General features: G+C 42.0%; 6 protein-coding genes across 6 annotated transcripts in view; 4 read left to right on the top strand and 2 right to left on the bottom strand.

Annotated features, from left to right (window-relative positions):
* Positions 1-15,303, top strand: part of ldb3a (LIM domain binding 3a) — a 24,376-nt gene extending 9,073 nt beyond the window's left edge. Inside the window, exons 2-8 of the mRNA XM_030771199.1 lie at positions 2,202-2,353; positions 7,485-7,560; positions 10,234-10,256; positions 11,210-11,413; positions 14,082-14,248; positions 14,400-14,436; positions 15,207-15,303. Of these exons, the coding sequence (XP_030627059.1) occupies positions 2,202-2,353; positions 7,485-7,560; positions 10,234-10,256; positions 11,210-11,413; positions 14,082-14,248; positions 14,400-14,436; positions 15,207-15,303 (756 nt within the window). The remainder of the gene's footprint in view (positions 1-2,201; positions 2,354-7,484; positions 7,561-10,233; positions 10,257-11,209; positions 11,414-14,081; positions 14,249-14,399; positions 14,437-15,206) is intronic.
* A 17,547-nt stretch (positions 15,304-32,850) lies between these two features.
* bmpr1aa (bone morphogenetic protein receptor, type IAa) lies at positions 32,851-57,954 on the top strand. The gene is made up of 13 exons (XM_030771356.1): positions 32,851-32,956; positions 40,586-40,729; positions 47,528-47,834; positions 53,672-53,834; positions 53,931-54,033; positions 54,177-54,276; positions 54,479-54,575; positions 55,060-55,198; positions 55,314-55,506; positions 55,938-56,235; positions 56,481-56,656; positions 57,063-57,193; positions 57,330-57,954. Exons 3-13 carry the CDS (start codon positions 47,768-47,770, stop codon positions 57,453-57,455), a joined length of 1,593 nt encoding a protein of 530 aa, XP_030627216.1. The 5' UTR covers positions 32,851-32,956; positions 40,586-40,729; positions 47,528-47,767; the 3' UTR covers positions 57,456-57,954.
* Positions 57,955-61,483: 3,529 nt separating this feature from the next.
* mmrn2a (multimerin 2a) lies at positions 61,484-76,185 on the bottom strand. The gene is made up of 8 exons (XM_030770933.1): positions 75,772-76,185; positions 69,396-69,518; positions 69,187-69,293; positions 68,715-68,774; positions 67,523-67,717; positions 64,845-65,206; positions 63,064-64,570; positions 61,484-62,408 (listed from the first exon to the last, which is right to left on the bottom strand). Exons 1-8 carry the CDS (start codon positions 76,107-76,109, stop codon positions 62,005-62,007), a joined length of 3,096 nt encoding a protein of 1,031 aa, XP_030626793.1. The 5' UTR covers positions 76,110-76,185; the 3' UTR covers positions 61,484-62,004.
* A 6,802-nt stretch (positions 76,186-82,987) lies between these two features.
* sncga (synuclein, gamma a) lies at positions 82,988-89,519 on the top strand. The gene is made up of 4 exons (XM_030772393.1): positions 82,988-83,108; positions 87,545-87,586; positions 87,726-87,853; positions 89,463-89,519. Exons 1-4 carry the CDS (start codon positions 82,988-82,990, stop codon positions 89,517-89,519), a joined length of 348 nt encoding a protein of 115 aa, XP_030628253.1.
* An 8,553-nt stretch (positions 89,520-98,072) lies between these two features.
* glud1a (glutamate dehydrogenase 1a) lies at positions 98,073-111,003 on the bottom strand. Its single transcript, XM_030770626.1, has 13 exons — positions 110,443-111,003; positions 107,477-107,557; positions 107,332-107,387; positions 106,442-106,505; positions 105,545-105,639; positions 103,887-104,066; positions 102,837-102,974; positions 102,440-102,577; positions 102,265-102,345; positions 102,032-102,155; positions 100,364-100,455; positions 99,715-99,777; positions 98,073-99,111 (listed from the first exon to the last, which is right to left on the bottom strand). Exons 1-13 carry the CDS (start codon positions 110,840-110,842, stop codon positions 98,992-98,994), a joined length of 1,632 nt encoding a protein of 543 aa, XP_030626486.1. The 5' UTR covers positions 110,843-111,003; the 3' UTR covers positions 98,073-98,991.
* A 3,397-nt stretch (positions 111,004-114,400) lies between these two features.
* On the top strand, positions 114,401-130,537 carry LOC115810460 (uncharacterized). Its single transcript, XM_030772392.1, has 32 exons — positions 114,401-115,652; positions 116,393-116,500; positions 116,720-116,914; positions 117,091-117,234; positions 117,385-117,591; positions 117,688-117,925; positions 118,242-118,357; positions 118,521-118,679; positions 119,470-119,516; positions 120,165-120,235; positions 122,344-122,386; positions 122,715-122,790; positions 123,383-123,423; positions 123,860-123,958; positions 124,306-124,457; positions 124,859-124,971; positions 125,163-125,321; positions 125,462-125,566; positions 125,669-125,757; positions 125,913-126,051; positions 126,276-126,425; positions 126,592-126,765; positions 126,944-127,085; positions 127,236-127,350; positions 127,525-127,732; positions 127,865-128,034; positions 128,185-128,287; positions 128,424-128,644; positions 128,752-128,833; positions 128,966-129,129; positions 129,337-129,448; positions 129,773-130,537. Exons 1-32 carry the CDS (start codon positions 114,407-114,409, stop codon positions 129,847-129,849), a joined length of 5,265 nt encoding a protein of 1,754 aa, XP_030628252.1. The 5' UTR covers positions 114,401-114,406; the 3' UTR covers positions 129,850-130,537.
* Positions 130,538-135,000: the final 4,463 nt, after the last annotated feature.

Below are 135,000 nucleotides of genomic sequence, written 5' to 3'. Positions count from 1 at the left end.
TCCTTGATGAAATCTCAGTCAGTCTATTATAACCTAAAATGATTTGTATCCAGAGTTATATGTGATATATGAACCTGTGGCTTTTTAGTGCTGAAATGGCTGAGAGCCTCCCATACACAGAGATATTAAGTCAGGGTGAGGCCACAGCCCATGGGGGGGGGTTGCGATCACACCCACAGATAGACTGGTCCACTTTGATCTCCTGTGATGGATTTAGCACGTGTGACCAAAATACAAAGCAGATCAGACTCAGGTTATTGGCTTCCGTTCAAAAATGATTTTGAAAGAGTTCAGAGCAAGCATGTAAACATGTAAGTGTTTGACATCCTTTCTTGGCAGTGTTTTCTGGTAGTGGTCTATATGAGAAAACCTAAAACCTTCTAAGACCTTCTCCCCCCTAAAACCCTCTAAGACCCTCTCCCTCTAAAACCCTCTAAGACCCTTTCCCCCCTAGCCTCCCTACAAAAAAAACCAAGAACAAACAGAAGTCCTTTAACAACAAGTAGCCCTTGCATTCCCCGCTACTCATATACTATATCTGAACCACCTCACCAAGTCTGTCCAATGCACCAAGAAGTTTTACATCATCTCTTTGTTCCGCGACTGAGCCCACCTTGACCCTCCGTCAGTTCGCAGCCCAGCCAGCCCTTTGGCTGAGCGAACAGGGGGAGTTGTCCGACGCAGCAGGCTGCGCGTAACCCAAAAATATCCATCTGAAAAGTCTTCGTGGATTTAACAGATTAGAGGAGAAATGTCAACATTCTGTTCCACGCGGTTGCATCTTTATATTTGACTGCTACGTTTAAACGAGGTATAAAAGTCCTGTCTGGAAGAATATTGAAATAGATACGCTTATAATTTTTTTTTTGTTTTTTTTTTTGACGTTTTCGGTCGAAGGTAGTTGCATTTTTTTCCTTTTGCAGGGCTTTTGGAGGCCGATTATATATGTTGAGACATGCTTCAGAAGCGCTCGTTTAAGGTTTTTTTAGAAGGGTTTTTGTTTTCTGTGTTTTCTCTGTCTTTCAAAGAATAAAGACGTCTTTTATATATTTTCTCTCTCAAATGTGAGGTCAGTGAAGCAATTTCACATCTGCGTGAGACCAATACGTTCTTTACCAGGCACTCGCTTTGAAACCAGCCAAAAAAAAAAAAAAAAAAAAACATTAAAGAAAAGAAAAGAAAAGAAAAGAAAAGACAGAAAAATCGCTGGACTCTTGAGGATATTTATTCGTCGCGTGTGTTTTCTGACATTCTCCCATCGCTTCTCCATTCTTTGAATGAGGAAAAACATCTTTCTTTGAAAGTATCTATCCACATTCGCCTTTCTAAAAAGGGATCAGTGGAGTCGGGTCTGGTGCAGGGGTATTTTGGGTGCAGGAGCTGAGGTTTTGACTAATGCAGGCAGGTGGTAAAGACTGCAGAGAGGCCAAGCAGAGTTCAAACAGAGGGGGTAGGAGAAGTTCAACTAACTTTTATCTTTACAGTTAGAAAAGAGGTCTGCATGGTTTATTTCTCTGCTCTGCGTCCGTTCCGACAACTCTTAATACCTGTGTTTTTTTTTTTGTTTTTTTGTTTTTTTTAAAGGAATCACAGTCTATGTCAGCTCATATAGGTCATAAACCTCTTGAAAGAATTAAATATTAAGCTCTTCACGATATCTTATCGAAGACATTCTCTGTATGTTGTGCAGAGGCACAGGCTCATAACATTCTAAAACGATTTATGATAAAAATGATGAGATAAACGTGATAAAGAAGACAGCATGATGTGTGTAATATCTTTTACATTTGAAGATAAAAATTTGGATTGAAAACGTATTGCCTGTCCTGTCGGGTAAGAGTGTTATACAGAATCTGTACTCAAAATGTGTCTGTCTGCCCAGCTGTCAGGGATTAGTTATCAACCAGTTTTTAATTCAGTTGAATGAGAGAGTGATAATCAAGGTCTTTACAATGGCTTGGCCATGACTTTTTTGATTTTGGGGGGGGGGGGGGGGGGGGGGGGGGGGGGGGGGGGGGGGGGGTGGGGGGGGGGGCGGGGTTTAAGGCTATATGCCAAACCCTGTGCAGTAGACCAGTCCCATTAAACGAATCCTCTGAAGTACTAATCAATACCCTTAGTGCTAATGAACTCTACATTGCCTCTGTGCGATAGGTTGAGCTGTCACCGTTTAAACCGTAACATTTCTCTCTAATCCACAGATCACCCCAGGGAGCAAAGCAGCTGCAGGTAATCTGAATCAGGGCGACATCATTGTTGCTATTGATGGGGTCAGCACCGAGGGCATGACTCACCTGGAGGCTCAGAACAAGATCAAATGTGCCAGCTTTAACCTGGCACTCACCATGCAAAGGTACGCCAAGCTGCCACCGAAATCGCATGAAGTTCGGTTCATTACAAATATTGTGAGGATGCGTGTACCTGCCAATGTCTGTGTATCAGTGTACGTGTGTGTGTGTGTGTCTGTGTCACGTGTTATGTTTTGCCCAACTGACACGTGGACGTGCATATCCAGTGTGTGTGGGCCACGTATGTTGCTACACGATGTGTGTGGTGGTGTGTTGTGTTGTGTGTGGTGTGTTCATTGTGTTCCTTTTTTGTTTTTATTTTTTTTGTTTGTTTAGGCATTCCTGCCACTCCCTGCCATGCCATTATGTTTCAATAGGAAAGGCATCACACTGGGAGCTCCCTCTCTTCATAATCCATTTGAGACTTGGGTTCTGCTCCCACCTGTCAGGTCACTCATTTCAGGGACGACCAAAGCAACTTTAATAACTCAACCCCTGATGTGTTTTCCTACAACACCAACCCCCCACCCCCCCCCACCCCCCCCCCCCCCCCCCCCCCCCCCCCCCCCCCCCCCCCCCCCCCCCCCCCCCCCCCCCCCCCCCCCCCCCCCCCCCCCCCCCCCCCCCCCCCCCCCCCCCCCCCCCCCCCCAGCCACCAAAGTAGACTAGCATAGATATCTGTCAAAGGGTGTTCTGTTGTGCTGTGATACCACTGCGCTTAGTCGGATAGACTCACAGTAAAGCCCCTTTCTCCCAAACTGCTGGGGTGCATTACAGAAGATCAGACTGGGAGATAACGTTTCACTTGAGTTTGTTAAAATTACACGATGAACTGGTTTGCTGGGCTGTCTGCTTAAGCCGACGCTTTGTTTAATTGGAACTGGGTTGTTGCTTTCAGTTATGTCACCACTGAAATAGACATGTCCTTTATGTGACAGTGATTGTGTTCACACAGTCTGTTCAAGATGGTGTGGTTTTTTTTGTGCATTTTTTATTTGTACACAGTTAGAGACTGTTTGTGGTATACGTTCCTTCACTTTGTGCTGCCTCATTTTCTCAATCATTATAATGTTCTCCATCCTGATATGTGACTACAACAGACTACAACTCTCCAGCGTTGCTTTTTTTTTTTTTTTTTCAAAACCTAAACCACATAATATTTAGAAAATACCAAATATCAGCAGTTCAGTGTGTACGTTCAGTACCGTCCCATTGATATTCATGCTGATCAATGACGAGACAAACGGAAAAAGAAAACTTTACAGGCTAATCTGCTGTTTAATCTACTCTGTTTATTAGAGCAGCTGGTCTGGAAACCTTCATCAACACAAACAAGGACAAACACGCCATGCAAGCAGACACACACACGTACACACACACACACACACACACACACACACACACACACACACACACACACACACACACACACACACAGAGGAACACATAAGCTTATTAAGTAGGATCATAACCTAGCTTATGTTCCTCTGGTACATTAACTGGTCTTTTTGCCCCCTTTTTTAATATTTGGTCAGTTATGAGGTCATAAATCACTGTACTTATTTGGTAGATGCTAGTTCTATACAAGCTCTTCATCAGACCTTTGTGCCTTAGCCATGACACAGTCTTATGTTAATGTCCAGTGTTAGCTAGTGCCGCTTAAAACCCTGAAGAGGAATAGACAACTGAAAAATTAACCTCACTAAAGCTACGCTGGTGGATTTCACGAGATATAACTCAGAAAAGAGGATGACATGCCAAGCTTACGTTCACATCTGGAAGCTGAGAGATCGTAAAGGGATGAAACTGTCCAGTTTGATCAAGCTGATATAGGGAGCTTGAGCCATAGGGTTTTTATCTTTCTTTCCCCTTTGCCCTCGCTCTTTTACTCTTTCTCACATCAGCTCTGGGTGAATTAATAAAATCATCATCAGTCTCTCTTTGCACAGTAATCGGCTCCAATATTTCTTCCAGGTAGTACAGTTTTATATCGCTCAGTATCTTCACTGTGTGCATGGTAGAGATTCTCTGTCTCTCTGCTCCCCTCCTCCCCACAGATAACAGCGAGGAGTAACAGAACCCCACATGTTCTGCCTCCTCATTTGTCTTGCTCTGTAACAGCACTTAGTGTCCATCCATCGCCGTTGTCTCTTCTCACATCTCTTGTTTGACCCTGAGTCCTGAGCTGTCTTCTGGTGTCTATCATAGCTCAAAGCCAGATGTGTGTGTCATGTTTGTTTTGGGAGGAGCTGGTCGTACTTGTGTCCAGATAAAAAGGTCACTAAGCTTTATGGTCTTAATTTTTCCTCTCGGTTAATTTGTGATGCTGTCAGAAGAGGGCTGCTTAGTGTGACAGATGTAATGTGGTGTGCTTGTGTGCGTTCGTGTGTGTGTGTGTGTGTGTGTGTGTGTATGTGTGTGTGTGTGTGTGTGCGTTACACACCGACAGAATGACTTTTAACTGCTTCTTCTGCAGCCCTCTGGCCTTATCAAATCTGATTGCCTTGTTTTTCATCATGACACTCCTGCTACTTCCTTCCTCTCCTTCTCTGTCTCTATATCTGTCTCTATATCTGTCTCTCTCGCACACACACACACATACACGCACATGTACAGTATTTATTGACATTTCTGTCTAGTGACTAGTCTCACTAGGCTCCAGAATTTAAAAAAAAAAAAAGAAAAGAAAAGAAAAGAAAAATGAGGTTGCAGTCTGAATTTCCCATTCCAAACGCTTAATCCAGATCTCGTTTCCAGAGCCCTGCCTCATGGCTTTTGACAAGGCGTCTTGTCAGAAATCGTCGACGCCGGCATTCCGTTAGTTTGATGAACCGTTTTCCCCGGTTATTCCTGGAGCCTGAGGAGACAGCCTAGCGCGTGGCCCTGATGGGCTGGTCGAGTCAGGGGGAAAAGCAGGTTGCGTTCCAGCCCACTCGTCTCCATGGCCACAGATGTACAGGGCCTGCGTTCCGTGGTCGTATGTGAAGATACGAGTTCACCTCGGGCTCTGTTCACTTGTCAGTTTAGATCACAGTTATGTGTTACTTGGAGGGGAAAAACGTCTTTTCTTCATGTGCGATAAGGGACGTTTTGTCAAATGGAATCTGCTTCTGAGTTTAAAAGGGAGATGGGTGATTCACGGTGTTTTCACACTACCAGTCATTCTCGGACAGACGGAAGTCATCAGATTGGCCAACGGTTCAGCCGTTATTTTCGCCTGTTTTTGCTGTTTTTGACTTGGAGCGATGTGCCCACGCACACACGCTCACGGACGCCCACTAGAGAAATTGTGAAACTATAATATTTCAACACTCTAAACGTTTAACTAAGTATCTAAATTTTAAAGTTCTGACCAGGTTTGGGGTTCCCAAGAACTGGTTGCTTGACATTCCTATTCCCAGCGTGTACTTTCTGAGCCAGAGGTATCCTAATCTGTCCCATAACCATCATGGTATGCTATCCATGTGTCCAACTCCAAGCTGTTTGCTTATCCGGAAACATATGATCAAACATAACATGTGCTTTGGAGACCTTATAACATGTGCTTTGGAGACCTTATATCAGCTTTCTCTGTAATTCCATGATAATGGCTCATAGCTACTTTAGAAAATAAAAAAAAAAAAGAAAGAAAAGTAAGACGGAGCTTTATCTGACCTTGTCGGGTATGATGAGAGGGAATAGTGAGATCCGTGTAACAACAGGAAAGCATACCCCCCCCCCCCCCCACCCGCACCCACCCCCGCGGATTGAAGCTCTACCCATCGTTCCTGGAAGCTACAACTGATGGGGATCTTAAAACATCCCTAATCTCTCAAGGCGTGGGTGCAGTTCTGATAAGCCCGGAGAGAGATCAAGTCAGGTTTACAGTGAGTTCTCCTCGTCTTGAGGAGTAGAAGAAAACCCCTAAAAAGGATAGTTCGCACCCCTCACCCCCCTTCTCCATGCATACCTGAGGGGATTAGAGGAGGTCGTCCTGCTCTCTGGCCCCTTTTTACTTCAACACTGCTAAATTACCCCCTAATACCTCCACTGAGTTTTGTTGATGTTAGAAGAGCCCATAGGGACAGGTTGACATGTGAAGGGACCCAGGTTCTTAACCTATAGGGTTAGGTGAACTGAAGCAGAGCTGTGTCACCACACACACACACACACACACACACACTCACTCACACACACACACACACACACACACACACACACACACACACACACACACACACACAGAGTTATGTAAACATGCACACACACACGCACACACATACACGCACACACACACTCAGATGCACTCTTTTGTTTATATGAGAGACATTATATATGTTTTGAAAGACAAAAAAAACTGTGCTTGCTGTAGTGCAACTTTTGAAGTCTCTGATTTTAGTATGGACCTTATTAGTCTGGCCTGGCAGATATTAATTGAGGAGCTGCAGTTATTGGAGGCAGTCATGAATGCAAGCTGGGAGTGGCTCTCAAGGCTTGAGAAGCGATAATGAAATGGTGCCCTCTGGGACATATAGAGAATGTTATCTATATTGCCTTTTCAACCCTGTCTGATGGCACTCCAGTTGATTAGAAATTACATTTAGAAAAGTGGACAATACGCAGCCTGGTTATATAGTCATTGAATGTATTTATAGAGGCCATAGTTACAGAGATGGAAAGAAAACCCGTGCTACATTTGAAATGAGAAGAGAAGTGTAATTTTCCATAAACCATGCCAAGAAATTGTTTTTTATTTCTATGCACAGGTTTATATGTAAAAGTATTATGTGCCAAAAGAAGTGTTCCGATACTGCATCATATCAGATAATATGAAGTGGTATCACAAAATTAGAGCTGATGCAATTGTTTTTTTGTTTTTTTTTAAATCAAATATAGGTCATAAATGTTGGATTTTGTAAGCCATCTAAGGCTGGCCATATCAAATTAGTGACTGTGACCACAGGATTTTTGCTCCTTATTTTTTCATGCATTTAAAAACATGTGGATATCCGCTGATATGGGTTGCAGAGTTTCCCCTGTAGGAGTTATGTTGTACAGACTTCAGATGAATCAGTGTGCATGCCAGTGACATAATCAGTGTCCCTGGCTTATTTATACATGCCCCCCCCCACCCCCACCCCCCCGGTTTAAGGCTGTTTTTGTAGTTCTTTAAGTTTTACTCTGTCTGTATTCTGAACCTGTCTCCTTGTGTCTCAGGTCAAAGCGTCCTGCCCCGGTTCCCATGGCAACCCCAAGAATTGATTCTCCGATGCCTATAATCCCTCATCAGAAGGTAGTTGTACTTCACGTTCTCTCTCTCTCTCTCCCCCTCTCTCTCTCTCTCTCTCTCTCTCCCTCTCTGCTTCCATGCACTCTCACACATTCTTTGATAGGGGTACTTATTTTTACCTAGAGCTTTCTTTGACCTGATTTCTATACCTTTACACGCTTACAAGAGATCAGATTCCTCAGTCCAGAGGCCTTAGGTTGACCTTAAGACACCGACATTGTAGTGCGGAGAAGGGTTTTTTTGATAGGCGTGCAAAGATGGGCATCTGTAGGAGGCTACGTTAATAGCCTCTGGCCTTTGAGGCTTTACCATTGAGAATTTCTCACTCTTTGAGAGCCGGCCCGTGCTCTTTATGCTTGGTTTAAAGTATGCTGATGCCCTCTAGTGGATCTGTGGGTAATGCAGTATTTCCCATGAAAGCAGTGAAATTGGTTAAGATTAGCAATAGTGTTTTTCTTTTTTTTTCTTTTTTTTTTGACATTACATGTAATTACAGTGGGTCTTTAGTATGTCTGTTCAGAACATTAAATGTTTTAGGAGGATTTCTGAACAACTCTGTCCCTATGAACACCCTGGTCAAAAGGAAGAATGTTAGCCATTCTTAACAACCTCTTCTATTGCCCTCTTCTGATCAGCCCCTCTGTGTTCCTCATCTGTCTCCTTACCCATGTTTCTCCTCTCCAAAGGGTCAGTCAGTCCAAATCAATGGCAGTCTCTCGGCCTCTAGCGAGACAAACTCCTTCTACTCCAGCAAGCAGGAGGTCCACCAATCCGATAACATGCTAGTCACCAGTAGCGGAGGGACTACGTCACCCTCACAAGGGCATGGCCCTGAGGGAAAAACCACCCCCACCAAAAACAGGCAGTACAATACACCCATCGGCCTGTACTCAGCTGAGACGCTGAGAGAGATGGCCATGCTACAGGAGAGAGCAAAGAGTCTTGGTGCGGGCGTGTCATTGGGGTATGTAATAAGAGACAGGCATCGAGCTAAAGAGATTATTCTAGCAGCCAGGTGTGGCTGAAACCGCTCCAGCCGCTCTAGAACCCAGCCGCATTTTGGTTTACAGAGCGGGTCCGAACCAGCGAATGTCAAACGCAATGGTTTCTACCAACAGACCTAAAATGACACAAAAGGGAGCTTAAAAGCACCATTTATCGGACCGTCTCGATAACGCTTGATTCTGATTGGCTTAAATGATAAGTGGGTAGAGACCAAGGTGTGGAATAATGGACAGGACGTACAGTATTTCGTGCTTTGTTCTACACGCTTCGTATAGCGGGTTTTCTTAGCACAAGTGAGGCTAGAGGGTTCAGGCCCACCTGGTTGATGATCTGCGTCTCTGACAGGGGGATGACAACAGACTAAGTGCCTTCACGTCGAGCTTTCAGAAGTTTGTGACAGTGACCCAATTCTATACCAGCACCCACCAAGGCTCAAGGGGGTCTTGGTGACAGTCTTAGGGCTCAAGAGGAATGTGCAAGACAGCATAACTGAGCTGAGGTCTCCATACTCAAACAGTGGCCCTCCTCCAAGTAATCCGACCAAACTTTCGTGGATTATATGTCCACTGGAATAGCCTTGCTGTCAAACTAGCTGCTACTGTGTCTCCAAAGAGATTAAACAGAAATAACTGACAGTTAGTTTAAGCATTCCAAGTGATTCAGGTTGCCCTCGCTCCTTTTCATGGAAATTCAAGTAAGGTCCGAATGACTCACAATTATGTTTGCAGACAGACAACCAGCCACTGTTTATGCACCATAATAAATGTTACCTCAGAAACCCATGCACTTCCAACTGTAAAAGAAAAAGAAAGAAAGAAAGAAAGAAAGAAAGAAAGAAAGAAAGAAAGAAAGAAAGAAAAATGGTCAAAGATACTGTGCGGCTGTTTCTTTCTTTACGTGTTTTTTATTCAAGTTGAACCTAGAAGTGCTACGTTCACCAACTGTAGATCAGTGGAAACAATATTAGGCTCTGATATTGTTGAGTGTCTTTTCCCACATTACAGAGGAATGGGAATCCCATAAATTGACACAGTTATGCTGTTGCTATGGAGACGAGGCCCAGAGTGCACCTGTTGCTGCTATCTCTATAAAAGGCCGTGGAATGTCAGGGCTCAGATTCCTCTGTGTCCTGCAGTGTTAATATATCCCTCCCCACCTTTCCCTCTGTCGCACACACACACACACACACCTTTAATTCCTTTTTATTGCTCACCATATTTCATTTATGGACACAATAATCTGTTAAGGCCTGCTTAGAGGTTATAGTGTGCTACTGTTGAATTGCTTTAGGTTTTCTAATATGATAAACTTTATAGATATAGACACTCCGTTATGTACTCTGAAACATGAGTTACTGTAACACTTCTTTCTCTTTCTCTTTCTCTTTCTTTTTCTTTTTCTTTTTCTCTTTCTCCTTCTCTCTCTCTCACTGTCTCTCTCTGTCACAGAAGCACACACACACACACTCACGCACACACACACACACACCCTCCCACACTCACTGATCATTATTCAACTCTTCACCTTTGCCGGTTCTCCTCTAAATCCGCTCCCTTTGGCTGTGCAGGGATCCTCATATTCATTCTTCAGTGTTGTTAATCATTGTCCTCTCTCTCTCTCCCTCTCTCTCTCTCTCTCTCTCTCTCTCTCTCCCCCTCTCTGCTGCCCTAGGTTATTACCAACACTCCTGCCAAGTCAGTATCATTCTCTGGCGTGATGTTTTAGTGCTTTGCGTGGTTCAGATGCATGAATTTATACTATACGGTTGCGGTGTGTTTATGTATGTGAGGCTTCTGCTCTTTGTGCAAACTGCCATGCCATTCTTCATTCAGCCGAAATCTGCAACAAGTTGGAAAAGCATTCTTTCAGTGACATGTAACGTCACCCCTTTATCAACAAAACTCTGCAGAGATTAGCTGGATGAAGGTTTGAGGATGTCAAGTGTGTGTTTCTGCATTCGTGCGTGCGCGCGCGCGTGTGTGTGTGTGTGTGTGTACATTTATGTCTTCGTAGATATCCATTTTTTAAAGTGTGGCAGCGTGTACTTACATGTGTTTGTTGTCTGTGGTGAACTGGAAGTTTCGTGATAGTGCAGAGAAGTCTGTGTTCTGTAGGTATAAGTCTAACGCTCTCCAGTGTTCACTTCTGTGGGACATGGCACGTCTCAGCATGACAGCGACTACAGTCTGGCTAAATATTTTTACTTAATGTTTAAGATTGCCGTGATTTAGCGCTGATCTTCTTTACATGAAAGCCTTCATCAATAACACGTTGTTGATAAATCTTCGGACAGTAATGCAGCTCCATGTCGTAAATTCTTCCACATTCCTCTCGGCATGCGTGAGCTAAAACCGTATTTGCGTAGGAGACTGTCTGTGGAAGACAAACATGCGTCTGGTGAGCAGCGCTTGTGCGTGCGACCTCTGTGCAGCGGGAAAAAAAAAAAAAAAAAAAAAATGAGACTGTGTTTGTGATCTTTTTTTTTTTTTCTTAAAATAAATGCAGTCGTTTCTTTCTGCATGTCTTACAACGTTTCTCTCCCCTTCAGCACTTGACTGACTTTGACTCCTACTTGCATTCCTGCACTCTTTTTCTGTCTCTCACCCGTGTTTTGCCGTTTTCTCTCACGCTATCACCGTTACCGTAGCAGCGAGTACGTGCCCAGCTTCAACCCCATAGCCCTGAAGGACACGGCCCTCTCCACCCACAAGCCCATTGAGGTGAAGGGGCCGGGCGGCAAGGCCACCATCATCCATGCCCAGTACAACACCCCTATTAGCATGTACTCCCAGGACGCTATCATGGATGCTATCGCTGGCCAGTCCCAGGCCAGGGGTAGTGAACTGTCTGGGTAAGAGCTTTTTTTTTTTTTTTTTTGTGCACCGTGTCTGCCTCTGCCATTTCCGTTTTTTTTTTGTTTTGTTTTTTTTTTTTGCATGAATTACCTGCCTTTCTCAGCAACCTCTCTGCTGGCCATGCTTGACTGGACTAGCTGCTGTGTGCTATAGAGGCTAAAGACTTCCTCTGGATGTCTTATCTTGGTGACAGTTGACTTCTTTTTTTTTTTTTTTTACCTTCCTTTTCCTTTCCTCAACTGTTGTTCTAATTTTTACATGCTGTGTTACAGCGGGGATCTCTGAGATATTTGGATGAGTGCGACATGCTTGTTTTTTGATCTGTCTCGTTGTTTGGTGTCATAAAAGAATGTGTTTTTCCGTGTGTTCGAAAGATCTGAGATCACAAGGTTTTTTGGGATGGGGAGACCAGGAAGAACAAGGGCACATATTTAATGCTAGTTAGTTAAGACAGGTGAGGTTATGTTGATGGGGATTTGCTAAGACCTGCTTCTTTGTGTCAGCCATTTGAAATTATTGAGAGTGTTTATGCCTCGCTCCAATTCACATCTGGTGTGTGAGGTGAGAGGTCCCTGGATTTCGTGGAATTTTCAATGCTTTAAAGAGTACAGGGGTTCAGCAAGGGTTGTACTCAAAATTAATTTTTGAAAATTGGCATAACCCATCCTTGCCTGTGGTCTTGTCCTCTGTAAACACAGGAATGTCCATATCATCAGCAGTATACATGTCAGAGTACATGTATGTGAAGTATGTTGTATGTGTATGAGTGCATGTATGTTCTGTCTGAATGTATATGTATGCAGTATACATTGGTGAGGTGTTTGTGTCATTCTGTGATGTTGTAGTAAGTTGTAGTTTTGAAAGAGGGTGGTGTTTCCTTGTGAGGGAAAATCCAGGGGGTTATGCATAGTACTATGCCAGAATCCGTCTTTAGTGTTCTGCTGCCCCTGAGGTCATCTCTAATTGTGCTTCTCTCACTCCTTCCGCAACCGTCCATCCATTCATCTCGATCGCTTTGCGCCCATCACAATCCAATCTGACCCCCCCTACAACCCACTACCACTGTCCGCCTGTGGCCCCGCTCTGCCTCCGCCCGGCTGGGTGACATTCCCCAGCGATGAGGCTGCTCCCGACTCTCCCCTGGCGTAAGTAGCTCAAACTGTTTCCTCCTGACGAGGCACCATCTCTGTGCCTGTGCAGTATGTCCATCATCTCTCTCTCTCTCTCTCTCTCTCTCTCTCTCTCTTTCTTCACGTACCTTTGCCTGTTCACTCACCACTCCGGGTCTTTCCTTTCTTTCTTTTTTTTTTTTTTCTTTTAACTGCACTGTTCCTTCTGGAATGATTTGCGGTCTCTGACCTTTGACCTGGTCCTGTGTCACAGGCCCGATGTTGTTAAGTCGATTGCTCTCTTGTATTGGAGTGACTCGTAAATTTGCCACATATTGCCTCTACCCAAATGCAATGATGACGTCATCATAGAGGTTGGTTATCGTAGACAGAATTTTTTTTTTACAGTGTGCTGAAGAACATTACGAGGAGGCCTATGCATGAGATTCCCTCACATTTACGGAAAATGTCTTCCGGTGTTGTTTTTGCACGCACTCCAAATATATGAACTCAAAACATATTACACAACAGCGGTTACGTTTTCAAAGACAATTGGATACAGCTAAAGTGCTCTGATAATTGATTACGGTAGAATGTGAGGTAAATCGCTCTCCTTGTACATGCATGCTTTCATACCATTTTTTGCTCATACATCATCCTGTGGAGTAGCTTGGCCATCAATTTATCCATTTATCCATGCATTTTCCCATGTCGCTCTGCCGTTCCCTACCGTACCACTGGACTCATCTGCAATCCCCCCTTGTCAATTCTTAATGGTGCATCAATGTCCTTGTTTTGTCGTCTGTTTAAACTGCGAGGGCCTCTGTTGGAGGAGGGTCTTCTGGATTGGGTTTTCGAAGGGTTCAGTCTGTGCCCCCTTAGCTGGTTGATTAGAACTGTCACACGGTCAGCTGCACACCCCACAGCTCAATGCACGTCACGTCCACTGGTCTGTGCGTGTGAGTGAGTGCGTGTGTTTTGTCAGCTGGTTCCAGAAACGACAAGCTTGATGGAGGTAGTTAGTGCTCTGCTTGGTCATCCCTCTGTTAGAGAGTTATATTGTTACGCGACGCTGTGTAACTCTGTGAGGAGTTTGCTTGAAACGAGGATAACGATCATTTTTCTGTTTGCAAATACGCTGCTTAAAAGGGGTAGGCTTCGCATTTAGCATAGCGATAGACACTTTCCGTGCTTTTCTTATGCTGTCTGCAAGCTGTCTCATAGATAGAGCTCCCTAAATATTACCCTTGTTGAAACTGCCACTATGTTGACTTTATTTACAAATTAAAAGCTAATAAAACTGAGTACAACTTATGCTGGAGACAATAGATATTGGATATAGAGTTACTATAGGTGAATAATATTCTATAGTACCATGTTTGGATATCTATCATGTTTACCATTCACCATCAACAATCATATCCTCAATCATTGGTGAAAACCCAAACATTCCTGGGGTGTCTTTTTTACACCAAACTCAGTTGCACATAGTTCGCTCACACCCTTCTGCCATGATAGCTAGGTCTGATGGCTGCGACTCTCTCTGTGGTTGCAGTTCTCTCCCACTTAAAGATCGTGTTGTAGACAGTGCTTCCCCAGTCTATCAAGCCGTCAACCCAACTGTTGACAAGGACATGGAGCCGGCAGATTGGGCTCGCCGTGCTGCCCAGCTGCAGTCCAAGTCCTTCCGCATCCTGGCCCACATCACCGGAACCGAGTACAGTAAGTCAGTCGACTTCACTTACACTGTTTATGTAATTCAATGTAAATATTGCAGAGTTTTTTATTTCATAAAGAAAACTTGTTCTGGGGTTAAACCAAGCCATCCTGAAGTTTTTTTTCCTCTCTCTCTCTCTCTTTTCTCTGACCACAGTGCAAGACCCAGATGAGGAAGCCCTGAGAAGATCAAGGTAGGCAGCTAGCAGCAGCTCCTGGTGGACTAGACAGAACCCCTGTGTTAGTCAGTGACCCACAATAGGTTAAGAGCACATTTTTTTTGTTTGGTTTTTTTTTTAGCTCTTTGCCACTTCAAACCTTGAGGACAGAGGTTTTTTCTTTCTTTTTTTTTTTTTTTTAATCAAAGCCCACCACTCAAAGTATAATGCCTCACATTGCTCTCTGTGCTGAACCTGAAGGTTACGCACGTTTTAACAAACAAAGCACCTGGGGCAAAGGCTCATGGTTAGATGGGCGACACAAAATCTGACACGCCTATGAATTCTCAAGCAGACGTTTGCCAAGATCACAAACAGACAAAGTATTGATAGTACTTCGTTGCCGTTAATGTAATGCCTATTCATAACACACATAGAGCTATTCTTTTCTGTACCGTTTCCGTTTTTTTTACGCTTTTTTTGTCTCCGTCCCCATATGTGTTCGTTTATCAGTTCAAATATGACACAAATAGCATATGTCGTGCGTACTGCACGCTGATGTGGAGATTAGTTGAGCTTCACTCGGCAATCACTCAGCCTCAACTATTCAACAACCACAGTGCATTTGAACCCGTAAATACACCTGAATGCATCTGAATACTCACAAGGTTGCGGGCAGGGGAGCGGAGGCCACAGTCCCTAACCCTTCTCTTCCTCCCTTCTCTCTCTCTCTCTCTCTCTCTCTTTCTCTCTCTCTCTCTCTCTTTCTCTCCCCCCATTTTCTTTTCTCTTTCCTCATGCCACAGGGAAAGGTTTGAATCAGAGTTGAAAGGCCCGCGTTTTGCTAAACTGAAAAACTGGCACCACGGCTTGTCGGCACAAATCCTTAACGTGCCCGAATAAATGCCCGAGGACGAAACAAAAAAAAAAAAAAAAAAAAAAGTGACAGACAGGTGGTGTTGCTACAGCGACCAGAATTGGCTAGCAAAGTGAAAGGCTAAGCAGTTGAAAGCATGTAGGACTGTGAGAGCAGGGAAGGAGGAGAGAAAGAAAAAAGCCGGATGTTGTTTAGAGTTGAGTAGCTCATTTTATCCTGCTACATGGAAAGATTCACTGTTTGAAGTATGGTGTTCACACTGCTGTATGCTTTGATTGTAGTTTGACGTTGATATAGTTGCTAGCTCAGTTTCCATGTCGTTTTTCCTGTATCTTGGCTGTCTATCCCTTGGCTTTTTCATCAGGCCTTGTTGAAAACACCTGCATCTGTACACAGAAGTCTATCAATAAAAATGTAATGCCACTCTTAAAACAATCGGTGATATGGCTTTTGGCTGTTTTGGTTTAGGAATGGTTGTGGAATGAATGAGTCGGGGGGGGGGGGTTGGAAGAAGTAAGAAGCGTGAATGAGAAAATCAAGAGAGAACAGCACTTTCAACTGTAAAAAAAAGGTTCACGGAATACGCTCATTTTTCATATTGTATCGTTGCATGATCGTGTCAAACTTGAACTGAAGACCACTGTGCTGGTAGAACAGTTTAAAAACAAAATGAGCCTGGCTTTGCGAGTTCACTGCTCCCATCATTACATGGACATACTCATTCATAATCACTCACCCGGATGCAAAGCCTTTCACTTAATATCCCTGTTTTCTGATCAACATGCATGGCTCTGCCGACATGTCACCACTTGTAAGAATATATTTTTCTTAAGTACACATTAAATGTCATCATTTCTACCAGGGAAAATCACACCATCGATGGGGCTTTGTGACCAGAAATAAAGCGTTTTTTAGACTGGTGTGAGGCAAAATGTTCTTCAGCATACATTCGATGAGTTTGTATCTGTTGTCTGTATCTCATAGCTTAATACTAGCCTGATAACTCGATAAATTTCATCCAGGCTTTGAACTGGCTTAGGACTCTGAAACCGGCTAAATTTTTCTTTTATAGTGGATTTTAGTGTAACATGACGTTGTATCAGCACAATTTGTTTGTAAAACAACTTTTCTTCTCTGCAGTTTTACTTCTACCTATCATGAACTCTTAACTTGAGAATGCTCTAGATAATTATTGGCTACACTGCAGCAAAGTTTCTTACTCAAAAACTTAATAGTTTCTTACTCAAAAACTTAAATAAATCTTTTTAAATACTTAAAAACTTAATAATCAGCGAAGTCCAATTTCCAGACCATCTTTTAATCATAGTCCCCCCTCCAGAATGCAGTCATTCCTTTCTCAGGGCTAGTTAGTGTGATTTAATATCTGAATCAGGAAGAATAGATGAATCAGGAAAGTGCAGTGGGTTACATTTTTGAGCTGTAGGGACCTGCAGGGGTGCAAGAGGTAAAAAAATCCTTGAGGTGACAAGCTCCTGTCCAGAGGATGAGAGAAGCCATGAGATCACCACTTCGTTGGGCATCTGTCCACCCTCTCCCAAAACAGAGATAAGGAAAGAAAGTCGAGAAGGAAGTCAAAAATCTGTGAGTAGTGAGAGTCGGTTTACCTCAGGATGTTTGGTGAAGGTAATTCTGCTTGTCTGGTTTTCACATAGGGAAACTGTGCTAGCTGTGGCTGTTGGCTGTTTATTTTTTTTTGTTTCGTTTTTGTTTTTCTTTTGAATTGGATTAATGGCATTCGGGGAAAAGGCTGAAGTCCCTGCTAACTCTGTATCTTCTATCTGCTCCTCTCTCATCCTTTCTCCTGGGCTTTTCTCCATTTGCTCAGCGCCTCCCATTTGCATGCCCCCTGCATGCCGGGTCGGTTGTGTGACTGCACTGGAGTGCGTGTGCACTTGGGTGGCTGGCCTTCTCTCGTGCCCTTCATCCATCCTTCTCTTTTTTTTTTTCTTCATTCAGGCCCCTAGCCTGCACACACACTCTCACATACATGTATCCCGCTGGGCTCCAAGCGGTTTTTTTTTTACAGCTCTTTCTCTGGCGTATTCATATAATTTCATTATCTCCATCTCTCGATCGCGCTCTCCTAAACACATCAGGCCATATCAGCAACCTCATAATCATGTCTTCATACTGCATACAACATCACTTTGAATCACTCTACAACTACCCCATGGTATTAGTTCTCACCTGTCTCTCTCGTATGTGCCAAGTGATAGTTGGAAGTAGAATAGGAAGATAGGTGTTTCGAAGTTGGATGACTCTCTGAGGAGAGATTATAAAACAGAGATTATAGAGATAATGATATTAATACTGATATTGCTTGTTAATGGCAAGTTGTGTCAGAGTGTTTCTGGAACAGAGACGTGATGCTGGTTTAGAGTGCTGTCCATTAGGGTGCTGTCCATTTTTTTTTCCTGTAACAGGTAATGCTGGTTATTGATGACATATATTTCTAAATCTTCCTTATTGTATTTGTGACTTCAGTTTCAGTGACAAGGAAATTCAGATTTATAGGAATGTGTAAATGAAAAAAAAACAGTATTTCACAACAACAAGAACTACATTATTGCTACAAATACTACTACTACTACTGCTGCTGTTACTACTATTACTACAACTACTACTGCTTCTGTTAGTAAATCATAATAATAGTAGTAAACTATATTTGTATAATGTGTTTTATACAGACATTAACAGTTCCTATATCATAATTGGACTTAATACTAAATATAAATGCAATTAAAAAAAGATTCATTCTAATTAAAAAAGAAACAAACATTTTAAAAGTAATGCCATTAAAATGATGATGATATAATAATTTAGGGGAGAAAGCAGATACATAAACAAATAATATATTTAATTAATGAAAAGCCTGGACTGCTTTTTAAAGCTTAGATGGTTCCTGACAAAGGTGCAGAGGAGGTGTATTGCAAGTCTTATGTGCACATAATCAAAAGGACTTCTTCTTGTGTCTCACCCCTGGGATTTTCAATCAGATTGCAGGAGATGTTCTTAAGTCACAATTTGGAACATAATCTGGCAAACGCTTTGGAACTTAATCTGGCGAACGCTTTGGAACATAATATGGCGAACGTATAGGTGCCAGGCCATTTATAGAAATAGGTAAACGAATTTTAAAATCAAGCCTAAAGACAGTGTACAGATTTTATAGATGTGTGCAGTGCTCTGTCCTTCAAGTTTGTGCTAAGGCTGTAGACATAAGAAATCCTTAATCCGTTTGAAAATCCTTTCAAGTCCTACCACAGATGCAAGATAGAGGAGGCTTATCAGGGCTTTGAAATCAATGTGTGTGTGTGTCTGTCTGTGTGTGTGTGCTCTAGATTTGTAAAAAAAAAAAAATCCCTTCATAGTCTATGCTTACTAGATTTTGGCACAATTCTATTCTCATTAGATTTGTAGTTGAATGGGGAAAGGGTTTCTTCAAATCCTCAGAAAACTGTAGTTTTTAAAACCCTGGGTATATTTTCAATCTCGGGTGAATTTCATTTTTAGGGCAGCCATGTGGTGGATATGTGTATGTTTATGATACTATTCTTTGGCTGTATTTTTCTTTCTCTGTTGTATGTTTCAACGTGGTCTTTTCATTTTTTTTTTATTGCCAATTTTTACGTGTTTTCCAATGGTATAGATCAGCTGGTCTATTACCCTCCTTCCTCATTTGAATACTGCCTTTGTGATTGGCTGTGCACCTTTTATGACATCAAGGCCCAAGTCCAGTCAGTTTTCCATTGCCACTTCAAACAAAACTCAGTTCACACAAAAGCAGCATTTGAATAGAACCAGATCATCATCCTCATGTTGTCTCTTTTGTCTCTGTCTCTGTGGTCTTCCTCATCGTTTGAATGTGTTAGCATGCTCCAACCTCACTTCATCCATCCAGCTAGCTAGCTACCTACCATTCCGCAAACATTACCTCTGTTTGTTGGTTTGCATGTATATGGTGGAAAGTACTCAGAGGATATGGTAGACATCAGGTTGCTTTTCATTTACTAACCATTTGCTTTGGGAGGAGAGAGAGAGAGCCCACTTTCCCTATGTTAATGCTGTTGCCAAGCAGATATTGCCAACACAATGTATATGCCAAATTGTGTTTTAAATGTCTTAAATCTCGCTAAAAAAAAAAAAAAAAAATAGAAAAAAAGACAGAGAGAAAGAAATGCCTTTCTTTCAGCTCCCTGTAGTTTAGCAATGGATCTTTAGAAACATTGGTAACTTGTCCGTCACAGATCAAATAGTACATGTTCAAAAAGCCACAGAAGAAGTAAAGCTCTGTAGCTAGGTTTAAGTGGCCTTGTTAAGAGCTATGTGAAAATGTAGGTTTTTTTAGGTAAGACATCAGACTGTGCTTAAATTGTTGTAATATCTTCACCCAATCTTTAGTAAGCATTTGATGATCTTATATGGAACTGTCTATGAAACCTCTCTTCTTAGACTTTTCATTTACTTTGCAGCAAGATCTTTATTAACAAAGATGCTTTAGATGACCTAGCTATGCCCTGACAGCCTACACAGTTACTAATTTATTTTCTTATATTATCTATTAAAATCCAATCAAACAATTAAAGTGTTTTGTATCGTACACCCCCCCCCCCTTTTGTATTTATTCTTAAAAACCTCTGTATGTCTAATGTAAATTTGCGTGTATGTGTGTGTGTGTGTGTATATGTGCGCACACGTGTGCGTGTGAGTGTGTGAGAGTCAGTGTGAATTGTAAGGCAGAATCTATAGACTAAAACAGTGGTATTGTCCTAATACCACGGTATTGGATTGCCAGTGGATTATGCAGTTGGTAGTCGGTAGCTGTCATTACAGGATATGGCTTTTTTGACATGCTCGTGTGATCAAGTCCTGTCTTTCTCTGTCCGTAGCCTCTTATTTCCACCTCTGGTTATCTCTTCTGTCTGTGCTATCCTCCTGCTCCTCTTGCCCACACCTCCACTGTCATACACCCCCCCCCCCCCCCCCACACACACACACACACACACGCGCGCACACGCACACACGCGTACACACACACACACACACACACAGGTTGACATGCTCACCTAAAACTAAGCACACATATCATCCTCACAAATTCGCCACAGAAAGTGATGTGATGAAGGGTTTAGGGGGGAACCAGCGACCACTGTCTCTCAACCTCTCTCTGCCGTACTGCACTTAAATCAACACACAAACCAGGAAAACATCGAAAAAAAAAACCCCCACATTTGCCCGATATCTTAATTGGCTTTTTTTTTTTTAAGTCAAAGATATCTTATTTACCGTCTAGCCTTCTAGTGATACATTTCTAGTCTTCACACGTCTGGCAGACATGTGAAGCTATCGGTTGAAGTGTGAGAGAGAATGTGGAGAGGTGGTTCTGGTCCCTGAGTAGGGCTTAGCCACTTACCCACCACCAGGCCTGTTGCTGCTAGATGCCTGCCCCCTGTCTTCTTTTCCTCTACCTGGGTGACTCCCACTGATTCTGCATTCATCCCGCTTTTTTTTTTTACCTTTTCTTTTCTGCGTTGTGGATTTACCCACCATTGAAGAAGCGACCGAGAGTTTGGTGCCATATGTACCATATGTGTGAGGTAGAACAGGTCAAAGGTTTAGTTAAGCGAGCAACCACATCACACGCTAACATTTAAGCTGCTAACATAAGAAGTTTAATTTTGGAAGTAACTCAGTGTCTAAATCCTGAGCCAAGATCGTAGATATTTTATACATTCTTTTTTTCTTTTGCAGGATGTTCCATGTCTTTTTTCTTTCTGCAAATAGGCCTGTGGGATATGCATAGAAGTATATTCTGCCTTTAAATCAGTATAATCTTGTACAATAAAAATCTCCAGATCAAAGCATCACTTGGATAAGTGGTTTGAGATGGTTGATACAAAGCCCCTAGCCTGTTTCATTTGCCCCCTGTAGCTCATTTTCTGAAGCCCAAGCCTTTCATTGATGTTCTTCTCATGCCCACATCCTATCGTTTAATCAGGCCTCGTTAAACTCTCTCTCTCTCTCTTGTCACTGAACAGCAAAAGGACTCTCAGATTTAGAGTGGAGCGTAACCAGCCCGTCTTTTTGTCTCCAACAGTGACTCATCTCCAATCAATAGTTCGAGGGTCAATTTTCTCTCCGAAGCTCCGAGTTCTCTAAGAGCTGTGATTACTTTAAGAGACCTGATCTGTTAGAGCTGTGACTCCTTAATTTCTCAACCATGGCAGTAGCTCTCAGGTTTTCTTTTTTTTTCCTTTTCTTTTTTTTTCTTTTTTTTTTTGAAGCATAATGAATGACCTCACACACTTTTCTGTATTGCGTTTCCCTGATTTGCCCCTTGATGGACATCCTTGCTTTGGGCTGAGTAATATCGAGGCTTCTATTTTGCATGATGAATTAACGCCTTAATTGAAGAGTATGTTATACACACAGCCTGCGTCTGGTGTGCTGTCTGTATATATGACTCGAAATTACTGATCTCTATCTCTTTATTGCAACCTAACCTATTGTCCAGTACTCCTGTTGAGCATGCTCAAGTCTCAGCCAGCCCAACACCTGTCGCTCTGCCTGCTACTGCCGCTTCGCCCAATCAGCTCGCCTCTGAGCCGCAGATAGCCAATCAGGCACCTGAGGCTGAGCAGCCTCCAGCGCCCATCCATGAAACCCCTGACTTAGAGAGGTAATGCCTTGTGCTCTTCGTATTGCTTGCTGTGTGTTGTTTTGTATTCCATTGACCGTCCTACATTTTCATGTTTTTGTCTCGGTTTTTGTTTCGTTTTTTTTTTTTTCTTAAATGAAATATCTACTGGTATGTATTCATGTCATGTGACTGTGTCGTAGGTGTTACGTTTCCGTGTGTTGTTTGTGATGGTTATATGATTCTGCATCTCTGCATTAACGAGATTTTTCTCATTTATATCATGTTCAGTGGTGACTTGAAAATATGCTGTAATATTTTTGAGCTTATAAATATTGAACTGAAAGAAATTGTGTGATCAGTGTTGAATGTCATAAAGCAAGACATGTCTGGGAGTTTGGATTTTAAGACACCAACTAGTCATAATTTAACACAGTGTCTGTTCAGGTAAGTGCATTAAAGTGGATCTTTAGGATTTTTTTTTTTTTTTTGAGACAACGTATTGAGATTACATATCTATCAGTATAATGTCATGTTTGAAATGGCTTTGGGACATTGAGCAAAGAGGTGATGGAAAAACCTACTGAGTTAAACTGCCGTGTTAGAACAGAGATCCTCCCCTTGGCAGTGGAGTCTCTCTACTGAGGGTCACCTATCCAATCATATTAATGCCGTAACTCATGACCTAATCATTTTAATCCTTTAATGTACCCTGCTTTAACAGAACAATGGCTCCTTGCAGCTGCTGCTTCTATAGCTTTAATACTGCCATAAACACCACCATGAGTAGCCTGCCACTCACCCAAATTCAGAAAGTATTTGGACATGCAATGGTCAATGATGTTTTGTTTTGTTTGTTAAAATAACCTGTGTTTTCTAAAAATGTTTTTATTCAGTGTGTTCAATGTATTTACATGTGTTCGATTTGCAAGCATACACTTTGACTTGACTTGTTCGTGTTTTCAGATGTTATCTTCAAAAGGTGTCTGGAAGCCTTTTGATGATTCGTCACCGCTCTGTTTTGGCTGCTTCTGTTTTATTTTGTCCAGTTAGGATCCTGTGGTTAGAAATTGCCGACCTCTTAATCAAACGTAGTCGTGGCTGTTATAACTCTCCTCTGTCCTCTGCAGTTCACAGTTGCCCCAACAGTCACAGCTTGTGGACCCTGAGGGTCTTCAGGCCCCTGCTGTTCCCCTTAGGGGACCCCGCCACCTATCGCTTGCAGCTTCAACTATCTCATCTGCATTGTCTGCACAGTCTAGGTACATTACTCCCATCTGCGTCTCCTTCCCTTCCCCTGCCTGTCCTCTTTTAGAGACAGAGACCTAGTTTTCAGACCCCTGTCATATTTATAAGATACTGCAAAGACCTGGGATGATTTATTGTAACCAAGCAAACTTAACAAGCTTTTCACTTCATTTACATAATTAAGTAAGTGTCATTTGACGATTAAAACCATGAAAACCAGGGACTTTCCCTCAGAATTTCCCCCCAATCAAGACTCAACTCTAGATGGAAACAACTCTGGCAAATTAGATTTGTGATAGATAAGTGATAGATAAGATTATTTTCATTTGCTAGACGAGATCTTACAAAACCTTTTTCACTGACTCTTGTGAAGAAACCACGTGTATAAGCGTGGGCCGCCGCCCACCACAGCACTGGAGGCTCTGTCAATCACCCCAGTCTTCCGTACCAGAACTTTGCCCAAAAGAACGCCCCAGTTGCCCAGTGGGAAACCAAAGCACCCGAGGTACACACACATGCTTATTAGACTGACACTGAGATAGTGTGACGCCTGGAGAGCGGCAAGCAGAGTGACTGTGGGTACTGGGATACGGGACTGGGAGAGACAGCAAAAAATCATTTCCACCATAACTGTATTAAAGAAGAGGTGACCCTACCCCCCCCCCCCCCTTTTTTTTTTATAAATGGTTAAAGGAACATCGAGCTAAACTGCATTCAGTGATAAAGAATTTGACCATACAGCCAACAATGTCAAAAATATACATTTGTTTGAAAAAACAAAAAAAACTCCAGGGGGGGATGTTGCAGTACAGCCAATGTCTGAGTTCTTCTTCTTTGAAGAAGAGGAAGTTTGAATTTCAATTACTAATTGCACCACTTTTTAATGTACCCCTCACACAATGGAATGACTATGAGTTGACAGTTTGTTTACCCCAACTGAACTTTCTTTTGATACCACATGCAGCTAAACTCGCAATCGTGTCATGTGGGACCATTTTCCTTTTTTTAATTTAAAGCACCAGATGTGGACCGCGTACCAGATCAGCGAGCGCTGGCGGGGTTTTTTTTTTCATTTGCGTAATGTCTATAGGAATTTGATTCCTTTCGGTTTGATCGGGGCACGCGTCGTACGAGGTTTACTGTCACGTTGGTGGATCAGACTGTCTACGCGAAACTACGATCACCGGACTTCAGCTCCTCTCTCCCATGCTCTCCCTCTCTCACTCTGCACGCCACCTCTGAAGTGCATGCTCACAAGTCCGCACACATTCACCCTAACACTGACCACGCGCTTTCTTACAAGTCTGTGATTATTAAATCGCTTACTGGGCACCTACTGTAAAATCTCCAGTTTGACCAAGCCAGCGGCTTCATTATTTATAGTGGTTTTATGAGCAAAGCAATGGGAACGCTGAGCAGCTGAGACTGCAAATAATTGGTTCCCTAATTAAAAATGCATTTGCCCCATATGTTTATCTCTCTGGCTTACAAATGCTTGCTTTTAAACTCCAATCTTTGTTTTTGGTGACCCACTACCACCGCTATCACCAAGAAGATAGTGTGTGGATTGAAGTGACAATATGTTTGTGATTAAACTTTGCCAAACATATGCATAAAGATAAGCCTTAGGGAATGTATAAATCGTTTCATATGACTTTCTACTGGATTTGATATCACTTGCCTTGTATTATATGCATATTCCATTAATCCTGGCAAAAAAAAAAAAAAAAAACAGTCTCCCAAGCCGACAGTCTCCAAGATTTGCACGGCACAAACATGAAAGGATCCTAAGATTATGGTCAAATTAGCTAAGCGAATTAGCTCACTCTATTAGGAAATCCTAGATTTAGTAGTTTTGGAATCGTGGATGATTTATTATGTCGTCCAGCTATTTCTGGTAGTCTAAAATGTTTATAGAGCAGTCGAATTTATTAGGAGTAGGATGTTTGTATGAACTTTTTTAAGCATAGTAAGTGATTGTTTTACTGTATCTCTCAGTACATGTTTGTTCAGTTACAGTTGCTGAATGTCTGTGGTCTTTGTTCTGTTGATTAGTGTGTGTAATTGCATGCAACTCCAAAGAATATTTTTCACATAAGATGAATGTATTTCACGTTTATGGATTGCCATGTTCACTCCTACTATGTTTGTGAAGGACTAACTTCAGACACAAAATAAATCTGACACTACTTATTCAAATTTCTAATTGGCTGACGGACGAAATACCAAAAACAACCCCTGTCCGGATGCGACGAAATTTTTAAGCGTATCCAAAAGCACCTCGGTGTTAAGTGGGATTCAGTCCGTCACTGTTTACGATGACGTACGGACACGGGTGGACATGGCTTGTCGACAACGCCATATCTGTCAGGAGTCATTTGCAGTGAACCTTATCTCTCTCTGTTGTAGCTTCAACATGCAGTCTGCCTCTGGTTACACCTCCCACTTCAAAACCTCAGCCTACAGGTAGTGCTGTCTGCCCAGCTCGTCCTGATGGCACCCAACAGTGGCATCCAGAGAGCGTGCTTGCTCTCTCTGCTCCCCTCTGTCTGCATAACCTTCTATAACAAACCTGTTTTTTTTTCCTCTCTGTTTTCCAGCCGACTGACTCTACTCAGAGGATACTTTTGCTTTGACAGCAGTCCTTTAACCTGTTCTATTTTTAACCCTCTCTGACAACTAGATATATGTGTGTGTGTGTGTGTGTGTGTGTGTGTGTGTGTGTGTGTGTGTAAGCGTGTGTGTGTGTGTAAGCGTGTGTGTGTGTGTGTGTGTGTATTATGAATCTGCTCGCCTGCTGTCTCGACGATATCTTTTGTTTGATGTGTCGTTGTTGAGAGCTTTTTTGCCCTGCCATCATGGAGGTTCTCTTTTCTAATACTCTTTATCTGATATCAGGCTCTGTCTCCCTCTTCCTCTTTCTCTCTGTCTGGGTTTTCTGCTATATTAAAATGGCACTAACTTTAGCACAAAAATGTGTGTATTGAGGGAAATGATTACCAGGTAAGATACTGTCACACTTGGACCTAATAGGGAACAGCTGATAAACGATCAAATCTAGATTTCCACTTCTTCTAGTAAGAAACGCTGGTTCAGGTTTAATGAAATGTGTGATGCCGACTAATTTTGAGGAATGACAAAGTCGAACTACAGCTAAAACGCATGAACGGTAAGCGGAGGTGAAGTATTACGTGAGCTGAATGTGAGGGAGCATGATGTCACTCAGACTGTATTGTATTTCTCACTCTTATCCATTTCTCTGTAGTGCATACGCACAGCCTCCTCCCATGCAGCAGCCTCCACCACCCATGCAACACAGCTCCATCCAGATTCCTGTAGGCCCACCACCCCCCAAAGTGGTCAGCACTGCCACCATAGTGCCTACAGCCTATCCTGCTGGTCCAGGTAGCTGCCTATATTGGTTTGCAATTCTGTGATTAGTAAAGGGTGCTAGAGGCGTGTGTGGGTATGTGGATGTGTGAGAGTGAGTGCGCACCCATGTGTGTGTGCATGTGTGTGTGTGTGTGTGTGAGTGAGTGTACGCCCATGTGTGCGTGCGTGTGTGTGTGTGAGAGTGTGTGTATGCATGTGAGCGCGTGAGCATGTGTGTGTGTGCGCGTGTGTGTATATGGGTGGGTGTTGACTTGACAATGTCTGTGTTTGTACCTCCAGCCCATATGCCTGCTCCTGTTCCTGCTCCAGTACCAGTTCCAATGCCACCTCCAGCCCAAGCCCCAGGCCAGGCACCCCCATCCAGCCGGCCTCCCTGGATCACAGATAACTCCTTTGCCCAAAAGTTTGACCCAAGCAAGATCAGTACAACCAGTATGAAAGTGCAGCCTCTTCCCCAGGCTGCTCCACCAGCACCTGCCTATATCCCCAACCCTGGTCTTGCTCCTGCTCCTGCTCCTGGTCCTGCTCTTGCTCCTGGTCCTGCTCCTGCTCCTGGTCCTGCTCCTGCTGGCTTCGCCCCTACTTATAATCCTGTCCCTCCTCCCTTCCCACCAGTAGCCCGTGGGGTGGCTCAAAGGGCAGAGCGTTTTGCAGCAAGCAGCCGAACTCCTCTGTGTGCATCCTGCAACAACATCATCAGGTATAAACACAGTTTCGCCGTCTTATTTACAGTCATTTGCAGTATGATATTTATATGATCTAATAGTAACACGTTTTATCTCCTTATTTAAGTTATTCGTTCTGCGTAGTTTGTAGACTTGTAGGTTTTACATGGCTTGAATAGCTCTTCACATGACAAAGGCTTTAACGTGCCCTTAAATCACAGGATCAAGATTTATTTTGACCTGAGCTTTTTTCCCTAATCGTTCCTTTTCTCACAGGGGACCCTTCCTAGTGGCCTTGGGTCGATCTTGGCACCCAGAGGAGTTCAACTGCCACTACTGCCACACCTCTCTGGCTGATGTTAGTTTTGTAGAGGAGCAGAACAGTGTCTACTGTGAAAACTGTTACAGGGAGTTCTTTGCTCCTACCTGCGCCCGCTGCAACACTAAGATCATGGGAGTGAGTTCACGCACGCGTGTATGCGTATCCACATGTATGGGCACACACACACACACCCTTTAGTTACATGCAGACACACATGTGCACGCACACACACATACACACACACGCACACACACCTTGTAGTTACACGTAAACACACACACTCACACACACACACATACACACACTTGCACGCATACTGCTCTGGTGCTCACTGTAACTTCTGATCAACAGGAAGTGATGCATGCTTTGAGGCAGACCTGGCACACCACTTGCTTTGTGTGTGCTGCCTGTGGCAAAGCATTTGGAAACAGTCTCTTCCACATGGAGGATGGAGAGCCCTACTGTGAGAAAGGTACGATCCCCCATACCGCGGCCGTGACCTATCGCGGGGCTCCTCGTAGATGCTTACGTTTTTCAGGAGGACCTCTTGCATTCTAATGAACGGTTTTCCTTTGATTGACCTTTAAAGTCTTTGTCCCTCTGAGACACATCCATTTGGAATTACCCTCAGTCAGTAGCAGTGCCGCCCGTTTTCACTCACCTTGTTTTCCTTTTACAGATTACATAGCTCTTTTCAGCACCAAGTGCCATGGCTGTGACTTCCCTGTGGAAGCTGGAGACAAGTTCATTGAGGCACTGGGCCACACCTGGCACGATACCTGTTTTGTCTGTGCGGTAAGAGTACCATCTGTTGTCGTGGATAGAAAATTTCATAAATGCAGTATTTCACAATCTATTTTGGATAAATGTGGACAGATAAGCAGCTGGCCCTGTATTTTTTTTTTTTTTTGTATTTTTGATATAAATGATCCCAGATCAGTAGCTGAGGAGACTCTCTCACCCATGCTCTGTCTCTCATAGGTGTGCCATATAAACCTGGAGGGACAGCCTTTCTATTCGAAGAAGGACAAACCTTTGTGCAAGAAGCATGCTCACGCCATCAACGTGTAGATGTTTCAACTGTACTAATCGGAGTTTTTGGCCTCTACATATGCCTTTGTATTAACGAAACGTTCTTTGGAAACTGTATCTGTAACTGAAACTGAAAAAAAAAGTTATATTAAAAAAAAACAAAAAAACAATTATGTTGATATCACAAGAAGAGAATATTTAAACATTTTTAGCTGAGCATAGGGTCAACATGTATGTTCTTGTGCTGATGCATGAGCAATGAATATTATGACCCAATTTTGTGAATGAATTCAGCATGTGCAAGTTCAAATATGAAAAAAGGTCAAGATTGTTACAAAGTCTTGTAAAACTGTATTTAGTTGTTTTTTTTTTAATTGCAGGATACTATATTATAGCAGTTGCATAGAAATGCAATTGTTTTCATTATATAATTGCACACATCCACTTAAAAACATAACATTTTGTGTCTTCCTTTGCCTGAAATCGCACGCTGAGAACATCAAGGTTTTATTGTTACGTATTTTTTCTTGTGATTTCACGGTGATATTGTAGTTAGATTTGATCAAAGAAAAAGTGGTATTTTTGGAAGTTTTAAAAATAGAGGAATGCTGATATATGTTTGGCTTCAGACTGAGCTCCGAGCTGAACATTTTGTCGCTGAATTCTGGTCCATGTCATTTGACATCAGAAGTAGTATTATTGAATTTGACGGCCTTGGTCACATTTTTGTTTAGAGGTGATACGAGACTCTGGGAATCATGTTCTATTAACTCCCTTCACGACGGAGCCTGAAAATGATCGTGTGCCTTTTGTCCTGTCTGAGAACCTTTACAGTTATTTTATCTCAATGATTTTAGTGTTTCGGTGTTTTGTGCCTAGGTAGTAAACAGGACCTCCTACCTGACAAGTGTTTGTTTCTCTTACGCTAGCACAATCGCCGTCGAATTAACGGAGACGTTAAAGTGTCTTTTCGCGGAAGAGTCTTTTTATACATGCGTGTGTCTGTGGATGCTGGTGAATGTACATGCATGAGTTTGTTCATGTGTGCACTGAAATGGGACAAGATCAGTGTTATTTTTCCCATGTGCCATTCAAATGTGATCAGATGAAAAAAAAAATGTAACAATATAACCGAACCTCACATTACATGAGTGGTACGGTTATATTGTTAATATCAAAATGTTTATTTGTTTGTTTGTTTGTTTTTATTTTCATAACAATCAAGAGAAAAAAAAGGGCTAGAATATACAACATATCCCCAGAAAGCGAAATAACTGGTGGGGAAACTAGTGGAATGGTAAATGGTTTCTTACATACACTACAAGGCAATAGATAGAGTTTTCTAAGACGAAACTAGTTGTATAGTTTCTGACCACTGGGGTGCAGAGTAGACTAGTTTTTTCAGTGACTCACTATTTTTTTTTTCTGTCTGCTGTGTTTCACTTAAGAACCAACTCTTCCTTATTTGAACTGTTAACTGTGTGTGAAAGTGAGGTGGAACATAAACATTTCAGCGTGTTGATGAATTCTTGACATATATAATGTATGTGTGTTTGTTTGTTTGTTTGTTTGTTGTTGTTGTTTTTCCTGAGACTGCACTGACAGTTTACATATGGACTTTTGCCAACCTTAAAAACTTGTAGAATTTGTCCTTGTTATGTGTTACTGAATTGAAACTAATGTTGACATTTTATCACAATGCAGATACAGCACTCATGGGTTACTTTCATCCACTGTTCAAAAAGACACTCAAAAGGACGGGGGTTATTGTTATGGAAATTTTCCGGTTAAACGAGTGTTGGCTTATGTTCGCTGTAGTCAGATCAGACCTTCTCATCACTGTATAACTACTGTTAGATGATACGTTTTTTTTTTTTAGATTAGAACTTGTGTTACATGGCATCTGAAGGACCACATCAGCATCAAAAACTGTGATCACCCCCCCCCCCCCCACCCCCCCTCCAAACCCCCTAATTTTAGAACATATCTTACTCCAGCAGCTACATGTTAGAGGGAGAAAGATATTTTTTTTTCTGTCACTCTGTGTCATCATTTTCAGTATGCATTCCCAGCAGGCTATCCCAATTGTCCTCAGCCATTCACTTGTTCGTTCATTCATTCATTCCAGTGTCAACAGTCTTTTAGGCACATCTTGACATCACTTTTCATGATCCTTCTTGAAGATCCTTCACGATCTTTCATAAAACAAGTAATGTCAGTCTTCAATAACACATAAATATCCCTCTTTTTGAATACAGTCTCTGATTGGTCCCTCAGATGCCAGCCTACATGTTTTCCTTTGCACTCCCATATATTTAGCTAAAGTGAATCTGCCACATGATTTAAAATGTGTTACAGAACTTTTTTTTTCTTCATTGTTGTGCTAGGATCATTACGTTATGCTATCAAACTATTTATTTAGCATATTCATAGAAAACACAATAAGGCTTTGTTACCTTGAGTTGATTGTCCCCTTTTTAAGTCAAATAATTTATTTGCTTATTTACAGTTTCTCAAAGTTATAATTGTTTTTATTTTTACACCTGTCCTAGGTTTTTTTTTCCCACTACATAACAAACTTAGTTTTCTGAATTGTCATCTTTCTGATTAAGAAGACTAGACGGCTGATATAATCAGTATACAGCTATTATGCCCCTCACGTTCCACTCTATGCAAACTGCAGAAAGTTGCAGGTGCTCAAGCACTGTGACAGCATTTATTGTAGTATCTGGGTAGTAATTAAGTTATACACCTAAAAAAATATGATCTAATGGAGTTTTTAAAATTTAGTATACACAATTAGTAGACTGTGTGTTTATTTATTTTCAGGGATGGCAACAAAAGAAGACTTAACTGCCTTTTCTGTTAAAACTTTTCCAAAATGTTATGTCAAAAGATAGCCTTAATTGATGCATGTTTCACTTGCTACCATGACCTTAATGTACCACTCATCAAAAAGAAAAAAGTAATTATCAGTTGTTGTTGTTTCACAAGCTAATTCTGCTTGTAGATTCAGAGTACATTAGAACAGGGTAGTCAACCCTCCACTTGGAGAGTCATGTTTCAGCAGGGTTTTGACTCAGCCAAATTATGCCACAGATTCTTATACTGGCTAAATCTGGTTTGTTTTTTTGTTTTGGCTGAAACAAAACCCTAAATACTATGGCTGTCCAGGAATATAGTTGCATAACCTTGCTTTAGATCATTTAAAAACCTGGTTAGAACTTAAAGGAATATTGTGGGGATTGTTTTCGGTGTGTTATTAAACTTGTTGTTTCACTATACCATTGTGAATGCATCTCTGTTACAAACTATTATTTCCTGCATGATGATGAGGTTGACTTTTTCTATAACTTCAGAAACATTTGAACATCCCCGGAGAAAATGGATAACATTTAAAATGTGCAATACAATAATGACCGTTGTTCTTGGTTTAAAAAAAAAAAAAGAAGTTTGCTTATCAAGGATTTACCGATGCTTTGCCAATTCTTTGTTTAGGCCTCTCAAATACTCAAAATATTAAGAACTTTCATTTGATCATGAGGGACCTAAATATGGTTCTTTGTGAGTTCTCCCCCCTAGTATATTTTTTGGAATAAAACTGAGTTATGCGTACATATGCAAAAGTTATTATTAACTAATACCAATTAACTCTTGAAGAAACTCATTGGTAAGAAAGTAGACTGTGATTACAAGATTTACCAAGCTAATTGATAAGGGGATAAGCTGACAGATTAAAAAAAAGCTGCAGTCAGCCTTATGAATTTCTGCCTTTCTGTTTAGATTCAAGCAATTAAATTGCTGAAATTTCACACTTTTCATGTATCAATCATATAGCTATTCCTTAAAAGCAGAACTGCTACAGTCATCCGTAAAGGATGTTTAACTACCCTCTGCAATCATGTTATACACCATGTTATAATTGCCATTATTTCCCTCCTTGGAATATGCACTCTTTCACACCGTCCTGACCTATTTTTGTCGCTGATGACAACTTTGAACGGTCCTCTTGCCGAGTGTGCGTGTGTTTTAATGGGGAGGAGGGCGGCATGCCTTGACTGGGCCTGTGGTTTCATAAACACACTGCCGTGTCCCCAACCGGTAGGTGGCGCAATTTAGACATCAGTTGTAGTAACCTCTTCTAAGCAATACGCTACGTTGTCTCGTGCTGCCGTGATTGGAATGTAGTGGCTGTCTCGAGCTGGATATAGAAGCGCACAACCCACAAGCCAGAGTTCATATCGGAGGAACAGCTTGCATCGGGAATGAATTTCATGAGTAAAGGGACGATATTTTCATTGAGACAGTAACCGTTCATTTTACAAAGGCTCTACTCAACTACATCGGCGACAGGAGAAGTGGTAGGTGCCGGACAACAACATTGTTTCAGAGTTTTCTCTCCAGCTATTTTCCTTTCAGCGAAAGTTTATGAGGATTTTTTTAACGAGCGCCTCTCTGTTAACGTTAGCTCACTTTAGTTAGCTCTGCTCTAAACAGCCTAAGAGAGCGTGTTGAAGAACTTAAACAAATAACTTAAGCTAATATCAAAGCGCAACTCAGATGTCGGATACATGGCTAACTATTTTAAGCAAAGTAGTTGGCGAGCAGCTAAGTACTTAGCGTTGACGATTGTTACTATGCTAGCCAGATAGCTTGTCAGCTAGTTTGCTAAGGACATTAGCTCGTTCGCTAGAAGTCAGTTTATGTAGCGACTATCTTCACACTCAAATGCTGCATAATATATTTTAAGTTTAACTCACTTAAGCCAGTTTAGTTGACTAGCTATCGAAAGGCACATTTGCCGGAAAATCGAAAATTTCTCAACCGGACTTTCGAAGATCTAGACGCGATGTTAATCAAAGCAATATTACTGGTAAACCGCAAGAATTATGCAGTATTTTTTCATGATGAAGTAGTTCAGTTATAATTGTTAACTTTATTATGGCTAAAATTGTCTGTCATGAATTACGTCTTGATTCGGGAACAATCCTCGTTAGGACTTGGGTTCAAGTGTATTTGCACATGTTTTCGTGATGTACACTACGTGCTGATGATGCTGTTTTTTAAGAGCGTCAAAGTTCAAATAAACTTCAAAATAGCCATAAAGTTCAGTTCATCACCTACATGAGAATATCTGGTTATGCGGCGACGTTAGACGACTGGAGGTACCCCTCCACAGCTTACTTGAATGTATTTTACATGTGATAATAACAAAACTGAGAAATTTAATTGCTTGAAAAGAAATGTGGATGTTATAAATTTAGATGTTAATATATTACGAAATATTTTTAACATGCTGCATGTGTATTGCGTATATTATTATTCAACGGAGGACTTTAACATCAGTTTGTACCTCACTGTGTTGCTGTGTTTCACTTAGACAACAGTTATTAACATACACAGAGCAGGGATTTTCTGTTTCTTTCATTGTAGTATTGGCTGATGAAAACAAGCCATTTTTGGCTATGCCTTTTCCCTCCACTGGAGTTGAAACCTGGTTTCAATTTGTAGAGACTGGGGGAAGGGAGCTGTCTTCAGTTCTCTACCTTCCTATGCTGAAGGCTAGTGTGGGTCTGGAACGCAAGGACGTCAAAAACCAGATGGTTGCACTGACTATGTTGCTGTTTAAAAGGGCCTGAAGGAGAGGCATGGAAAATACAGCATAAATAAGTGTGTGTGTGTGTGTGTGTGTGTGTGTGTGTGTACATTTTTAAATGTATAGGCATCTGTGTAAACAAATATCTAAACATCCCACACCTCATGTGTGCCACTTCAACACCAAACCCACCCTGCAAAACAAAACAGGAGCTTAAAGAGGAGAGATTAAAATGACTGAGAAAAAAGGTGAAAACTGCACTGGAAGATACTTCTTAAAATGGGAACACATTAAAATTGAATCTCTGTGGCACCTGAGTATCTTGTTAGCATTGTTTTGTTTATAAAGCTGAAGTGTGGAAGGTTAGAGTGGCCTTCCTCTGGAGCAGTGCTTGATTAATTAACCAGGGCATTACAGATGCCTGCCTGTCTTTTTAAATAGCAGTGAATGACATGAGCGTGAATTTAGAACACAGAATCATAGAAAGTTACAAATAGCTATGCTGATACAAAGGGGGAACTCTCTGACAGCACCTTCTGGTTATAAGTGTTGGTCTCCTTGCCTTTCCCCAGATGTTGTTTCAGAGTAGTTATATTGACATTTTTAGTCTATCTTTGCCAATATGTTTTAAAGACATGCTTAATGTCAGCATTATAATCCAGCCCTTGACTAGCTGAAACTGGGGACTGGAAATTGTCATCACTCACACATTTGTATCTCAGAGTTACAAAAAATGTAACAGAATATATGTATATATAACGGCGACGTGATGTTAAGCAGTCTGAAGCACCGCAGGAATGGGTTTCTGTCATGATTTTCAGGCTAGTAAACTTCAGTTGCATTGTAACATGGTTCTTACATTGTAACGTGATATTGTCCGAAATAAGCAGTACAGCTGCATTTCAGTCTTTAACAGTTGCGTCATTTTTTTGGGCATTGCTTTACCGTTTACAGGCACACATGACTCTGGCATAAATGAATGAGCAGAAATACCACTTATAAGGTAATATAATTTTATTTGTCCAGGGATAGCAAAGCACACGTTATTGATGGAAGGTTTATAGCAAGAGAGAAGTTGAAAACAACAGATACGGTTACCTTTGTGTGTACATGCACGCAACCTAAAGCAAGCAGTGCTACAGTGTCTGTCATGATTACTGCTGGACATATTGGTACAGTACAGTACAGTTGTTCTAAAATGCACTGAAGTGGATTTCCCAGTATCTCTTGATTATTTATTACTGTGAAATATCAAACATTTACGTGACTTTAAATAAGTATATTTTTATATGTTGTTGTTAGTTTTATTTACACTTTGGTTCTCACTCCCTCCTGGTGAGCCCCTACCATAGAATTGGAAGTGGTTGATGTAAGTGAAGTAGAGTATTAACTGCATGTGAAATAAATATGAAACAAAGATTATTTGGTGTGTATTTTTGATCTTCCATTCATATATATATGTGTGTGTGTGTGTGTGTGTGTGCCATAGCACTTATGGAGTGATTTGATGATGTTTTTTGTTTTGGAAAAAGGCAAGTTATATTCATTGACATTTGAAAAAAAAGTATCACAGTGATACAGAGAACCACAGCATTCCTCTGATCTGAGAATTGCTGTGGTCAACATTTGGAAGCAGCCAAGTAGCAGATATCTTTACATGTTTACCTCCCTGCACGCCAGTAATTCGAAGTTGGAGATAACCTTGTGGAAGGATGGACAGTTTGACTGCCAGTTCTATGCCGGTGTTTCAGAAGACCAAGTTTCACATGCAGCTCTGATTCTTTTCCCCCCCGAAGCCCTCTGAGAGTGTGTTTCAATCTGGACTGCAGAGAGAGAGAGAGTGATCAGATTGCATAGGGTGTCTCCAGTGCTCTCTGGCGAAGGTGGTGGTTGCAGGAGGTGGGGGGGGGGGGGGCGCACAGATATCGAGTTTCACATCCTGGCGTGTTCCTCAGTCTGTTGCGCCTTCTACATGGTTAGACACCCCCCCCTCCCATCCCACCCCCACCCCCCAGCCAGACTAGGCCTGGAGACAGGATGGCTGAGCAGGAGAAGAAAACATGCATCCACCTCAGACCTGGGTGGTTCTATCATACATTAAAGCAGACCGTGTGAGTAATGTGGGCATCATTTCAATCTGTAATCATTAGAATTTGACTCTGGACTGATTTTACAGGAGAGAAGAAAGGGGTGAGGGAGCGTTCTGTTCACTCTTGTTTTCAAGCATCACCATGCATAATGTTTTTTAGATAAGATCAAACAGCATAATGAGAAGTATTAGCAGCACTGTCCCTTTCTTGTGTGGCTGATGGCCTATCTAGTAAGATCCAGCTGTCCTTTAATGGTATTGATCTCATTTTAAATACGCTTAGCTATCAGAGTGAATAATTTAGAGTGGTATCGGATATGGTGAACACAAGGATACGTTGGAAGAGAGCAGACATGATTGGAACGGTTTTTGTCTTGAACGGAATGCAAGTCTCAAAGCTCAAGAAGATTGTTTACCTTTTTTGTGGGAAACCCCTCCAATTACATGGAAACAGAACATTTAATTATGTTATGTTTTCTGAAGAAAATGTCATGTGATCATCTGCTCATTAAGAGGAATGCTGTTTTTCAGTTACTTCAAAACCAAAAGCAACTGAAAGAGTAACATTACTCTGGAGTTCAGTCGCTGGAAAGAAAGAAAATCCTGGCTTTAGCTGTTTGTCTTTCTAAAAGATTTACCAGTTTGAAATTGTGGTGCTGTCCCCACCGTACATGATACTGATATATTTCCTAAATAACAGTGCTATAAACACTGTTATTATCAGTGGTGTTGTTGTAGATTTTAAAAAAAACATGCCTTCCCTTACCAATGTGGATTTGCTGTCTCTTAAAAACAACTATTTTCACTCGTCATGAACATGCGGTATTTCTTTGCAGTTTAGTTCACTGTATGATTGCTAATGTTAAATACAGTCTGAAACTATGAAGTCTTTGTTTTTATCAGCACATAAAAGGACATGTGCTTATTGAAATGTACAGCCGTATATTGAGATTACTGACTGGAATCTGATAAGAGACTGTGATGTGGTGTGTGTGTGTGTGTGAGTTAGATTCTTCCATGATGTTTATACGACATTGCTGAAATAGCAACAGCGGGTTATTATTATCTCACAATGATCCGGATAACCCGCTGTTTTAATATTTCCAAGTCAATTGAACACAAAGCCTCCCTCAAAATCAGCTGTCTCTCATTTGAAACACTTACCCTGTTGTCACTCGTCAAGCTTAAATCACAGCAGTTAGGCGTTTTAGTGGATTCTTATTTATCTAATTAGAGCAAAGACTCCTCGCACGAAGGGCCAAGATTTTTATTTATTTATGCGTGCATGCGGTCCTAGACGTTTCTTGAATGGCCTTTTCGAGAAAGTTTATTTGAACAAGATCTCTGACATTTAGCGTTGAGCGCTGTGCATGCTATGGAGGCGGCCGTAGCTAAGAGCAGCGATATTGCTTTTAACGTCAGAGCATTCCATTGTTCTCTCTGGATAGTAAAAATAGACAGTATGGGTAGGTGCCAATTATCAACTGCTCCCTCCAGTGACCTTGGCTTTGATGTCCTGCGTCGAGGCCAGAGGCACGGCTTCTGTCCTTAAGAAAAGGAGAACTCCCTATCTTTATCCTCAGCCACCCGGAGTTTGAATAGCACTGTTAGTAGTGTAATTTATATGTGTAATGTTTGTCAAGTGCTAAAGAAAGGCTGGCCTTGTGTGTGTGTGTGTGTGTGTGTGTGTGTATATGTACACGCATAAGGCTATATATAGATGAAGCTATGTATAGACTGCACATTAAAACCATTGTAAACCCTCACCTTGACCTCTGCTTTCATAGCAGACAGATATCCATCGACTTATTGCATTAAGTATTGAGTTGCCTGGCTGCTAACTAAAGCCATGGGTTAAGAGTGGTGTTTTCTGCGAAGAATTTAGTTTTATTGTAAAGCCACTTAAAGGTGTGATGCTGACAAAGGTTATTTAAAGACTTGAAATGAGCTGTGTCTTTGTGGAAGAATGGCCCCTGTGTTGGTGTGGACTATAAAGCATTTGATTCACATCCAGACCATGCTTTTCCACTTATCCCCAGCCACAGCAGCACCAGTCAACCACATGGTGGGGACACCAAGTGCTTTTTGTAGATACTCCCACTCCACATGTCTGACTAGGAGTAAGCAGTGTGTGTGTGTGTATGTATCATGGAGTGGTTGGTAGTATGGAGATATGTATTACTTTATTCTGTGATACTGTTCTGTTTTGGGTTAAGGTAAATATTGCTATGCTTGAGAGTTGTCGATTTTGTCATTTATGAACATGTTGACTCGTTTAGTTAAACTTTTCCTTGATTCGTGCTGTGAGTTTTAGATGAAAAAAAAAACAGCCAAGATGTCAAATTTGTCAAATCATGGACTGCATGACAGGTAAAAAAGCTCGTGAGTTTTATTTACAGCCATAGGGTTTCCATTATTACACTGTAATGTGTAGTGCATTTTATGGACAGCCCTTTTTTTTCTGGATTTTTTTCTGGATTTCTTAAGGAGACTTATGGTCCAGCCTGTATCTTGTTCTGTTTCAGTAATTTTACAAGTAATTTGATCAGGAAAACAATTTCATAATAAGGTTACCTGTCTTATTTTGTCATTGAGTGTATTGTAAATGAGTTAATTGTAGTTGTTTATTTGAAATGTCAGCCTGATTTATAGTTAATGTGCAATATGCAATATTCCCTATGATACACTAGGGCAATGAGTGATCAAGTTTAATTCACATGATCAAATTTCATCAATTACAGGACAATTAAATACCAACACAATAGGCATTTAATTTAATTGCAAATACTAATACAAACAACAGTGTATAAAAACGGATTACGTCTCCTGACAACTAGTGAACAACAATCCAAATACTCTGGAGCCAAGCATGGGATTGTCGACTAGATGAGAAATATTAAAACTTCCCCAGATAGCTGCACAGCTGTCGTAGACAGTCGGACCATCCGGTTGTGCCAGCTTTCAACAAAGGTCAAGAAAAGGTTTTTATGCCCAGTGTATGAAGTGATAATTCCATCAGTAGTGGAAAGCCATTGTGAATGCCAATTCACTTGGTACTCTTGAGTTCATTTTCTCCAGCAGAGCACATGGGGAAAAAGTTGCTTTGAAGTTAAGATTGACTTTACCACCATATTTCAAAGTTGGGTTTTTTTTTTGTTGTTGTTGTTTGTTTTTTTGTTTTTTTTTTTACTTTTGTAAAATTTCAGTCAAGAATTGATAAGGAAAACCCACACTGATGAGTTTCAGGATCAGATACGCAGATCATTTTAATTCATATTTCAGTTTCAGTGCCTCCCCTTCCAAGCTGTATTTTTATGAGTTTACTATGGAGCTCCACTTGTTGCTGGCGTTGCGTGAAGTTGATATTCTAAAGGACTCTTGAAAAATGGTTTTGGTGCCCTGGTTCTCTTCTACTGATGCAACTCAGTTTCTTTCCACACACACAGGCTCTGGTCACGTGCAGAGATAGTTGTGCGATAAGCCTGAATATACACGAGCCTGTTCTATCGTGTCTTTAATCGGTATAGAAAACACCCATTTATCATTTTGAATCATTTTACTGATGTACTAATCGTTAATTGTTAAAAGCAAGTTAATATCATCAGAGGACCAATGGCATTGCATCTGTAACCAGAAAGGTTTCTTAAAACATAAGCTTGTAGTTCTACACTTACTTCACTCAGTGGTCGAAAGTGCAGTGCAGTGCAACAGACTTTAATAACAGAATGACCATATCCATGACATGATCAGAAAAAAAGTGTTATGAAGTAGTTCCGTTTGTATTGTGTCTGTAATACAACATTTTCCCATTGCCCAATCCAACACAGAGCACTTGTACTAAAATCCCCTTAGCCAGAGCAGTGCTTGCACTGAACAGATGGACTCTCCATCACAACACCCTTGCGCTCATTGCCTTCTGTGATACGGTTCTTGTCAGCGAGCATCCCCTCCTACTCTACCGACTTCCCTACACGCATTCTTTGAATTGTTTCTTCGACTCAAGACTCTATTGAGAGGAACTAATTTTGCATTAGCAGAAGAGAGCCAAGGATGTAGCATGTGTACACTCCCACGAAGATCACTTCAAAGATGACTGCTAAGCAAAGCTAATAGGTTTGCAGTAAAGTTTTCTGTGGATTATAGCACTGAACGTTATTCACGCAGAAGACAACCTTGATTGTCCAAGCGATTACCCAAGACCAGGCTCTCGGAAACATTCAGCAGTTTAATCTGTGCTACAAGATATTTGAAACACAGCCATGTTAGGTTGTTAAAAGTTTTCCATTTTCTTCTTTTCTGGCACAGGTTGTTTTGGTGCCATGCGGGATTCCATTTGCCAGCTGCAGCTGAATCTCCAGCCCTCTGGATATGAGCGATAATCACCAGCAGAAGTGCGGATTTGGTGCATGCCTCGCCAACATGCGTCAGAAAAATGGATCTACGAGTGAGGTGAGGAGTTTCTCTTCGTGGGAGGCAGATCACTGTCTTTTTTTTCCTGCTTGCTTTGTTCTAATGCATTCTCCGATGGAATCTAGTGTTATTATTGTATGACACATCAGAGCAAACCTAATTTATCAAACAAATGTGTTTTTTCTTTTCCTTTGCATCCAATCTCACATGATCACTGATGCCTTTATAGCAATAAAACCACTGGATGCAGACAGACCACTTGCGTGGTGGCCTAGTTGATCACAGTTTGAAACTGAACAATTTGCGCTGTCAGAGGGAATGAGTAATGACTTGCGGAATAGGGAATGGAAGCAGGACAGCCGAGGCTCATTCTAACGGTGACCTCTACACCCACTTGTGCCGACTCAGGAGCAAAAAATTTCAACCTCAGAAATTCTTATGTCTGTCCCTTATTTTTTATGTTACCACACACACACACACACACACACACACACACACACACACACACACACACACACACACACACTCACTTGTGAGTGGTGTTATTTTTTTTTTTAAAGATAAAACAGAGACGGTGAGCTAACGGAATTCCTTGGCAGACCTTCAAAAAGAATGCTAGAGACTACAACAGATTGCTGCCATATGTACCAAGAATGTTGCGCTGAATATGAGTATTGGAAATGACGTTCTGTAGGATAGTCTGATGGATCGGATTGTCTCCCCCTTTTGCCTCCTATGGCTTTTCTCAAGGACAGATCAAGGTCTTGCTGTGATGCTAAAGTATAGGAACGGGAACGAAGAATTGCCATTGTTACACAGTTCTGCAAAGGCCAAGAAAAGGTGTCAAAGAACAAAAAAAATTGTTAGAGGTAAAAGGTCCTGTCATTCCTCTCTCTTACTAATATAGAGAAAGTTGCCGTCTCTCTCTAGTTCACCCTTTTTGCGTGTGCGCTTTAGGCGTCTTTCTGCTGCAGGAGGTTTTGTTTCCACAGAGGGGATTTTCTCTTGATCTCAGGTTTCTCTTGATCTGCAGTCTTGTTTGACTTTTGCCTTTAAAATGCTTATAAGAGGAGATAATAGAGGAAAGAGAATCTTACACTTGCAACAAAATATACGAACTGTTTGAATATGTTGTCAAGTGTAACTCCCAATGCTAGCAGTTTGTGAAAGACGCCTTACAGACTTGATCCAACTGTTTTATCAACAGTGGTGCATAGGCATCTGTAATATGGGAGTTGATCTAAAAGTTTTCTTTTTTTAAAAAATGGCTCTCTATGAGGAGAGAGGGTAGGAGCCTACATGTTTGGCCTGGCTCTTATCAACTCCAGCCCTACCCTTATTGACCCCTCAGTGGAATGTGTGCAACAGGTAATGGAAAAAAAACTGGTAGTAAATCTCAGACCTACCGCAAATGTTCAAGGAATTCTTTTAGGGGTGTTTATCTGTTTCTGTCCATGCACTGCACAAAAAAAGAAATGATGCACAGATTGATGTGCACAGATACGAAGTGAAGAGATAAAAGTTTACCGTAGTCTGCCTGTACTATCTAATATCCCAGTCTTTTACATTACATGACAGTACATTTGTTTAGCTGACGCTTTTATCCAGAGCGACTTACAAGTGGGGAAACAATTCAAGCTACAGTATAGTGAGAGACCTATGAGTAAGCACTGGGTATTACATCTGTTCAGTAGGGCAAAGTGCAAGCAATAAGTGTGAGTTTTCTTTTAAGACAAAGAGCAGGAGATTAGGGAGAAAAGAACACAGCAGGTGCGAGGAATAAGGCATGCTAGGACGTGAGAGGTGTTAGAAGAGGAGGTGCTCTTGGAGCAGGTGAGTCTTCAAGAGATTCTTGAAGATGGAGAGGGACGCTCCTGCTCTGATGGCAGTTGGTAGCTTGTTCCTTCGTCGGGGAACCATAAACAAAAACAGTCTAGACTGAGATTGCTTTGTGTGTCGGAATGGCAATGCCGAACGAGGAAGGCGGTGGGTGAAACAGAGCTTAAGCCCATATTAACGAGTTCAGGTAGATGGGTGCAGACTAAGGCTGGGTACCAAACTTCTTTACTTTCATGGCACTGATCGAATTGCCTAGATATTATCAAGTATCGAGAAATGCCTTGTCATTCAGTACCAAATTCCAATACCTAAGGAGTAAATCCCATCAGCGTCAGTAAGCACGCTGCATGCTTGTACCAAGATCTCATAATTCTGATGATTTGCCATCTAACGTAACGTTACACGGACACGTCATAGAGGCATGCAGGACAAACACTACGTTACGCCCAGAGACGGGACTCTTGTGTGTGTGTTGTTGTATTTTGAGAGGATTGGCTATAGTGTGCGTTGCGTAGTAGGTCTAAAAATATCTGCTCATGCTCATGTTTTTTTTTTTTTTTTTTTTTTGATGAAACGTTTTTTGTTGGGGCAGCAGTGGTTCAGGAGATGCAGCAGGTGTCTGAAGGTTCCCAGTTTGATTCCGGGTTTTGTATATTTTTATTTATAGATATTATGTTAACAGACAACTTCAAGTTGTGGTAAATAAGTTTATTTTTTATGTTGTAAAACTACTTTGAGTGGAAAAATGCCAAGGTGCTGAAACATAAAACTAAAGAGTTGAAACAGACAACTTAAGTTAAACCACACAGGTTTATATTTTTTCATTATGAAACTGCTATGAGCGAGTAAATATGTCAAGGAGCTGAAAAATAAAACAAAAGATTTGTACCATAGCGTGTAATATAGTTTTCTATGTGTGAAAATGGATTTCATAAAATTGGTATCAAAAAGAGTATCGTTCGGGAACCGGTATCGAAGTCAGGGTATCGGTACCAGTACTGGTATCGAACATTTTTGAACAATACCCAGCCCTTGTGCAGACCCAGAAGTCACTCTGTAAGCGAGCATTAGTGACTTGAATTTGATTCTGAATTTGAGTCTTGTTAGCCTTTTAAATCCTGAAAAGAAACTTTGGCCAAAACGTTCATCTTTACAGCCCGCCTTTTGTTATGATCTGCAAAGCCAGGCAAACATCAAAGCAGAGCTGTGATCAGACCATTTTTAACGTAAAAAAATAAGTTATCTGTGTGACGTCTTCATGATAGTGGCTGAATACTGAAAACGTTGGTGAACAAGCCTGATTCTTAAGGTACTTAGTAATATTATTAATCATTTAAACCCCTGTTATTCATTATCTCTGGATTTTTAACGAAATGTTGGTCTGTTCTTTGCATCATGTAGAAGTGCGACTCCTTCCACTTTAGGCAGAATCTGTAGAGTTTCTTCAGGTGTTGGGTAGGTGTCTGAAGTGTTATGTTGCTTATTGTAGAGGCGTGACAGGACATAGAACCCATGAGTCGGTACATACCCTGGTGTAGTTGTCATGGCTCAGTATGTGTGTGCTATGATTGGCGGGGAAAAAAGAAATGCCAAATGTAAATTTGTTTGTCATTTTCATCAGCTATTTTGGAGAAGTTGGGTTACAGGCGACGATTGTGCCAGTGCTTTGACAAATTGTACAAAATTATCCCTTAAAAAGCTTTTGGAATAGTGTTCAGCACACATGTTTTGCCTTTCTTAGCTTATTCCTTTAGCTGTGGCAGGAGATTGACATTTTCTGTGTGAAATCCCTGTGGAGAAATAGGTCATGTCTGATAAGACCCTCCTTCATGTTGTCAAATTATCTTTTATCATGTGAAATCAGCTTGTTTACTCAGCGCTTTGGACTCTGTTTTGCAACAAGAATTTTGTTACCTTACAGACTCGAGTTTGCAGACAAGCTCTCAAGCAATCATCTCTACCCATTTGTCCCCTTTAAGATACATCTGGCTGAAGGAGCTCATGTTGCATCCAAGTGCTCCACAAATTAACTTTTGTTCCCCTCCCTCTATGGAGTCTTTTGCTGCCTTAAAAGATGTGGTTGACTGACCATAAAGGAGGAGAGCAGCTTGATGATGATTGATTTTGGCTCAGGGAGAGATGGAGGAGCTGGAGGAAAAGAAGGAAGAGAAGGATGGAGAGAGGGTTTGGAGGGGTGGGATGGGGGGGGGGGGGCACAACTTAGTGTGCCTCGGTATTCTTATGCTAATCCATTCCTGGGATGAAGCGCAAAGCAGCCAAGCAAACAATGGCAGTGGAGCCAGAAAGTCTGCCCTGTAGTCTAGCAGGCCTTGAAAGGCATGTCGGGCAGGGCGCCGACACCAAGGGAAGGCTGCCTGCAGCACAGAGTGCGCTGCCTGCAAGGAGGGGCCCCAGGAGGGACCAGGGATCCGGGCCAAGACAGAGAGAGGGAGAGAGAGAGAGAGAGAGAGAGAGGGAGAGAGAGAGGGAGGGAGAGAGGGAGGGAGGGAGGGTGGTACAAATGCCAGACCACTCCGTTCACTGTGCAAACATTAGTAGCTGAGTGAGCTGTGTTATTTGGGGATAGACGTGAGAAGGTATCATTGCAAGACTTAGTTTACAGATCCTCTGCCTCCACAGACTTAGAGACATATTTAATGTCCCAGCTCCATTTGTAACTTCAAAACATCCTCCATGCTTCAACTAACTTTGTGTTTCAGTGCACTGCAGTGATCCAAAATGTCCATTTCTCTCAAGTGGACAGACTTAAAATGTTCCCCTCACACAATGAATAGTGCAATGGATAATAACCTCCTCAGGAAAGGAGAGGTAGAGGGAGGTTAAGGGGGGAGCTAGGCACCAGTGGTCTGCCATAAGGAGGCCTGTTATATACAGGTGCACCCTAGCCCCGTGGAACAATGCTCCTTTTCATTCTCCTGCCTTTTAAAAAGTTGAATGTAACCAAAGACTTCTCAAAATATTCCAAGGTGCTCGTAAACCCACCACTCTTGCATGTGATTTCTGTTTGAAAATGCGCATTACTTCAACAGGTTTGCCTATGCGAAATGGAAAATGAATTAGCTGATGAACAGTAAATTAAATATGTAAAAAAGAAAACCATGGGAGATTTTTTTTCACTTATGCACTTGCACTAAAGTGAAATTCGTGAAGTTTTTTTTTTTTTTATGATATGAAAACCTGTTTCTGTCAAGTCAGGGCTTCACTGCACTGACTGAGCCACCCAGAACGTCTTGGAATGACTGAGGAAAAATTACTCTCCACCGGCACCTGCAGGGAACCAACTTTGTGCCCACCGCATGTTTATGCCCGAGCTGACAAATCCAACACTCCAGCGCTCCAGTGACAGTCTGTTATATTTGGATATAAACTTAACTTCTGGCTGTGTTTGGGTGTTCCTTTTGGTGTATATGTTGTCTGTCACATGAAAACTACTTAGACCATTAACGAAACATGACTTTTTATTGTCTGTTGGAGAAATTTGTCGAGTTCCTTAGCGTATGTGCGTTTATGACAGAATACATTAATCATAACGTCTTTTGAGGCAGCGCTTCGTATGTGTGCAAGGCGATCTCTATCAGTGATAGTTGTTTACATGTCTTTGGGTTCTTGTTTACAAAAGGAAATGTAAGTGTCAAGGGAGGGAGGGGGGCCACTTCCTGACCTGGAGGCTTTCAGCATGCTCCTCTCCAGCATGCCTCTGTCTGTCTCTCTCTCTCTCTCTCTCTCTCTCTCTCTCTCCCTCCCTTTGCCTCTTTGGCCTTTCTGAGAACCACCACATGCCACTCGCTTGAATGACCCGAATGGGGCTCCCAAAGCACTTCTTGACCATCAGTAGATCGGACACGCTGGAAAACGCATGACGGGCCCTGCTACTCGGCCCAGCTCTGGAAGTGCCCGGATGACTGTCTTGTCCCTCCGCCTTGAGGAGGCCAGCTTTGTTCTTTCATTTAGCCAGTCAGGGATGTGTGAAAAGTGGGGCACAGGTCGGGGCTCTTTGTCCCCCTCGGGCAAATCAAAAGTGACAGACACCAGCCTTCTGGGCCACTAATTTGCCCCCTCTCAGAATGGGCTCCGGTCGGGGCCACTAATTGCGGAGAGATGCGAAGGTCTACAAGGGAACAGACACATCTCGTTATTAACGCTGGATGGGGCCAACGCGGGTAATTGCGGAACATCCTTCAACAAATAATTTGGGCATGTTTTGCCATTCAAGAGTAGCGCCAGCCTGACAGGGGTTGTAGGGTCAAGCCCAAAAAAACAAGGGGGCAAAGATGCTCGGCTCTGACAAAAAAAAAAAAAAAAAAAAACAGGAAGGCAGCATAAAGTGAAAGGATGGTGGAAAGACTGCCCTCTGCTCTCTTGAGGTTCTCATGATGTTCTCAACAAACGTGGTTAAGTTTACTGACCTGTATCCTACATTGTGGTGCGAAAAGGTCAACAATCAGCATGAAGTCAAGTTGTCTCCATCACCAACCCTGCCCGCACAAGCTAAACATTGTTTTCTTTAGATTAGGTTTGCATAGCAATCTGTTGAAATGTCTTGGCTTGATGGAATCACTGCAATTGTAGTAATTTACCTGAGAATAAAAAAACAACTATGAATGGTCAATTCCTTTTTTTTCTTTCAGGAAATATCATATTTCATTATTACATTTCCCTAAGATTGATGCTCCTAAGAAATGAGTGATGGTGTACAATACTTCTTAATTGATACTGAAGACAGAACAGACCAATTCGCTTTGCTATCTTATCTGTCTAGAATAAGGCTGCTCCATTCCAGCACTTAATAGCTCAACAGTTGTGTCACCGATGATCTAAATAGTGTAGATCTTTATCCAAGTCAGAAATCCGTCTCTAATTACACAGTGATACCCAGTCTTTGAGGACTAGCAGTGAATATCTAGGCGGTGAATACTCTGGTCTCTGATGTCTTTGGTATGTTTGTCATGCCCAGTCTTTGTGCTTTCTGATTCTCAGTGCTGTCAAGTAGAGGACCCTGTTAGAAAGAAGCTCTAAAGTTCTGAAAACCTTTTGGACTGTCCTCCTTCATCCTTACCACTCTCCTTGCCCTGGATGTCCACCCGTCCCTAAGCCTGCTCCTGGATATCTGTTCACTCCACTTCACTCCACCACTGGAATAGAGGAGACCACACCACTGTGTTTTATAGCTGTGCCACTCTCAGCTCCTTCTCCAGAGGTTTCAACAAGGCTGCTACGATGCCAGAGTCCTTACTCCTCCTCCCTGTCATTGGAGTCTGCCTCCTGCTAGTGTTCAGAGCTGAAGGTAAGGCTAATTTCCATTTAGTCTGATGGTCCTAATGTTTTGCTGCCTGCACTTTTAACTTTACAAATGATCTGATTTTTTTCTTTGTTTGGTTTGTTTTGTTTTTTTTTTTTTGAGACCACGTTAAGAAATTCAACTTTGAGTAGCTTGTGGGAGCTGATTCAGACAATTTAGCAAAAAAAAAAAAAATTCTGTTTGCTTTATCAAAAGCCACTCTTTGACACCGAATTAGATTTGATAACAAATAACTGGAACTAATTGCCCTTAAAAAAAAAAGTGGTTGGTCAGAGAGAACTTGATACGTGAGTATGAGACTGTCTGGGATGTTTTGAATATATTTAGCTAAATTCATGAATTACCACTGTATCCAGACTGCGTATGGACTAACTCCTCTTCGTTTCCCAAAGTGGCTCAACCCAGAAGCTGTGACCTTATCTAAGGCCTCCCACTATAGGAAGTTATTGAGCTTGTTATGACCTGTTCTCTCTTCCCTTCTCGCTTAACCATTTCCTGTATAACTCTTGTCAGACTTGCCTCTAGCAAAGGCAGTTCCAAACAGCCGGTGCACTCAGCCGGTGTTAGAGTTGTACTGGGTCGTCGCTAACTTGTAAAGAAATTAGACACCTGTGTACTACAGGAAGCATTTTCTCCTGTCAAAAGAACAAAAAGAGGAGTGAGCACCAGCAGAAAAAAAAAAATGTAAATACAACGCAAATCCAGTCGCGTGCCAGTTTGGTGATGTTTCCTGAAGACTTGCTTGTTGAAAGTGTAGCGTATGTAGCCCCGTTTTGTGTCTTGGGCTTTTAGTTACACGTACTCCAAAAACTGTGGTTTTGCCAAACGTATTCAGCACACTCTAAGCAAGAGCTCTCTTTTTTTTCTTTTTTTCTTTTTTTTTTTTTTTGCCATGTTATTCACAGCCTCCTAGGATTTAAGAATCTCCTTCGCTTTTTTGTCCTCTGCAAATTATTGATGATCAGTTCATTTAATGCAAGTTTGACTTGCATTAAAATAGAAGCATAATATTAAAACCCAAACACGTTTTGTGTTTATCTACTTATTTACCTCTGGTTTACTTTTTACCCTGCCTTACCCATGGTTCCAGAATTTGCAAGATATCTCTGACCTATTTCATAATACATGCAGACTTATGAGTGAGATTTAGCTCTGCTGAGGATGTATGAGGATGTATGTGTGCTCCATCAGTCCCTTAAGACAGATGGCATCTACTGTGTGGTACAGCTCAGAGGGGAATATGCTAATGTGGTTGTGATAAACCATCATCTTTAACCCCTTTATGGATGCAGGCAGGCTCAGCTTTGCCTGCCACCTAACATCCCACTGCTTATATAAGAAGTGTTGTAAGCTTTAAGTTCAACAAATTCATAGAGAGATTACAACACGCACATTTAAAAAGACGATCCGTTTCAGCTGGGGAGGTAAGGAGGGAAAGTTGAATACTGAGAACTGATTGGAGGGTCAGTTTTAGATATGTTGAAGTCTTTTGTCTGTGTGAGTATGATGTCAGCCTTAACGTGCTGTTCCACTGGCTGTTTTTTGTCATTCCATTCAATTATCTCTTTACAGTATCCTGTCGTAAAGTAGTACGGTAATTGAAATCACAGGACAGACCAGAGTTTTGAAGATTCTTCATGCTCATGTCAAGAATGTTTACAGAAGCAAAGAACAAAAGTGTGATATGGTGCAATGCATTACTCATATGTAAGAAAGCCCTGAACCAGGAATACAGTAATAGAAAACAGAGCTGGATTGATTGCCCAAGTTAGCATTACAAACCTCTCATGGAGTAATTTTCCCTGTAGTTGTTTCAGTAAGCTGGTGTAAATGTATGAACTATGTCTTTCTTTTTCTTTTTTTTTTTACCTTGACAATACAAATAATAGCAAAGTTTTTATCTAGACACCATGATATAAATCCAAAATGCCACAGCCCTGTTGTAGGGGTCTTTGGCTCAGTTTTGAATGCTCTCAGTTGATGTTGTGAGTCCAGCTGTATTGACAGAGTAATAAGGAAATTGATAAGGAGATAGTTTTATAATTGCATTTATCTTTATTGGAGTAAATTGGCTGATTTGTCACGCAAAGGACTTTCTGATTAACTAGCCCCTTATGTCCTGCTGTATCACTGCCTTATATTAGTCTTTTTGTTCTAGCCTGGATCTTAACACAAAAGGTGTTGCTCGCTCTGCTACAATTCCTTTTTAGGTACACCAGGTCCTGGTTTGTTTTACATTCATTGTTATCCATGTTTTAGAGGTCTTAATGGGTCGTTGCTATAGCTACACTGTCTATTTGGCTCACATGCTGTCTTGCTCCAACTCTTGTATTGTTTTTTTTTTTTGGTTTGTTTTGGGGGGTTTTTTGGTTTGTTTTTTTAAATGATTCAGGACTGCTCATAATTTTACCTGTACCATGATTCGATTCCTTCACGGCATTTCTCAGGTGTCTCCAGGCTTTATCACTGTGTGACGGAACGCGTTTGAAAAGATACACGTGTAATGAATTCTTTTGCCCTTGGCGGCAGAGAGTCGTGAGCTGGCTGAAACCAGAGGTGCAGGTATGGATTGGCCAGGTGTGCGTTTTTTTTACGCTGCACTTCTCTGTTCCTTTTTCAGATTTCGATAATTATCATCTCAGTGTTTCTTCCACATATCCCTCATTCTCTGACCATTTTAGGCCGTTTTTTTCTGGAACTTAGCCTCAAGGATAAACATGTCTTTGACACTTTGAGAGGCTTGCTTTGGCAGTTTGAGTCTTTAGAAGGATCTCTCCTATTCTTCGACTTGCCTCTGTCTCTTTTTGTCAGCATGAGAGAATGAATTTGCCACCCAGTGCAGTGCTTCAGAGCCTCACTCACAAGACTTGTACTGGAAATGGCAGGGCTGGCCTTTTAAAAATAGTTTTGTCCCATTTATAGATGAAGTGATGCTGCATCTGCTTGTCTCTTTTAACCAGTGAAGGCCAGCAGCTAAAGATTGTCTCTGCTGTGTGTGCTGGCCCTTTAAGACTGCAGCGCAGCGTATGGTTAGATACTAACAGAGCCCCCATCAGTGTGTGTGGGGGGGGGGGGGGGGGGGGGGTTGTGCTCTACCACCCCATAGACTCTGCCCTGACTGGCAGCAGAATTGGGTACACACTGGATTCAGAGGTGGGTTGTTCAGGCCTTTTTTTTTTTTTTTTTCTACCAGCTGTCCATCGGTCCTGTTCCATCATCAATCCAGAGTATCTCATTTGTGGGATCAAAACAAAAGGCCCCTCCTCTTGTTAGTTTTAATGCAGTATATGACTTAGGGGTTATATATGGCAATGTTTGTGGTAAAGCAGTTGCTGTCGCTGTTGTTGACCTCAGTTTCAAAGGAGTTACTTGAAAGAGGACATGCAAAAAAAAAAAAAAAGGAAAGAACTCCTTGAAAAGTGTGTACACTAAAAGTGTGACCTGTGTATGAATATCATGTGATTTAGTCCATAAACCAAAATATGACTCACGCATTTGTGCCGTTGCTGTCTGGAACTCCGGTCGGTCGGTCATAGCTTCCAGAGGAACAAGCACGGAGCAGGGAGGGAACTCCCAGGCTTCTGTTTAGGGTTTGGCTCATTTGACTCCCATCCAGTCCGCTCCATACTCAAACAGTCTCAACACAGGCCTTCAACATTCGATTGCCATTAATGGTTCACAGCAAGGGACGACTGCACTCAAACTGGGCTCAGATCCATGCCACCCCCAGAGTGGGCTTTACTGAGATGCCAAGAACAAAGATGACTTTTGAACAGACTTTCGGGTTAACTCATGTCTTGTTTTGTGTCATTGACATAGACTTTTTGATGCAGTGAGAACAGATGAAGATGATTCATACAGTGAACTTAGGGGGGAGTAGGAGGCCGCAGGGCCTTTTTAAGACTCTGCTGTGTGTAACCTCAGCGCTTTTCTCACCAGTGCTAAAAGACGGCAGACTTCAAAGGCAGTGTTCTGAGTTTAAGAAGTAGGTCTTTGCTATCTGACTGCTGATTGGACCCAGTCACGTTTGCTCATGTTGTCTTAAAGTGTCACCCCTGGACAATTACCTAGACAATAAATGGCATTTTATCTTTGTCCCTCCTGTTGTGGGAAGAATGGTTAAGCACTCTGTAACCTTCACCGTTTGGAGGTTGACTAGTAGGATAAACCCTTAAACTTGCCCTGGCGCCCTTTCTCTTTCATGCCTTTTCTCTTTTGGCCACCAGCCTGGGTTTCTGTTATCCTGCAATTACCAGCTTTTGTCTCATAAAAATCATAAAAAAAAAACAAAACAACAACAACCCTAAATAACGTTGTTCCTAGCCAAAACATCTGGTAGAAGAAAAACACCATTGCAAAATAATTCCCTTAATTTGTGAAAGGAAAAAAAAAATAGTTGATATGCTGCACGTAAAATTCACTTCCTAAACTAATAAATCTTTGAACTGCTTTGAAATGAGTGTTTTGGAATGTTTTTTTCCCCTCCCCATCTAACCATATAAAAGGGCTGCTCCAGCATACACATCTTGTTCATGCACTTTGATGAATGTCGCCAGCTCGTGAAGAATGTCAAGACAGGTATCCACTTGCAACATTTGTTTAAAAAAACCCATAAGACGAGAGAATGCCAGTTGTATAATAATAATAATAATGATAATAATGTGCAAGGTCTGTGTATTGTTATGTGATTGACTAACAGAAACATTCGTGCGATATCGAGTGAAATTATCCTTATGGAGAGAAGGATAGGTACCTTTTGAAAGCTGCTCTGTTTTTCCATTAATGAACTGACAACGAAATGAAATTGTGGGCCAGGGCAGGTCGTATGTGTGGTAAAAGTGGCTTGTCGTGTGCTGAAGCGATTCTCTGTTGCCTCCACTATTTGTTTTTATGATCTACATTTATGAATCTTACGCTTACTGCACAGCCAAGCACTGTTCTGCTTCAGTAGTGTTGACTTTTCTAAATGAGTTTTCTAAATTTATTATGGCCAGACAGCATGTTTGAGTCATGAGAGGAGCACCACAGATCCGCATTCTGTGTGTACACGCAAAGTATAAAGTGAATTATAAAGTGATTTGAAGTGCAACAGAGCACTCCTTTATCTCTTTTGGCTCCATTTAATTGCTTAGTTCAAATAGAATTAAATGGAGAATACAGCCAGAATTTCAGGGCAGTGGCGCTCAGTTAAAAACCTACAAACCAAAATAAGAAAGGACAGCTCTTAATGGGATCGGAGACTGGAATGCAGTGATGGAGACAAGAAGCTGATAAAAAAGCCCTGAACGGCTTTGCTGCCGAGACTCTGAAAGTGCAGGTTTGTCTTCATTAGCTTCTCACAGACAAGCCTGAACTAGAAAAAAAAAAAAAAGACTAGAGTCATGTCATGCTTGAGAGGAAGTGCCTGTAGCCGTGCAAACACACACACACACACACACACACACACACACAGAAATGACTTTGTACTCTCTGCCCAGTATCCTGCGGTTGAGCTGCCATCACAGGAAGGGGAAGGGGAGGAAAGGGGGAGAAGAAAGTGAGAGGGAAGGAATTCGGCTCCAAAAAAAAAAAGAAAGAAAAAAAAAAAAAAGACTTAATCAAGTGCTCCATATACAGAGTCATCTAATCACATCTTTCCCTTTTAGCAGCTGCCTTGAACCCATAAAGTGCGTAATATCATTAGTAAGCCTATTAATGTTACTTTATTATAGTGCATTATATTATATTTTCCTCTTGTTTTTGGATACCTGAAAAAAAAAAATCCTGAGTTTTTTCATTTTACGTTAGAAGAACCGTTTCTCTTTCCACCTCCTTGTCTGCAGCTGGCCAGAACCCAGACCACGTGCTGCAGGGCACTGGTGTGAAACCTGGAGAGTCCAGGAGGGCGGGAGACGACTCCACCGTGGCTCCAGAGGACGCTGCCCGTTTCCTGAGCTGCTACTGCTCTGGCCACTGCCCAGAGAACGCCAAAAACAACACGTGCGAGTAAGCTACGGATTTCTCCGCGCGCGCGGCTAACGCGCCGTATGCGTACGTGTGTTGTGTGACAGCGGGTTTGATAACTGACTCTGGATGTTACAGGACCAATGGCCAGTGTTTTGCCATCATCGAAGAGGACGAACACGGAGAGGCTATCTTAACCTCCGGCTGCATGAAATATGAGGGCTCACATTTTCAATGCAAGGTGAGAAAGGATGTCAGCCTTGTTATTGGTTTAACGTTGGCGCACGTGAACTCTCATCAAACAAACGTGCGTGTTTTGCCTTGCTGAACGGCACAGTCTCATGCTATCCCAAAACTTTTTCTCTATACGCTCAAATTTTCCAGGACTCACCCAGAGCACAGACGAGAAGGACCATTGAATGCTGCCAGTTTGACTTCTGTAACCGGGATCTGAGGCCCACATTGCCACCCATCATTGACTCAGGTGAGCTTCTGCCTCATTACCCAGAACTGCAACACAGATCCGGAAACTTCCGACATACGCTTCTCCGGTTACGTTTGAGTTACGGTATCTACGGAGACTTGAGGAGTACGCGCTACGAATACGTTTGATAATAACATTGAACTTTCCATCTTTTTTTTTTTTTTTATATTTTACAGTGACTACATAATATTTTCTTTTACAGGATCGTATTTTGACAGCCCCCATTGGTTGGCCTTTCTCATATCAATGACTGTTTGCTGTTGTACCCTCATCTGCATCACTGTTATCTGTTACTACAGGTAAAAGCATGACTGGTCACACTTTTGGGCAACGAATGAATCTCGTGGTGATATTTTCATTTCACCTACATAACTGTTTTAGGTTTTTCAGCCATTCTGTCAGTGCTATTAAGTCTGACAGGGGTAATGACAAACAGTTGCAGTGACCCGTTGATACTGTTGTATTTTTGGATAAAACCTTTGAACATTCAAGATGCCCACATCAGAAGAGTGTTTTCAAAAGAAAGAGAATCTTCTACCAGGGCAAAAGTTCATGATGAGAAAGATTTAATGTATCAAAAGAGAACTGTATATCTAAGTGTGAACTCTCCGTCAGTACTTACTCAGAACTGTAATGTTCACTATGGAAAAATCAGCTCAATGTTGGTAGTTTTAGATCTGCCTTGTGTAATTAAAAGTCAGCGTTTCTTCATCCCAGAAAGGTTGTACAACTGTTACATGAAAATGTTAAGGTTCGTGAGAGACTCCTATGTGCCTCTGTTAGGTATAAATGGCAAACGGAGAGACAGCGCTACCACAGAGACTTGGAACAAGATGAGGCCTTCATCCCTGCGGGAGAATCCCTCAAAGACCTCATCAACCAGTCCCAAACCTCAGGCAGTGGCTCTGGGCTCCCCCTGCTGGTAAGAACATGGAAGTGCACTCACAAGGGGGTATGCGCTCACTGTGCGTAACTGTAAGTTGTGGATATTATTTGCTTTGCTGGAAATGATCAACCTGTTTTTATCTGTCCATCAGGTACAGCGCACCATTGCCAAGCAGATTCAGACGGTGCGTCTGATTGGTAAAGGGCGTTACGGAGAGGTGTGGCTTGGCCGGTGGAGGGGTGAGAAGGTGGCCGTTAAAGTGTTCTTCACCCGCGAGGAGGCGAGCTGGTTCAGAGAGACAGAGATCTACCAGACTGTCCTCATGAGACATGAGAACATACTTGGTACGCTCAACACTCAGTACTATACGCGTTTAACACGACTGAATGATTAAACTGATTAAAAAAAACGAAATGGGAGAGTTGGGGCATAGTGGTAGTGGTTGAGGCATAGTGGTAAGGGAGCTGGCTTAGTCACTAGATCGTTGTGGGTTCCAGCCCTTCGCATGACAGCTCAATACTCATGTGTCTTTGGGAAAAGCTTTTAACTCCACAGTTGCTCCAGACGTGTATGACCTCTTGCATCAATAGTTATATTTGTTGGTCGCTCTGATCAAGAGCATCAGTTAAACGAACATTAATCTTTTAATGCAACCTTACAATTTTGAGAGTCATCTCGTTGACCATAGGTTTAATATACTCTAAGTTGTCTTGACCTTCACTGCATGATTCCGTCATGCTCGACTTTTGAATATGCCGTTTGTTCCCACGCGCAGGTTTCATCGCAGCTGACATCAACGGCACGGGCACATCCACCCAGTTGTATCTGATCACGGATTACCATGAGAACGGTTCTCTGTACGACTACCTGAAGTTCACCACGCTGGACACCGCGGCCCTGCTGCGGCTGGCCTACTCCGCCGCCTGCGGCCTGTGCCACCTGCACACTGAGATCTACGGCACGCAGGGCAAACCCGCCATCGCCCACCGCGACCTCAAGAGTAAGAACATCCTCATCAAGAAGAACGGCACCTGCTGCATCGCAGACCTTGGCCTGGCCGTCAAGTTCAACAGGTTAGTAACACTCTCATTCATATCATCAGCATACGCTTTTAATGTCTTCATTTATGTATGTTTGGTGTGCTGCAGATATAACTGAGTAATTGTTTCCCTTGAACGTTTTGTTTTGATCATGTGGTTGTTCCATATGTTCATATTTTATCTCAAATGGTGGTGTTTTCCGTCTCTCTCTCTCTCACACTCTCTCTCTCTCTCTATCCCTCTCTCTCTCTCTCTGTCTCTCTCTCTCTCTCTCTCAGTGACACTAATGAGGTTGATATTCCCCTGAGCACTCGTGTGGGAACTCGGCGGTACATGGCTCCAGAGGTCCTGGATGAAACGCTGAATAAGAGTCACTTCCAGGCCTACGTCACGGCTGACATCTACAGCTACGGTTTAGTCATATGGGAAATGGCCAGACGCTGTGTCACTGGAGGTACGGAATGTAACACACACCACAGCACCTTACATTCGGTTCATATCACCCTCTCGTGTGTGTATGCCCGAAGTGTTTGTCTCTGAAACTACTGTCTCGTTCCTGTTAATTTATTATCTTATTTTCTAATACTTGGTCACATGAAAGCAGTAAGTCTTGATAAGCTGACAGCTTCCCCTCTTCTGCAATTGTGCACCATGGAACTATTAATAGCCCCTTATCGTGAGCTATATGAGTTCAGAGGTAGTTGTATCTCATATTCTACTGCTATGGAGGTGATTAATGGGTTCTTATTAAGAACTACTGTATATCAAGTTTGGAAGTGGTTGTAACCTTTGCTCTATCGTAAAACTAATTATTACCATAGGTTTCAGCAGCATCTTACATCCTGCGCTGTTCTTCCCAGGTATAGCTGAGGAGTATCAGTTGCCATACTATGACATGGTGCCGTCAGACCCATCATATGAAGACATGCTGGAGGTGGTGTGCGTCAAAGGCCTGAGGCCAACTGTGTCCAACAGATGGAACAGTGACGAGGTGAGCGCGGGAGGGCGATACTTTTGACTTTTACCCTCAATTACGTTTTAAAGCTGAAAACGTAAAGATTTATTTTTTTTTTTTTTTACAGTCGTAAACGTTAAACGTAATGTACGCGATTGTTTGTTTCCCGCAGTGCCTGAGGGCTATGTTAAAGCTGATGTCTGAGTGCTGGGCCCATAATCCAGCCTCGCGGCTCACCATACTCCGGGTGAAGAAGACGCTAGCCAAAATGGTGGAATCTCAGGACATTAAAATTTGAGGCCCCTCTCACTTACGAGAGCTGTTCTATGGTCACAATGCGGCCTCAGCAGGACAGCGATTGGAGGACAGAAAGACGTGGGCGGGCCTTGGGCCTCATGGTTTCACGCTGGGCTGTCATGAAAGGACACTGAGAGCTGCCTCAGGTGTGTTCTTATAATAGCACATTGCAGAAAGCTGTTCCTCCTCCTTGATCTGTCTTATCTTGCGGGTAAGACAGGGCTTATAAATGCTTTCTGTGAAAGCTATACTCTTGTAGATTTGATAAGAGGACGACGGCGCCTTATTTAAACAGCAGAAGACAGAATTTTCCGGAGCACCTCCTGATTCACCGATAACTGATAAACAAGCTACTGCCATGGCGAAATTCACTATCTGCCAGTTTTCTTTGCGTGACCTGTGTGTATCTTCACCATTTATTCAATTTTTTTTTCTCTCTCTCTTTTTTTCTGTGAGAAAAGCCCTCTTCCTGCCATACAAGAAAACCTTTTAAAGCAAGGTACTGTGATGAAATGTGAATATATATGTAAATAAATCCTAGATGATGTGCCTACGTTAAAAAGAAAAAAAAAAAAAGATTTGTATTGACGTCCAGTAAACTCGTCATGAGGATAATTCACTGTGTCTCCTACAGTCTCAGCCGACAAACCTCTGACACTCAGAAAATAGCCACTCATTTATAATCATCTGTATTTTGTTCTGTGGAAAGTCAGCCAACTTTGAATTCCCCAATAGGATCTATACCTCTAAAGAAAACAATATTACGATAAATCTCAGCAGAATCCTACGTATATATATATATATATATGTATGCGTGTGTGTACATACATACATACATATATATATATATATATATATATATATATATATATATATATATATATATATATATATATATATATATATTTTTTTTTTTTTTTTTTTTTTTTTTTAAATATTAAGACCGCAAAAGACTGATCAGTTTATGCTTAGGCCTGACGGAGTGGAAAGTAACATCTCAGTTCACATTATACACGGCGAATTGGCGAATGTAAAGTTATCTCTGAATTTGTTTGTATTGTTCGAGTTTGGATAAAGTGCACAAGAATATAGAATATAAACCGTTTTAGAGTTAATGTAACATTGGTGAATTTGATGTGTCGTGTCAGAGAAGGCTTTCCTGTTTTTTGGTTCTTTTTTTTTAACGTGTTTGTGTCTGTATCTCAAGAAAAGCACACATACACTGGTAAGAAATTAAAGAATATTATTATGATTATATCTTGCAAAGTCTATATTTTACTGCTTACCCAGGGAGCTGAAGGTTTGAATGAAAACATTGGTAAATACAGCTTATCAGCCTATCATGTATTGGAAATATTACAAAGGAGGAATCAATGCATTGGTTTCACCTAAATGCAAACTGTCATATTTGATATTCTTTTCAGAATACAGATACCTCGCTCTCTCTCTCTCTCTGAACACAAGTGTGAATTTGCATGTATTTAAGACATGAATTTAAGTTCTGAAAATACTGTGCTTTCTCTTAAGAATTTTTTGGCATTAGAAATATCGGTCATAAAACTCTGTCCTTTTGTAACTGTTTCGTTTCGGTCTAGTTGACAGTTGACAGACACCACACCACACCCTGCATTCCACTGATCTGTGTTTGAGTTGTTTGATTCATTGAATCCCAGCTTCTGTTGAGTATACATCAGTACATGTGGTGTTTAAAGAACAGGGGGTAGGCAGCCATGAATGAAAAAGACAGTTTCCAGATGCGGCCCGTAATTCCTTAATCGGAGGTAGAGTGGAATATGAAACGATAATGCCAGGATGAAAAACAGAATGAAAGTCATCGATACCTCTTAATTTAGTTTTTTTCTTGTTCTTCTTCTTTTTTTTTTTGTCATCCTCCAGAGTCACTTGAAAAGCATCATCATACCTGAATTAATGTAGTTAGTTTTATTTGTGAATTCAAACAAATAACTGTAAAACCTGGGCTACTCATCAGCTGATCATTTTAAACTGGTTGTAGTTTAGCATTAACCGTTACTGGCTGTTGTAATCTCAACATTCAACTGCATTGAACTCAGAAAATGGGGCATGTTTGCTTTAAGTTGCATTTATCATATTTGTGTGTCTGTAGGGTTGAATTTATGTCTCGGAGCCTCGTATGAGGCTCACTGGAAAATATTTTAACTTTTTAATTAAGAATTTGCCAGTCCCTTATTTAAAGGTTCCCAAGGCAGCCTTATTTCTTATGATGTGCACGTCAGTCAACATTTTCTCTTTATTGCCAGTGTCCAAATTCGAACCCACAACACATGCTTGTGGTGCAACACAAGAGATGTGAAATATGTTCATTGTTCATCTTCACAGTTTTTTCACAGTGTTTATACAATAATATTATTAAGTATAATTCTTAACTTCTATAGCAAATGTTTGTGTGTTCATTACCGTGAAATGTTATGTGTGTATGTATGTATGTTTGTTTGAGCAGTGTTACCTGTGCTCTAAAAAAAAAAAAAAAAAAGACCTTCCATTAACTTATTATACACATTTAATCAGTGTCGTAAAGAAGTCCATTGTGATTTTAAAAATCCCACAGAAAATCAACGCAACTTTTATGACTGCTCTCTGGCCTTTCATAAGTAGGAATTACAGATTATCAGAACACCTTATTTTACAAGATTAACCAAGCTTCTTTGCAGATTTGATAGATTGTAGCTGTTTCTTTGTAAAAGTCATACAGTCTACAGCTGGTTACAGTTAATATTCCAAAATAGAAATGAAATACAGAGCTCAAGGTAAAGGAAGACAGTACGAATTCATATTAATATCTCAATTCTTCATCTAGCCTTCAGAAAACCCTGCTGGCTTGGTATGAAAAACCTTAGTTTAACAGGCCCTGGTAATTTAGAGGATCTTCCTAATAGTATGTAACTACACAGAAAATGCAGTATCCGTGTAAATATATAAGCTCTCTTGATATCGTCATTTTTCCAGTAACTGTTAGCCACAGAGTTCCGTGACTAGATTGGTGATTCGCAACTTTTTGATTGAATATGCCCCGGTTGTAATCCGAAAGCAGGTCTCAGAGCGACACAATTAATAACTTAACTCGGACGTCAGGAGAAACTGAATATAAACTTTCATAAGTGCAATACATTATAAGCATCAGCTCATTTTCAGCATTCCTGAATAGGTGGGCTAGCAAGATAAAAAGTGATCTGAAGTGAGCCACGAGACAGAAAAATATACATTTATTTATTTATGACATGGTTGGCCATATTAATGCTAGTTGAGAGCTACTGATTAAATTCTTGGGCTTGGACTTGTGCAAGAATTTAGAGAAGAGCGTGATTGAAGCTGCTCTTACTGTTACATAATTTGCCTAAGTAAAAAAAAAACAACAACAAAAAAAAGATATAAATACTATTATCTACCTTTATGAAAGGGGTTTTTAGGAAAAAAGAAAAAAAAAAAAAAAAGCAAATTTTCTTCTGTCCTTTTCAATATTTGGAAATGATTTTTTCTAGCATAACCGCTTGCCGCAAAAATGCATAGAATGGTCTGACCGAAATCTATAGTGTAAACATGGCATAAACAAACAAACAACAACAAAAAAAAAAGAAAACCATTTGTGGAGAGAATGAATGAATGTGTAGATGTATTTTGAGAATAATACATGTGTAATTTTGTATAACACGTCCATGGTTGTAAACTTGGCACACTGTACATAACATAGATATTTAAATGTGTGTCACCTGTTTATTAATAGCCTTTCCTCTCTGTGTAATATGCAAGAAGTTATAAAGTGTAACCACTTGTGTGTACATCTGAAGCCTTTTTTGTATAGCATTTCCTTTTAAAAGGTGCCTAATGAGTTTGCTAAGAAAAAATCCTCTGTATAAAACTTGCTCAATGTATGCATTTCTAAGTAAAGAAACTTATTTTAGTACACAACTCTTTTGTCTGGCCATGGGTTGTTTTCCTAAGCTGTGGAGTGTCCACCTCTTTTATAACAGTCTTTGACACCCCCCCCCCCCCCCCCACCTCTATGAAAGTAATATAATTTTGCATGACATTAACACCTGTCTAGTTGCATTTTCCCTACTGCAAATGTTGTAATAAGTACAAGCAAGACAGACTGCTGCCTTTCAAAGACACTTCTACATGTATGCATGTGTGCACAGAGTTTGTAAAAAGTTGGCCAGTTCCTCATTGTTGAAACCATTACAGTAAAAAGGCGTTTGAGGTCTTCTTTGTGGCTCTGTCTTCCCTTTCATCACTAAAAAGCAGATTCTGGTCAACTAAAATCACCACTAATTTCTTTGAAAGAAAACTTTCATAACTGTTTGTGCTATAAATGATGCTGTCATCCTTTTTCTCAATCGGCATATCCACAGCAGTAGTCAAGTGTTGTAATTCCTGCAATCAGTGATGAGAGAGTGACACCATAAAGAAGCCCTACAGATGAAAACAGAAGATCAGTACAGCTGTTTGTCATAACATTTTGAAGCAAAGTGTGTCTGTAACATCTTCTCTCCTGTGAATGGCAATAACACCCCTCAGGTGGAGTGGAGGAGCAGAAGCCCAGAAAAGGTGTTGTCCTTCGGCTTACTGCGCTCTAGTGTGCCCTGGACAAGTTCTAGATAGAGCTGTTCGCCTTGGTCCAACTGTAGGAGACACACCCTAGTGGCAGGCCCAGCTGGCTTCCTCTGACTCTGGTGCATCGTGGCAACCACTTCTTCTCCTCTCCTCAGTTGCGCAAATGATGGTCCTGGTCCAAAATCAAGCGTCAACACAAAGAGGTAAATACCTGCAGCGGGTGCTTGGAACGTGCCGGTTTTTTGGGAGTACATTTGTCCACGATTGAGAGAAACTCTTTCAAAGACGATGGGACCTGCTCCATTCGCTCCATCCCCACCGCTGGCCAGGAACATGAGTGGGCTGTCTGGGAGCTGACGCAGCACTTAGGACAAATAAAGATACCACGACTGAGTTCAACTGTCATCAAAATCAAAACACTGTGAGCTAGAAATCAGATGCATCTTATACCATCACATAGTTTATTTTATGGACAACGGTAAAGCTCATCTAAATAAGCTTTCCCAGTTCATGTCGCTCATCTAAGTTTAGAAGTCTATGGACATTATTTTAGAGCAGTTGCAGCTGTTGTTCACTAGAGGGAGACATTGTTTCACCTCTGGCAGTATTTGAAAATACACTTTTTGTAGCAGTGATAATACACCCTGACTCACAAAACCACATTGGATTCAGTGTGTTTCTAATCATAGCATGTGTTAGTGCATTATACTGGAGCTCCTAATTTCTGCAGGGGTGAATAAAGTAAAAGTAGAAGTACTCTTGTTAAAAAAAAAAAAAAGTACTCTAAGTAGAGTTAAAGTATCCCTCCTGAAAAATATTTCAGTAAGAGCAAAATAGTCACTCATCTACAACTTACATAAATGCATATCAGTTTACACCCCTGAATTTCTGTATAAAGGAACTGTGGAAAAAAACTCTTTATTTGTCTCAGCGACCTGAAGAAAACTTGTTAAAAATGTTTAAGTATTTATGTATTTATTCCTTTTAAGGTTTCTTTTTGCATTTGCATTTCGCCTCACCTGATGACTCCAGCGATGCATCCCTCCTGCTGCGAAAATTCGCCTGATGTCCAGATTGACTATCTTTCAGGTGTTGTATCCTCTTCTGCTTTTTCCTTTGCTGTTTTGCCTCTTTCCTGCTCATCATCGTGGACAGCTTGTCCAGGTCCAGTGTGGCATCCGAGCCACTCAGTCCCTCCGTATTACTGAAGAGACGTTCAAACATCTGAAGATGATCCTCAAGACTCCTGCGCAACAAGGCCAATTCTTTCTGCAGGTGCAGCTCAGTTTCACGAGGCATATTCTGATTCAAACAAGCACAGGGCCGCTCCTCAAGTTTACTCACTCGTACACCGATGCCCTCTATTGACCTCCCCAAAGCCCAAAGTTCTCTGTCAGAGTAGTCTGAGTGTTCTTCCGGCAGGTAATCAAATTTCTCATCTCCCCTTCTTCTCTTCAGTCCCACCGACGCCCAGTCGGCCAGGACGGAAGGCTCATCTGCCACTGTGTCCTCTGCCACAGGTGCTTTCTGCAAAGATGCTAAGCTCAAGCTGTGCTCTTTGATCTGCTCCTGAATGTTTCTGATGCTGTCCTGCAACGCTGGGATGGAGAAGGTCATCTTTTTCGTTGAAGGCAACTCTGTAAACTCCAGCACTTCCACCTCCAGTAAGATGCTTAACACCTCTGTGTGACGAATGGCATCCTCCAGCAGAGAATCAAACGAGCCTCTCAGGTTCTTGATCTCCTCAGCCTTGAGCCGGTCTTGCTCTTGGAGTACTCCAATCTCTTGTTGGCTTCCCACCAGCATGGACTGAAGGTTGGAGACGTTAAGTTGTAATACCCTGCTCTTTTCCTGCTCAAGAGCCAGGGAATGCTGAACGTGAAGAAGGCCCAATTTGAGATCCTCGACCCAACCTCCCTCTCCCCAGTTTTCCAACGTCGTATCTGCTTCGCCATCAAGGACCAGTCTGTTTTCATTAGCTATTTCAGTGACATTGGCCAGAGCCCGTTCCAAGTGGGTTATAGAGGCACTGAGAGCCATGCAATCGCAGCTGCCACGAGCATTGCTGATGTTTTTGTAGACCAGCCTGTACAGATAGTCTACGTCAGTCTCTGTTGATTCCATTGTTTCCTGAAGAATGGTGATGTTGCTGCCCAATTCATTAATGCGATCCAGTACTGCCACTTTGGCTGCCTCTACCTCCAGGCCTGTTTCCATGAACTGAATTTGACTGTTGCGACCAGTTTGGGTTATGTTCGCCGCCAAACCCCTGAAGCCATCCTGTAGGTATCTTATGTTCCCTGATACCAGGTCCTGTTCTTCAACCAGGGCGTTAAGTCTCACGGTATTATTGACCACCTTGTTGTCCAACCGGGTAATTGCCTCCCATATGGCCGAGTTCCCTTGTGGCTGACTGGGAATGAATGTGTCTTTCTCTGGCCTCCAGCCTCCCCGGAGCATCTCTTCCAGATGTACCTGGTCCTGCTTCACTTCTGATAGTGAGGAGTTGAAGGCCTGAAGACTGACCTACCGTAAGATAGTGAGAAAATGTTTCTGAGAAGCATATCCCAGTTATTTACCTCTGCAGACTGTTATTGTATTCTTGTATCCATTTTTAGATCCAGTGTCTTTCATGCCTTCATGTATAAAGCAAAGTCATTCATACATTCTTTGCATGTATCCATAAAATGTAAAATTTTCATTAAGCATACCTGTGTCACACGTTATCTTTTCACACCTCATACATATGACTCTAACCCTAAACCTAAGACACATATACTGTGGTTGTATGAAACCCAACCTGCAGCGTCTTCTGGTTGCGTTTCATTTTGACGTCTACGTCAGTCTTGAAGTTGGTGAGGTTGTATTGCAGCGTGGCCTGCATGGCGTGCAGTTTGTCTTCGAGCTCAAAGTGTTGAGAGAGCAGGAGACCCTTCACCTTCTCCAGTTCCTGGAGAGTGTCGTCTACCTTATCTTTGTCATCCAGACCATCGGGTGGCAGCTCCTCCATTTCTCTGAGGCGCAGATATGTCATGTCTCTTTGCAGGTCTTGCACTTCCAAAGACAGACGCTGTAGAGTTCGGTTGAAGCCGTCTAACACTGGCTGGAGCTGAGACATCAGCAGAGCAGTCACATGGTGCATGGGCAGAATGCCCACTGTGTCTGGAAATGGAGGAGAATGGGCTGCCACATACAAACCTTAACAGGCTTAACATCCTGTTGTCATTACAATCAATGGTCAGTCAAAACCTCAGACACCATCTTTGACCAAGATTTCACTCATGGTAAGTAACTTCGTACATAAATGAATTGTGTGTAAGATTTCCAAGGCATATGTCCAGATGAAGAGCATTTGAAATGTTGTATTACTGGTTTACTGGATTTTTTTTGTTTGTTTGTTTTTGGCTTCTAATCTAAAATTTAGATTTAAAAGGCTTTTAACATACTATATACAATGGTTTATAATCACATGTAATATGTCATGACACTTTGTTTATTGCGAAAAACCTGATTAGCTCGTCAGGAATCTGTTGGACACCAATTAAAATATACAAGTTTCACATGTTTTTTGTTTCAGTTTTGTTTTTTCCTTCCAGGAACTAATATTTCTTCCAGTGTAGAAAGTCACATTTCCAAGAATAGTTTGTGATATTTTCATTCTTTGACAATGCTTGTCAAAGAATATGTTGTTTTTCCTGTTTGACATTTAGCATTACTTCTGAAAAGGTTGTTTGATGTTTGAAAGATGTAGAACTCATAACAGATTGCACCCCAGAGATCTTCTAGATGCCCTCGTAACCTTTCTCCTACAAAAATGTATTATATGGAAGTTTTATTTTGTTTTAGGTCTGTACTGTTTCGTCCTAAACTGGTCCACTTCTCGGAAAGAATCAGTGTTGATTTACTTCTGAAAACATATTTAGAGCATTTTTGGAAAATGTGTGTGGGGTTTTTTTTTATGTTATTGTACATGACTCTGTTGTGTCCCAGGGGCTTTCACAGGAAAATGACAAGATTTTTTCGTTTGTTTGTTTTTGTTTTTTTCCAGCGTGTGTGTTGGGGGGAGAGAACTGCCCTGTGGAAATGTGTTACAGAAGCTCTATACTTTTCCATGTCTACTTTTTTTTTTCTTTCTTTTGGGGGGGGGGGTCGCTGTCTCATCATTATCTGAACATATTCCAGACCACCCAGCCCCGCTGTCTCTGCTGCTTTTGTTTACAACCAAAACTGTGGTGTGTGTATGTGATATGATAGCTTTTTATCAGTCTGATCTCATTTTCCTCAGAAAATGAATCACACGTGGTGCCTTCTGAGCACACACAGATGAATATTACGCCACTCCATTTCAGTCCGAACTGGCTATAGACCTTGCTACCTTTCCTGTCTTTCTACCTCTTTTACAACAATTGTTTAAAAAAAAAGAGTTCATTCAATAACATGAAATCTTTTCAATAACGTTGTGCTAGAACGCGTGAAATTTAACGCGTTCCGACTGCGATTATCGTATGTTAACGTGTGACGGTTCATTCCGCAGCGTCCAGTCGGGAAATGTTTTGACAGCATATTGTGATGCAGCCGTGAATATGACTTGTTCTATATCTGAAGCCTTGTGTCATTCCCTTTGACCATGACATCATACAACGTATGGAGGGGCATTTTTCCAGAAGAAAGAGAGGATATCCTGAAGAGGAAACTATAACGAGGGGGGACAGTAAGCAGGAGGTATCACTGCAGAGAAATTGGGGCTGTGGAAACGTACCATACAAAGACTTTCCCCAGTCAGCTCTTGTATTTTCCCGTCTTCGGTAAATCTTTTGCTTTTCTGGCAGCGGATGTGGACGAGACAGGCAGCTAACTAGACAGTCTCCAATTAAAACTTTATTCTTGCGTACAAACGGTAACCTGCAGTAGGATGTAGAAGATCCCTCGTGTGTGTGTGTTATGAGGTTCGTGTGACCAATCTGTGCTCGTGGGGAGTCCACTAACACCCCAGAGACTGCATAGATGAACTGTTATTAAAACGACAATTCTGACTGCATTACTCACACTCCTCTGAGAGAGTTATGCAGACACTCGGTAGCACAAACACTAAACATGCTGTAAGCACACGCACACACTTACTGAAAGCACTATCATGATTACTGCAATGAGTGACCAAAACCACAAGCCTTTCCAAAATCTAATAAATATATTATTAAGAAGCAATACAAAGCTGTTGGAGCTATTATGTGCTTGGCTTTTTCAAACCAACTTAAAAGTTTGTTCGGAATACTCTTTCTTCTGCTTTTCTCTCTTCTCTACACTAAAGCATTCTGAATGAGTCTTATTATAAGATGAGAAGAAACATTCTTACTCCCAAAAAAAAAAGAACTACCATGTGTTTACTTAAATACAATTTCAAATAGACTCAAAGACTGAGTTGACTTTACCTAAACTGAGATGTCTGTTCGAATATGACAGTCCCCATATCTGGCCTACCTGCTCTTTCAGAGTCGTGGTTCTGCTGGTGATCGTGACCACTGTGATCGCTGTGTTCATAGTAATCTCTGGTTTCTGTGGCTGTGTCGTTCTCGGGTTCAGGCTGTCGAGCCTCATAAAGCTCACCGCTAGACACCTGATAGTCATTTTGCTCCCAGTTCTGATTCCTGCTCAGGTGGGTCTGTCTCTCAACCCCTTTAGGAAGGAGGAATAGAGATCCAGGTTAACAGAAACAAACAAAAAACACAACAGTGACAATAACGTGTTGATTTAACCTGGAGGAGAAGGAGTTGGTGTCAGTCAATCGTAACTTATTACTCATGTCTACATCAGATGCTATCAGAGGCACAACATGATTCAACATTTCAAAATGACCAGAAAGTATAACATCTCTCTCATGTCAACTTAAGAACCTGCTTCGAACTGTGGTTCCTCCAAAGCTGATGCTATTGTTTTACTGGGATTATATAATTGCGTCTAATAGAACTTTGAGAAGATTACAATGAGGTTTTGTAGACACTGAATGACAGCAACATTAAAATTGTGTATTGCCCACATTTACTATGCTTCTTCACAGCTGTGCTTTTGTGTTTGGGATCAGACAGGATGTATGCTCAGTGGTCAGTTTGCTCCAGTGGTCTTGAAAGATTAATTATTGGGAACCTTTTCTGTTTGTAAAAGCGCAGTCAATAAGGGGTGTGGTCAGTCAGGAAATGCACTAACCAGTAGCATGGGAATGTTCACCACCTTTGTTTGCGTCCTGAAACCCAAAGAACGGAGAGAAAGTCTATTTAAAGGGTTTGGTATTTAACAGCCTGCCTGCACATGGTGCGTTATTCCTCCTGAAATGTGTTTGTTCATATGCTGGAAAAAACAGCAGTTTTTTGTTTTGGCTTATGCATGTAAATGCTTTGGGGAAGAGGGTGGATCACACCCTTGTCGTGGCCTTGCTTCACGTCCTGAGAACCATTCACACACCCTTTCCATCCTCTCCAGATGGGTGACGACCTTCCTCCAGTCAGCCAACATTCATACAAACCCACCACTTTACTCCTTCTTCTCTCTTTTTTGTCATTTCCTTAGTTTGTTCAAGCCTGGATTGCAATGAGTAATGACCAGTGGGACAAGAAAGAATCCTTTATTTTCCTTTGCACCGGAGCCGGGTTACCTGTACGGAGGGTCTCCAGCTTACCTGGATAGGACCTTTCTGTCAGTGCAGGGTTAACTGAATCAGGGACTTGACCATCTGACACTGAAAGACAGAGAAAATGCAGCGTTGTAAGAATGTCACTTTTATTGGTTTCCCTTCGCCTTGACTTTTTTGTAAACACAACTCCTTTCCCGAATGGTCCCTAACCTCCCCTCAGGAGTTGAAGGGCCATTTCACGCACAGGAAATCTGGTCTAAATTACTCAACGAGGGTAAGGCCTTAAATCTGAATGTTGGGGTTCATTCCAAGGGGGGATGAGTCAAAGCCAAGTCTATGTTGGTGTACATCCAGAGCATGTCACAACTTTCTCACTCATGCCAAAACAAACCACTTAGAAAAACCTGACATGCTTTTGAAGTGAAAACCCCATGCTGCTCTCTTCTTGCTCTCACTGCTTCGTGGTGTATGCGCCATCTAAAACTGTTTGCCTGTTATGGTTCTGAGGAGGTTGTACCTGTTTCTTCGCAGTTCTCTCCACCGTGGCCCGGACAGCATCTCCACAGTAGAGCCGTGACGACCTTTTGCTTCTCTCTGTACACTGGACGAGTGGAAAGCTTGTACCTACAGACAGAGCAAGAGACACACGATAACATCGGTGTTTGGAGAATTAAACAAAGAATCCAGACGTCGTTATATGGAGTTGAGGACTGTGGATTCTCTCACATGACCAGCTGACAGTCGGGGGTGCCGTTAGGACAGGGACTCTGGGATTGAATGGTGTATTTTTCGGTGCCACAGGACACTGCCATAGTGATGACACGCCGATGCACGAATGCACACCAGTTGCTGGAAGACAGAAAAACAGATATTTTTGTCACACAAAACTCTGGCAATCTGTTGGACTGTCAGTTGGATAATGTGTTTTGACTTAGAGTTGCAATGTCTTGTTTATGCCTTGTTGCCTTTGTTTTCTTCTTGTTTGTTTGTACTTTTTCCTGGTTCTCGGGGTCAGAGATCATTTTTAGGCCAGAAGGACACAAGATTGTCCCATTATTCAAGGTAATTTTTGGAATAGATCCATAGCTCAATATTAATCATTCAAAGGATGTTTGCCTTCGTGTTGCTAAAGAAAGATCAGTTTTACACAATTCAGATTTCAAAAATAATTGCTCAGACTACAGATGGCATAAATATGAATATACATTTTATATGTGTTGAATGAGTTTATATGTGAGTTCTTTGAGTTCTTGAGTTCTTTTTTTTTTATGTTTGTACCATGTATGTCCAGCAAAAATGCTTTCTTGCCGCACATTTCCCACTAAACAGGAACCAAGCAATGACTGATCTGTTGCCAGTATGAAGTGGAAACAGCGCTGAAGGCCTCAAGATCCCGCGCCCCTTTTCCGCCATAGTCTTAAAGGATTCATTGAGTGTAATACCTTCACTAGCCATTTTCTTCTTTCCTGACCTCTACAGAGCTGCCCTGTGTTAACCTGGTCCAGACCTCAACTGTCCAAACTCTCCATTAGAAAAGAAAAATGACGCAGAGGGGTCACCTCAGAACACGGGGAGGTCAGCGACCGCTCACCCTTGCCGCAGGTGTCGAAGAGCCGGGGTTTCGCTGCCTCTGGGTGGCCTTGTCTTGACTGGCCGGCGAGAGTTTAACTCCAAAAAAAAAAAAAAAAAACCCTTCTTTGAAATGAAGACAGGGCCAGCTGTGAGGTCATACGCCTGGGAGAGCAGTAATTAGGGGGTTGCTTTTTAGGGCAGCAGTTTCACTCTGCTCTGATAGCTGATCTAGCATCAGTTTTTTTTTTTTGTTTTTTTTTTTTACACATGCCTGTCCATCTGATAAACATGAAGAGTAAAACATTAAGACTGATATGGGATCAGATGAAGGTGAAATGTGTTTAGTTTTGCTAGATATAGGAGGACCTGACCTGATGCATGTGATGGAGCCATGTGAGGGAAGCTCAGGGCTTGTATTTGCTATTTTAACTGACAAACCTCTCCCAAACGATGACTCATGTCTCATGGAACAGGGTTAGACAAAGCCACTCTCTGCTATGTTATGTCAAAACACTTCCTTGAACTGTAATGTAAAGTATTGTTATGGGAGAAGTTGTGGGAGACTTCAGTCAAAGGGTTAATGCATTGTGCATGTGTGTTAGGACTGCGAATTACTACAGTTTCCATTAATCAAATGTTGAATGTACGTCAACCGAGGCTGATCTTCCCTGTATTGTTCAAAGCTCTGATAAGTGGGTGAGCCAGGATAAGCTTCTGCTCTGTTCACCTGTTTGAATTGACCTCTAAAAACATGGAACAGCGTTCCAAGGTTCTGTTATTAACAAGGCCAAACAAAGACCATTCAGTGGATGTAGAGTCACGAATCATGAGAATGAAAAGCTAACAAACAAAATTAGATTCCTTGTCACAAAAGCAAGCGTTTCCCATGGGAAGTAGAAGTGGAGCAGGCGAGTGACAACCTTACCATAGGCCCGATGTAGGAAAGCTTAAAAAAAAAAAAAGCTAAAAATAAATAAATAAATAAATAAAATACAAGCTACACAATGGCTGGCCCGATACATAAGGTAATCAGCTAAAAATTGCCCAGACTTCTCTGATGGAACTCAAAAAAAAGGAAAAACTGTATGGAACAAGGCAGCTGTTGTCTGAGCTGGAGGTCTGAGAGCTAATTCATCAACCGCTTTTGACATGTTAGTGCATTTACGTGGAAGCTCAAATCCGCGCAAATATTCTAGCTGATGAGGAATTAATGACAACAGCAGAATTATATCCAGTTGTGTGCTAACTGACGTGTTATGCCTCTTTAGCGCAATTAGATTAATACACAGATTTGCTCGAAACGCTTCTCTACAGCTGTTTGACTTGGCTGTAGTATTGTTGTTAGGGGATATTGCAAACTGTGGCCAAGCCGATTTATTTGTAGAGGAAATACCCACGGTACATTAGTCCTTCTGGACATTCAGTGGTTTTCATGTTAGTAATTAATAAAAGTGCATTATACTTTAAAACAGACCGACTTTTGTGCGCACTACAAAAATGGGGGGGGGTGGGGGTGGGGGGTACTCAAGTCTACCCTTGCAGGGCCAAACTTTTCCTGTTTTCTCCATTTACCTCAGTATTAAAAGCAGATTTTTACCTTGGGAAAGTTGTGTGTGCACGCTTCAGCCAATCAGGCAATCAAAGCGGATGTTTGATTTTGAAACCGGCAGGACTTTGGCCCTCCAGAACTGGATTTGAGGGATCCTGCCCTACATAGCTTAAATGGGCTACAGAGCAGACTGGCTTGGGGACTGGGTTTGACTTAACACACAGATTTACATATGATGCAGCCGAACATGATTCCTCCAAGAACGTGTGTGATGTGAGTGACTTACATGGGCCATTCTGATAAATCAGTTTTCTCAGGCGCACCCTAGAATATGGTTTTGATCAATTAAATCAAATCAAAATCAAAAATATGATAAAATTTAGAGTAAGATGTTGGCCAAGTTCGTTGAGTGAAGCTCTTATATGTGGGGTGTACTCAGGGACAGACTTTACTAAAGTAAAGGCTGACAGGAAAAAGGAGAAGAGGAGGTCGATTTTAAGCAGCGTGACTCATATTTCAAAAACCGAAGCTGGAGAGGTTTTCGACACTACACATACCCCCAACACCCCCCACCCCCAGATTTCCACCAGGGCTAATGTACAGAATAGACTAAACAGTACAACAACAAGATGGCCTGTCAAACGTTCAAGAACATAAAACATTAGGGACACACACAAAACAAAACAAAACAAAACAAAAAAAAACAAATAATACCATCACAGAGGATATTGCTAACGGAAATGTTCCTTGCGCAATGACAGTCACTTGTTTTATGTGGGAATAAGTAAACTGAAGACAAAAATACAAACAGCTCAGAAATCATTTGGTTTCTAGTGGGGTTTATCCCCCCCCCCCCCCCTTTTTTTTTTTATCTGTGTTGTGTTGTTTTTGCTTGTGGAGTGCATCATATAATTAACTGTCATTGTAGTTTTTTCTCATTTCAAATCATTTCCGCTGTGTTGTGATCAAACAGTTACAATCATTACAAATATTGGTATAATAGTTGTCTCCTATGGCCTTATTCTGTCTGTTCTATACATTTTGTCTCCCTACTCCCCAGTTATCAGCATGTCCGTCCTTATCCAGAGGAAAAGGTGATTTATGTCACTTCCTGCAGCTCTGTGCTGACATCATGGAGGGGCATCACCGTTAATACAATGTCCTCTTCCCACACCCCCGCCCCCCTCACCCCCCTCAACTGATTACTCTAACTTGGCTCCGAACAGGAAGGAAGCGTCTGATGCTTACTCTCACCCCCCATCCTGGGACATTCACCCACCAAGGATACCCACGGATATTGTTTTCTCTCTCTCACTGTCACACACACAAACACAAACACACACACACACACACACACAAATAAAACACTTTTAGGAGTACACACATGCAGGCTATGACCCTTAGTCTTCATAAATCTTTGCTGCTGTTGGTGGAGCATCAAAACCCCATACTCAGCAACACTGAATAGAACCTTGACTACATTTTCACAAAGTACAATGGGCAAGTTGCATTGCACGGGTTGCGATTAGCTGCTTGGCTGTGGATTAGGGAAGTTTCAGGACTGATATCTTTTTTTTTTGAAGCAACAAGGCAAAATAGGACCTCTTTGCTGTTTGTGGCTTCATTTTGTAATGTAAGTTGCATTTTGAAATGTAAACATTATTCATGTTTTAATTGTTTTACCCACAGCCCCCTCTGCAAAGACTGATGATTGTTCAACATTTATTAAATATTTTGTTTTTGTTGGGTTCTTAAGCAATAGTTCCTTATGAAGCAATGGCCTCCCTAGCTCTCTCTTGTGTAGCACAGCTGGGATGAATAAAACTGTCCCAATTATGTTATGTTTTCTGCTATTTAAATAAATCCACATTGTGTTAGCCAATTCAGAGGCTTTGACCGAAATGGAGGACCATGACAGATGAAGCTAATGTTACTACTTTGCATAAAAAAAGAACTAGACTGAGATGATCAGGAAGCACCAGCGTGGTATTGAATTTGGTCGTAATCCAGAGAGCAAAACTGTTTTTCAGCCAACTTCAGCAGCGGCGGTGGCGTAGCTTGCTGAAGCGGACTAAAAATAAAAACAGATTGACTGAATCCATGTCAAAAACCAGAATAGGGTGAATGAGACAGGATTAGGGAGCTTAGCAACTAAGAGGAGAGGCGCTGAGTGGTCAAGCAAGGGGGGGAGAGATGGGTATGCCCCCCACTGCTCAGATAGGTTGGAATGTCCCATCGTCCAGGACCGGGGGGGGGGGGGGGGGGGGGGGGGGGAGTGGTACATGTGGCCATTCTTCTGGTCTAGTATTTGGAGCTTGGAGGTCTAGTCAGCAGACATGACAAGATAAGGTCGACTACACAACATTCAACAAGCCAATTCAAATTAATAGGGACTTCTTCTTTTTTGTTTTTTTCTTTTTTTTTGTTTCTTCGAATGAAAGCTCAACTCATTCCAGATGCTATTTGCTATCAAGCCATTCAGTGTGTAAGATGTGTCCCTCTTGCTGTTAATAGTGTGGAACCCGTTTATGTATTGTCTTCCCAGGTCTCCACTGCTCTCATGTGTTTTGCACCTGGGCATCAAACTTCAGAGGCAAAACTAGCTCCCCACTCCCAGGCCTTTCGGGTCTGCCCAAGCGTGCCAAGACTTCACATGACTTAAAAAAAAAAAGAAGTGCTTTTTTTGTTTTCTTGCCCGTAGTCACAGACGCCCCCCTACGGCTCCACCTGTTCTTCAGCAATTCATTGTTTGCTCCCATAACAGAGCGTAGGGAGGGTATCCGTCTAGAGGTGCACCTCTCTCCATATCTGTACTACCCCTTCACACGTACCCTCAGCAATAAAAAATCAAAAGCAATAGCCGGCGGCTGCTTCATCTACCCGTATGTCGTCGTATATATATAAACCCACACTCCAATACACACATGAATACTCTCAGCCCTCATTCACTCAGAGCCATAAATCAAAGGGTGTTAAATGCCTGAGGCATCTGCATCTATCTGTATGCTGCTGGTTTACACAAAGATTACAAATTCTCTTTTGACCAATGTCGTTAAGAAAACGTCGAAACGACTCGTTACTGAAGGAGGCTAATTGCTTTGCTTTAAGGTAGATTCCCCCGGGAGAGCATTACCACTGAATCAGGCTGACCGCAAAGCAATTTAGGGTGTAATGTATGTATCTGAGTTAAAGCAATGACTGTGTCCAGTCACTTAGATCTTGAGAAAAGATCAAACTGTGCCAACAACTTGGGTTTGATCTCAAAGTACAGGAAACCTATGGCTTGAGTGTTTTCCGGGCAATTAGCTTGAATTACTATTGATTAGTCCCTCCTAAGAGAAAACATGTGCTCACTTATGACACTTTAGAGGGCATAGGGAATCTAGTGTTGACAGCTAAAGCCAGCCATCACAGTGAAAAGTGCTTTGTTTGTGTACAGAGCTTTCACTCTGAGGAGGGTACATATAAATGTTTGCTGAAACTCGTAGCGTTTGTTTAGTTTCCCCATCAGTTTAGCACTGATTACAACAGAGATCGAAGAGATAGTTTACGTCCCTGGGGGGGGCGTCAGAGAGAAAGACCGGGTTACACTTCTGGAACGGAGCCCTGAAGAATGCATAGCTCTTCCCTGTTTTATAGCTTTCGCTTCACAAACTCGCCTTCAGCCTCAACCTGGGTGGCTCTCCAGCAAAAATAATGAGATCCAAAACATATCCATTAGCTGCGTTTTATGACATATGGGTTATGAGCCAGATTATGTCTGTGTGTTTTACAGCTTCATTCGTATGGGTGCTTTCTATGCCCCAGATACTGCAGTAGACATCATGTTTAACTTACAAGACATTGGGAGTACCTTGAGGTTCAATAAAAGTTCAATTATTCACTAGAGCACTGAAGATGAATTAAATCCAGTCACACTTCAAAAGCATGCAGAAACTCTACAGAGGTACCCACATTAGGTCCTCAAACAGTGACACTCACCCAGTACGTGTTGGATAGTTGTGGGCGCCAGCTTCCGCTGAGTGGTCCACAGTTTCTCCGGACGGACCAAAAGAGCCGTGCCCATCGTCCATTTGGGGGTGCCCATGCCCCACTGGGGGGTGTGGATCACCAGGGATTTCAGGTCTTGGCCCATGTGGTAGGCGTCTGTGATGAGGAGCTCCAAATCCTCCAGGTGAGATGCTACGTTGCCAGTCTCTGTCATTCAAATCCTCCCTTGCTTCCTCCTCCTCCTCTACCTCAGGGTCTCTGGCCCTAACATCGCAGTGAGCAGCCAACAGCAGCCCAAGAAGCAGCAGCGTAACCCTGACTACTGTCATGTCTGCTTGCCTGCTTCTTCACATACACGCACACTCACATACGCACGCAGCACACTAACTGCCAAAGAGTCTGAGGTCTCAGTGAGACTGCAAGTTGTTTAAAAGCTGTTGCTTAGTGTTGCATTTTGGAAACTCTCCGCCCCCCCCAATCTCAAAAAATTTCTCTCTCTCTCTCTCTCTCTCTCTCTCCCTCTCTCTCTCCCCCCTACCCCCCTCCCTCTTTCTCTCTCTCTCTTTCTCTCTCTCTCTCTCTCTCTCCCCCCTCACTTTCTCTCTCTCTCTCTCTCTCTCTCTCCCTCTCCCCCCTACCCCCCCCTCCCTCTCCCCCCCCTCACTTTCTCTCTCTCTCTGTCTCTCTGTCTCTCTCTCTCTCTCTCTCTCTCTCTCTGTCTCCCCCTCCTAGGCCTCTAGTCCACACCCCCTGATTCCCGTTCTCCACCTCCCCGGCCTTAATGGTTTCAAAGCCCTCCAACAATCCTCGGAAATGAGCCGCCCACCCACCCCCAGAGTCAGTTCCCCATAGAAAGGTCGCAGGGCCTGGGACAATGAGACCAGGCTGCCTGCTCTGAGGCTAACGGGCTCTGAGGCACTGGAGATATTCTTCTGCACCCCCATAGTGGGCTGCGGGGCTAGTAAGGAAGCAGTCCATTTCTCTTGGCAGGTCACTGGAATTCCTCTGTTCTTATCATCTCTCCTCTGCCTCTCCAAGATCAGGAAAAGGATGTTAGAGAAAAGAGAGACTGGATGAGGTTTAGAGGCAAAGAAGCATACTAAAGGAAGATAGAGAGTGGTGTTTAGGTAGATGGGAAAGTGTGGATGAATCTGTTCACTCTTTCCATAGCATATTTTCACTCATAGTCATTCAACCTCATCCCTTCACCTCATTGTCTTTCCCACAGATTAAAAAAAAATACAAAAATAGCTTGTCCGACTCAGATTCTTGGGAATTGCATCTTCTTTGAAGGCTGTGGATGAGAATCTGTAGAGTACTCACATCTGATGTTTAATTTTGAGGTGAGTCAGTGTTTGTTTTAGAACAGAAGACTCCTTGAGTTTTTTTTTTTTGTTTTTTTTTTTTCCCCAGTATGTCATCATAGAGACAGATGTTTTGCCATTTTGTTCTTTCAGTTGTTGAATGTTTCCAGTCTCTCCTGGAACTCGTATGAGGATTCGTGGAGCCCTCGACTTTGAAAAGTTAAAATGCCTCTTCATATCGTCATGTGTTCATTTTGAAACTGGATCCAGGTGAAGTTGAAAATGAGTCTGTTGAACTCTTCTCAACTTGATCTCAAAACACTTCTTAGTTCATTGGATGTGGATACTCTAATTATTGATGGAATCATGACAGAATGTAAGAGAAAGTCATTATGATAGATCGCAAAGGACTCAAATACACACTGCAACCCAACACTTTTCAATTTAAGAATACTGCTTACTCTTTGTGTGATCATTAAAGACTGACAGTTTATTAGTATGTAATTATATAAAGACCCATTTCCATTTTTTAACTCAAGAGTTAAGATTGTTTGCATGTATGGTCAGGTATTTTTGGTTTATCAAACAGATATTTGAATGAATATCATATTTGGAGCAGAACAGACTTGTTTCCCTGATGGTCACTAGGGGGAAGCATTTCTACACTTGTCAGAGCATAGTTGGATTTTCAAAGCTTGTGTACGGCACAGACTGACGTCACCACAGATTGTCATCCCACCAACGCAGAGGTCAGACAGAGGAGATGAAGAAGGCAAAAGAGAGAGAGAGAGAGAGAATCCAAGCAGATCAAATGATCTTTCGTGTAATTAAATTGACCTTATCTCCTTATATTAAGAGCCTGTTCCGATATTATTTTTGTTCTGATCTGTCAATATCTGTCAGTGTGATTTTTATTTAAAGTACAAGATGCAGAACTGATGGTGTTCTTACACATGGCCAAAATAGTGGTTGTTTTGGACATGTGGAGGAAAAAAAGATCCCCCTAAAGACTTTAAGCTGTTCTCACAGAAGCCACAAACTCTATATGTGGATGTCCGGCCACTTCAATTGACTTCTACCAAGAATAGACAGAATGTCGTATCTTTAGAGTGGAGATGATGTAGGATATGTATTCCATAGCATAACCGGAAATTGTAAATTATATCCGTAATCCAGCGATAAACCTCAGTAACCTGTGCAGCTATAAAGATACCTTTGCAGTTTCATGACCTCCTCTGTACACTAAAATGGAATCGGAGCCACAGTTTGTTTGTGTTGTTATATCGTAAGTGTGTAGTACAACTTCCTAGCGATAAGAATGCAAAGGTAATCGAGGCCATTTACGGCGACACCGGTGATTACTATTCTCTGTGGGACTAGTGATATGAACATACCTGGAAACAATGTTTGGAACTGCAGAGGAGGTGGGGGGGGGGGGGGGGGGGGGTCTTCTTTTTAATACCCAGCAGTTTCGCTCTGATGTTTTGTTTTGTTTTTTTTCACTGTGTTTCTGCCAAGCTAAATGCCACGGGCGCCGCTCCAGTTTCCAAGATGCTTTGTGCACAGGCTTCCTTTGTTCTGTCCCACGCTGATACTGAGATCTGAGAAGAAGCTGCAACCTAGCGGAGCGCGAGCCTCGCCTCATATCTACCCTGTCCAGTTCGGACACCTTTAAGAGAGATTAAAAGTGGGGTCGTGAATGATACTATTTATGTCACTGAAAAATTCGGAAAAAACTCAAAAAGCCAACATTCAGCCCAGAGATTAGAAACATATCTCTTATTGTGGTGTTATGTTTTCACGAACAGCCTCAGTGAGGAGAAGATGCTGTTCAGAACACTCAAAACTGTAGCAGGTTGTTCTGTTGTCATGGCCGGGTTTCCCTGAGGTTATATTCATCAGGTTTCGCGCTATCGATTTTCTTTTATAGTCTCATGATTTCTGCTTGTCGGCCCTGACTCAGGCAGAGAATGCTGCGTCTGCATACTTTATGGCAGGTGGCGCTTACAAGGCACTGCGGGTAGACTGAGTCTTATAGGGAGGGGCCACAGCAAAAGGACATTATGGATGGAAATATTCAGCACAACTCGAAATCAGTCCTGTCAGTGTTTCCACTGAAAAGTGATCAATTTGAGTGGGCAACAGGTCTTACATTTATGTTGATAAGTGTTGCAATTTTGCAAAGAAGTTTTTTTTCTCACTGACAGTCATGGTATGTTTTGAAGTCAGAAGGTATATATATGCGCCACTTGCTGCAGGTAGTGGTCGTTCTGATGAAGACTGGAATGCACGGGCGCGCGCACACACACACACACACACACACACACACACACACACACACACACACACAAAGTCACAAATCTATTAATTGCCACAGCTATTATCAGCCAGAGTCTATTATTCTGTTCATCTTGCTGTATAAAATGTCATTCTCCGACATGCCTGTGCGCGCACACACACACACACACACACACACACACGCACGCACACACAAGCTGTTAGCTGTTATTAAACCCCTGAAATACTGAGGGAAGTTTAGGCTGAGCTCTGGAGGGTTTTCAGAGGGTCCCCACTGTTGATATTATTAGTGGAAAAGAGTGTACACAGGCACCAGAGGCCAGGGCATAGGGCCTGGGGATGAATGCTTCAAGCCCCTGTGTGTCATTTAGCACACTCCTGTTAATTGGCCCCTCTGTAATGAGAAGGACCTTGAGCTTGACTTTTACATCTGTATCTTTAAATAATAAATACTTCATTAAAGGGGCCGGCTATGTGTCTCCCACCTCAACCCAATATAGAATATGGAAGAAACAAAGCAGAAGCTTTATTTAGTGCTAAAATTTTGTGTATTAATATAAACATCAAACAGGCAGAAAGACAAACAGAAATACCCATGGTGACACTATATGCTGTTGCTTAGCGCCACAAACACCTCGAGTTCTAAATACTTATTTACATCTCATGTCCTCATTTCTGATTTTATGTAGTTTTTAATTTTTTTTTTTTTAATGTTTTGTAATATATAGTTTTTGTCAAATTTTGACACAGTCCTGCACTTCCAAGAATGCAGAAGTAATATTTTTGTACACAGAGAAAACAGTCCGCTTACCCCATTAAGTGTACTTGACAAAACCCAAGATTCTCCCATTTTAACCTTCATAGCTACTGAGCACCATCTGGGGACATGAATATTGATCCACCTGAGTGGTCTTTTGTTGTTCTTGCAAATGTCCATGATAATAACCCAAATTAAGTCATTTCGTTCCACCGTTTCTGCAGTGGTCAGAAAGGCTTCACTTTTCTGCTTCGATGAAGGAGGGAAAGAAAGAAATGGTGAGATAGGATCAGAGATCCAGACTTCCCCCTCTTTCATCACGCGCTCCAGTAATCCAGGATCTCAGATAAAATGTAGGTTGCCTTCAGTTGCAGTGCATTAAGGAGTTTGTTGTTTTGCCGTTAGTGTGCCACACGATTACAGTAAACAAGCCCTGCTGACAAAGACCACTGTGTTTGTGGTCACAAAAAAGAATAGGATGAAACAATGAAACTTCATCGAGGCTAAAAAACAAAACAAAATGCTGCCCCATCAGTATAAAAACAGCTAATAAACATACGTTTACATTACAGACAATAACAACAACAACAAAAAAAAATACAAGGTTAGAACTTGAATCGGGTAAGACTATCTGTAAAACGTCAGAAATTGACATAAATGAAAACATCCAGTCACTTTTGGCCTTCCCTCACGTTCCTGAAAAGCACTTGTGGCGAATAGCTTTTGATCAGAGAGAATGTTTTGGTAGCGTGAGGTGAACTTACTGTGTGTTACAGTGCATTAGCTCTGCTGCTCTGTGCAGTCAAATGAACAGAGAGCTCATTTCACGAGGGATGGAGAACTAAGGCTTTTAAGACTCAAGAGTCCTTCTGGACAACAGTCAGCTGACAGATTCTTTTAAAACTGAGTCTGGGCTCCAATTAGAGATGACCGCAAACAATGACTCACTCACTCTCTCTCTCTCTCTCTCTCTCTCTCTCACTCTCTCTCTCTCTTAGAACTCTCATATCCTCAGCTCGTGATTTGGCTCCGTTTGTTCATCTTGCTTCTTCTGCAGCTCATGTCAACAAAAAGCATCGGCCCTCGCCGCCCGGGCTGTAGCAGTGCAGTGTTTTATCACATGATCGGGGAGGTGATGGGAAGGGCATTTCACAAAGAGCCGTCGAGGACTCGTGATCGGTGCTGACCACGCTGGTGAGGCAACCTCCCTGGCCACCCCAACATCACATAACTGGACCCGACAACCAGCCTCTGCAGCAGCTCAGCGGGGGACAGTATTGGTTTACATTCTCTCATTGTCTCGACAAATGAGCCGCTCTATAAATAGCCATGTGAGTTGGCCATTGTCCAATCAGTTTAGAGATTGGACGCCGAAATATTGGAAGTTATTTTGCTGAGTCAGAGGCAAGGATTCGAAAAGCTCAGCCTTTGCTGGGTTTTTACATCTTTGAGTTGAATGGAACTAAGTATCGAGTTGTTCTTCAGACACAAATGTAGATGGTATAACATGATAATATTCACATTTATCTCTGTCATTAGTGGTAAAGAGATGATCGACATGTTTCTACCATGAAAATCAGAGGAGTAGTCCATTTAGGATCATTTAGGACTAGCTGATAGATTCACTTAGTCCCTTTAAGCATAACTGAATTTCACACAAAATGATCTCTCTTTGTCTCTCTCTCTCTCTCTCTCTCTCTCTCTCTCTCTCTTTCTCCCCCACCCCCTTTCCTGCTGAATCCCAGAGTACTATCAGGAGAGGGTGAATTGAACTCAGGAGACAAACAGATAAACAAGATTTCAACAAACAAAATATTCGTACATTTCTCATAAACAGATAGGCCTAATGCAATACAGAGAAAGGGTTCACTGTGCCAAACAGCATACATATCATCGTTTTTCTGGAGAGGTTTCTTTGTTTAATGCTTTGATGTAAGGCTGAGATAAATTCACAGAAATTTCAAAAAAAAAAAAAAAAAAGTCTCTCATTGTATGTAGCTCATTGCGATCTAATTATAGCACAAAGCCTGATCTATTTTCCCTGTCCTGCTTCCAGGCTTCGCATTAAATTATAGTAAGGATACATATCCTCTTTATAATTACCACAGTCTCTATGTCAGAGTACAAAATGTTCACAGACCACAGCACAGAGAGTGGTTCATGAACAGGATTTTATCGTTGGGATATTAGCTACAAAATATACATATACAAAATTCTATACTAATCGGAATATTTTGAGATGCATGATTTGCATTTGTATAACAGGAGAGGGCTATATAGTGGTTTAATAATGGGGAGGGGGGGTGGGGGGGGGTGTATGTTGGGCTCAGACATTAACAATTCAGTTCAGCAGTGTCTGACTGTCATCCACTGTCAGTGTAGAGTAGAAAAAAAAACGGGGGGATGAAACTGAAAGAACACGCAACTGCTTCTTGTGATTTATGTGTATTCCCTTCTCACCCATCTAATGCTCTCGTTCTTTCTCCTCTCTCTCTCTCTCTCTCTCTCTCTCTCTCTCTCTCTCTCTCTCTCTCATCCGCCTGGCTGCTTTCGTTGTTAAGGGTGGCCCAAGCTGTCTGAACACTTAGAGCCCTGCCCACCCTCATAAGAACAGCACTCACACACATATTCTCTCTCTCACAGCCAACCACAGACACACACACACACACACACACACACACACTCACACACATACAGTCACTCACACACTCAGACACATTCACAGCTGGCTTTCACCAATACACAGAGGCACAGAGGCACATTCACAAAGCCCCAGCCACCAGCACCAGCTATAAGACACCGCCAGTCCCAGCTGAAGGACGCAGTTCCAGTCGAACAACACTCCAGGATGGATGTGCTGAAGAAAGGATTCTCCATCGCCAAAGAGGGAGTGGTGGCAGCAGCCGAGAAGACCAAAGCAGGGGTGGAGGAGGCAGCCGCCAAAACCAAGGAAGGGGTCATGTATGTAGGTATGTTCTGAACACAGACACTGAGGAGTGATGAGAAAGTGAAGGACTCATCCATAGGTTCACGTGCTGATCTGGTCAGTTTTTACCTGTTAGTCTGAGTGAGTTCTTCGTGTTGGACAGTCAGACCCGACGAAATGCACTGTCCTCAGGACTGAACAGGTTGGCGCTGTGAGTAGTATGGATTTTATATGAGACGTTATTGATAAAACAGCAGAAAACAATAGAGGCTAATGGACCGGAGAGAGATTTTTCTTTCAGGGGGTTGATGGAACAAAGTGAATATGCTAGTATAACTGCAGACATGGGCAGAATTCCACATATAAGCAATGTTCAGCACTGAGAACACCATCCACATATACTGATTAAAATTCTCCAGTTGATTTTTTTCTTTAGTGTGGGAATATGTGAGCTTGTTTGAATTTTCAAATACTTTATTTTATGCAAGTATGCTATATAAGTTGCTACAGTTTGGTGAATTAAGGAGAGAGAGAGAGAGAGAGAGAGAAATTGATGAAAGTGAGAAAGAGAAATATTTTCTCTGTGTGTCAAAGCTGCTCAGTGTTATGATCTAGTGGTCGCTGTGAGAGCAGGTGATTTACTGAGATCCTCCACTTGCTTGTCCTCATACGGCAGCAAAGATATTCATCAACTGACATGCACTTTGTGACTAACACTAACCCTACGATAGGTTACATTTCCCCAACACACACACACACACACACTCACACAGTATAGCCACTGAAACACTACTGTGTGTCCTGTCTAGTGGTTCTCTCTGTATTCCCAGTCTGTACACTTACTGGAGTGGGTGGAGGGAGAGAGAGAGACAGAGACAGAGAGAGAGACAGAGAGAGAGAGAGAGAGAGAGAGAGAGAGAGAGCGAGAGAGAGGTGGAGTTAGGTTGGGTGGAGGGAGGAGCATACTCCCTCCGTTCGTAGGCTGATATCAGTTGATGAGCTATCAATGCTCAGAAATTTGCCCGTGTCATCATCATTCAGTGCAGATTAATCAGGGTGAGAAAAAAAATCAGGGTGAAAAAGACCCCACTCAACTCACCTCTGGTCCTCTCTGCAGCTCTTACCAGGAACATAGTCAGTTCTCAGGTGTCGTCCTTTAAATATATCAGCTTTCAGACAATCTTATTACAGAGACCACAGTATCGTTATACTTTGACTATCATCCTGTTTCCTCACCTATGACAATAATACTGAGGAAAATTAAGTCTAAGCCTTAACTTCTGAATTTTTCTCTTGCCGGGTTTTACGATCAAATGGGAATTTTCACTAATCGCTCAGCTCGGTCCGTTATTCCAAGTGGTGCTGAAACCTTTTCGCCAGGGCAGTGTGTCATCCTCTCTCGTCCTCACTGATCTTTTCCGTCCCAGTCCACACTCTAGACACTTACACCATCAGTGCCCCCAGTTTGTGTTTGTTTACTGCGGCAACATTCAAACCCGTTCAAACCCTCCTCCTGAGTGCATGGCTTTTCAGCAGAGACCGGCTCTGCCACCAGTTTGACCCCACTCTGTTTACAGAGTACTGAGGGGTGGCTGTCAGAGAGAATCACTCATAGTTTGTTCAGAGCTCAGGGTCTCCTCTCATTGGTTTGAGGCAAACTGCTCTTCATCACCGGTGCAGGAGAGTAATGGAGAGTGTACAACAGTCTGTGACAGAGGATCTCTCAAAACATGCTTTTGCTGCTTTTAAGTGTTTCAGCGCTTTATTGTTCTCTCTCTCTCTCTCTCTCTCTCTCTCTCTCTCTTCCCCTCTGTTTACGATGTTTGTTTACAGGCTAGCTCTATGTTGGATGTCATTCTGTGTAACACTGATGTAACCTATATGTCACTGCTGGGAAATGCTACACACAGTGGACTGGAGTGACTACAGTGTGTTGTATTGCATTATGCCTTGTGCTCTTGTAAGAAAGAGAGCACAGCTGCAGACAAAGACAGGGAGACAGGTGTTCGTGTGTGTGTGTGTGTGTGTGTGTGTGTGTGTGCGCATGTGTGTGTGTGTGTGTGTGTGTGTGTTTGTGTGTGTGTGTGTGTGTGTGTGTGTGTGTGTGTGTGTGCGTGTATGTGTGTGTGTGTATGTGTGTACCTGTGCGTGTGGGCGCCTGTGTGTATCACTCTGTGTGTGCATGTGTGTGTGTATGCCTGTGCCTGTGTGTATGCCTATGTTTGTGTGTGTGTGTGTGTGTGTGTGTGTGTGTATGCCTATGTTTGTGTGTGTGTGTGTGTGTGTGTGCGTGTGCGTGCCTGAGTGTGTGTGTGTGTATGTGTGTACCTGTGCGTATGGACGCCTGTGTGTATCACTCTGTGTGTGCGGGTGTGTGTGTGTGTACGCCTGTGCCTGTGTGTGTGTGTGTGTGTGTGTGTGTGTATGCGTGTACCTGTGCATATGGGCGTCTGTGTGTATCACTCTGCGTGTGCATGTGTGTGTGTGTGCACGCCTGTGCCTGTGTGTGTGCCTGTGTGTGCATGTGTGCCTGTGTGTGTGTGTGTGTGTGCAGTCAAGCAGAAAGTAAATGTACTCAGAGAGTCCCAGTGCAGGCTGAGAAGCTGGCTAATGGGATGGGAACCGATGGATAGTGGCTGAGGATGAGGGTGGGGTGATGTGAGTAAAGCAGAGCTGGAGGTGGAAGCTCCAAACCATCCAACGTTGTCTTCCATCAGAGAACAGAGGTCAGAGGTCACTGAGCTGTGAAAATCACACACACACACACACGCACGCATGCACGCACGCACGCACACACGCACACACGCACACACGCGTGTGCGCACACACACACGCATGCACGCACGCACGCGCACACACACACGCACGCACACACGCACACACACACACACACACTTTATGAAGAGCAATATCAGAAAATCTCTACAAAATTAAAACACAGTGCATCTTTTTTGTATCTACCTGCACATATTTTGAATTCATTTTCACATCCTCATTGATCCAGCTGGTTCTTTACCCAGTAATTATCTCTCCATCGCTCTCACACTGTCCAAATCTCTCCTCTCCTCTTAATTTTCTCTGCCGCCTCTTTCACTCTCTAGTTATATAAGACCTGTTTAATCATGGAGTGAAAATAGGTCGTGTTTGATTGGTTAGAACTGTAGACAGTAGAGTGGTGATAAGACCCAGAGAGACTGAAATATATGTGGTGTGATGAAGACTGATCCATTTTTAAACCTGAGAAACTTTTACATAATATGGTGCGACATAGATGGTCATTATATGAATGTGTTGTTGATAGTGTGTGTTTCTCTGATCTGTGCACAGACAAATTAATAATATTAGATATATTTGTATTAACAAGACAGCAGTAAGAGAGGGAAAACTGAAATACAAAATACTTGTATATCAACAAAAAGGAGAACATAAAGGTCAGTTTGTGTCTGGAAAAACAATTTTTAAAAAAAGTCAGAAAACACTGACTGGTATGTATTCTATTTGTGTTTATTTGAAGTTATTTGTCTCCACAGTGACAAAAAATTCAGACGGTTGTGCGTCCTCTGATTTGGAAAGACGCTTTTGGGAGAATGACATCATGTCGCAGTAGAAGCGAACAGAAATATTTGCCCTTTGTATTGATTGTGACATCGTGTTACATCAGGATCAGATTCCCGTGCTGGTATGTTCAGAACACGGAGCGCTTGCCTGGAAACGTGTATAATTCCACACACAAAATCCTCTCATTGTTAGAGGGAGAACAATACGACGCTGGAAACGCTTGACATGAGGAGTGTGTTTGTGTTTCTCTGAATGCGTGTGCATTCAGACGAGGAGGGAGAGGCATCTTTTCACGGCGGCAGAGGCAAACACATTGCTCCGGGTTCAAAGGTTCTGAAAAAGGAACAAAGCCAGGGTTTGTTCTGTCGGGGACCCGCTGGCGTGACAGAGATCCAGTACTGGAGATGCCAGGGCCTCTCAGAAGGGGCAGAGTGGGTTTGGCTCGCTGCTGGACCGAACTGAGCCCCACATGTGCCTCCAGGTCTGTGGAGAGAGGGTGACGATTAACCTCCTTCTCTTTTGTCAAGGAGTCTTTTGTGAGGCTGAGCAGGCAGGGCTCCAGATTTAGAGAGAGAGAGAAAGAGATGGCAACATCAGTGATGGACTTCGAGAAAAAGAACAGACAGTGCTGAGTGCTGGAGCAGTAGAGCAGAGAGCATTACTCGTCTGAAAGGCACCAGACGCCAGCGTGAAGTTAGGACTTCACAAACAGGAAGTATGCTTGGGGTTGAGCATCACTGGAGTGATGCTGATGTTAACCATAATGGCAAAACCAACCAACCACACATGGATTGCGCAGCTGTAGGATTGCAAGAGTGTGCAAACAAACACATATCCTGATTAGGTGTAAATTTACACTGAAAAACTTGGTTTACAATGACTTTTAGCAAAAGCACTTTCCTTTTTTTTTTCCCTGCACAGGCACAAAGACGGTGGAAGGTGTGGTATCAGGTGTGAACACAGGTAAACAGACGTTAATTCGAAACTGAAAAAAGTAACAACCCTTCTCTCAGACACTCTCCTTTTGTTAGAATATTTTATGTTCTCTAATCTCAGAGAAAAGGCAAAACATGTACGACCTCTTTTTTTTCTCCCGGGTCAGTCACACAGAAGACCACTGAGCAGGCCAATGTGGTGGGGGAGGCAGCGGTCGCCAGTGCCAACCAGGTGTCGGAGAAAACAGTGGAAGGGCTGGAGAACGTCGTCGCGTCAACCGGTCTGGTGAATACGGTGAGCGCGCGAGCGCACACACACCACACACACACACACACGCGCGCGCACACACACACGCACACACACACACGCGCGCACGCACGTGCACGCACACGCACACGCACACACACACACACACGCACGCACACACGCACACACACACACACACACACATGCACACACGCACACACACACACACACACACACACACAGAGTCATTGATCTTAGGAACAACACCCTTAAGTATTTTTAGTGACTATATTCAACATATATTAATACACATTTTAGGTTTATGGAGAAACGTAGGTAATCGATACAGTTGTATTGGGTTTTTGAACTGTGCTGTTTTGGTAAACCTTGCTGTTGTTGTTCTCTCTTGTATCTGGCTGTTCAGGATGAACTCGTGAACATTGAGGTTCTTATTCAGATGAATGAAATGAATGCCTTGCCTGTTGCTTTTCTGCTTTTCACGACCCTTTAACACAACCCATTGCGACACACTTCACGCCAGATTTAGGACAGATATTCATCTTCACTTTCTTCCCTCTCTCTTCTTTCTTCTGTGAATTAAAATCGGACATTCAAATGGGTTTCCTATAAAACAGAAAAATGTGTACGGACAAAATCACCGGGTAGTTTTAATCACCAAAGATTCATGCATATAATTCGCTCAAAAGATGTGTGGCCCATAAAACAATAAGAGCTTTTTTCCTTAAAAGCATCTAATTTCAATATGAAGAGGACAATTTACCAAATTCCTTGGTGGCCATTAGGCCAAAGAAAGAGCATGCAGTCCTTTTGGGGATTTGTCTTGTGCTGCAGTGGCGAGCATTTTAATATTCCCCCTATTGCCTCTCAAAGTGTAGACCGTATTCTGGCCGCCGGGCAAACAGTGCATTTCAGGACAAGGGTATCTGTCCGACGCCTAATGACATGGGTACCAGCCAACACTGTTAAAACTTCATTTTGGTCTCCCTGGAATTTATATTCATCCACTTGTTTTGTTGTTGCACAAACACAGGGTAGGGAAAAAAAAGGGGGGGGGGGCACTGCTAATTCAGTCTAACATTCCAGTTCGGTGCCAGCCATTTACAACACTATCTTTCTGTTCTTTCGTCTATAATGGAACGCCCTCAAAACTGAGGGCATTTGGCAACGAGATATACATGGGGTGGGGAAAGGGGTTGGTTGCTAAATTCAACAGTATTGCACCATTAAATGATCGTTCTCCAAATTCTTGGAGATAAAAAAAAAAGGTTAGTCATGTCGTGCTCTCAAAGCCCTCTCTGGGGAATTTACATCGGCAGCTGTTCACTGCTGTCAGATCTAACATTTTAAATCATAACAACATTCCCTCTCGAAACCATTTATGCCTGAGTTAGCATGTCACATATACGTGCCTGTGAATGTTTTTCAAACCTTATAGCTCTCACATTGTCACTGACAACTCAGGTTTAATGCATAATACTAACGCAACCAGCTAAAATTGTTCGGGGTAATTCATGAAGCTGCCTGTGTTGCATTGTGGCACTCGAAAGTCGTGCATCTGTTTTAAGGAGCCGTGGAATTGACTTCTCACTATCGCTGCTCTTCTCTCTCAATCTGTATTTCTCTATCTGTCCTCTAGGGGGAGCAGTCCCAGCCTGAGGCAGCAGTGGAGCCAGCTGCAGATGCTGGGCAGTAGGTAAGGGATGAAGACAGAAGCAAGGAGGGGAACAGAGAAAGAGCTTGAGTTAGAGGACAGTTTGGAAAATATCAGTTTACAACAAATGCGGCAGGTGTTTGTCAAAGTTTAACTTTTACTTAGGCCTTCATGACATATGCCTTTATGACATCTTTTATTTGGAGCATTTGGCACTTTGTGTGGTATTTATAGTTAGTGGTTATTACAGATATTAGAGTTATCATATCAAGAATGAGTGCTAATTCATAAAACATTTTTTTCTTTCTTTTTGAATTGGAGAATTCCCTCCGCATAAACTGGAGGTCAAATCTGCATTCGACAGTATGCATGCTGATCACCTGAGCAAACCGTGTCAGAAAACTCTTAAGACTGATCATTTAAAAAGACTGATCATATTTGCCATGATGGCATTCTAGAATCAAATTCATTCGTTCCAGAGATAAGCTTTCGGATTACATTTTAATGATCTTTTTTCATTAAAAAAGTTGGTGGCTTTGGAGACAAAACAATGTCTGCATTAAAAATAAAAACAATGGCAATATTGTTCAGAGTACTCAAAAAAGGAAGTGAAGCCCTAATTTCATCATCACATTAATTCATTCGATTTAACCTTTCAAGTAATTAGATAGATCTTCAGGACTGTGTTTGGAAGACTACACTTGAAGTAAAAATAAATCAATATATACTGTATATTGTGAATTTGGCTCATTTATACATGATCAAAAATAATCTGTGAGAACCAACAAAAACAGCAATGAAAGAACATCAGTCCAGAGACGTCTGCAAAACATTTTCCCAGTGATTTGGGGCCCCAGGAGAAACGTCAAGACTAGTGAGCATATGGGTGAACAACAAAGAACACAGGGCTAGAGAATCTTTAAGAGGATCGTATGTTCTAGAATCTAAAGGTTTATGTATTGTTTCTACACATGGGCACTGGATGTCGGTACATTTGTGGAAACTGAGTTGAATTACAAAATTTTAAATGAAGTTTATCTAACTTTATCAGGGATTCGGTTAAGATGTTAAAACAAAATGTACGGTATTCAGTGTGTATTTCGTCCTTTTCTTTCCCAGGGGTATTCGTTGTCAGATGTTTTCTCCTTTTCATCCTCAGTGGTGTCAGCAGTGGGATCCACATCCTGCCTCAGTCAGCCCCTTTGATCAAGAAGAGACATTTTGTTTGCTGCTGTCCATCCTGTATCTCTTGCATCAGTACCACTGCTAAGCTCTCCAAGACACAAGCTATTTGTATATTAATATTGTCATTATTATTATTATTATTATTATTATTATTATTATCTCTGAAGCTTTTTTGTGACATTTTGGGTAATATTTACAATTATTTAGACAGAAGTTTCCAACCTCCCAGTACCCCCCCCCCCACACACACACACACAGAGTAAACAAACACCTACTTACCTCAACATTATATGTGAACACATATGTTTGAAAACATTTGAATACAGTCCTAATGGACTCATTTCCAACACTGAACAGTGAGATTTCTTCATAACAAGCATGAAATGAGCTTATGTAACATGTAACAGGTGAGCTAGTGTATACATACACTAATGTATACATACACTGGATCTACCCGTGTCAGTGTATGCTTCTTTGAACTTTGTTAATTATGGTACTTTGATCCAATTTAAAACCTGTAACCTTACATTATCTACTAGTCCCTAACCCTCCCTCTTTCAAATACTACAAGACCAAGTATCTGGCTCTAAGTGAAGGATAATAACGTTATGACTAAATCACTTCAGTGAGCACGTAGCATTTATGGCAGATTAAAATATCTTATGACTGTGCTTTGGACCATAACTGTGCGAGAAATGATAAATATAGAACAGAGACACTGTGGGAAATGTGTGTAGAATAACTGGGAGCAAAGCCTGTTAAATGGTTCTGGAGTCAGGACTTGAGTTTAACAGTCTGAGTTTCAGTGTAGAGGTTTGAGAATGAGTATGGTAAAGCCTTCAGTAGTATCAGTTCTGAACTGGTTCATTCCCCATAACGCAATTAAAGGACAATATCGACTCTGTCATGTTCTTTCTGTCCATCACTGAACAGTCTTTCATTTTGCTTAGACTAATAAACCAACTTCATTAAACTCATATATTTGATCATTCAGTTAAGGCTTTGCATGTTGCCATATGCAAACAAATCTACTAATAGATCTTTACTGCGTTTTGGACTGTCCATATACAAATGACATTTATGCTGATATTTGGTTTTATAAAGGTGCGACATAAATAAATTTCATTTTCTTTAAAATCAGCCAAACTGTTTGCATGTTTTTTTCAGCTGTCGGGATTCTACGATTAACAAAACAAAAAGAAGAACAAAAATAAAACATTCTGCTCATAAATGCTGTCACAAGTCACTGTCATATGTTCTGAAATATAGTACATTTTCATAAATGAACATTAACTGGAATAACAAGACAGATTAAAATACAAAGGTCAGAGACTAAGAAGCCATGTAATAAAAGAAAGAACGAAAAAAACTGCTTTTTGAACAGCATTTATTTCTTCTCACCACTTAACGCACACAGATGGATTCATGCCAAAGATATTAAAAATGAACCATAAGGTTTTGAGACACACTGATGAAGGGAGTAGCAAAAGCGCTTAGAATGTTTTCACAGCAGACTGCACCTGCAACACTTCATCAACTAAAAATGAATAAAGCCTCCTGTATTGCATAATAATTATTTCCCAAACCTCGACGTAAAGCATAAACTTGAATGAGACGATGTGGTTGGCACATCGGCTCTTTGTTAAGAACTACTATTGTGACAGGTTCTTCAAAACTCTTTTTAATTTGTAACGCCCTCTAAATTATTCGTGTCTATTGACGCGGGTATCGATCTACATATGATTAGCCTACAGCGCCGAGCAACGTCATTCGGCAAACATCTTCAGCAGCTGTTTTGTCACATGTGAATCAAGTTTTATTTGTTTCTGTTGTGAAAAGCATGATACCCAGATTTAAATGACAGAAACTATGAAAGCCTTGTTTGCATTATAGCGTTCACGTGACATTTTAATCGACTGCACACTATGAGAAAAGGTGAGATTATAGAACGTGTCCTCTCAGGAATTCTGTACAGCGTTGCAAGGCCTTACGTTCTCAGTTTTCGTTTAAAAATCTCACAGCGTTAATCTGAAACTGAGCAGATATGATTCATGAATGTGGTATGTAGCCTACTACGAATCCTAAACCGACAAGATATCAACCACACCCTACCAGCGACAAGCCTGCCAACACACTCCCGCTTATAACTTATTCATCCCCGACACACCTGCTTTCTTTTAATAAACATTCATTGTATACAAATAAACATGTGCGAACGGTGTCGTGTTAAACCCATCATTTGTCTCTTTAATGAATATTAATCGATCAAATTGACACGGTGCGCGTTCAATACAGTCAGCGCGCGAGGTAAAAATATTTGTGAGACTGAGCTGTTCCAACAGGGGAGGGCCTCCTAATTGACACCCCACCCACACCTATGGACACAATTTCAAGGTTGTATCAAGTGTTCACGGAAAAAGAAGTACATAGGAGTACTAGGGGAAATGAAACGCCCCAAACGTTTGAGAACGCATTTAGCGTTTAGTCTCCACCTCATCACGAGAACTTGCGCTGTTTTTAACATTCCTGTGGAGGGAGGAGGAATGGATGTCTTGTGCTCTCTTTTGCCACACATCAGCACATAAAAAAAAAACCCTACATCTAGTGCAGAGTATCTCTACAACTATCATATCAAACTGATGTTTATTATTCACTTCAACGTCTTCAGCATTAAGCTATCTCTAGATTAAAGCAGCCTATTTTTAAACGGCTGGCGACAAATTTGGAGTCAATTTTGAGTTATAAATTGGAAGAGTTTTTGAAACAACGGCAACATTCTTGGGAGTTTTTAATAAGTTTAAAAAGCGTAACACCGCCATAGCCATCCCCACCCCCACCCCCAAGTTATCAATCAGATTTAATCCACGCTCTTGACTCTCCACAATACTGCACCTCACTAATTATTACTTCATCTAAGGCCTCTGATACTGTTGACTATGATATACTGTTGCAAAGACTGTCTGTCATGGAAATCATGAATTAACTGATATATGTTTGGAATGCTAAAAAGAAAAAAAACCCAAAAAGTTGTTTGGTTCTGAAATCATTTCAGTGGGAGATCAAAAAAAGAGAGATCACAGTGTGTGTTCTAGCAGTCTTATGATGAAGACTGGGTTGCTATGAGGGTCAATTCTTGGGCCAGCACTGTTCCTCGTCTATAATAACAATCTGTGAGATAGCGGAGCTAAATACAGATAGCACCACTATTTACTGCTCTGCTCCAACTCAAAATGTGGCTCTCTTTCATTTACAAACAACATTTGGTAGAGAACAGCAGGGCTTTACACAATTTAAACTAGTTTTCAGTTCTCAAAAAATGAAATTGGTGCTTTTTTTTTAAAACAAATGTACAGCACTCTACTCCACCACTGATATTTACATTGCAGGGCAGCCACTGGAAGCGGTGACTTCTCATGAATATCTAAGGGGTTTTGTTGTTGTTGTTGTTGTTTTAACTTTCTACAAAATACTTTTTGAACAGCTGGCCAGAAAACGTAAGCCCAGAAGTGGTTTTAATTTTAGAAATAAAATTTAAGTTCAGATGTAGATTTAAGATTCAATTTAAGATTTGTTTCTAATACAAGGTGAAAAAGGAATTAGTCGGATTCACATTTTCACTTTTATTAGACTATGCCAATGCTTTGTTTATTAATGTGCCTTAACCTTCATTCCTCACATTACATCCTATGTCATTCCACTCTGCAATTTGTCACAAACACAGGGCTGTGAACCAATCATTGCACAGTGATTCAGATGACAGGGTAGACTTCTTTGGCAGTAACCAAGGAGGATACCTCGATATGCTTTTGTTTGCAACACCGTTCTTGGACAGCTCCCTTTCTATTTGTGTATTGTCTCTCAAATGCATAACGTTTAGTATTGTCTGTGATCAAAGGACCATTTTTTTTCAGTGCAGCTAAAATACACTCAAAGTATGACACAGCTGCCTTTGTACATGTTATCGAAAGAAATTAATGCGGATGTTTGTAGAATAGTGTTCTTGGAAGGTGTGCATTCTATTTTTCTGTATTGTACAATAGTATTTTGTATCGATAAGTTGGAATATTCATGTTTGTCTTGGCTGTATTAAAATGTACTACTTTATAAAGCTGCTGTTGTCTTGGCCATGTCTTAATTGAAAAAGAAATCTAGGCGTCAATGTCACTATCCTGGTTAAATAAGTGTCAATAAATACATTAACAAGTTTTTCCACAAAAAAACAAGAAAAACGCCCCCCATTTCATTTACATAAGGAAAACATGACTCATTCCATAGCTTTGTGTTGCAAATTAATAATCTCATCACGACTCTTTATGTTGTAGTTTTTGTTTTTGGGGGTTTTTTTCAACAAAAACATACAGATCACCTGAGAGGTGTCATGACTGTATACTGGAGAAAAACAGTAACCTGGGAAACCGGTAACCTGGGAAACCAGTTCAGCCTGCTCTACTTTCCACTCCTTTTTACGTTAGGCATTTTCCTCCCCACCCCTACCAGAGTGTCCAATTGGGTAACCCCTCGGAGGCGTAGGCCTGGAATGGGCGAGTGCCAACCTTCATAAGACTCCGTCCTGACTCTCACAGCCACACATTCACTGACACACAAACCTCTTCGTTCTGTTGTGAGGACACATTCGGCGACATGTCTTTCCTAGGAGGTCTTTTGGGAAACAAGGCAGATTCCATCGTGGATCAGGCAGTTGATAAAGCAGGTGAGTTGATGGCGCGGAGTAAAAGAGCATCTTCCTTTGAGCTATTTTTTTTCTCTCCTTGTGTTTGTTTTCTTTTGTCTGTGTCGTCGTTTCCTGGAGCAATGATCGAGCTAGAGACTTGTGGGGATAATTCAAAACAGATCCCTGTGGTTTGGTAGGCATGGAAACATCTTCCCTAAGCCAATTTTAGCAAAGCAAACATCTACTTAAATTGGCTTCGCTATAAAAGTTGGCTTTCAGTTGTGTAACGGGAACTTTGCTGGTTTGTTTATATTTTTCAAATCATTCAGATTCCTTCAGTATTCAGAGAAACAGCTAAATGGCTTTTTTTTCCTGTTTTTTAGTTCTTCTGTCTCTGATCCTGAACTTCTTTGAAGTGTTTTATGAAAATTGTCAAAAGGATACTAGAAACTAACAGATCCACAACTAGAACAACATATTGTGAATTTTCAGACCAGTCCTTACATAACAATGAGTTGAGACACTTGATTACAATCCATTTCTCTCATTCATTTCTATGTGCATGCTATTTCCATGCATGGAACTTTTCGTAATTTCCAATATACAATTTTATTACCTCAAGATTTGTAAATCTGTCCAGGATCAAATGACATTATGTTTGTGCACTCATCCAAAACATTACATATATACACATTAAACGTTGTAAGAGATGTGCTTTACTCAGCACTGAGTGCTGCGGCTTTTAGCTTCGGGGAAAAAAAAGATTGCGTGGAATGTTTCTGAAGAATGCAGTTATCCCAGCACTCATTCAATTTCAGGGCCTTGTAAGGCCTTATAGACCTCTGGCATGAATAGAAAGGGTTCTTTTATAATTCTCCCTTAAACCAACAACTGTGATTCTTTAGATTCTTTTTAGGTTTGTTCAGTAGTTCTCTCTCATGAGAGCGCGCTAGATAGCTCTAGAACCTTCTAGAACATTTACAAAAAACAGGAGGAAAGAACGAATCTTTATCGCTCTCTTTTAGCATTGATCTATACCATTTTGATTAATTCGTGAATTTCTTTCTCTTTTCATTTTTAAAGCTGAGGTGGCCAAAGACAAAGTGAAAGGTCTTATTGGTGGGGAGGAGAAGAAGAAAGATGAGACAGGAGGCATGGGAGATCTCTTCCCTTCATCAAAACCAAAGGAAGAGGAGGAGAAAGGCAGCGGAGGCTTGTTTGGCGGTCTCATGTCTGCCTCAGGTTCAGATGAGAAAAAGAGCAGCGACGGAGGGTCAGGAGGTGAGTGTGAATGTCAGCACTTTCCTATTACATCAGCACACTTTGATTAAACCTGACAGGCAGCTACCATGCAGCACATACATTCAAAAGAAGCACTTCAAACTTTCGTTAGAATTGCCTCAAACACGAATTGTTAGACATAGAGGTTATAGAGGTTGAACATAGAAGGTTGCTAGAGGTTTTTTTTTTTTTTAGAAATAGTTCCATAGATCCCAAAAGATCATGTGAGTTCATGTGAGAAAAACAGTAACATTACAATCAATACTTGGTCAGTTCTTTGATGGATTGATTTTTGCTTATCATCTCGTTTTCCTTTCAGATCTCACCGATGCACTGGGAGATATTGCTGGGGATATAGCCGCAGACGCAGCGAAAGACAAAGCCAAGAATGATGTGTTGTCATTTGGAAAAAATCTTTTTGGCTGAACTCCAAACATAAAAAGCACCCTACCTTCTGTCTTCCTCATCACCTTATCCTAAACACCAACAATTATGAATGGACTATACATATCCACTTAATCTCTGAGAGAAACTCAGTGTCGTACTCAGATAAGACATATTCTCAAGCAAAGAAAAAAATTGATATTTACTACTGATTAAATGTAAAAAGAACAGAAACATATTTTGAAAATAATTTTGAAACAAAAGAGTTGAAAGTAATTAAAAAAAAAAAAGGAGCACGTTCATTTGATGTATTGAGCTTCTTTTCGCTTTTGGGACCAGTTTATTTTGTTAAATGATTTGAGTTGGAATAATGTTTCTCTGTACATAGCCAGATACTGAATGTGTTTCCTCTTTCACTGTGGTGCTGCCTGTTGAGCGCAGGTGTGAGAAATGATAAAGATCCCTGTAGACGCCTTTGGACTTGAGTATCATTTAGTCCCATTTCAAAAGCAATAAAAAAAGACTATATTTAAAAGTATTTTGGGAATTGTGTCATGATTTTGTCGTTGGGCTCACTTATAAAGACAACAGCTGAGGTAATTAGTCTCAGGTTGAAATGTTGTTGCCTGTAAATATTAATCACTACTTGAACAGAAGAACTTCTGAAGTGGCTAATTGTTCAAAATCATGCAAATAGTTATCCATATCCTGATCCAACTTGCAATAGCTACTAATAACACTAGCACATATGTCATCATAGAACATCATAGAACTACACAGGGTGATGTGTTTTGTTGGTTTGCTTAATATTTTAGTCACTCAGATTACATGCATAGTTTTTACTTTGAAAGTAGGGTCATGTATTTAAGTGTTTCTTGGTAAATACCACCCTGCCCTCCACATTTGTTTTTTATTGAGTTATCTTGGTGTGGATGTCCATAGAGGTGGTAGGACAGAGATGGGAAAGTCACATCCATCTGAAGATCAGTTATACGTGAGAGACGCGAGCGACAAAACTGTTTTTGTCGACATTAAAACAGCACTTCCACACAGTTTCAGTTTTGTGTATTTTATTTGTTTTTTAACAATAGAAGGTAATACAAACTTTTTTTTTTTTTTCAGATTTCATATTCAAATCTGATACGAAGAAAATAAACCTTTGTTCCCAAATCTAACGTTATTCCCTTCCAATTCTGGAACAATAACTGATCTGATCCAACACCCAAACGTGGAAGCCATCAGGTTCAGAATATGACTCTTCCCTATCGAACAAAAGGGCACCAGAAGACCAAGCAAAAACTGTTTCCTGGTTTTTAAAGTGTTAAGCCATCAGGACAATGTGCAGCAAAGGAAAAAAAAACACATACATTTACTGTGCAATATTTTGGTAACATTTATAAAAGCCTGAGAAGTACTGTTTTATGTGCATAGCTTTCCCTATAAACCACTGGTTGTCCGCTTTTTAAAATCCTCAGTATTTTTGTCATACACTTGTGGAGTCTCAAGCTCTGCATTGCTGCAGAAAATCATACCAATAACATTAAGGCTTTATAGGTTTTTCTATTTGATATGCTCTCACAGTTCAGGTCATGACTGAACAGTTAAACAACAGAGAGTTGATAAGGAGATTTAAAGCTAGAAAAACTAGCACTTTTTTGGTGTCTACTGGCAAGTTATTATGTTCTGAGGCTGAAACAGGTGTGGTTGAACTAAAGTAAAATCTCACTGTTGGGTGTGTTTGAGTGGGTCCCAAGAACTGACAAACAAACTGCAATCAGAGAGTACGAGAATCAGAGAATATGAACCAGGAGGGAGAAGGAACTTTATGGAACGTGTTTTAACGGATATGTCGTGTTGTGTAGTAATATGTAAAACGTAAACTTGTTGTGTTTAATTGGAGGACTTGGATAGTGAGGGATGCAAGGCGTCCTGCATCTGCATAAGATGGACGGACAGACAGACACACAGAGAGGTAAAGAAAAGAGTGGCCTTTTATGTGAAAGTCAGGCCAGCCTCGTTGTAGACTTTAAAGACTTTCTCAATGGCGTTGACATAGGCAGCTGTCCTCAGGTCAAGGCCCAGGTTGTACTTATTGGCTGTGCGCATGATTTGCTGAAAAGACAGGAAGACAAAGGAATTAACCCTAAGTGACCTGATTTTACCTGTATTTTGATATCTTTAAACCAAAGTGCATTTGAATAAAACATTTTGGTCTTTCTAAAAGAGAAAAAAACTTAAACAGCAGAGGGGAACTACCTTTCGGAGGCATGGATACCAGTGTCAAGGCTTGACACCCACATTAAACATGTATTTACTTGTTTTATTTGGTTAAACTTGGGGAAGACACCACACTCTATGTGTGTCCTACAGTGACTGATTAAGGGGAAGGACGCAGGCCAATTGGCTGAGAGAGAAACGGGATCGGGAGTAAGATCATCAGTCCCTCTGGGGCATCTGGATTGAAACAGAACAATACCTACAGAAACCCAGGCTGCTCTTCTCATATTACCCACAATCCCATCCCTCACGCTAAACAAAGCATAGAGATCACCGAGAAGACTAAAGGTGTCTGTGTGCTGATAGACTGAGGCAGGCAGAGAGAGAGAGAGAGAGGGAGAGAGAGAGAGAGAGAGGGAACCAAAGAAAGAAAGAAAGACAAACTCTGAAAAAAAAAAAAAAAAAAGATGCTATTAAAAAAAAAGCACAATAAATTACCCTGGCAGATCTCTCCATAGTATAGGCCAGTCCAGAGTGAACAATGTCCTTTTCAGATGCTCCCTAAAAGTGACAATGAAGAAAGCAATGAGAACAGGTTTTACAGCTCACAGGAAGTCAGTGTGTTGAAGCTACCAGCCCTGGGCCAAAAAAGGGAGGCTGCCAGTCAGCTCTATTGCTGAACAAATTCAGAACCAAGATTGAGAAAATGGAGCAGAAAAGCTTCAGCGATAATGTCACTGAGACATGTTATTCCAGAGTCGAGCTCAGCGTGTCCTCAGTGCAAATAGACTCATATTCATACACAAAATTGGTTTCTTAGACAAAAGTATTTTTTTTCCCCCTCTTCAGGAGTTTGTTCATATGTTCAGGAGTTCTTCTGTGTGACATTTCAAACCTGCAGCCGCACCCACCCCATCTATACCGGCCCACGGTTCAAAAGAGGTGAAGCCAAGGCATTTAGGGCTCTAAATTGCACACACTATGTGCTTCATCTCAGCACACAACCTGCAGGTTGACGTGCGAACATATTTTCAGAGACGGGTGTTGAGAACACTGCTGCAGGCTAAGCTGTCTGTCCTTGTCTTTTTATTTGTAAACGTTGAAAAATATTTGTGGTCACACATAACGTTTTTGTGTTTGTACTTACAGCGATCCTCGCCTGGAACTCAGAAGTAGGAACAACGGGAATGGAACCTCCATGTTTCCCAAACTTCCTTTCCAGGCTTTCCTGAACTGACACTGCAAAGGAATGCAGACAATTTTACTGCTTTCACACTCAACTGACGTCCAATCACAACCAGACACACACACACACACACACACACACACACAGAACTCTAAACATGCAATTACCGTAGGCATTTTTACTGGCAACAACACACCTACTCATCTGAGACTTCATCTAGGCCTGAGTGTTACTCAATTATGAGTGCTGAAGAAGATTCCATTTTCAGACGAAGTCTCAGAGTCTCAGTCATAATGCAAAACACACCAAAAACATTCAGAGTCACCTCACGCAAATTTCATAGACAGGCAACAACGTGAGCTGCTATAAAAACAAGCAGCATTTTCATAAACGCATGTTGCCTGTAATCAAATAGAAAGGGAGGCTTTGAGAGAAGGGGGCACGCATAACAACCTTCAAGAATCAGACTACCAAATTCCTCATTATTGCATTATTACTTTGTGACTGGATACAAAAAACAGCTGCATACAGAACGGGAGATCAATCATTTCGGACTACCCGCTAAAGCGCGTGGTATTGACTGGTGCTGACAGACAGAGAGAGGAGGTTCACTGAACCACTAGACTATTGACAGCAGACAGCTGGTGTCTGTGTCCTCTTCCTGGAGAGTCTGTACCACGTGACTGACAAAAGCCTGGTGTGGTCCCAGCCCAGATGAAAGACGGCCTAAGGCAATTGCGTATGCACTGAGAGATACGGAGAGGGGTGTGGCCTTGTCTTTCAACTCGTTTGGATGCACAGAGAGCACAAATACGCTGGCAGTACATGATCGAAAAAAATCACAATGACAGTGCAAAGTTCTACACAAAACTGTAATACTGAAATAATACGATACAGTGTTGATTTCAATATTCTGGTCTGAAGAATTTTAAAAGGAAGAAAATAGAGTAGTTGGTTACACAATTACAGACTCATCTGAACATAAATCCTTTGGTGAATGAAGCTAGCTGGTGCTTGATTGTTTAGCACAAAAAGGAGAGCAAACATTTACTCAGTTCTTTTCTTCCATAAAGCTCTTTCCCTGACCTTTTGTCTCAGCTCTGAGATTAATGAGTGTAAACCAAGGGTGTACAGCTTATTTTTAACAGGGGCCAATTTCACAAAGACATTTCCAACAAAAGGTTCAGAAAAGTTCAGCATCCATCTCTGTACCTTATGACATGACATATACCATAGACTTACTCAAATTTCTTAAACAGAATTATTCTACTCACACTGATGTCAGTTGTACACATAAATCACATTCATTTGCCATAGCAACACATTCCAAATAAACTACGCATGTGAAATGCAATGATGACTACAATACTACAAAACAACCACTAGGTGGCAGTGTACACAAATTAACTCATTTTTCTATCGAATTAAACATGGCTGCCATATTTCAGATACTGATTTTATTTTCAGACGCTGATTTTATTGCGGTAAACAACGTGGTAAAAAAACTTCCCCAACCCAACAAGAGGGCAAATCAGAGGTTATACCACAGAGGTTATGCCTCGGGGGGGCCACGGAGCAGGCTTACGGCTTCAGTGTGGACCAGGCAAACAGGCAGGTATCTAGACTTACTGAGAAGGTGGTAGTTGGAGTCTCGCTCATACTTGAAGGTCAGTCTGCCATAGCTGACGTGGTTAAGGTTTTTAAGCCACTCAAAGTAGGACACAGTAACACCACCCGCATTCAGATACATGTCCTGTCGAAGACAAGGTCAAAACGCAGCATTAAAAAAATACAGCAAACGGTACGCTTTATTTCGCAAAAGCAAACTCAGCTGGATAAAGACTCAGAAACGTGACACTTACTGGAATCACCATGATGTTCCTCTCGAGGAAAATCTTGTCAGCGTCGGGTGTGGTGGGGCCGTTGGCTCCCTCGGCGATGATCTTTAACATGGAAGGAAAACGCAAAACGTTCAGCACTGCGGACAACAACCGGAGTACGCTAAAGACGCGTGAGAGCGGTTCTGTGACCTCTGACCTTAGCTTTTATTTTATGGGCATTTTTCCTGGTCAGCTGCTTCTCGCTGGCTGCTGGGATCAAGATGTCGCAGTCAGCTTCCAGGATGCTCCCCTCGTAGGGCGTGGCATTGGGGAAGCCCACAATCGTTCCATTAGCCTAAGGAAACAACAGGAACAGGACACGCTCCAGTTCTTCATGATAAAGTTACAGGAAATAACATTGAGCTCACGCTGCCGAAAAGCAATTATTGGATTCACGTTGTCTCCGGTTTAAGTGACTGCAACAACCAGACACCGTGACAGACTAAAGCCTTTAGACGACGGTTCTGTCATATTACTCTTTCAGTTTAGATCCTATGGGATACAGCACAATGCTCAAAGCTCTTAAAAACACATTGTTTACACCTCTGACTCACCAGCTTATAGTCCTCCAGCTCTTTGGGGTCAATACCATTAGGGTTCCAGATATTTCCATCCATCTCACCCACACCTACACACTTGGCCCCATAACGGTGCAGATAACGCATGGAGTGCAGACCGACATTACCAAAGCCCTGGAACAAGTGATATGGAACCAGGTAAATAAAACTAAGCACAACATGGATTACACAGTGCAGCTTACATTACATTGATCTCTATGAGTTCATCTCAGAATGCTGTTTAGGAAGCCCGAACTGACGGTCGAGAAGATGTCATGAAAGGCTTTCTGAGATGAGCTGAATATTCAGTTCTTAAAAGACTGGCTTAGTGGTACCACCTAGTGGAGATATCCAGCCATCATCAATCCAAGAACACAAGAGTGCTAAATCGAATATCTAAAGGTAACCCAATATTTAAATTGTGTTACATCACATGTAAATTGTAACCCATACCACTGATCTTTCACTGGGTCACTTGCATAGACTGTATGTGTACATTAGCAGGGGGGATGGAAAAGTCAAATTTGAGACACCTTGACTCAAAGGCTAAGAACAATATATTGATCTTATTTTCAGGGCAACCTTCAGTGCACTTTAAAACTCAGCAGCTGAGCTAGTCTCACAGCCTGCAGAGAGGAGGCAGAGTCTCTAGTGATCAAAACAACGTCAGTAAAAGACTGCTGATGCACAGTGCTTGTGTTGTTCTCTGGAACCCTCATAAACACAGTGAGAGTTCTCCATGACCCTAACCAGCAGGGACTGGTCCTCTCGCACGGCCACACTCCTGTAGTAAACCTGACGTATAAAACACGTGTTCTTCTACTGTTCAGAGCACCAATAGAGGCTATATTTGTTGAAAGAGGTGTGTATATGTGGTGTTGAAACAAACCGCTGTATACTACACAACCCTTCATGAGAGGCCATCCCATGCCCCCAAGCCCTCTTTTTTTAAAGAAGACAGGACTGTTACTGAGCTTGTTAAAAACAGTTGTCATGTCTTATGTGGCCAATACAAAACAAAGCAAAACTTGTCTGATTTCTCTGCACCTGAATGACAAAAGTCTTGTCCCCAAACCCAGGGGTCAGACCCAGTAGACTCATGTAGGAGGCTTCATTCACAAAGTTCTCGATCCCATGGAAGACTCCACGTCCAGTGGCCGAGATCCTGCCGTGGATGCCGCCCTGGCTGATGGGTTTGCCGGTCACACAGGCGTGAGCGTTGATATCCTGATGAAAAAAAAAAAAAAAAAAAAAAATCATTGTGCAAACAAAATATTAAACAACAGACAACATGACAGTTCATGAAGGGACGGAGTTCAGAAAAAAAAAAGTTCAGATCAGATCATCTGCCTTTTTCAGTCACCCTAAAATCCACCATCGAACGTAAGAGAGGGAGTCAAAGGGGTAGATGAAGTACATGCCCAACAGGGCCGATCACGTTAAACGGTTAAATACCGTTTTTAAGTCTAATACGACGTGATAAATTGGCGTGACAAGATGAAACGGGACCTAGGATTTTTGTGAGGTCTTTCATGTTCCTGTTGATGCATTGTTGTAATAAGGCAGCAGAGACAGTACGGGGGAGGGGGAGGCCAGGCAGGGCAGGGTGTGAGTGTACTCCAGACAAAGCAAAAGACTGCCATGGGGAAACCGAAATTCAAAGGCTCTTTCTACGAGATCTGTAAGGACACACTGTGCACAGAGACTCACAAACACCCATCCGAGTCAATCGCCGACAGCCGCGGCTCTGCGTGAGAAGTCAGGTCAACTACGACTCAAATAACTATTTCGGTTTTGTTCCTCTCTTTCAATACAGCCGCCATTTCACTGTGAAAGACATAAACGGACAACTTTCATGGGTGTAAACTTGAAATATTTCCAAACCTAGCTGTTATAGTGTAGTTACAAGAGAGCTCTGGAACAAAAAAAAAAATCAAACACTTAACTACTTTGCAAATGTGTGGCCAAAAACAGACTAAATTGTGGTTATGGTTATTCAGACCCTGTAATAAAGGAATACTTAAAAAATAAACAAATAAACAGAAAACATATAGTCAACAATATATACTCAAAAAGAGGAAATCAATGCTCAAATATAGACAAAATCTGGTAAAGTCAAAAAGGAAAACCCATTACATACTGTTTGTCAAAATATATCACATGTATCACATGTTTATTACCATGTCGTTGCAAAAACCAAAAAAACAAAAAACATTTCCCTAAAAATTTACGTCTGGTTATGAAAGCGCTGAGTGGACAGAAACTCAGTGTTGGTGACTTTGTTTTCGGATGCACCTCTATGTCACCATGAGAACTGAGTGGGAACTGAGTTTCACTAGAGATCAAAGACCAAGACCGTACGTCACAGTGTTACTAGCCTTAATTCACACGGCAAGGGAAGAGGAAACAAAACTTGTGCAGACTCCATCTTTGAAGAGGACTTTTTGCAGGATAGTAAAATCCTTAAAAGGGCTCAAAATACAATCACAACACGCACACACACACACACAGATTGTATGGCTTCCCTCTGCTCACAGTGTCATTATTAAGTTCCTCATGACTGTCTTTGCATTCACGTGATATGATCATAGTCTTATCTGGCTGATATGGAGTTCACCAGTGAAGTACACAGAATAAACCCTCTTTAAAAAAAAAAAAAAAAGCCACGTCAGAGAAGAAAAAAAAGAAAAATGCCGGTGACTCACATGGTGACCCATAGTGTTTGCGTAAGTGTCAGCAATCCAGGACATTTCCCTCTCTCCGGTGCTCATGTCTGGGGCAGGGACGTCAATGCCAGGCCCTATAGAGGAAACAGGAAAAGGACTTTCTAATGCAGCACACTCCCACCCTTCCCAGCAGCACTGCACGATCAAATCGACCGCAGAGTAAAGCTTCAAAAAGACTGCATGCATCTGGTCATTACCGTACAGGTTCGATATGGCTTCGTCAGCACGGAACGACTACAACTCAGCTGTTAGCCGTTCTTTGACGTGTTACTGTGGATGAACGTATTGGTTCCCGTGTAATACAGCTCTTCAGATTCAACGACATAGTCTACCAAGCCAGGAGCACTGTGTCTTACACCAAAGGAGCTTATGACATGCAGCGCATACGATAAGATCATGATTAATGTCTTATGCTAAAGGAGAACGTCCGCAAACAGTTGGATTATTCTTCAGCGAACCATTGAGATAATGAATTTCTAACCTGCTTTGTCTGGTTTATATGTAGGGCATAAACAGGCTCCAGTTACAACAGACAATATACTGTGAAGCCTGAGTCTTGGACTGCTCTACAGTCATCAAAGAAATGTAATACAACTGGAGACGCTGGAGGCAAACTTCCCTATTTCTCTGTGCAGCGGTTTGCCCTGCAAACACATGTACTTTCATTTCCATGTCGAATCCTTCGTGTCGGATAGCACTTGTGACGTACGTGTGCTGTTATTGTAAAGGGTCAGTGGTTAGGAATGCTTGCCTTTGTGTGACGGCGGAGGAGGAGTCTGACTGTCCCCCCCCCTCCCCCAGCCCAGAGAGCCGAGCATTAACGCAAACATTAACGCACAGACATCTTTCTGCAGCGCGAGAGCAAACGCCACTCACCGATGAATCCCTTTTTCGCCAGCTCGATGGTGAACCGTCTTGTGATCTTTTCCAATTCATTGTCCTGCAGAGACGAAAAAAAAAAATAGAAAACATTAAAAAGCATTAAAAAAGTAAAACGGTACTGACGCACACACGCACGCAAGTGCGACAATCAGAAGGACTAAAGATACCTGCTCTGTGAATAATAAAAAAAACAAAAAAAAAAAACCAAAGTGAAAAGACAATAGGTTATTTTCAGCATAGCATCGGACTGACCAAAAATGTGGAAAACTTTGGCTGAGGATGTCTGGGTCAGGAATGACAGGAGAATTTTAGCAGCATTAGCCGCCAGCTGATGTCTCAGCAATTCTCATCTGAACAGTTGCTGCCAAAATTCATAGAGCGTGACTGGCAATAACACAGACTAACAGTGCCAACAGGAAGAGAACAGATAATCTGTCCCCAAACAGCTTCCTGTAGTCCGGGCGCCTTAAACTGGGTGCATGACCTGGGCGTGTCCCCCGCATGTGAGTGCAAGTGAAAGCACTATGAAAACCACTAAAACACGTCCATGTCTGTGTCCATTTCCAATTCTTCAGGCTTCAATTAAGCTAAGTAAAGCAATTACAGTAAATCAAGTGTTACAGTTTTGGTTGCCAAAAAAAAAACCAAACCCTCCCTGACCAGAGTGGAGCCTCTTCTTCTCCAATCACTCATGTTACCACTCTTGTTTTATGAGCATTCATGGCATGAAACTAGTCGCTAGTCAGTGAACACAGTTCTGACAGGCCATGAGTTAAAATGAATTAAAACAACAAGCTAACTAAGAATATGTGAGGTAAGAGGTCCATTCACCGGAAAAATTCATAGTGAGGTGCAACAAGGACTAAAGCGTCTAAAGCACTTACAGAATAATTCCTCGGGTTAATCTTCACACCAGCTTTTGCTCCTCCAAAAGGCACATCTATAGAGAGGAAAGTTCCAGAAAAGTTAAAATCTGAAAAATTAACAAAGGAGGAGGTGTCTTGCAGGGTAAAACTGGTCAACACTTACCAACAACAGCACATTTATACGTCATCAAAGATGCCAGGGCTTTGACCTCATCCACAGACACTTCCGTGCTGTAACGGATACCTGGGACAAACAGATGAACCAATCAAAAACCCATTCAAATCTCCATTCGTTAAGACATTCAAGAGACTTTTACTGAGCATCGCATGAAACAAAAGATCTTGGAGGCTTTTTAAACCAGGCCGAGTCGCTGTTTGCAATAACAGCTTGTCTTTTTCGACAAGCGCATTTCAATCCTACTGATTACAAATGGTAAGGGCAAAAAGACCCCCCTCTCCCCCAGAGTGTAAGCAGTCTGATACCCCCCCCTCCCGCTTGTCAACAGGTTGCAGTGGTAATCCAATTACCCTGAGAGCAGCCAGTGAAAGGATGTGCCCCCCCCCCCCCAAAAAATAGCTAAACAGCCAGTCAGTTTTATGCCATGCCAAAGCACTTACATCAGATTTTCTTTTTTCCCTGTAACATTTTTAGAGATTTTTAAAGATGAGGTTAAGGATGGTGTATAGTAAAAGCAATGCATCATTCCTTGTGAGGAAACATAAAATAGCTGCATGCCAGTGCTTCCCAAAAACAAAAACAACAACAACAACAAAAAAAACCGAAAGCTGAGAGAGAGGGAAGTCTTGTTTGGAGCTGGAAAAAAACAACCAGGACGATGACTCACTCACTCCAACCAAAAAGGAGGGAAATAGTAGATATGCTGGAAAATGGGTGTGGTACAACCAGACTATTCCTCTAAACAAAAAAATTACAGTAACTTTGATGGAATAGAAAAAAGTTTCCCTCAAAGTGTCTTTTGCCTCAGTCCCAGTTCATCACTATAAAGAATAATTAAAAAAAGAAACAAAAACATTTGTTTGTATACTTTTACACAGAAAACCTGAATTCAATCACGTAGCTTGGAAACCAAACATAACAACGAGATGAGTCACTTTTACAGATGCTCCCCACCCCCACTCCCACCAAAACAGCACTACACCAAAACTCAAGTAACATCTACAGTTCGCACGAGCTGTGGTATTCAGGAGCTGGGTTAGTACTGAGCAGACAAAGCTTCAGGCTTAAGTCAGAGGAGAAATCACACAGCTGTGCAGCTCTATGCGGGACGCTTCAACCCTGCCTAAATGGCCCAAGCAAACATCCCAACATTTCTGCCAGTCTTTTATTTTTCTAACAAACAGTTTCATACTAGCTCTCCACCTCACAAAGACAACAAACAATTCACCTTAAGAAGTGCTTTGGTGTACTACCTTCATTTAAGCACAAGCTTAACCGGATGCACTGACTGTATTTTCAATGGGAGGAGGCAATGGAAAGTTCCAATGCCTCTCATGAGTCCAACAGAATTAAAACTATCCGGAGCTGGCCTACATACGCTGCATTAAGCATTGACCTCCAATCCATGTCCAAAGAGACATGGATTTGAGAAGAGGTGCATTTTTACCTTTTCTGGAAGACTGTAAACTATTGGATTTCTTAGACTGTATTCCAAAGTTACACTGATGGTACTAACTAGATCCAAACTTTAAGAACCTCTCGGTCTTGTTAATTTGTTAATTAAGCTGAAATCATCAACATTATTACAATAAAGTCACAGAAAAATTTCTGAGTGGATGAATGAACGGAGTTTGACTGTGTGGTGCCTAAGGCAATCAAGGGTCTCAGCGCTGCAGGTACTAATACAAGCAGTTGGCTCTGACCAGTTTGAAAAAGACCCACTGTTATGCATTCAGTCCAAAATCTTGTTTTTTTTTAAAGGATACCTGATAATCAAAACTCCAAGACAAAACCAAACACTTTGCCAGTGCTAAAACTGAAATACAGTCCAGTCTATCTGGTATTCTAAAAGCTATAAAGTGGAAATGGAGCTTCCACAAAATACAAACAATTCCAAAGCAGGATTGACAGCATTCCTGATCAGAAATTATTACGACTTTAATCAATGCAAGTACCAACTTGTCAAACAATTTAATTGATTAAGACGTTTTGACTGTGCACAAACAGCGACAACGTGACATCTCACATCAATGCATCCCAACGGACTGTGAATAATTTGCATTATACCTAGGTGTAGCACTATTTCCAACGGATAATTGACATTATTCCTAAGTGTAACACCTGATTAAAACCTGGTGAACTAATTTAGGTTTGCGATCATGCAAAGACATTCTGCTTAATCTACCCATCTTGTACAATACCATTCAGCGTTGAAACTTGATGGTACCTAATTCAGCAAGGTTTTGATAAGATTTATTTTGACAGTACCGGAAATGTCGAATTTCATTTACTTTGATCATTAACATCCAGTGATGTCTGCATAATTGACCATTTACAAAGTATAGGGAGTGAGGACGACCTCAGATTCGACTGTCATCACCTGAACCTGAGAAACTTAAACCAAACTGAAAAAAAAAATACGATGTTTAGACATGAATCAGCTGTGCATTGATCCAAAGAGTCATTGTTAGCTCGCTAACTCTTTTTAATACTTTGACAGCTGTCAAACATGCATACAATGGGTGTGCATAGCTCCTGAGTTTATCGAAGGTGGTTTAAACCATGTAACCGACACGATTTACGCCTCCGACTTCCCTGGCTAACGCTGCACCATAGGTCAGCATTCAGAAAGCTAGCTAAGCTATCTAGGCTCAGGACTGTCTAGTTAGCATAGCTAACTTGCTAACAGACGTCAGAATGATCCACTGATAGCCGGTGGAAAAGTTGGACTAGACTTGGATTCCTGTGGTGCAAACTTCCGCAACTTTGTTAGGAAAAAAAGTTTAGGCGGCTAGACATATCTTTAACATCGACTACGCTAAGGTTGCAGGCGAACGTTAACTTTTAGACCAACTCTCGGGTTAACCTGAATTCTATTTTCCTAGGTTGCTAAAGTTCCACGCCTTGTTCTGCCATCACAAATTAGCCATCATAACTTTTTACTGGTTTACCTCCTTTGCAGGGTGTCCTGTGCTGGCTGTGTTGGGCCCTGTACCCCTCTATCATTTCCCATTCGCCGTTGTCTCGCTTGATGGGGAACGACACGGCTAGAACGTGATTACAGGGCTTGATAATCTTGAGGATCCCCCGAACTCTGTGTCTCTTCTGCTCGGGCGTTTCTCTGTTTTTAAGGCCCTCAACGAGTTTATCCTCCACAATTGCAGCACCGCGGTCGAAGAAGCCTTCGACCATTCTGAAGAAATTGGGGTCATCTTCCTTTTCTCCAACGGCTTCGCTGTAGTGGCGAACCCGCATTAAGGACGCGGAAGCCGGCAAAGCAGAGTCGACGCATCCCGAGGCCAAGGCGCTACTTGCCCCTCGAGTGAGTAACTCTCCTAGATACCTGTACATTTTTATCGAGGTATTGACAAATAAACGCTATGCAGTTGGCTAAATGAATAACTGTAATGGTCAGCCGAACGCGGAACGCGGATCCTGTATCTAAACCTATCCCGGTCTAAACTGAACTGACAGCATCTATGCCGTATCTTTCTTGTTTTTAGAAGGCAGGCGTGCCGTTGATTCACACCTCAAACTGGGAGGGCGTTCGAGGAATATGAACCCTAAGATGCGCGCGGCTGACCCCTTTAGTACATGATTCTTATTTAACGAACGAAACAAAGAAATACTTTTGCTGCCGAAGCATTTCCAGCATGTCAGAACATTTTATTTGCTTCATTATTAAATATGCCATTGAACGAAATCATTTAGGCCAGTATCATTTTAACTATATTAGCCTATGTATCAGTGGGCGCAGTGTGTACATTGTAAAATAAGGTATTTGTGCACACTGGCATGTAATGCTGAACAGTTTGACCATTCAGATTTATGTCCGTTTTGATGTATAGTACCCGTAGTCAGCACTTTCAAGTTTTGCGGTCATGTTACTGAGTATTTATACACAGAAAAATCCAAGGAGAATTGTTTAAATTTGTTAAGGCCTTAACGTTATGAAGGTATGTGTGTGTGTGTGTGTGTGTGTGTGTGTCTGACCGGCCGCCCGCCCCTCTATGAGCCTTATACGCTTATATTTTCAGCATGGGATCACGAGTGCTGTTTTCAATTGGTTACGGATAGTAAATGGGCAAAGTCATACAAATTCTCAGGCAAAAAGAAAACTTTTCAATGAGTAAGGACCCACAAACATATAAATACACATGTTTAAGCTTCCCATGTCAGAAGCATTCACATTTTGCATGCGTCCTTCTTCGATTAGCCTATGCTTTGCCTGATTAAATGGTCTCTTTCCCTCCTTGCTATATGAACCTTAAAACTTTGCGAGGCTAAAAGTCCAGGTTAAAATCTTATGCAAAAAGTCTTATAATTGGGGGATAGCAGAGTACAGTTTGTTTAGAGCTATTATGTTTAAAGCTCTGTGCACTGAATCCCTTGTATTAAAGAGAGAGAGGTCGGCTGACCTGGTCTTTTGGAAGTGATATCAGGCAGGCCAAAATAACTGTGGTGATTAGGTTATGTTTTTAGAAAAAAATGTTTAAAAGAATTGTGCAAATTAATCTGCAGTGAATTAATCATAACCAGTAACAACTGCACCATTTTTTTTTTTACTACACTGTATATTGTGCTGATGATGTTGAAATATCACAGCCTGATGGCATTTTGTCATTTTTTAACTTTAATTTCACAGAGCTGTTTTAAAGTCTTACTAAAACCGTCAACTACTTTTAATTATTAAGTTGCTGCCTGTTGTCTTGAAGACCTTGCCCATTGTCTTGAAGACCTTCATGTCCTTGATGGCTATCTTCATTGTTTCCTCTGTCATCTTGTTGGGTCTTTTCCATCAGAGCTAACTCTTACCATGATTTTCCTGTCACACTTGCATCACACTCAACAACACATCTGTGAGATTAGATGAGGCTTTTAGCACGCAACTACGTAACACACTGTCAGGACATCGCATTTCCGTCACAGATGATGTAATGCTGCCGTGAGTTGAGACTGTCATCAACTGCATGGCTCTAAATCTGGTCCAGTCCTACACTCATACAACAAAGGTTACCTTGCATCTCCTGTCTGCACTATTATGTAACTCTGAATGCTTATCCTGTATTTTAATGTCAACCGTGGGACCAAGTTGTTACATCTGTTTTTGTTGTGTTTGCTTTGTCTGCTGTCCCTGTTTTTCTTTCCACGTGTTTTGCCATTAAATCGTAGGACTAGACCAAACAAGCGGCGTCTTTGGCGCAAGTGTGAGGTTCAGTATTACTCACTATCAGGTTGTTGTGGGATGCTCTCTTAGTGGTCTTGAACTGTGGCTACCTTGCAAAGCAAGGCTTTACCAGAGCACTGACCCCCTGTTCCCTACCCAGCACAGGTAAACAGATAAGACTGTGTTTAACTGGTTAACACTGTATTCATGTAGGTACAAAAGTCCCAGTTGACAAATGTGGTAATGATCAACCTGGGCATTTTACATGGGGTTGCCATGGGGCCAGGAGTACTCTGTCTTCCTGGGTGTGCAGCAATCTACCTTATTGTGCATATCCGACCTGTCTATACGTCAAGCTGTGCCTTGGGTGTTTTGGATGTTTGGTGCTCTACCTTGAGGCCAGAGAGAGGTTATTGTCATTTCACACTATTCCGGGGAATTTCTCATATGGGCTGTGTGATACACACATTGTGAAGCCTGTGTGGCTTCTGGCCTGCTGGTGGCAGTAATAAAATTATAACACAACATGACGGGATGTGTGCCTGGACACAGTAGCGCATTCACTTATCAGCCTTTGCACAGTTATGTGTTTTATGACCCTGAGCAGGCTGCAGCCTCTTGTTTTACTTCTCTAATCTTGCTGCTAAAATCAACTCAGGGGACTTTGAGAACTACTCAAGGAAATTTGGATGATCTCTGTCTACAAAGCTAGACACAACTCTCTTCTGTAGACCAAATACAGTAGTTAAAACATATTGAAACTGGTTGTGTTAGAGGAGCAAATTCATGTTACCCATAGTCTTTAAAGAGCAAACTGCTATCACCAGAACTTCCCATGCTTCTCAAATGTTCATGCATTCATTCTTAAATTTTTTATCTCGTAAGTTTCTTCTGCCAGCCTCTTACCCATCTACTCCGAGCAGGGCTCTCTATCCCCAACCTCATCATCAATCTTGCTGTGCTTTCAAAGAACCGGGTTCTGCAATGCTACTGGCTCATGTGTTGCCAACACCCATTATCTGATTGGTGAACTATGGGGCGGTACTTGTTAAACTACTTTTTTGCTGTCTGCTTTAAAAGAACATCATATATCAAGAATGTGAACAGCACAGGGGGCTAAGAGGGTCCTCATATTATTGTAACCAGCTGTAGGATGCTGTGGGCCTCTATTCAAGGGAAAAGATTTACACGAGGAGCTGAGTTTTCAGGGCATAGTCATCGGTTTATAACAAAGCCTTCTCTAAACTCATATTCCCTGACTTTTTAACTCACTGTGTGTGTGCATGTGCTACACATGCAGAGTATGTTTGGAGAGGAGATTCATTTGACTGTCTTGTTAAACGGAAAAGAATTTTTTTTTCTCACGTAGCCTTGGATGGTTGTTGTCCAAGTCGTTTTGTCTGAAGAAAAGGAAGACAAACAATCTCTGGCCTTTTTAAACTGTGTCCTTTTTCAAAATATACCACTCAGTATCCCCTGAGAGCCTTTATCAAGGTTGGGAGTCATGAGAATTAATGTGGCCCTTCCTTTCTCTCTCCTTAATCTCTTTGCCAGTTCAGTGGACACTTTAAAACAGATACATGAACTCACAGATTTAGCAAAGAATTCTCTGTGTTTTTGTACTTGCCCAATGTATTTATTCATTTTTCTGCATAGGTACCTCCTTTGTTTGGTTAAGAAGACCTTGACTCTGGAATTAAAACAATGGACTGACATCTCAGAATTGTTCCCTATTTAAGGACAGCATCATGGCAGATAAATCCAAGATCCACGTGTTTATGGGAGCCCCCAGTCCTCAGTTATTGTCCAAGGATGGGCGTGAGGATGACTCCTGTCCGTGGAAGACACAAGAGCTCACTTGGAAACAGGGCCAACTGAGGATCAGGGAGAATGAGACAGAGACCCAAGCAAGTGATCTGGATGAAGGAGACGGGACTTCAGCTGAACAAAGCAACTCTACTAATGAGCCTGTCAGGGAGGCTGCTCACTGTAAACTGGACAAACCGGTATGTCAAGAGCAAAGGGCCAACTCATTGACTGAAGAGGGTGAGAAAGAGGTGCATTTGGATGACACTACACATCCTGGTTTAACGTGCTTTCTTAAAAAGCGACTGTACCCTGAAGAGAGAGATCTGTCCCCTGAGGTAGTGACAGAATATTTAGATAGCTGCTTCCCTGTTTCACATGGTGGTTCAGACACTACTGATCCTATTGGTAGTGGATCCAAGACAAGCATAGCTTTATCAGTGGAGACTGACTACCTAACTACTTGGACAAAGAGTCAAGCTTTGGTCCTGAGAGGCAGAATGGGCAAACTTCCTGAATCTGGCCAGCACAAAAGCCCCAGTTCTCTGTATACACCGCCTAAACAGACGTCCCCAACCTCCACAAGTTCCCCAGAGCTTTATAGCCCCACATCCAGCTCAGGGGAGAGAGGATTCGGAGGAACCCTGCGAGGCTCAGGGGAAATGTTTAGTGACAGTCTGAGCCAAAGGCAGCAGGAGGGAGGGGTAATACTAGAGTCCACTCCGGACGGGATACTCTGCTCTCAGGACAGTTCTGTCACCCACACGGAGGTGGCTGTGGATCAGAGAGACTCTGACCCTTTGGATGTTGCCTTACCCAGGACACCAGAACAGACCTCACACCCCACTTGTGCACTTAAAAAGACCAAACTGGCCTTGACCACAGCTAATAGTGGACGGGGGATTGACCAGAAAGGGCAAACTCTTTTGATGCCACCATGTGGTCCCACCACCCTTCTTGCGAGGTGCAAAACCCACGGAGTACGTTACTCCGTCTTGGTGGCTGTGGTGCACCCCTGTCACCTGAAAGAGATTAAAGTAAAGTCAGGAGCTTTGGCGGGTTCCGCTGTTCCCATGGCAACGGTGATTGTCACTGACCAATCAGGAGAAGAGATGAAGGTGGTTCTATGGAGGGCAGCAGCATTCTGGGCCCTGACAGTGTACCCAGGAGATGTATTGCTCATCACAGGTAAAATAAACCATTTGATTCAGGTAGTGATTGAGGTAGCACATTTTCAACTCTTTGCACACTTTTTTGCACATCTCTATTCGGTAACTCAGTTATCAGGGTTGGAGCCAACTCATGAGTGATGTCTTCAATTCCAATTCAAGTGAAAAAGAGATGGTAGAAATGGAATTGTATTGGATTTACTAGAATTTGAATTGAAATCCACTACACTTCATGGAGAGTAAACACAGTTTACTCATTTGGAACAACATTTGGCTATTTTGAACGTTTGAATGGAAACTGGGAGAAGTGCTGTTTGAATAGTTTTGAATAAAGTTTCCAGGAAACAGCTTGTGCTGAGTCATTCATATGAATCATTTTTGCATATTTTCTACAATGTTAACTGAAGAAGTCTTGAGAGGTAATCCTGTATAATATAGTCTTGAACATATTGAAAACAGAAATTTTATTTTATGGCCAATTATTTCTGGGTAACACCTCTCTTGGTTGTGGAATTTTATCTAAGTTCCATTTCCTGTAAGGCTTGTTCAATCCCAATTTTACACTGTCAAGACTTGAGCCAGTTCCAGTTCAAACTCAGACTGCGAGGCCATCAATTCTCCATTTAGTTCAGAACTGATTCTCACCCTGCTCCTAACTCTATTACTCAGAAAGCAAAAGAGTGAATAATATTGCAACTGTTTTAACACGAAACACTCCTCATTTCATTCACTTCTTTAAAAAAAAATATTTTTTTACAGGTGTGACAGTGAATGTAGATAAATGGAGAGAGGAAACAGTGCTGCAGTCATCCTACGCTAGTAGGCTCCTGAACCTGGGACAGGTCACCAGGGACTGTGGCCTTCAAAGTGAGCATCACATATAACTATACTCACAGTCAACCTATAAACAGTAAACTCAGGCTGCACTTGAACTTACATAGAGGACCTCGCCGTACAGCCAGAAACTTAAACTTGTGTCTTTCCTGATTCTTACCTGTGTATGTTCATTCTCCTACATCCTGACGACTAATTGAATCTCATTCGAATATCATGTTTAGCCTGACTGGTGTTTGTGATCCTGTCCAGTCCCACAGAATGTGAATGGTCGCACATTCAGAGAACTGTGCTCTCATCTGTTTGAGAAGTGGCCCCTGTTGGCATCTCTACCTCCTCGCATGCCTCAGGACTTAGGCTCAGTCTCATTTGTCGGCCTCAGGGCTCTGCGACCTGACAGACTGGTTCACGTGCTTGTTAGAATCAAACACATCAACATGATTACAAGTAAGTCCTATACAGACGCACAGTCACATTCCAACATGACAGACGCGCACACACACACACATACGTTTTGACGACACTGAATGGTTTTTTTCTCCCTCATGTAATTGATAGAGGTTGTCATGGAGACAGCTGTTCATCAGAATATCCATTTGATCCTGTGTGTCCATGTGTTGCAGCTTGGCGTGATGAGGCCGAGGGTCGTTCTAGAGCAGCAGGAGTGCTCAAGGCACTGCTGACTGTGGAGCAGGATGGCCAGCAGGGTGCAGTAGTACTCTGGGGCACAGCTCTTGCCTGGTTGCAAAATATAAATGCAAATAAAGGTAGTAAATAACTATTTTTGAAAAAAAAAAAAAAAAGTTTCTGAGCTCCGTGGTTTACAAGAATTACTAAGCATAAAAATTCGTTAGAACGATTCATCAAACGCTTATATATTTCTTTGGGACATGTATTAAATGCCATCTTGGTTTCAGAAGCAGTATGGGAGTTTCGACTGCTGCTGGTGAGACAGGATACAACCTCAGGTCTTGTAGAGCTTCACTCCACTCCGTGGGGCTCATGCAAACCACTCTTTCCAGATGATATCCGCTGCAGGGAGTTCTACAGAATAACCCGTCCAGAGAAAAGCAGCACAAGTTTTGAAATAGACCTCCACACACTTTTATCTCAGAAATACAGCGGTGAGAATAACTTAATAAAATTGAACAAAGATGGTAGTTTGCTTTAGAAATCAATAAAAAAAGGACCATTTTTTCCCCCTTTGTTCACTTCATCAGGTGATGTGGAGTTAAAAGTGAAGATCACAGCGTTTCAGTTTCAGGGCAGTCCATCCCAGGATGCTGGCCATCTGATGAATGGAGACACGCCCTTAGAAAAGATACTGAATGTTGTTTCTGGTGACATCACTTTCACTGGTTGCGGACGATGCTGTGTAGAGTTAAAGACTGATGAAAATGGCATCTACAAACCATGCTACCCCTGTCTACCCCACACAGCGGTGCGCCACTACTATAGGTGCATCACTCTCTCATTTTCTCTTTCTTTCTGTCTCTCTCATTTTCTCTCTTTCATTCTATCTCATTTTCTCTCTTTCTTCCTGACTGTCTCACACTCTTGCCCCTCTTTATTTATCATTTATTCAGTGACAAATTTCAGGTCCATCGGTGATGTTAAAATAAATACTTGTGTAGAATGTATGAGAGAACTGTGATTTGACACTAATAAAAGGTACAATTTAACACCAAAGTTACATCATAATTAGAGTTACTCCTCTGCAGTAACTGCGTCACTGTATCAGTTTCTAAGCTTGTGCATTTCATTGGCATTGTAGGCCAGTTGTTCTGACTGTAAAGGAAGGGGATAATCAGGTCTGTGTGCAGGTTCCACCAGTCCTAGTGCAGAGGATGCTTACAAACACCCCGCCGGACAAATTAAGCAAGACCGTCGGTGAGAATTTACAGTGATCCATACTTCCCTCTCTGTCTCTGTGTTCTCTTTGTATAATCGTATAATTATCTCACCTATGCGACTAGCGTTTTCTCTTTCTTAAGCGTACACTAGTTTAACTGTTAAAGATGATAGTGTCTTTGATCCCCCTTTTTTTTTCTAGGTCCCTCATCAGATATGAGGTTTGTCCAGGTGATAGCAGAAAGGATTCATTCCATGCTGTCCACACGGAAGAGCACCTTTCTCCTGACAGTCCGTAGCCATTTCCAGTGTGATGAGAACAGTATTCCCATCATTCAAAACTTTCTATTGTTGGACTTCAGTTCTCTGGAACCATAGAGTTGTTTTAATCATCTACAAAGCATTTTAATACATTCTTTTTTTAATAATTATATTTAAATTATGTCTGTGAGATGTAGCTTCATGCAGCGGTTGAAAATAAATTTATGAAACTTCAGCTTACAGCTTTCAACTTCTTGTCTTGGGGTTGTTGGGTTTTTTTGTTTTTGTTAATGCAGTGGTTTTATAAATACAGCTGTGTATGTTCAGTGGTCCTCTTAGACATACAATTAAAGTTTTATGTTTTTCTTTAATGATAGTCAGTATAGTCAGTAGTTAATAATATTAGCCATCAGAGCAGTTAAATCTCAAAGTGAACTACAATATTGCTCAAGTTATGATTCGTGCCATATCTTAATCTGATTGATTATCTGATTGAAGATTGAATGATTTCTTACGTTTGCTTTCTCCGTAAGCATTTCTGGCATATGGTTAACATTTTTATTATTTAAATAATTATTTTGACACTTTAGCGGAAGTGTGGGGACATAGTACATTAAAACTATGCACTTTTGAAAACCAATCGTTTGTCTGCTGTTATACCACGTGGTTACGGAATTCCCCGTGAGTTGGGGCTTTCCATTTCATAGACCTGAGAACAGAACATGCTCTAGTAGGTCGGTGAGAAGAAAGTCTCAAATAAACATTAAGAAATTGAGAAGAGTAACCTGCAGTTTCACGACCTATATCGTTTTAGTCTTTGTTTTGCTTTTTTGGTTGTTTCTGTTTGTTGGTTTGTTTTCTTTTCTTCCTGCGTGTGTCGTTTCTGGTTTAATTTGGTGTTGACATCGCTAAAAGACATCAGGAATCGTTGGCTAAGGTAAGTTACGCAACGTTAACCTAACTCAACTTAAACTGGCAAATTAAATTTTGCGTGAAATCCTTTCCCTAACATTTAGTTTGTCCGCAGAATATATCATAACCTTGGAATAGGAACACTAGTTCATGCACGTTTTACTTCAGTAACCCATCATATCTACTCACAATTTCTGGCCATGAAATTGCGGAGATCTATGATTTTTGTATATATTTTCGTTATTCATGTGAACTTCATGTTGCATGACATCTTCGATAACGTAGATTATCGTTTAATTATCGTAGTGGTGTAGGGTGACACTGAGTTCTTTTGTCCTACTGTATCATCCTATCGTAGTGCAGGGATGCGAAGATCACGAAACGCTGGTAATGAACCAAACTAATAGTAGTTATCGGAATTACAATACTGATGCTGTCACATAGCTTACTTTTGCACAGTGAATTGTGTAGAAAAGTCATACGAGGATTATTGAGCGCAAAGTACGCAGCAGTGGAGTTTGGGAATTCCCGTAGAAAAAAAAAATCTTGAGTGGTTTTTGGAGTTCACGCGCGTACTAACTGGCATTTGCTGGTACGAGGTGCTTGTGGGAAGAGGGGGAATAACATCTGGAGGAAATACAGAGTGAGGATTAAAATTTTGCTTTGATTACAGAAATCTGACAAAGTGTCCTTCAGTTTAAGCTCTGATGACTCTGCGACATACAATATGGCAGGAGCACTGAGGTACGTACGTCTCTTACCTTTTTTTTCCTGCCGCACAGAGAATAATTGCACTCATTCAATATTATTCATATTTAATGATTTGAATAATTGCATGGGCAGATCATCTCATTTGCTCTTACTGAGAGGATCGTTTTCTATCTGTGGCAGTCACGATATTGTTATACATCCAGGATCTGATGCTTACTCTAGCCTTTTACTGAATACCACCTGCCTGTGTGCCACCGTCAGCATGTGTCAAAGTGCTGTTTTTGCCTATATATATACATACATACATATATATATAGAGAAAGAGAGAGGTATGGAGAAAGAGCAACTCTTTACACATATTCAAGTGGGAAACAGAAACAAACAAACACATGGAAAAGGACTGAGAAGGTGGGAAATGGAATAAAATAGGTCTTTACAGTGTGTTACAGTGATTGGTAAACTCATGGAACCGTGCGTGTTCATTCTGTGTGTTCACATCTGTTGTCTGAAGTGGAGTGTTAGCATTTCTGTTTATTCTACGTCCTCCCATATGGTGTAAAATAAGTTCTCCTTATATGGTTTTATATTTATAGGAAGTTTTCTTTAGCATTTCAGTGTACATAGTGATATCGCCTCTCTATGGTGAATGTAGCAGTGAGTCTTGTGCGTTCCTGGCTACTTAGAGGTTGTCTTTGTACTCGTACTGAAAATTGGGACAGGATGTGGTCACAGTCCTAAAAGAAGAGTACATCCTTGTCTCATGTAGGTTTTCTCGGTAAAGCACTCCGATTTTTCATCATCTACCAACCACTCAATCCTAGCATAACAGAAGTACTGTGTGAAAATGGAAGTTGTTTTTTTTTTCTTACAGAAGCCCATTGAATATGACATTTGATTATGACATCATCCCAAAATTTGCGATTTTATTCACGTTGAAGGTTTGACTCAGACTTTTTCGTGGCTAGGTTTAACAGTAGCCCCTATGAGATAGGGATGTATGAGCAAAAATGCTAAACCCAGTTTGCAACCGCTGACTGTGAATGCCTCCCCATTTCCGTCAACTGCCGGATGAAAAAGTACCTTTTGCAATCCCACATTCCAGCACGCGGCCTGTTTGCATCAACCCAAACTAGACATGGCGAAGGCAAAATCTGAGAAGTGGTTAAAATGCAACACCGCATCACTTTTCAAAAACTGTTACAAACATTTCATACCGGGCAGGTTATGTTACTGTTTACGTCGACAGGTTCTTTGGTGGAAAAAAGGGGAATGTCTTTGATTTGAGTCCTCGCTGGGTTGTAAAAAGTAAGGGGGTAATCCCCATAGCATTTCTGAGTTATTCCCTACTAAACTGAGTTGCGAGTTGACAGCCCTTTACAGAAAGATGAGTAATCTAAGTACAGAGATTGTCTTTCATTCAAGTAAGGACGTATTTGCATACCCTCTGTCCTATTAAGATTTTTTTTATTTCTTTTTTTTTTTATTGCAAGATTTTGCTTTGAACTACAAGTCAGTGTTTTTAAAGTTGGTGTCTAGATGGTTGGGGGGGGGGGGGAATCTTTAAGGGAAATTGGATTAAGTGGCCTGAGAAGCAGAGGAGCAGAAGCCTGTTGGTGAGAGTCATTGTGTTTGTGTGTTTCTCGGCGTCTGACATCAGAGGCAGCAGTGAGCTGGTATTCTTGGGGCTTTCCTCTCTGTTTTTTTTTTACCTCTCTACTTCCTGGAAGTAACATGACCAAGGCACAGACGAGGGGAGGGAGAAAAAGAGAGAGAGAGAGAGAGAGAGAGAGAAAAAGAAAGAAACACTTCAATTATCTTTCTGCTGGTTCGTGAAAGTGAAAGTAACATTTTTTCAACTCTGTTTGTAGAACTAAACCCTCAGCTCCATTTTGTTTTTCGGGTGTGTGTTGCATTGTCTTCTTCTTTGAACTTGTCATGCTAAACAGGAGGAAAGGAACAGGGATTTTTACAGTACTAGCTTTTGTCGATGCTTAACCAAAACATCACGTCTGATTCACTGTTCTTCTGAGTGACTGTATTGGGGAGATGACCTTTTTCTGGGACTTTTTTTCTAGACGTGCACAGGCTTCTCCCCGAGTAACACTATTTGTAACCTGAGTCTTCAACTGTATTTGTTACAGAATGGACGAAACGCAGTACAGCATGAAAATTTTTGAGAATGAGGTAAGGCACTCAGTGTTTCTCCCGGATTTTAAGGTTTAATCAGTGTCCACACTCCTTGACAAACCGCATACCGGGCTCAGCTTAGCAGTAGAGAGTACTGAATTATTAATTGATATTCTCCATTAAAAACCATTATGTGTCCTGGATTTGCCTTGATCTATGTACAGAAAACTGGGCCCCAAGAGTTTATTAAGACATTTGTTTTAATGTAAAGTGTTTTCAGTCTGTGTTTATTTGTCATGGTATTAACCCCTGTAAAACTGAACTCTGCTTGGTTGAAAAAGGTAAAAGAGATTAATTTTTTTTTAATTCAATTTAATTTTCACAGTTACTTATGGACATACCAAGTTATCCTTTCATGCCCCAAGTTGACATAAAAAGTGAGCCCTTTGTGCTGGAGACAGGTGAGTTTATAATCTACTTTAATCCCTGGATTTAATATTCTGGGGTATCTACCAGTTATGTCTGTAGGTGGTAAACTTTGTGACGTTAATGCTCAGTTTTAGCGATTCCTGTGAATATTTTGGCATGCTATAAAACAGACAGTGGAAAAAGTTGTTTTTGTCAAACCTTTGATGTTCTCACATTAGTGGGTGTATATACATCCTTTCACATCTTTTAATGATGTCAGATGCTTTCATAATAGTGTATAAATAGCATATTAACATATTTCACAAATTTTGAAAATCACTGGGCCTTTAATTATGTGTTGATTACTAATTATGTGGCATTGTAACATGTGTTTTATGAATGTCACTCTGTGATACCACACTGGTAATAATTTATTGCCAGTAAGCAGTAGCTATTTTCTCAGGTTTGCTCTTTGGGACTCCCAGGCCCATGATTCTATAAGAACTACTTTCTGACAATGTTTGTTACATACCAGTACAACTGACTTAAGTTGTGTTATACTGATTCATTGCATGAATATGGAGGCTATGAGGATGTAAACATAGACTGAGTGTAAATATTGACAGAATCTTTCATACCTTTCAGCTCATGGGCCTTACCTTCAGATAATCGAGGAACCCAAACAGGTGAGTTCAGTTGTTTTTGTTTAGGTCATTTTGGTTATTATTATTATTATTACTATTATTTACTTATTTATTTATTTTGCTTTATTTTGGTACTCTCTCGTAATTTATTACCGAAATTCTTATTTTTGTGCTTTCAAATCATACCTCGTGAAAAGCAGCCCCAAGTGCTGTGGTGAAAAGATTGGTATGGAGAAGTGTGTTGTAATATGTGTGATCAGATTTGCATATGACGAGGGGGAAGTCCACATTGGGAATGAGTGTTCCTTCCTGGAATTTGTCTTTACATCTCGATAGTGAAAGAACAGATGTGAATGAAATCATGCTAATATGTGTGCCAGCGCAGAGTCACAACTTGAACAACGTGTTATTGCTCTCAGCTAAAACTAACTTAACTAAAAGTCGTTCTCTTTCCCTATGTGTGTCTCTGCTTGGACAGAGAGGTTTTCGCTTTCGCTATGAGTGCGAGGGACCCTCACATGGTGGTCTACCCGGAGCCTCCAGTGAGAGGAACAGGAGGACATACCCCACAGTTAAGGTGATCTGGACTTCTCAGTCTTTCTGTGGCCAGGCCCTGTGTTTGCTGTTAGGATATGTTATAAGATCATGTGAAGGGGTGGGGGGGGGGGGGGGGGGGGGTGTTGACATATGGAAGAGGAAATGGATTTCTGTTTGAAGTGCTTTAGGTAGCATTAATCATCACCGTTCACGATTCAGGACCAAATGCACTCTCAGGGGGGGAAAAGCTTCATTTACATTAACTACAGAGTTTGTCTTCTGTGGAGTGAGCCTTGACACTGACATGAGATGACTCTGTCTCTCTCTCTCTCTCTCTCGCTCTCTCTCTCTCTCTCTCTCTCTGTCGTCTCTTTCACCTGTATTCAGGTGAATAACTTTGTGGGCCATGCCAGAGTTGAGGTACAGTTGGTGACCCACACAGATCCTCCTCGTGTCCACGCCCACAGTCTGGTTGGCCGTCAGTGTAACGAGAACGGGACGTGCAGCGTGGACGTGGGTCCCAATGACCTCACAGCAACGTGAGTACAGACTGGCAGCTACAATCAGCAAAGCGGTGGCCCAGTGAGAGACAGCTCAATTTTAGTATAAAACCTGTGTTTTCAGGCAATGAGGCCTTTTGAAATATTTTGTAAACATTGGTGACTTTGATGTTAGAAGTCTTATGTTTCAAAAGAAATTTAAGGTGAATTTTAAGGAGGAAAAAATACAGCAGTATCCTAATTTTGACCAAAATATAATGCCACCAAAGCACCGCTTTCAGCTTTTATGTTCTTAGTCAAATGTTTCTACGAGACTGTCATGGCAACAGACGAAGAAAGCAACGTTCAGTTTCTGGATTCGGCAAACAATAAACACACTTTTGATATGAGTGAAGACGTGCTTGTCAGAAGTGACAGTTGGTCTGAATCTTTCTTTGCAGTTTTAGTAATTTGGGCATTCTTCACGTCACCAAGAGAGCGGTGGAGGAGGTACTGATGAAAAGACTGAAAGAGGAGAAAAGGAGGCAGAGAGAGCCTGGATATCATTTCAGTGGTGAGTCACCGTTAACCCACTACACATCTTAGTGAACGGCAGAACATCCCGTTAACAACTTACGTAAATGCTCGAAGCCGTCAGTCATATCTGTGCTTGTGTTTTCTTTCTGTCTCTCTGTCTGTCTCCTCTCTCTCTATCTCTCTTTCACTCTCGGTTTTGCTCTCTCGCTCTCGTTCTCACTATCACAGAGGCAGAGGAGCAAACTATTGCACTGGAAGCCAAAGAGTTAAGCAAACAGATGGACCTGAACATAGTGAGGTTAAAGTTCACGGCTTACCTTCAGGACAGTAACGGAGGCTTCACCAGAGCCTTGAAGCCTGTTATTTCCAACCCCATCTATGACAGCAGTAAGTCCTTCCCCTTCAAAGTGCTGTTCAGTCAAGTCAGTCGTGCACGGGGTTGACATCGAACTAAGTTAGTGTGATCCTTATGTTGTTGGAACGGCTTAAATTTAAAAAATAAAAATGTGCTTCTTTTAACTCTGTAGAGTCACCTAATGCATCCAATCTGAAGATATCGCGCATGGATAAAACATGCGGTTCTGTGGCCGGTGGGGACGAGATTTTTCTGCTGTGTGACAAAGTACAGAAGGGTGAGTCATTTATTCCTGAAAATCGTTTATCTTCCACAATCTCATCTTGAACAGCTTTTAACAAGTTAACTGAATACTGACACAAGGCAAATTCTCCACTAGACGATATTGAAATTCGCTTTTACGAGGAAAACGAGGACGGCGTGTGGGAGGCGTTTGGGGACTTCTCACCCACCGATGTCCATAAACAGGTGCGTTCAAAGCGAAGATGCATGAACGATCATTTTTCTTGCGTGCTTAAATTACTCTGAGACTTGTTTCGTCAAATGTTGCTTAAACGTTAAAGCTGATGTCTTTAGTAAACATGTATGAGTTAGCTCATTATCTGTCCTTCTCTTTTTCCCAGTATGCCATCGTGTTTAAGACTCCTGCGTACCACTGTCAAGAAATCGAAAGGCCCGTAACTGTGTTCCTGCAGCTTAAGAGAAAGAAGGGAGGGGACTGTAGCGAGCCAAAGCAGTTCACATATGTGCCAAATAATCAAGGTACAACTTGCAAAACGTGTTTTTTTCATAACAACTCCTAAACCGCTGTTAGATGTTCGAGCTTTGTGGTTTTTATATAAAACATCGCGTAGGGTTTTTTTGAAAGTGTCTCTCTGTCCTCGACTCATGGAAATGGTATGCAGTGGTAAGGCTCACTCCATATCTCTGTCTCTTCTCTGCCTGTCTCCATTTGCTTGCCTTTGTTTCTGGTTTGGCGCTCTCAGATAAAGAGGAGGTCCAGCGAAAGAGAATGAAATCCCTACCACAGACATACGATAACTGGCGTGGGCCACAAGGAGGCGCAGGCGGTCTAGGGAGAGGAGCTGGGGGGTTCGGAGATGCTGGAGGAGGAACAGGTGGAGGAATGGGTGGAGGTTAGATGGAGTCATTTATCTCTATAATGGTAGCACCGCGTGCTAGCGCTGCTAGACGCGTCATTGGTTCTGATTTTAAATTCATTTCAATTCATCTGAGCAGTGGCAAGAACCTCCCGCGAATGTAACATCAGCCGTATAACTCACTTGTAAATCTGGGATGCAGGTTACCAGTTTAATCATCAGATGGATGGTTTCTATGGAGGTGGGTGTGGTGGTTTCGGAGGAGGCGGAACTCAGATGTCAGGGTCAACTCCTCAGACAGGAGGAGTCCAGCAGCAACAGCGGCCTATCAGCACACAAGCCCAGGCCTCCGCCCAGCAACAGCTCCTTCAAATTGGTAAGGAACATCAGAGCAGGATGGACTTAGGCTAAAACACAGTAAAAACCGGTGCAGAACGGTGTTAACGAGGCAGCTGTGAGACTCCGGGTTATTATCCATTCAGGTCAAAAATCTAGACGCAGGTGTGAGAGTAATGCACTGGGAGCTTTACAAAGCCGTTTTGTTCCGTATCCAGTGGCAACGCTGCAGAACCGGGCCACGGCGGCTACCAAACGGACAGCAGAGGCTCTCCTGGAGTACTGCAGCACCGGGGACGTGCGACCACTCATCGCCATGCAGAGACACCTGTGTGGAGTTCAGGATGAAAACGGAGACACGTGAGTCTTACTTTATGTTTGCGCTTCTCAGTTTTTGTTTTTTCTCTGGGTTTTTTTTTTGGTTTTGTTTTTTTTTCTGAGTAACTAAATGCAAAGCTAAAATCTCACCGTTGTGTCTGTGTCCCTGTCGTTGCTTGTCCACACAAACAGGCCGTTGCACCTGGCTATCATCCATCAGCAGCCGGTGGTGGTACAGCAGCTGCTCCACTCCATTATCAGAACTCCTCAAATGAAGATTATTAACAAACTCAACAACTTGGGCCAGGTAAGCGTCCTCTGTCTGCCACGACAACTGATGCAACTGCAACTCCAAAACTGGAGATTTTTTTTAATGACATACACTCCAATTGATCAATCTCTCTCTCTCCCTCTGTCTCTCTCTCTCTCTCTCTCTCTTTTTCTCTGTTACTATCTTGCTCTCTTGAATTGCTCTCTCCAGACTCCATTGCATCTTGCTGTAATCACCAAACAGACAAAGTTGGTGGAGCTTCTTCTGAGGGTCGGGGCGGACCCCAGTTTGTTAGACAGGGATGGACGGACTGTGGTTCACTTGGCTGCTCATGCAGGTGATGACGTAATGCTCCGAGTGCTTCTGAACCTCCTGGGTGAGCGCTACGCCCACCTCGTCAACACAGCTGACTTCTCAGGTAATTAGGGGCCGACACGAAGAGCCGTCTTTTACGTCCAACGAACAACAGGTGTTCTGTGATCTGCAAAACAAAGTGAAATTTTAGTGCCTGGTCCCATGTCTTCCTTTTGTCTCTCTCTGTTTCCCTCAGGACTTTATCCACTGCACCTCGCTGTAAGGAAAGGAGGCGAACGCTGTCTACGTTTGCTGGTGGAAGCTGGAGCCAAAATCAACACGCCAGAGCAGAAGAGCGGGTGCACCGCTTTACACCTGGCCGTGAAAGAAGACCTGTTCAAAACCGCCTGCACTCTCATCACCGAGGTAACCCCCTCTGCACCTTTTTAACACGGCTCACCTTTTCACGCTGCCGCACCATACAGGACCGTCTGTCCCGTGGCTGTTTAACTAAGACACAGCTCTCTTGTCCCCCCCCCTCCCCCCTCCCCTCTCTCTTTCTCTCTCCCCCCACAGCTCAAAGCAGACGTAAACATCTGTACGTTTGGAGGGAATACTCCTCTCCACTTTGCCGCCAGTCAAGGCTCTCCTCCACTTTGCTCCATGCTCATCGCAGCAGGTTTGATAATTCCCATTTCAGAGCGCATACATTTCCTCATGGTTTTTTTTTTTTTTTTTGAAGTATCATTAAGGACATGGGCTCATGGAATACACGGATTATGACACCGAATGGGATTTTATCACTCGTTCCTCAGGCGCCAATAAACTTTTGGAGAACGACGAGCCTCTCTTCTTGAGCTCCTCTTCGGACGAGGACGATGAGGAGGAACAAACGGAGGAGGAGACGAGGCAGGCTCCTGAAGACATGGCTCAGCAGGTAGAAGAAATGTCCATATCGTCCGAGACGGAGCCGGTCAACCCGCGCAAGAGGCGAGCAGCCGGACACACGCCCTTTGATCTGGCCAAATGCCAGAAGGTTAGACGTCTCATTCAAACGATTTTACAGTCGCCAGTGGTGTGAATCTCTGGTTGTTTCTGACAGATTTTTTTTTTTTTTTCCCAAATATCCGATACATTGCACAGGTCAGAGACCTTTTAGATGGTAGACGGAGCCCTAAGCCCAGCCAGCATACAGCCAAGAAGAGCAAAAAAATGAGTGAGGAAGGTAAGGAGCAAATCCGGAATCTCCCCCCCCCCCCGTGAAAACGATGTATCCAATAAGTAAATAGTTTCATTAATCGCTAAGGATCGTCTGTCTTAACCTCTGACATCTCTTCTGTGTCTGCCTCGGCAGGAGCTGGCCAGCAGTTGGACAGTGAGACTGTCAGTAAATTGTGTGGCATTCTGAGTCAGGGCAACGTGCCTTGGAGAGACCTGGCAGAGAAACTGGGCATGCTCACACTGGCACACCTGTACCAAGAAAGTCCCTCACCCTGTCAGAACCTTTTAGAAAACTACCAGGTGAGCGGTTGTTTCTTGGTGATTCTTTGTGTAGCTAATAGAATATGTTCTGCAAAATGAGTGGTTAGACCTGGTTGTGCTATGAAAAGTCTTTTTGTACAGGGAGGTAGAGAGCTGTTAGCAAAATTTGTGGAGTACCAGCGTATGTATCGGGCGCCCGTTTGAAGTTAAGATGCTTAGTTAATGGTATATGTTTTATGTCTACAGCTGGGTGGGGGTCCAGTAGAGGGCCTGGTGGAGGCTCTCCAGTCTCTGGGACTGACTGAAGGTGTGAAGCTGCTTCGACAGAGACAACCTAGAGAGGACAAACAGAATATAGGTGGGACAATTTGCACATTCACCTACGCACATACATACATACATACATACATACATACATACATATACATCCTCACACATTCGCAGTTCTGTCTGTACTAAATGCACATATGTTGAGATGCGAGAGAAAGCTGGAAAAGTTTACGTGAAGATTACATTAATATGTTTAAGAATATAATAAAAGAATATGAAATTACGTAAGTAAGATGCCACATTTTTTGGTCAGTAACAGTTACACGTATTCAAATATTCCTTCAGATACTCCTGCGCCAAAGTTCAGGTGGTTTATCTAATTCATAACGGTCTTTTTATCTCGGCCAATCAGATAGCACGGTGGATAGCGGCTTTGGCAGCCAGGTGATGGAAGAGGACGTGGAGAATCCCGCCTTGGCCAATCACTGATCAGTGATGCTTGTTTAATGGGGGGAGAAAAAAAAAACTTGGCACTTTATCAGACAACCTGCAGTTGGTGCCCAAAACGGGCAGGTAACGGCACACACATCTCATCACAGTGGAACACCTGGTTATCCACAGACAATGAGAATTCACCAAAGTATTGACTTTGGATCTTGCAGTTGTTGTGTTCTTTTCAAGTCTGTACAGTAAGAACACAACATCAGTCATTTTGGATCTCTTCATCTCTGATGGAGTTCTGGGTGGGCGGAGACAAAAAGTTCGCTTGCATACAGACATGTTTGTGGAGAGCAATATTGAAGAACAGGTGCTTAAACATGGTTAATAATTCAGAGCAAATGATGTGGTGTATTTCATTTTGTTTGTATATTTGCTCATCTCTTTGCTGGTTTTGTTTTGCATTTTTTTGTTGGTCTGTTTGTTTGTGTTTGTTTTTGTTTTTTTAAGTATTGAGGACTGTAAAACCTGTAGTAATTCACTGTTGTGACTTACACTGATCGCAAAACAGATTTCAGCCCAGGTGAGAACTCATCATTTCTGGAAAGTCATAATTTTTTTCATGGAACTACTCACAGAACTCCGGTATATTACTAATACCATGTATTTATTTAGACGATATCTCATTTGTGCACTTATATTGGGGAAAGTTGTGTTCGTGTTTTCTTACATACATTCATTGTTTCTTCTTGGCTGATGTTTAATAAAAGTAAAAGCGTGAGACCAGTTAAATTTGGGATTCTTTTCAAAATGTTTATTTTGATATCTATGCCTCAGAAACATACAAACAATATACTATAGCATAATTCTTAGTGAGCTGGTTTAATATGATATTCACAATATGTACAGCTAGAATGAATGACATATCTAACAGAAAAAAAATAGAAACCAATTACACATACGACAGACCTCTGTGGTGTGTCAGAACAACTTGAATTTGGTGGAGTGTTTTTAATAAAAACCAGTACATAAAACTGCATTTAAGTCAAACAAGTCAATATATTAAGAATAACAAATACTCAACAAGAAATGATTTATAAATGTCCAAAATATATAAATAAATCTTTTATCATTCAGAACGCACTCTATATACTTATTAGCCACAGTGCAGCAGGCGCATGGCAATCTTGAAATGCCTTAAATTAAGTGAAGGTTTACCGAAGCTCACAAAATGTATTCGCGTTCACTGCACCTGCACGTGTCTGCATCTGCTCTGCAGATATTCGTCAATGAGCTGGCAGTGCTAACAGTCAATTTACATCGTCTTTATTTGCATTGATGTGCTATATTTTCTGTTGTACAATATATTGGATATTTCGTTTTGACTGTCTCCTTAACTCACATGAGGCTATGACAGCAGCATAAAATTTTGTTTCTCTGGAATAGAATGATTCGTGTTCATATGAACAAAATTAAAAATGGACTGTAGTCAGCCTATGAACTTTTAGTGAATAACCGTATTTGGCTAAATGATATTCACAAAGATGATGCACTCACCTGACGCTCTATTCCGGACGAGCCAATAGTGGTGGTGCCCTCTAGTGGCAGCGTACTGGGATTACTGCATCTCTGAGCGAGAATTAAAAAGAATGCCTGAGAAGAGTGTGGAATCTCCATACTTCATATTTACACGGATAACGTCCATTTTCTTTAACCTTTTTAAGCTTTTAGCATCGTCCAACCATACATCTGTCTTGTCCCTGTAATTATAGAAGTCTCACATTAAATACTGAAAAAAAAACACCTCGTTTTCCCACATTCAAATGAACACTCTCACTATGAATTGTCATGTCACCGGAGTGGATAAAGCACATGTCTTTGGACAAATTCACTTGAGACACTGACAGAGCAATGTCAGCAAAGCTTACATTACCCCTTCATTTTCCATGGTACAAAAAAACAAACAAAAAAAAACAGAAAACAAACAAAAACAAAAACAAAGAACAGAGAAACAGCTTACACAGACCATGGGCATTACAGTACAAACAACAACGAAATCTATAGTAGGAATCGATTGTCTTTAAATACCACAAACATGCTTTTGAAACGTGCTTTTGAAAATTATTAATGACTGTACAGTTTCTTACAGCTCCTCATGAGGTGGCGAAGCAATATTTGCTTTTCAGTCTTCCTCAAATAATGGAATGGAAACTTTCACTTTAAGAACGGCCTTTATGAAACTGGGATCTAGAAAGCTAAAAAGGAAGGGAAAAGAAGGAGGAGGGTTTGCACTGATGTATCACAGGTGCAAGTCAAAGTTTGTTCGCTCAAGCCAAGTCTGAGGACCAAGAGGTTTTGCCTTCACATTTTTTTAGGAACCAAACAAAAACACTGTGCCAGAAGAAGGTACAAAAAAAATTCACCCCCCCTCCCCCTCCCAAAAAAACTGAAATCGCACCTGTGGCATTTTTTATATGGCTGAAATTCTTGTGTCTCCACAATTTTTTGTCAATATATATAGATTTTTTTTTTGTTTAGTTTAGTTTTGTTTTGTTTTAAAGAATAGCTTAGCCGACACTGTAGCCAAAATAAAGTTTAGCAAAAATCAAGGAGGTTAAAATGACGTCAACAGGAACGAAGCCTGTTGTCGAGCATACGAAGAGAACCAAAAGGACAGAGAGGACAGTAAAGCTGGTGTTATTCAGTTTGAAGTGGCCCTCAAGAGAGTCGGTGGTCACTGGTGTGAATAGCATGCCTTTTTGCAGTATCAGACAAGAGAAGTCCAGGAGGAAAACGGCTTGCTTTTCACAGTCTCCTCCGGCTGTAACCACCTCCTCTGGCACTGGGCAACCGGACCGAGTCATGTCTTCAAGGGAGGCAAAACTGAAGTGGACCGGCGCGGGGCTATTGAGTGAAATGGTTTAAATTAAGGCCCCCTCAGTCACCCTGTCGCCTTGCTCAGCCCTCATCCTTCCAGTCTCACTTTTGGACACACCTCTCTCTCTCCACGAGTGATGCGCTCCCACTCCTCTCCTGACAGCCTCTTCCTCTGAGCCTCTCACTGTTTGACGGCTTGTCTGTAACTGTGTCTCTGACCCTCCGAGCGCTTGCTCTTTTTGCTCCCCTTTCCAACGCCGCTGCCTCCTCCTCCTCCTCCTCTTCTTTCCCCTCGTTCTCCTCCACCACTGCCCCCGCCCCCACCCCCAGCGCTGCCGCTGCTGCTGCTGCTGCTGCTGACCTCTTTCGTGCTGCTGGCGTGGCTGCTGTCCTGGGGCAGGGTGGGGCTGGAGTGCGCCCGTTGAAGCCCCCCGTCGTCGAAGAGACGAGACTCGAACGCGGCCAGGTCCGTCTCGCCCATGCGGATCTTGGCTCTCAGCAGCATGGCGTACGTCCCGTAACGGGTTTTCTGCGAAAGGTTTTAAAAAAAAAAAAAAAAAGAAAAAGGCAAGAAATCAGAATGATCCGGGACCAAACTTAGGCACAGCCACGACCAGACAATCTAAACAGCGTCTACGGAACAGCTTTTGTAATGCAGAATAGATTTTCGTACTGCGACAAGAACGTCAGTGGCTTGACTGGGATACACTGCCCCCTCAGACAGCACAGTACATAGCAAATGTGCATCCCTGTCCACAATGTCTTAGCTAACGGCTGTAGTTCTCCGTATGGTTCTGACTAATACAAAGGAAAGCTGGGCCTGTACGTTTTCTCACCTCAAACTCCAGGTACTCCTCCCTCTGTTTCTGCTCTTCTTGGTCACGGCCTTTGACTTTGCGATCTGTGGGTACGGAGCGGAGTTCCTGTAACTCTGAGGAAACGGCGCGGAACCGGGTCTCGTGGGACTGCACCTGCTCCTCCTGAGAGAGCAGACATCAGAGAGGGAGAGAGAGAGAGAGCGGAAGAAAAAGAAAAAAAAAAAGAGAGAGAGAGAGAATGAGAACTGCCTGAGAAAGATCAAGCTAATACGTGAACTGTCATGTCTGAAAACTCTTAGCTGCGTCACATTCAAGAAAGAGCTCGGTGGCTATCTGCTCCTCTCAGCCTCTTCGTGGGTTTATACGGAGTTCTTTCACATGCCCAGGCTCCTCAGATTAGCTCAGATAGAGTAGGAACAAACCCTAAAACCTTTGGAGTTTTCAGACATGGATATTTATAGCCTTTGGCACAGACATGCTAGGTCAACTCTGTTGTATCTGAGGGAGATATTAATAATGGATTTTGTTTGTGGCATTGTCGACCAAAGGCTGTCCACACAAGAAGAGTGGGTCTATGACTCTGTGGGAGGGAGGGCAGCTGGATGGGTGGGGGGGGGGCAGTGAGTTGGGGGGGGTGTTGTGTGTGTGGGGGGGGGTGTTGGGGGAGGGGGGGTATGTACCTGAATGAGAGAGAGAGGTCTGTTGGGTACCTGGGTGAGCTTGGTGTTAGAGCCAGGCAGCAGGGGGCGGCTGAACTTCTTTTGGGAGCCAATGGCTGCAGGGAAGGGAGGGGCGGAGAACATGGCAGCCACAGTGTTGATGCGTGTGATCCAGGACTGCATCTGTTCTGCGTTTCTGAGAGTGCAAAGTCGAGGGAATTGAAAGATTTAATGAGCAATATTCAGAAGCAGAGTAATGAAAACAGGAAAAACCTCACAGCAGAGAACAGGAATTTCAAAAACGGATGTCACGTTTTTGTGAAGACCGGTACAAATAGACCTAGAGACTGGTTATGACATCTGCTCAAAACGAAAAATGTATTCTGTGCTGTTGTACTAATGTTAATCAAAGTTGGAATGTCTTGTAAACAGACCAGCTGGGCCTGCATGCTGTATGCATGTGCGTGTGCGTGTGCATGTGCGTGTGTGTGTGTGTGCGTGTGTGTGTTACTGGGCCAACAGATACAGCAGCTGAGGAAGCTTCTGTTCTCCTGAGAATCACATGCAAGGACATGTATCTGATCCTGCGTCTCTTTGACAAGAGCCCTATCAGCCATGCATTTAATCAGCATCAACAACCTCAAGGACAATGGACGTACACTCTTATACTCCATTTGTACTGCATTCTTAGTGAGGACCTCCAATGATGTCCACTAACAGCCATCATACTTTAACCTTTTCCTAAGACTTTACCGAACCATAATATCTTGGCATTAAAGAGACCTTTTGTTCCTTTGTCTAACTTTAACGACCATTAAGATGTCATCACGTCATAAGGTTTTGTCACA

This window comes from Chanos chanos, chromosome 4, assembly GCF_902362185.1.
Source record: "Chanos chanos chromosome 4, fChaCha1.1, whole genome shotgun sequence".
Classification (NCBI taxonomy): domain Eukaryota; kingdom Metazoa; phylum Chordata; class Actinopteri; order Gonorynchiformes; family Chanidae; genus Chanos; species Chanos chanos.
Note: the sequence above shows the minus strand (reverse complement) of the source record. Positions and strands in the feature narration are given on the sequence as shown.

Coding starts and splice junctions, on each gene's coding strand:
- bmpr1aa (XM_030771356.1), top strand. CDS start 47,768: ATGCCAGAGTCCTTACTCCTCCTCCCTGTCATTGGAGTCTGCCTCCTG. Junction 54,034..54,176: donor GCTCACATTTTCAATGCAAG/GTGAGAAAGGAT, acceptor CAAATTTTCCAG/GACTCACCCAGAGCACAGAC. Junction 55,199..55,313: donor GCTCTGGGCTCCCCCTGCTG/GTAAGAACATGG, acceptor TCTGTCCATCAG/GTACAGCGCACCATTGCCAA.
- mmrn2a (XM_030770933.1), bottom strand. CDS start 76,109: ATGACAGTAGTCAGGGTTACGCTGCTGCTTCTTGGGCTGCTGTTGGCT. Junction 69,519..75,771: donor AACTATCCAACACGTACTGG/GTGAGTGTCACT, acceptor TCTGTCTTCCAG/CAACTGGTGTGCATTCGTGC. Junction 69,294..69,395: donor CCCGACTGTCAGCTGGTCAT/GTGAGAGAATCC, acceptor CTCTGTCTGTAG/GTACAAGCTTTCCACTCGTC.
- sncga (XM_030772393.1), top strand. CDS start 82,988: ATGGATGTGCTGAAGAAAGGATTCTCCATCGCCAAAGAGGGAGTGGTG. Junction 83,109..87,544: donor GGAAGGGGTCATGTATGTAG/GTATGTTCTGAA, acceptor TTCCCTGCACAG/GCACAAAGACGGTGGAAGGT. Junction 87,854..89,462: donor CAACCGGTCTGGTGAATACG/GTGAGCGCGCGA, acceptor TCTGTCCTCTAG/GGGGAGCAGTCCCAGCCTGA.
- glud1a (XM_030770626.1), bottom strand. CDS start 110,842: ATGTACAGGTATCTAGGAGAGTTACTCACTCGAGGGGCAAGTAGCGCC. Junction 107,558..110,442: donor CAGGACACCCTGCAAAGGAG/GTAAACCAGTAA, acceptor TGTTTGTCCCAG/GTATCCGTTACAGCACGGAA. Junction 102,156..102,264: donor GGAACATCATGGTGATTCCA/GTAAGTGTCACG, acceptor TGTCTTCGACAG/GACATGTATCTGAATGCGGG.
- LOC115810460 (XM_030772392.1), top strand. CDS start 114,407: ATGGCAGATAAATCCAAGATCCACGTGTTTATGGGAGCCCCCAGTCCT. Junction 123,424..123,859: donor TAATCGAGGAACCCAAACAG/GTGAGTTCAGTT, acceptor CTGCTTGGACAG/AGAGGTTTTCGCTTTCGCTA. Junction 128,035..128,184: donor CCTGCACTCTCATCACCGAG/GTAACCCCCTCT, acceptor CTCCCCCCACAG/CTCAAAGCAGACGTAAACAT.